The sequence below is a fragment of the Erinaceus europaeus genome, chromosome 3 (genome assembly GCF_950295315.1).
Source record: "Erinaceus europaeus chromosome 3, mEriEur2.1, whole genome shotgun sequence".
Taxonomy (NCBI): Eukaryota; Metazoa; Chordata; class Mammalia; order Eulipotyphla; family Erinaceidae; genus Erinaceus; species Erinaceus europaeus.
In genome coordinates, this window is record NC_080164.1 from 66748341 (window position 1) to 66892519 (window position 144179).

Consider the following 144179-nt stretch of genomic DNA (forward strand, 5'->3'; position numbering starts at 1 on the left):
GCCGCAGGGGCAGTTCGGGTCGTCTCTGGCTCCCCAGCGATGGAACATAGCGGCGCACCGGCTTCTCTCAAGTCATACCAAATGATATTGCATCTGCCGATTCCAACCTATTCAAAGCAATGAGTACCATCTCAGCATGCTTCACCTCAGACTGTGTCCAGAGACGTCAGACATGGAATGCCAACCCTTCACCCTCATCACTCGGGCAAGACTTTTCCTTTCATGGTAGTCTCTAATTCCATTCCAGGAGGTTCACCTCCTAACAAACTCCCAAAACCTAGATATAGGCCAGGTCCCATTAGATAGAGCATATGCTCACATGTATCCATAAATTAGGGCAAAATATATACCTGAAAGCAAAAATACACAATAGTCTGTAGTGAGTCTGTATGAAGTTCATAATAAAATAGCATCCATTTAGACTTAGATACCCTCCTCACCTACTTCCTATTACAGTTCTCTCACTCCAAAGCTAACCTTAGCAAAGCAAGGACTGCAAAAGTTGAGTAAGTGTAAGAGACTGGCATACTTTAATGATGACTCTTTAGTCACTATCAGGCCACCCCAACAGCTGGGGCCCTAATTGGAGAGTCTTGAGATTCCCAAACAGACACGATGGACCTAGACCTTGAATAGATCCCTCTCTCCATTGTTACTGATAATTTCTATCAGGAACAACAAATAGACCCCTCTGTGGGCCCCCATAGGACCTTGCCCTCAACTTGGATTAACAATGGTAGAGAATGTTCTATCTTCTGAAGGGAGGATGGACAAAATACTCTATGCTATACCTGAGGAAGATGGGTCGATATTGGGGTAGCATGGAATCTTCCTACTCATGACCACAGAATGTGAACTTAGATCTAGAGGGATGCAGAGGTCACACAGGCTCCTAAGCTAATTATGGGCCCCAAATCACATTAAATCAATGGGGTTTACAGTCAACAATATTTATACCCCTTTCCCATATTAGAGAGCTACTCTCTTCCCTGATCTAGCTTTCTGGTCCTTTTCCCAGCCATGACATCATCTCCCCAGACAATAAATAGGATCCACTGGCATATCAGATTTCAGGCTCAGGGGCAAAAAGAAAAAGGAAAAAAAAAACACTGGTATAGCTACAGGTCCTTTGGAATTTAACTAAAATATGCCTACTAGCTAGATACAAAATGGAGGACCCCCCAACTCTTCATCTGCACTATTCCAGCCCTTAGGTCCATGATTGTTCAACAATTTGTTTGGCCTTGTATGTTAACTCTCTTGTCAACCACCAGGTTCCAGATGCTAGCATGATGCCAACCAGACTTCCCTGGACAAACAACCCCACCAATGTGCCTTTGAGGTCTGCTTCCCCAGAGCCCTTCCCCACTAGGGAAAGAGAGAGACAAGCTGGGAGTATGGATCAACTTGCCAACAATTGTGTCCAGTGGAGAAGCAATTACAGAAGCCATACCTCCCACCTTCTGCACTCCATAATGATCCTGGGTCCATATTCTCAGAGGATAAAGAATAGGAAAGCTTCCAATGGAAGGAATGGGATGTAGAACTCTGGTGGTAGGAATTGTGTGGAATTGTACCCCTTTCATCATACTGTCTTGTTGATCATTTATTAAATCAATTTGAAAAGAAAGAGAAACAGAAAGAGGTTGAGGGTATGGATTGACCTTCCAACCCCATGTCTAGCAGAGAAGCAATTACAGAATCCAGAAATGACCAAAGAACTCTGAACTCCAATTCCATTAGGACTTGGAGAGAGAAGAGGAAAATGGTAGAGACATTTAGATATAGTAATAGGTGCATGTATGACTTAGAAAAGAAGAGAATATGTAACCATGGGGGGGGGGAGAAATGGGGCAACTATATATAAATACAGACAGGTGGTTGTAGAAATAATAATTAACCCATATCTGCAACCTTAAGAGAGCGGCTTAGCTTACAATGGAGGGATTGAGAATTCAGAACTGTGGTGGTAGGAATGGTGCAGAGTTGTACCCCTGCTTTCTTGTAATTCTCTGAACCAATATTAAGTCACTAATAAAAAATAAATAGGTATTAAAAAACTGTGAGGCAGCCAGTGGCAGACAGTGACTCCATATAAGCTCCAAGAAGTTAGGATCTGTTCTACCATTTTTATGCTCATGAATATACTTATGCCACTCAATGTGACTAACTAACATGACATTTGTAACTAATTCCAATGTGGAAAAACAGGTATTTTATTTCAAGAAGACAAAAAAAAAAAATAGAAATAGCACAAAGACAAAGAGAAAACATTGTGTGGAATCATTTAGATAAGTTATGATGCTTAAAGACAAAGCAAGTTGGGCCTTCCAGAGAGAAAAATAGAAATGTTAACTCTCTTTTCAGTCACCAGGTTCCAGATGTCATCAGGATGCTGGCCAGGCTTCCCTGGACTGAAGACCCCACCAATATGTCCTGGAGCTCCACTTCCCCAGAGCCCCATCCTACTAGGGAAAGAGAGAGGCAGACTGGGAGTATGGACCAACCAGTCAACGTCCATGTTCAGCGGGGAAGCAATTACAGAAGCCAAACCTTCCACCTTCTGCAACCCACAAAGACCCTGGGTCCATGCTCCCAGAGGGATAGAGAATGGGAAAGCTATCAGGGGAGGGGGTGGGATATGGAGATTGGGTGGTGGGAATTGTATGGAGCTGTACCCTCCTACCCTATGGTTTTGTTAATTTATCCTTTCTTAAATAAAAAGAAAAAAAAGAAAAAAAGAAATTCCAGTGCAGGGTGACTCAGCATGAAGCACATGCCAATGTAGACACCCATCTATATTGTGGGGGCTCCAACAGTTATGTGGTCATTTACTGTCCCTCTCTATTGGGGGTCTCTGATCACTGCTCGAGCCACAATACCTTGAACCTGACCACTGAGAGCTACATCTTTTAGGAATTGAAAGAGATTTCTTGGTGAAAATATGCAAGCATAGAACACAGCAGAATCAAAGGTATAAAGAAGAAGTTAGTCTAGGGAAGATTGTAGCTCAGGAGAGAATGCCAGGAGGAAAGACACATATACATGGGTCTATACAGTAACCCAGAGTTGAGAAGGCAATAAGAATTTTCTCTTGAAGAGGGAGAGAATATCTGACTTGCAGCCAAGTGGAAATGGAAGAACAGGGCACTCAGAAATGGAGTTGACAGTTGGCTTAACTGGAGAAGACAGGTAAACAGATTATTCTTAACCAATCATGACATCCACAGGCCTTTTTCTTTCATTGTTTGTTTTACTGCTATTGGAGGAAGGACCCAGAGCCTTATGTATGTTTTTTTTTTAATTAGGGGTGTTAATGATTTATAGTCAATAATAAATACCATTTTGGGCATATGAATAAAAATTCTCAGTTTTCTGCAAAACACTCTGACACCCCCCCACCTAGGTCCTCCTTCACCATCATGCACTAGGACCTGAAAATGTGCCCCCCCCCAGTCCTTTATTTTCTGCAATGCACCAAACCCAGTTCAAGTTCTCCTTTGCATTTCCCCTTCTGCTCTATTTCTCAACTTCTGTCCATGAGTGAAATCATCCCATATTCATCCTTCTCTTTCTGGCTTATCTCACTTAACATGATTCTTTCAAGCTCTATCCAAGGTTAGGTGGAAAAGGTGAATTCATAACTTTTAATAGCTGAGTAGTAATCCATTGTATATATATAACACAATTTTCTTAGCCACTCATCTGTTGGACAACTAGACCGCCTCCAAGTTTTGGCTATTAGAAATTGTGCTGCTATGAACATAGGTATACACAGACCATGGTTTTTTTTTTTTTTTACAGTTTTTTTTTTTTATTAAAGAAAGGATTAATTAACAAAACCATAGGGTAGGAGGGGTACAACTCCACAGAATTCCCGCCACCCAATCTCCATAACCCACCCCCTCCCCTGATAGCTTTCCCATTCTCTATCTCTCTGGGAGCATGGACCCAGGGTCATTGAGGGTTGCAGAAGGTAGAAGGTCTGGCTTCTGTAATTGCTTCCCCGCTGAACATGGGCGTTGACTGGTCGGTCCATACTCCCAGTCTGCCTCTCTCTTTCCCTAGTAGGATGGGTCTCTGGGGAAGCTGAGCTCCAGGACACATTGGTGGTGTCTTCAATCCAGGGAAGTCTGGCCGGCATCCTGATGACACCTGGAACCTGACAGACCATGTTTGACAGGTGTGTTTGGTTCCTTACACTATATTCCCAGGAGAGGAATTGCTGAGTCATAGTGTAGGTCCAGTTCTATCCTTCTGAGAGTTCTCCAGACTGCTTTTCACAGGGGTTGGACCAATTTACACTATGCATGTTTTTTTTTAAGATAAATTCTCTCCTTTTTAAATTATTTATTTATTCCCTTTTGTTACCCTTGTTGTTTTATTGTTGTAGTTATTATTGTTGATGTTGTTGATGTTGTCATTGTTGGATAGCACAGAGAGAAATGGAGAGAGGAGGGGAAGACAGAGAGGGGGAGAGAATGATAAACACCTGCAGACCTGCTTCACCACTTGTGAAGCGACTCCCCTGCAGATGGGGAACTGGGTGCTCGAACTGGGATCCTTATACCAGTCCTTGTGCTTTGTGCCACCTGCTCTTAACCTACTGCACTACTGCCCAGCTCCCAGATAAATTCTCTTTTTAAAGATACATCAGTTTATCTTTAAGGGAGAGAGATGGAGATATGTCAAAGCACCATACCATCATCACAGAGCTCTGACTATCTTGAGTGTACTCATGTGGTGCTGGAAAAAGAAACCTCACAAATAAAATGTTTGCACTCTACCCATTGAGCCTCTGACCTGGGCCTCACATACTTTTACTGCTCTTCTACATCCCTGAATCTCTAGCAGCTAGTGATGATAATTGCACATCATAACTATCAAGGGAATCAGATTCAAGAGGAAAATTCTCTGGTCTCAATATATTCACATATACAAATAAAAAAAAAGTACTATTATTAATGTACCATATCTGATAGAACATGTCTTCAAAAGAGTGATCACATACACTTGCCATTGATTTTGAAGTTACTAAAATAACAATGCAATAATGCCACAGATGACTGGTTCTGTCTTGTTGTCACCAGGGAAAAGTGAGCCCTCTGATGGCAAATTTCTATTGCTCTGGGAGCACTGAGACACTGGGGAGCTATTGCATCTGTGCTACTTATTAAGATAAGTACCACTGACTGTATCTGTCTCTGACTTCCCATCCCTTGCTGATTTGCATGCTGCAGGAACATGAACCACTGTCCTGGACTCTTCTTAAGAGTGTGGTCACAATCTGTGCAGGAGTCAGTCTCAGTCAGGACACAACATGGATATGAGGGTCCCCACTCAGCTCCTCAGCCTCCTGCTGCTCTGGCTTCCAGGTGAGGAAGGATGCATGGGGCATCTACTAAGGCAGATGGCCAGGACCCTGACCCTTCAGGAAAGTTCTCTGATTTTGGGGTTAACTTTAGGGACATTTGTTTCTGTTTCCAATCTCAGGTGCCATATGTGACATCCAGATGACCCAGGCTTCATCCATCCTGCCTGTATCTCTACAAGGAACAGTCAGCATCACCTGCCGGGCCAGCCAGGACATTAGCAAGTGGTTAGCCTGGTACCAGCAGAAACCAGGAAAAGCTCCAAAGCTCCTGATCTATGAAGCATCCAAATTGCAAACTGGGGTCCCTTCCCGCTTCAGTGGCAGTGGATATGGGACAGATTTCACTCTCACCATCAACAATATAGAGGCTGAAGATGTTGCAACTTACTACTGTGAACAGTATAACAGTTACCCTCTCACAGCGTTACAAACTAGAACATAAACCACCCAAGGAAGCAATGTGTGAGGTCGGGCTGCCCCAGCTGCTCCTTCTGGTTCCTCCATCTGCTGAAACTTTCTCAGATGCATCATTGCTTTGAAAGTGGCTGAAGGATTTTGATGGAAGGAATAGGCAGTCTCCAAGACACCCAAATTCTCCTTTTTCCTGCTCAGCTCTAGCAACACAGACATGACAATGCCTCAGTTGATTTAATATAGAAAGACTACAGATTGAGATTTTAAATTATGAAATCAATCACTGGGCATATAGTGGGAAAGAATTCACTTCAGATAAGCATCCTACATATAGCATATTAAGTACATAGACATATATATGTATAGAGAGATCAAGAAGAAATTTGGTCCACAATAAAGTTTTATAGAATGTACAGAGATCTTCTATGAGTTCTCTGCATGCACACACACATGCACTGTGTCTCATATTATCCACCATCAATACCCCTTACCAGAATGGTGCATGCTACAACCAATGAGCCCCCACTGAGACTCATGTCAACCATCCACAATTTGCACTAGGAATCTCTTGTTATTATATAGTAAATGGCTTTGTTCATAACTTTTAGTACTTTTCTATGAAGGGATGCAGCTCAATTCCTGGATCATACACTTAGAGTATGTTTAGGCTTCATTTAAATAAAAAAATAGCAAATCAGGGAGTCGGGCAGTAGCGCAGCGGGTGTGGCGCAAAGTGCAAGGACCTGTTAGGATCCCGGTTCGAGCCCCCGGCTCCCCACCTGCACTTCACAGGCAGTGAAGCAGGTCTTCAGGTGTCTCTCTGTCTCTCTTCCTCTCTATCTCCCCCTTCTCTCTCAATTTCTCTCTGTCTCTATCCAATAACAAATAAAAAAATTTAAATAAAAAAACAGCAAATCTTCTTACAAAGTACATGTATCATTTTGCTTTCCTGCCAGCACTGAGAACTCCCATTGCTCCAAATACCTGTCAACATTGAACATTGTCAGTATTCCTGACTTGGAACATCCTTAGTAATAAGGATCACATTTTTGTTTTAATCTTCATTTCATAAAGGCATGAGACTTGGAGCATCTTCTGATGCACTAATTACTGTGTGTTCATCTTTATTGGTGAAGTGTCTATTAAGGTCATTGTCCCATGATTAACTGTAGTTGTAGCTATATCTCCTTGTTTTTCAGTATTAAGAATTCTTAAACTCATTTATTTTATTTGTTATTATTACTATTATTATTTACCAGAATGCCACTCAGTTATGGCATTTGGTGGGTCAGGGCTTTGGAACCTGAGGCTTTGGAACCTCAAGTGTGAGGATCCCTTTGCATAACCACTATGCTACCTCCCCGGAGAGATACATATGTATGGGTGGGAGAGACAGGTCAATCTTTTGAATTCAACCTCCTTTATTTTTGAAGGTGTGTACACAAAAGCACTTTGTTTAGGTAAGGAGAGAAACAAAGTTTCAGCTATTGCCTTGGGAAAGAATTTCAGGTCTTCTGTGACATGAATTACAGATCAGGCAGGCTGAGGGTCATAAGCTGGGGACATTCAGTTCTCCAGGACACCAGTGAGCTGAGCCATTCCGCTGCCAGAAAATGGATGTAGCAACTTGATACTAAACTCCTGCAATTTTTGCAGATGTAGCATTGTAGAAAGAGCACTTTTTTCCTGTGCCATTAGTGCTGACCCTCTGCAGCCATCAGAGCCACTGGTTATAAATGAGCTCTGGGGAGTCGGGTGGTAGCCAGCTGGTTAAGCGCACATGGCGCAAAGCGCAAGGATCCGCTTAAGAATCCCGGTTCTGATCTACTTGGTCTAGGCTTTTGAGAGAGTCTGCATATCAATTACACAGCCTATATATTTAAAAGACTCAGTCTGTGTTTTAAAAAACTTCAAGACATACAATTATTTTTTCCCCTCTCATATTAATTAACTAGTGATTTATATGACTACATTTTACTAGGAGTGTACATAAACACCATTCCCACCACCAAAAGACTGTGACCCATCCCTCCCACCCACTCCCACCCCCCACTGGCCCGCCAGACCTTCCACCTTCTACAACCCACAATGACCCTGGGTCCATGCTCCCAGAAGGATAGAGAGTGGGAAAGCTATCAGGGGAGGGGGTGGGATATGGAGATTGGGTGGTGGGAATTGTGTGGAGTTGTACCCCTCCTACCCTATGGTTTTGTTAATTAATCCTTTCTTAAATAAAAAAAGAATATATATATATATATATATATATATATATATATATGAATCCCAGTTCCAGCCCCTGGCTCCCCACCTGCAGGGGAGTCACTTCACAGGCGGTGAAGCAAGTCTGCAGGTGTCTATCTTTTTCTCCTCCTCCCTGTCTTTCCCTCCTCTCTCCATTTCTCTCTGCCCTATCCAACAACAACATCATCAACAACAACAATAAAATAACAAGGGCAACAAAAAGGAATATGCTTCAAAAAAGAAAAGATTAAAAATAAAATAAATAAAATAAAATAAAATGAGCTCTGTAGTTCAGCAAGAAGAGAGACATCAGGGAGTCAGGCGGTAGCGCAGTATGTTAAGCGCAGGTGGGGCAAAGCACAAGGACTGGCAAAAGGATCCTGGTTCAAGCCCCCAGCTCCCCACCTGCAGGGGAGTCACTTCACAAGTGGTAAAGCAGATCTGCAGGTGTCTATCATTCTCTCCCCTTCTCTGTCTTCCCCTCCTCTCTCCATTTCTCTCTGTCCTATCCAACAATGACATCAATAATAACTACAACAACAACAAGAACAACAAAACAGAATAAAAAATATTTAAAAAATTATTATTAAAAAAAGAAGAGAGTTATTACTCCTGTATATGTGCTGCTGGGAACTGAACTTGAGACCTCCTGCTTGATAGTCCAGTGCTTTACCCACTGCGCAATCCCCTGGGCCACTTAAAAAAAACATATTTTTAAAAAATAAAATAAAAAAGAAGAGAGACATCACTGCCATTAGAACAAGAAAAGTGAGCAGTTTGTAAGAGCACAGATCATCAGCAGACGCCTTCACAGGGGAGAGAAGGATTCAGGCATCTGCGCAAGGTGGGGAGCTAGTGCCAGACAAAAAATCCCAGTAGTTTTGGAATTTATATAGACTGTCAGAGTCTCCATGCTTCCTGAGATATTAGCACTAAGTCCTCATGGCTACCAGAACCTAAGGCTACAAAAGTAGTGGTCTATAGTTTAAGCCTCAAAGGGAAAACTAGTATAACATGAAAGACTGAGATGCCTCCATCCCTTACTGGAGATCTAGAGAAGGCAGTGACCTCAGGCTGCTGATAATGGCAGCAGGTATCTGATACTGGATCTATAGGAAGGATCTGGGATCCTTCTCTGTTGAGCTCACACATAGAACAGGTGATACAATCACAGTCCCATCAGTGTCAGTAAAGTCCCAGGCATGGTGTCAGTGCTGTGCTCTACTCCTAGCTGCTGGGATTTCTTGACATGCTTGAAGGGGTGTCATCCGATAAGCAGATCAGTCATCTGTAAAGGAAGGTTTAACAGGTCCTGTGGTCATCTGTAGGGAACAGTCTAACTGCAAAGACTGTTTTAGGTAAGAACAGCAGCTTCTGCTATAACTACAGTCCTAGATTGCATCAACCAGATACAGGGTAAGGAACAAAGGAAATTTTCAAACTCCAACCAGCCCCTTTAGTTTCCTCATTTCTTTGCAGATCCTGAGGTCTTGAGAAACCTCATAAAGTCAAGGTGTCAAACTGAGGCCCTCATCACAATCTGGACCCAGATCCAAAGCCAAAAGTTCATAAGAAGCCTACCGCAGAGCCACCATCTCATGTGGTTCCTGCACTTGTGGCATGTTTCTCTATCCCAACATCTTTCTCATGACATGAAAAAATAAACCTGTTTCTTGTGTACATCAGTCTCATCTTCAGGTTCCCCTTCTCACAGTGCTGAATATCTGCCTGAGAACTAGACACATGCTTGTATCTTCCCACAAAGTCGGTAGACTTTATTCACTCAATATTACACAAAGCAAAGTCTATAGTGCTGACTCAGATAAGCAAGGGAGAAAGGCAGGGTGACATTCCTAGGTAGGTGGGAGCTGATGACAGTTTCCATGTCAGCTAAGGCTCACATGTTAGACTCCAGAGACCAAGTGGGTGGCAGTGTGTAAAGTGGTGTCCCTTCTCTGGGCAGACAACCTTACCAGTGTGTCCTGGAACTCATCTCTCTGGAGCCCCACCCAACTAGGGAAAGATATAAACAAGAGGCTGGGAGTATGGATTGGCCTGCCAACCACCATGTCTAGCAGAGAAGCAGTTATAGAAATTAGAAGTCCCACCCTCTGTACCCCAAAAATAATTTGATCCATACACCCAGTGGGGGAGAAATGATAGGAGGAAGATGATCAGAGAGCCCTGAACTTGAACTCTATCAGGACCTGGAGAGAGAAGAGGAAAAAGGGAGGGACATTTGGCTATAGTAATAGGTGTATGTGTTACTTGGAAAAGAATATGGGACCATAAGAAAAAAAAATGGACATATATATACAAATATAGATAGATGGTAGAAATAATAGCTAGCCTATATCTACAACTTTAAGAGAGATGCTTAGCTTACAATGGAGGGATTGGGGATTCAGAACTCTGGTGATGGGAATGGTATGGAGTTGTACTCCTGTTGTTTTGTAATTTTGCAAATCAGTAATTAATAACTAATAAAAATTTTAAAAGTTTCCAAAGGCAGGGCTACAGAGCAGCAGCAGCTGTGTTTCTCTCCTCTCCTCTCCCAGGTCAGCTAGGAATACCAAAAGAGACCACCTAAGACCGCAACAAGGCAGGACTAGAATGATTTCAGGAACCAATCAAATCACCGATTAGTGCAAATATGTGGCTCCTGGACAGAAAGGAGCCTATGGAGAGATTAAGGGCCTGGTAACAGTCAGGTAGTTTACCTGTTGAGGCACCACCTCCAGTCTGTTTTACCAACAAAAAGACTACTGAAGGGAGGAGAGAACTCCCCTAAGACTCACCAAATGCAACCGTGAGTCTCCATTGCTACTGCCCTCAGAGGCTGGAGCAGCAGTGGGGAGGCCCTGTGCTGACATAGGGGGACAGAGAACTGACCAGGAAAATCAAAAGATCTACACCTTGGTGGCCTAGCTGGGGGACTGTGTGGTGGGAGCCTTTCTATCTTGTTCTCCTGATGAGAACATAGTGAACAGTTGCCTCAGAACCTACAGAGTATAAACAGGACTTGTTTAGAAACTCACAGGGCCCAGCAGCGCTACCCGGCTTTGCAGAGAAGCTGAATTGAACCTGGAGCTTTGGATCCTTGGGGTGTGAGAGTCTCTGCATAACCACTGTATTATCTCTCCCCCACCCTGCTTTATCTCTTGGTCAGGAGTAAGTGATTAAGCTAAGAAGCCTACTTATAGTTTAAAAGCCCTCAGGCTCCCAGAGCCTACAAGGAAGAAAAAGAACAAAAGAGGATTTTAAACCACAGAGCTTCAACTCAGGGATTAAAATAATATTGAAACAACTGTCAATTTACACAGCTGTGAACCCCTTAATTACCTTACTTAGACACAAGTCAATCCAGGCAAGAGTGATCAATCATTTTAAAAGTACTGAGAGAAGGACCTCATAACATACTATATGAAATGGTTAAACCAACAAGAAGAGATATTGGAGAAATGAACCAGGACAACAGTCCAGAAAGCCCCCTAAAAGTAGAAGCACAAAATAATGAGGTCAACATCCAAACAATAGTTAAGGAAATAATCACAGGAGTGAATAAAGAGTTTGAAAGAATTGTCATCAGAAATGCAGAAACAACAAATGAGACTCTGGAAGAAAACACTAATTATCTCAAGGTTATTAGAGAGCTGAAAGCTGAAACAGCTGAGCTAAGAACACAACTAGCTGAGCAAGGTAAAACAGTTTCAGAACAGAGTAACAAAATAGATGAACTCCAGAAAACAGTAGAGGGGAGAGAGAATAGAATAAATAAGGATGAAGACAGAATTAGCAAGATCAAGGATGAATTAGAGACAACTAAAAAAGAAGTAAGAGATCTCAAAAGAGAATAAGAGATACTGAAAAAAAAACAACAGAGACCTATGGGATGACTTCAAAAGAAATAATACATGCATTACTGACTTACCAGGGGAATTTACTGTATTTACTGTCAAATGTAAAACATTAATTCCCAACAACAAAAAAAAAAGATTTAAAAAAAAGACTCGGGTGGGGGGAGGGTTCAGGTCCTAAAACATGATGGCAGAGGAGGACCTAGTGGGGGTTGTATTGTTATGTGGAAAATTTGGAAATGCTACACATGTACAAACTTATATTCTACCATCGACTGTGAACCATTAATCCACCAATAAAGAAATTTTTTTTAATTTAAAAAATGGACTACAAAAGCTATAAAAGGACAAAAGACCAGCTTACTTAATGATGACCTTCATGGTCATCATTGCAAGACTGGCCAGCTCCTCATGGGGCGCGAGCGCTTCCACACTACGATCATCATCTCTGGCATTATGCTATTCCACTGCAGAATACTGTGCCCCAGTATGGTTCCGTAGCCCCCATGTCCACCTGGTCGATTCCAAATTATATTCCTGGTAAACAGTTAATTGTATTTATATATTTCTTTCACATTTATGAGCTATTCTCTGCCATGATCCGTCTTTCTAGTCCTATTCTCAACTTTGACACCATCTTCCCAGATAATATTTTTGTCCACCTGCAGGTTAGCGATTAAGCACCAGCAAAAATGACCAAAGCCATGGGCCCCAGAGGCTGGGTGGTGGTGCAGCTGGTTGAACACACATGTTACAATGAGCAAGGACCCAGGTTCGAGCTCCTAGTCCCCAAATGCAGGAGGAAAGCTTTGCAAGTGGTGAAGCAGTGCTGTAGGTGTCTCTCTGTCTCTCTCCCTCTCTGTGTCTCCCCTACCCTCTCAATTTCTGACCATTTCTATCCAATAAATAAATATAATAAAAAAATCAAAGTCATGGGTCCCTAGAAACATACCTAAAATAGACTTCCTAGTTTCTATCTACCCCAAAGCCCCTATTTCCATGTGCTCTATTCCTACTTTATGGTTCCTATTTATTAAACTTTTTTTTTGCTTTATATCTTACTTCATTTCAGCTACCAAGTTGCAGGCACTGCTATTACTTCTGCTATTATTAACTGCTATTACCCTGAACTCCCTGGACAGTTAACCTTACCAATATATCCTGGAACTTCATCTCTCCAGAGTCCTACCCCAATAGGGGAAGATAGAAAGAGGCTATGGGTATGGATTGACCTGCCAATGCCCATGTCCAATGAGAAGCAATCAAAGAAGCCAGACTTTCTGCACCTCAAAAAGAATTTTGGTCCATATTCCCAGAGGGCTAAATGTTAGGAGAAGATGAATTCCAATTCCATCAGGACCCAGAGAGGAAAGTTGGGGGAAAAGGTGATTAAAAGACACTCAGAAGCAGTAGGTGTGATTTAGAAAGGAAGAGAAGGCAGGACCATAGGAAAATGGGCAAATATATATAGAGAGAGACGGATAGTTACAGAAATAATAATCAACTCATATCTGTGATCTTGAGAGAATAAATGCAGGTTCCAGTGAAGGGAATGGGGACACAGAACTCTGGTAGTGGGAAAGGTGGGAAATTATACCCCTGTTGTCTTATAATTTTGTAAATAAATATTATATGTAATAATATTGTAAATAAATATTAAATCACTAATAAAAAGTCTAAAAATGTTTAATAACAAGGTTGCTTACTACTAGCACCCTCCACTGTCAAGTCTAAGCAATGTCTGTGGTCAAATCTTCTTCCCCAGGAAGAATGTCCTCATTCCCACCCTCCATCCAGCCACACAGTCCTGGTGAACCACTAGCACAATTGCACATGGTGTGGCTGTTGGCTGGACACCTCAGTTCTTCACATGGTCTTTCAGGCTCCAGTAATCTAGATCAGTTTCCTGACTTTGCAAGAAGGAAGGTGGCTGCTGTGGAGCCTTGAGATCTGGATGCCAGAAACGGTAAGGACTACTCAGTACATCTGTCTGTCAAAACCAGTCCCATGCCTCTCCACCCCTCGCTGCTCCTGCACAGACCTACAGCATGGGCAAAAGGACCATGTTCTAGCAAGGGAAACATGGCAGTATTTTCTTTTTTTTTTCTTTCTTTTATTTTTATTTTATTTATTTATTCCCTTTTGTTGCCCTTGCTGTTGTTTTATTGTTATAGTTATTATTGCTGTTGTTGTTGGATAGGACAGAGAGAAATGGAGAGAGGAGGGGAAGACAGAGAGGGAGAGAGAAAGACAGACACCTGCAGACCTGTTTCACCACTTGTGAAGCGACTCCCCTGCAGTTGGGGAGCCAGGGCTTGAACTGGGATCCTTATGCCGGTCCTTGAGCTTTGCGCCACCTGCGCTTAACCCGCTGCGCTACAGCCCGACTCCCTTATGGCAGTATTTTCTAATATAAATGGAAGTTAATACACAACTGACCGGAGGCCAACTATAAATTAACTCTAAGTTAATTGCTACAAAGATAGAAATTACTACAGTGGCCTGGGAAGTGACACCGTGGATAAAGCAACAAACTCACAAGTGCAGGTTCCATTTTCAACTCCTGGGAGAACATATTCCAGGCAGAGTGATGCTCTAATTCTCTAATTTTCTGTTTCAAATAAATAAATCTTGAAAAAACAATGAATTGGGATGCTTATTTTGTATTTATGTTTTATGACTATCCTCCCACTGAAAAGTCTGAGGCAGACAAGTATGTCAAAAGGTATCCAATGTCACCTACATGTCAAACCACGATTCTGAAGAAAAATTCTGATTGATAGCAGAGCATGGGAGGTGACAACAGTTCCAAAACATATATATCAGATTGACTGAGAAAAATTCTGAGAAAGAGCCAGGTGGTAGTGCACCTGCCTGAGCACACATGTTACTATGAGCAAGGACCCAGGCTCACTCCTCTGACTTGTTATACCAAAGGAGAAGTTAACTCTCTGAAGGCAAATTTCTGTTGCTCTGGGGGGGACTGAAGCCCTGGGGGGTTATTGCATCTGTGCTACTATTAACATAAGCACCATCTCCAGCAGCTGTCTCTGACAGCCCATCCCTTGCTGATTTGCATGTACCAGGAATATGAACCATAGTACTGGACTCTTCTTAAGAGCCTGGTCACAACCTGCGCAGGAGTCAGTCCCAGTCAGGACACAGCATGGACATGAGGGTCCCCACTCAGCTCCTCAGCCTCCTGCTGCTCTGGCTCCCAGGTGAGGAAGGAAACACTGGAAATCTACTAAGACAGGTGGTCAGAACCCCTGACCTTCAGAAAAGTTCTTTTCTTCCTTCCTTCCTTCCTTCCTTTCTTCCTTCCTTCCTTCCTCCCTTTCTTCCTTCCTTCCTTCCTTTCTCTCTCTCTTTCTTTCTTTCTTTTCCCTTTTTCTTTTCTCTCTCTCTCATTCTCTTTACAAATATCAGTAAGGACCTTCTTCTTCTATTTCCAATCTCAGGTGCCATATGTGACATTCAGATGACCCAGGCTTCATCCATCATGCCAGCATCTCTAAGAGGAACAATCAGCATCACCTGCCGGGCCAGTCAGGGTATTACTAATGATGTGGCCTGGTACCAGCAGAAACCAGGAAAGGCTCCAAAGCTCCTGATCTATGAAGCATCCAGTTTGCAAACCGGGGTCCCTTCCCGCTTCAGTGGCAGTGGATATGGGACAGATTTCACTCTCACCATCAACAATCTAGAGGCTGAAGATTCTGCAACTTATTACTGTCAACAGTATAACAGTTACCCTCTCACAGTGCTACAAGCCATAACATAAACCACCCAGAGAAGCAGATGTGTGGGGCTGGGCTGCCCCATCCGTTCTTTCTGGTTCTCTTCTTTCTAATCTACAATGTATAAAATCAGTAGAATTCCTATTGAATTCCCATGACATAATTCGAGGAAATTGGACAGCTTATTCAGGAATTTGTGCAGAACTTAAAAAACTCCCAAAATAAAAAAGCATTACTAATGAAAAAGAGAAAAAATGATGACATACTTAAGGTTGATTTGAAAAAGTGGGGTACGTAGGGATGGTTTGGTCATTGTCGAGATATGGTATGGGAAGGGAAGAAAGAGGGCAAGTCCTCAACTTGGATCAATAATGGTAGAGAATGTCCCATCCTCTGAAGGGAGGATGGACAACATGCTCTGTGCTACACCTGAGAAAGATGGGTTGATATTGGGGCAGCATGGAATGTTTCTACTCATGACCACAGAATGTGAGCTCAGATCTACAGGGATGCAGAGGTCACACAGGCTCCTAAGCTAATTATGGGCCCCAGATTACATCAAATCGATGGGGTTTACAGTCAACCATATTTATACCCCTTTCCCATATTAGGGAGATACTCTCCTCTCTGACCCAGCCATGAAATCACCTCCCCAGACAATAACTGGGATCCACCTGCATATCAGATTTCAGGCTCAGGCAAAAAAACAAAACAAAACAAAAAAAACACTAGTATAGCCACAGGCCCTTTGAAATATAACTAAAATATGCCTACTAGCTATCTACAAAGTGGAGGATCCCCCCAACTCTTCATCTGCACTATTCCAGCCTTTAGGTCCATGATTGGTCAACAGTTTCTTTGGCTTTGTATGTTAACTCTTTTTTCAGCCACCAGGTTCCAGATGCTAGCAGGATGCGACCAGACTTCCCTGGACAGACAACCCCACCAATGTGTCTTAGAGTTCCACTTCCCCAGAGCCCTTCCCCATTAGGGAAAGAAAGAGAAAGCCTGGGAGTATGGATCGATCTGTCAACACCCATGTTCATCAGGGAAGCAATTACAGAAGCCAGACCTTCAACCTTTTGCATCCCACAATGATCTTGGGTCCATACTTCCAGAGGGTTAAAGAATAGAAATGCTATCATGGGAGGGGATGGTATACAGAGGTCTGGTGGTGGGAAGTGTGTGAAGTTGTACCCCTTTTATCCTATGGTTTTGCCAATGTTTCCTTTTTATAAATAAAAATTTAAAAAAAGAAAGAGGGCAAGAGTGAGATGGAGGAGGGAAAACATCTGAAAGATGTGATTGGAAGCAGGAAGTGGGTCCTTGCAGGTTTTCGTGATTATGGATAGAAGCTAAGGTTACTAGACCCAGGGTCATTATGGGGTGCAGAAAGTGGGAGGTCTATCACCTATAATTGCTTCTTCACTGGACATGGGAGTTGATAGGTCAATTCATACTCTCAGCCTGTCTCTATCTTTCCCTAGTGGGGCCAGGATTTGGAGAGGTGAGGCTCCAGGACACATTGGTGAGGTCATCTGCCCAGAGAAGTTACGTTGGCATCATAGTAGTATCTGCAGCTTTGTGGCTGAAAAGCATTAAGATATAAAACAGAACAAATTGTTTAATAATCAAGAACCTAAAGGTAAGAATATAGAAGATGAGATTTGGGGTCTTTATGTCCAACAGATTCCATCTTAGATCGAGAGTTAACAGGAAAAGCAGCCCAAGAGGTGACTCAGTGAAAGAGTTCTGGATTTACAAGCATGAAGTCCTGCATCAGTCCCCAGCACCACATATGCCAGAGTGTTGCTCTGCTTTCCTCCCACTCATCTATTGGAGAGAAATGGAAACATACCAAAGTACAAATCCACAGCCATGAAGCTCTACCTGGCTGTCTTGGATGTTCTCATGTGGTGCTGGAGGGATAAAAGGCTTTTAACCATGGAGAGTTCACACTCTACCTGATGAGCCCCTTCCCCAGGCTGCAGAGAATTTTACTGCCCTTCAGCATCCCAGGTGGTGATGACAATTTCTCACAGCATGACTATCCCAAAATCCCAGGTTCAACCCCCCATAGCACCATAAGTCAGAGATAAGCAGTGTTCTGGTTAAAAAAAATAATTGATCCATACTTCTAGAAAAGGATAAAAAAAAAAATAGGGATGCTTCCAATGAAGAGGATGAAACGCTAGTAAGGTTTTTTTTTAGAAAAATAAAATGACTTTGAGAGATTCCATAAAGGCTGACACTCATTTTTTTAAAAAAGTATTTTATTTATTTATTTATTTGATAGAGGCAGCTAGAAATCAAGAGGGAAGGGGGAGATAGAGAGGGAGAAAGACAGAGAGATACCTGCATCCCTGCTTCACCACTCAAAAATCTTTCCCCCTGCAGGTGGGGACCAGGGACTGGAACCCAAGTCCTTGTTCATTGTAACATATGTGCTTAACCAGGTGCACCACCACCTGACTGCCAGGGGCCAGCCACAGCAGGATATTAGGGTAACCTGAAAGAGGAGGGGCGCCGGCAAAGAATGAGGAAGAATGAGAGACCAGTGAGTTGATGCTGAATCAAGCTCAAGCAGACATCTCTGTCATACTTAAGCAGAACTTTATTTTTATAGTCTCATATGGCTTAGCTCATTAAAACAAAAATCACCAAGGCTTTGATTTTTTTATACAAAATCACCAAGGCTTTGGTCACTAATAAATAAATCACCAAGGCTTTGATTATTAAAACAAAAATCATCAAGTAAGAACAGCACAGATAGAGAACACCTCCTGCTTTGTGGAACATTCACATTCCAGGGGCATTTTTCTCCCTAGAGATCCCATCACAGTTTCTATGTCTTTTGTTATTCCTGTACCTGTGTGCTAGGCAAATGTCCTATTGATTAAGATTAATATTCTATCTGTATGTTTATGCCATTCTCTTGCCCCTATGCATCAGAAGCTGTGATTATTAGAGAGTTAAAGCTTGTTATGTTTCTAGGGGCCTTAAACAAATCAAACAGCCCATTTTTCATAAAATCAGTTCCATTGTTTTATCAAGGAGTTTTGTTTTGTTCCTTATTGAGAAGGCACCAAGGTGGTGCTAACCTGGCCATCCTCTCCATAAAGTTAAGCTCTCTAGCTGGAATATCTTTCTTATATGCTCACTATGTGACCTAGGTTCTTGTGTACTATCCCTGTATAAGGAAGTGGGAACATAGTGGTGGGTAGATTAAAAGGCCCATTGTATCTAGGCAGGCGCTATAACTTTCCATTTATTAATTATGCTATGTGAGGTGGCCCCTCCACTGTGGGAAGCACCAATATTTCCCTATATTTTAGTTGGAATACTAAAGAAAGTGGTATAGATAAAGGGGAAAACATTTCTTTCTGGGAGTTAACATACAGAGCCAAACAAATTGTTGACCAATCATGGACCTAAAGGCTGGAATAGTGCAGATGAAGTGTTGAAGGGTCCTCCATTTTGTAGATAGCTAGTAGGAATATTTTAGTTAAATTCCAAAGGACCTGTAGCCATACTAGTGTTTTTTGTTTGCTTTTTTTGTTTGTTTGCCTGAGCCCGAAATTTGATATGCAGGTGTATCCTAGTTATTGTCTGGGGAGGTGATGTCATGGCTGGGAAAAGGACCAGAAAGCTGGATCAGAGAGGATAGTATCTCCCTAATATGGGAAAGGGGTATAAATATGGTTGACTGTAAACCCCATCGATTTGATGTAATTTGGGGCCCATAATTAGCTTAGGAGCCTGTGTGACCTCTGCATCCCTGTAGATCTGAGCTCACATTCTGTGGTCATGAGTAGAAACATTCCATGCTGCCCCAATTTTGACCCATCTTCCTCAGGTGTAGCATAGAGTATGTTGTCCATCCTCCCTTCAGAGGATAGAACATTCTCTACAATTGTTGATCCAAGTTGAGGGCAAGATCCTATGGGGGCCCACAAAGGGGTCTATTTTGTTGTTCCTGATAGAAATGACCAGTAACAATGGAGAGAGGGATTTATTCGAGGTCTAGGTCCATCATGTGTGTTTAGGAATCTCAGGACCCCAGCTGTTGGGGTGGCCTGATAGTGACTAAAGAGTCATCGTTAAAGTATGTCAGTCTCTTACCCTTATTCAACTTTTGCAGTCCTTGCTTTAGTTACCTTTGGAGTGAGTGAGAGAACTGTAATAGGAAGTAGGTGAGGAGGGTATCTAAGTCTAAGTGGATGATATTTTATTATGAACTTGATACGGACTCACTACAGACTATTGTGTATTTTTGCTTTCAGGTATATATTTTGCCCTAATTTATGGATACATGTGAGCATATGCTCTATCTAATGGGACCTGGCCTATATCTAGGTTTTAGAAGTTTGTTAGGAGATGAGCCTCCTGGAATGGAATTAGAGACTACCATGAAAGGAAAAGTCTCACCTGAGTGATGAGGATGAAGGGTTGACATTTCATGCCTAATGTCTCTGTACACAGTCTGAGGTGAAGCATGCTGAGATGGTACTCATTGCTTTGATTAGGTTGGAATCGGCAGATGCAATATCATTTGGTATGTCTTGAGAGAAGCATGCAGGGAAGTGAACCCCACCCCAGAGGATCCAGGATTGGGAGAAACATAAGCTCTACAGAGTAAGTGGGGGATTCCTGTTGTTTTAGAATTTAAGAAGACAATAGATAGTTATTTCAGTAGTCACATTGTTTGGCAATTAGGTGAACTTTGAAAAATCCCTTTGTTAGGATTTTCTGTATCATACACACCATTACCATATTTTATATCCGTTGACATTATTTGCATATAGCTATGCCACCAGTTGCTTTTGTTCTCCCTGGACAAAGTTTTTAGAGAGTCAACATATCAAAGACTCAGGCTATGTATTAAAAAGACTCACTCTATGCTTTAAAAAGTTTGAGACATTCAATCAGTTTTCCCCCTCTCATATTACTTAGTGATTTATATGACTACAAATTAATAGGAGTGTACATAAACACCATTCCCACCACCAAAAGTCTGTGTCCCATCCCACCCCCCACCAATTCCCACCCCATGAAGCTAAACATCCACCCTCACCCTTAACCCAGGGTTTTTACTTTGGTGCTCTACTACATGTTGGGAAGATTCTTAATAACTGTTTCTATTTCTTTGTCTGTGATTGGTGCATTTAGGTTTTGTAGTTCTTCTTGGTTCAGTTTTGGAAGGGGTATATGTTTCTAGGAATTCTTCCATTTCTTCCAGATTCTCTACCTTGGTGGTGTATAGTTCTTTATAAAAGTTTCACATGATTTTCTGGATTTCTGTGGTGTCAGTTGTGATTTCTCCTCTATCATTTACAATTATATTTATTTACATCTTCCCCCCTCCCTTCTTTTTAGTGATTCTGGCTAGGGGGTTGTTAATTTTGTTTAATTTTTCAAAGAACCAAGATTTGGCTTCATTGAACTTATTTCCTATGTTGTTTATTTCTGCTCTAATTTTAGTGATTTCCATCCTTCTGGTTGCTTTAGGGTTCCTTTGTTCCTCTTCCTCTAAGTCTTTAAGGTGTGCAGTAAGGTAATTTATTTGATCTTTTTCTTGTCCTCTAATGTGTGATTGTATGGCTCTGAGTTTCCCTCTCAGTACCGCTTTAGCCGTGTCCCAAATATTTTGATAGCTTGTGTCTTCATTTTCATTTGTTTCCAGGAACATTTGAATTTTTTGCTTGAGTGGGAAGCATACTTCATGATGAGCTTTGGAGCTTTTCCTGGTTTCTTCTGGTACCAGTGTAAGTTTTTGCTAATAGTCTGGCTGGCCTGGCAGTTGATGCTTACTGTCTGTCTTGGAGAAGCAGACAGGATGGATGGAGACTGGGTTATCTGGATGTTAATCTGGCACCTGAGGTTGAAAACATAAGAACAAAGTCCTTACTGTTAATCACAGAATCAGAGGACCATCCTGAAAGGCCAGGATCCTGCCCATCGGCCTTAATAGATTCCCAGTGTTTCCTTCGTCACCTGGGAGCCAGAGCAGCAGGAGGCTGAGGAGCTGAGTGGGGGCCCTCATGTTCATGCTGTGTCCTGACTGGGACTAACTCCTGCACAGGCCATGACCAGGCTGTTAATAAGAGTCCAGGACAGTGGTTCATGTTTCTGGAACATGCAAATCAGCAAGGGATGGGCTGTCAGAGACAAATGCTTTAGGAGATGCTTATCTCAATATGTGCACAGATGCAGTAACTCCCCAGTGTGTCAGTGTTATCAGAGCAGCAGAAATTTGCCTTCAGAGAGTTCACTTCTCCCTAGGAACCAAAGGACAGAACAAGTCAACTGAGGTGTGATTGCAATGTTATTTGGTATCTTCAAAATAAGTGGCAACCAGGGGTCAAGTGGTGCAGGTGCCGCCATGTGAGCTGCTTGACATGATACCAACTTCATAGGGAGTTCAACACGGCTGGACTCTCCAGGCCAAACTGAAACCATCTTGCCTTTTGCCTTGTATAGGGCTTGGGATTAAGCTCTATGTGGTCTTAACAATATTTACCTATGGCCAGTCTCAGAGCCTGACCAATAACAAAAGTAATGACAAAACCTGCACTGCACTCTGTAAGACTGATCATAATGAAAAAAGCAACACCAATAATGCAGAATTTTTTAGGAGACTCCAAGAGGAAGAAATGTTTTCCCTGGGGTGGGGCTTACTTTCCTGTATGCTTCTCTCTCAAGTCATACCAAATGATGTTGCATCTGCCGATCCCAGCCTAATCAAAGCAATGAGTACCACCTCAGCATGCTTCACTTCAGACTGTCCAAAGACGTCAGACATGGAATGCCAACCCTTCACCCTCATTACTCGGGTGAAACCTTTCCTTGCATGATATTCTATAATTCCATTCCAGGAGGCTCACCTCGTAGCAAACTTCCAAAACCTAGATATAGGCCAGGTGCCGTTAGAGCATATGTTCACATGTATCCACAAATTAGGGCAAGCAAAAATACACAATAGTCTGTAGTGAGTCCGTATCAAGTTCATAATAAAATAGCGTCCACTTAGACTTACATACCCTCCTCACCTACTTCCTATTACAGTTCTCTCACTCACTCCAAAGCTAACCTTAGCAAAGCAAGGACTGCAAAAGTTGAATAAGTGTAAGATACTGGCATACTTTAATGATGACTCTTTAGTCACTATCAGGCCACCCCAACAGCTGGGGTCCTATTCGGGGAGTCCTGAGATGATGGACCTAGACATGATGGACCTAGACCTCGAATAAATCCCTCTCTCCATTGTTACTGGTCATTTCTATCAGGAACAACAAAATAGACCCCTTTGTGGGCCCCCATAGGACCTTGCCCTCAACTTGGATCAAGAATGGTAGGGAATGTTCTATCCTCTGAAGGGAGGATGAACAACGTAGTCTATGCTACACCTGAGGAAGATGGGTCGATATTGAGGCAGCATGGAATGTTCCTACTCATGACCACAGAATGTGAGCTCAGATCTACAGGGATGCAGAGGTCACACAGGCTCCTAAGCTAATTATGGGCCCCAGATTACATCAAATCAGTGGGGTTTACAGTCAACCATATTTATACCCCTTTCCCATATTAGAGAGCTACTGTCTTCCTTGATCTAGCTTTCTGGTCCTTTTCCTAGCCATGACATTATCTCCCCCAGACAATAACTAGGATCCACCTGCATATCAGATTTCAGGCTCAGGGGCAAAAAGAAAAAGGGGGTAAAAAAACTAGTATAGCTACAGGTCCTTTGGAATTTAACTAAAATGTGCCTACTAGCTAGATACAAAATGGAGGACCCCTCCAACTCTTCATCTGCACTATTCCAGCCTTTAGGTCCATGATTGTTCAACAATTTGTTTGACTTTGTATTTTAACTCTCTTGTCAACCACCAGGTTCCAGATGCTAGCATGATGCCAACCAGAATTCCCTGGACAGACAACCCCACCAATGTGCCTTTGAGGTCTGCTTCCCCAGAGCCCTTCCCCACTAGGGAAAGAGAGAGAAAGGCTGGGAGTATGGATCAACCTGTCAGTGCCCATATTGGATCAACAACAGTAGAGAATGTTCCATCCTATGAAGGGAGGCTGGACAACATACTCTATGTTCCACCTGAGGAAGATAGGTCCTGATATTGGGGCAACTTGGAACATTCCTACTCATGACCACAGAAAGTGAACTCAGATCTACAGGGATGCAGAGGTCACATAGGCAGGCTCCTAAGCTGAATATGGGGCCCAGATTAGATAAAATCAATGGGGGTTATGGTTAACAATATTTATACACATTTCCCATATTTGGGAGCTATCTCTCTTCCCTGATCCAGCTTTCTGGTCCTTTTTCCAGCCATGACATCATCTCACAAGACAATAACTAGGATCTGCCAGCCTATCAGATTACAGGCTCAGGGAAAAAAAAAACTAGTATAGCCACAGGCCCTTTGGAATATAACTAAAATATGCCTACTAGCTATCTATAAAATGAAGACCCCCCCTTTCCAATTCTTCATCTGCACTACTCCAGCCTTTAGGTTCATGATTAGTTAACAACTTGTTTGGCTTTATATGTTAACTCTCTTTTCAGCCACCAGGTTCCAGAGGCTAGCAGGATGCGACCAGACTTCCCTGGGCAGACAACCCCACCAATGTGCCTTGCAGCTCCGCTTCCCCAAAGCCCTTCCCCACTAGGGAAAGAGAAGAGACAGGCTTGGAGTATGGATCGACCTGTCAACACCCATGTTCATCAGGGAAGCAATTACAGAAGCCAGACCTTCCACCTTCTGCATCCCACAATGACCTTGGGTCCATACTCCCAGAGTGTTAAAGAATAGGAAAGTTATCAGGGGAGGGGATGGGATATAGAGTTCCGGTGGTGGGAATTGTGCAAAGCTGTACCCCTTTTATTCTATGGTTTTGTCAATGTTTCCTTTTTATAAATAAAAATTTTTTAAAAAAAGAATCTTCCCAACAACAAAAGTCCTGGACCAGATGGCTTTACAAGTGAATTCTACAAAACCTTCAGCAAACAGTTAATACATATACTTTGAAAGCTCTTCCATGAGATTGAAGAAATAGGAACACTCTGTACCACCTTCTATTAAGAGCAAGAGCTCCCCATTTTGAGAGTTCCTCCATCTTAGAGACTTGCTTTACAAGTAAAAGATAGTAAAGTTGAGAAGGAAGCTGACCTCTTCCCCAGGAACACCCAAGTCATCTGGGCAGCCACAGATCACTCGTTTGAACTTACAAGAATGATGTTGCAAAATAAATGTTTATGTGACAGTTTGAATTTTTGAAATACCCACTCAACTCAACCAGCTCATTTTGCTTATGTATACCTGCTCTGCTGAGAAAAAAGACTGACATCATAGAGATTAGAGTGTACTGTTTAGATAAAGAATGTAATGTGTAATTTGTGCCCTTTTGCTTTGCTCAAGATATTGTTCAAGATGTAATGTGTAACTGTTTTCCTTAGATAAAGTGTACATCCTGCTTCTGTAACCCTGCTTGTGTAACCCCCATCCCTTGAGAGTATAAAGCAGTGGGTCTCAGAGTTCCTAGCCCAGGAAGGAGCCATCCCAGCTAGTGAACCCTCAGTGCTGATTTCCCCTGTATGAGTGAGACTCTCTGTGTGTGCTTATGTGAATAAATCGTTGAACTTTGTTACTTTGTCCATGTCTGTCTTGGTTTATGGTCAGGTTTGGTCAGTGGCTTCCTAACACTATGAAGCCAATATCACCCTGATACCAAAAGCAGATAGGCACACAACAAAAAAGGAAAATTACAGATCAATATCTCTGATGAACATAGATGCCAAAATAACTACAGACCAATATCTCTGATGATCATAGAGGCCAAAATATTAAACAGGATCTTGGCCAACCGGATACAGCAGCACATCAAAAAGATTGTTCATCATGACCAAGTGGGACTTATCCCAGAAATGCAAGGCTGGTTCAATATACATAAGTCAATCAGTATCATTCACCACATCAATAAAAGCAAAACCAAAAATCACATGATTATCTCAATAGATGCAGAGAAAGCTTTTGACAAAATCCAAGACCCATTCATGCTCAAAACACTACAAAAAATGGGAATAGATGGAAAATTCCTCAAGATACTGAACTCCATAGATAACAAACCTACAACCAACATTATACTCAATGGACAGAAGCTGAGAGCATTCCCCCTCAGATTGGGGACTAGACAGGGCTGTCCATTATCACCATTACTCTTCAACATAGTATTGGAAGTTCTTGCCATAGCAGTCAGGCAAGAGAAAGGAGTCAAAAGAATACAGATTGAAAGGGAAGAAGTCAAGCTCTCACTATTTGCAGATGATATGATAGTATACATAGAAAAACCTAAAAAATACAGCAGAAAGCTACTGGAAGTTATTAAGCAATATAGCAAGGTGTCAGGATACAAAATCAATGTACAAAAATTAGTGGCATTTCTTTATGCAAACACTAAGTTCCAAGAAGATGACATCCAGAAATCACTCCCATTCACAGATACAGTAAAATCAACAAAATACCTATGAATAAAGCTGAACAAAGAAGTGAAAGACTGTATACTGAAAACTATGAGTCACTATTCAAGGAAATAGAATATGATATCAAGATATGGAAAGAGATCCCATGCTCATGGATTGGAAGAATTAATATCACCAAAATGAATATTCTCCCCAGAGCCATATACAAATTTAATGTGATATCCATCAAAGAGAATAAAACAAAAATTACAAACATTTATCTGTAACCAGAAAACACCTAGAAGCTCCAAAACAATCTTGAGGAAAAGAAACATAACTGGAGGCATCACACTCCCAGATCTCAAACTATATTATAAGGCCATCATCATCAAAACAGACTAGTACTGGAACAAAAATAGGCACACAGACCAGTGGAACAGAATTGAAACCCAGAACTAAATCCCCACACCTATGGACATCTAATCTTTGATAAGGGGGCCCAAAGTATTAAATGGAGGAATGAGGCTCTCTTCAATAAATGGTGCTGGGAAAACTGGATTGAAATATGCAGAAGAATGAAACTGAACCACCTTATCTCACCAGAAACAAAAGTCAACTCCAAATGGAGTTGACTCTAAACCTCAAGGACATCTTTGATGATACAAACCCAATTGCAAGGAAGACTAAAACAAAAACAAATCAATGGCACTACATCAAATTGAAGAGCTTTTATACAGCCAAAGAAACCATCACCCAAAGAGACCCTTCACAGAATGGGAGAAGATCTTCACATGCCATACATCAGACAAGAGACTAATAACCAAAATATACGAAGAGTTCAGCAAACTTTGCAACAAAAAGCAAATGACCCCATCCAAAAATGGGGAGGATATGAACAGAACATTCACTACAGAAGAGATCCAAAAGGCTAACAAACACATGAAAAATTGCTTCAGTATCTCTTAATCTCTTTTTGAGATCTCTTACTTCTTTCTTAGTTTTCTCTGATTTGTCCTCAATCTTGCTAGTTCTGTTTTCTGTCTCACTTATTCTATTCTCTCTCCTCTGTTGTTTTCTCTAGCTCAGCTATTTTGTTTTCCTGTTCTGATACTGTATTAGCTTGTTGAACTAGTTGAGTTCTTAGCTCAGCTATTTAAACTTTCAGCTCTCTAATTACCTCGAGATAGTTAGTGCTTTCTTTCAAGGCCTCATTTACTGTTTCCTCATTTCTGCAGATATTACTTTCAAACTCTTTCCTCACTCCTTTGACTAATGTCTCAATTAGAGTTTGGAAGTTGTCCTTGTTCTTATGTGCTTCTACCTTTGGGGGAGTTTATCTGGAATTTTGTCCTGATTCGTTTCACTTATGTTTCTTCTTGGTTTAACCATTGTATATGATATGTTATGAAGTCCCTCTCTCAGTACTATTTAATCCACTAATTACACTTGCCTGGATTGACTTGTGTCTAAGTAAGGTACTTAAATAGTTCACAGCTGTCAAAATTAACAGTTGTTTCAAGGTTGTCTAAATCCTCAAGGTTAGGCATGGTGGCTGGTAAACCCTCTTTTCTTCTTTTTCTTCCCTGTAGACTATGGAAGCCTGTGGGCTTTTTAACTATTAGTAGATTTTTTAGTTTAATTACTCACTCCTAATCTAAAGATAACACAGGATGGGAGAGAGATTGCACAGTGGTTATGCAAAGAAACTCCCGTGCCTCAAGGGTCCAAAGTCCCAGAACCAATTCAGCTTCTCTGACAGCAGCCAGAGCCAAGATGGACAGTAGTCCTTAGCTCTGTGAGTTTCTAAACAACTGTTTGTACTCTGTGGGTTCTGAGACAATTATTCAATAGGTCTCCAAATTTGTTAGGAGAACAATGTGGAAAGGCTGCCATTTATACAACTTCACTTCCAGACCACTGAGAATGTATGTCTTCTCCTGAGTTGCCTGACCAGGTTTCTGTCCCCACGTCAGCACAGGGTTGTTGTTAAGGTTCGGGGGTGCCAGTAGGCTGGGCTAGCGTCACAGCGGTAGACAGAGACAACCAGAGACAGAGACTCGGGGACACACGGCTGGGCTGAGAAGCTGCAGTTTAATCTTTATTCATGAATGGGCGAATCATCACACCATGTGCTTCCCCCATCATTCTTCCTCCGCTGCTGCTGCTGGAACTCTGGACATCCTTAGCATCGGGGGTGGGGAGAAAGAGGGACGCGAAACTAGCAAGGGCCAAACCATTTCTCTCAGAGGTAGGGGGAAGGGGGCCAAACCAACACGAAGAATACCAACACAGGGTCTCCCCACTGCTGCTCCAGCCTTCAAGAGACAGTATCAGTGGAGACTCATAGTAGCATTGGGTGAGCCTTAGGGAATCCTCTTCTCCCATCAGCAATTTATTTGCTGATAAAACTCAGACTGACATTTGAGCCCCCGGCTCCCCACCTACAGGGGAGTCGCTTCACAAGCAGTGAAGCAGGTCTGCTGGTGTCTAACTTTCCCCCTCTCTGCCTTCCCCTCCTCTCCATTTCTCTCTGTCCTATTCAACAACAACAATAATAACTACAACAATAAAACATCAAGGGCAACAAAAGGGAATAAAAAAATTAAGAAAAAAACCTCAGACTGACAGTGGGCTCAAATGGTTAATACATCTCTAATAATTATTTGTTCTTTGACATATTAAATCACCTATAAGATTAGACCAGGGAGAATAGAAGCGACTGGTGGTGTCACATTATAAGATAGCTATATGTAAATAACATTAAAGGACATAAATTATGGTGAGGTCTTGTATGATACAGCAAATGCTAACAATGGGATTTTCAAAGTTAACCCAACTGCCAAACAATTTGATTATAGAAATAACTATCTATTGCCTTCTTAAACCCTAAAACAGTAGGAACCTTCCCCTTTCTCAACAAAACCCATATTTCTCCCAGTCCTGGAACCTCTGGGGTGGGGCTCACTTTCCTGCATGCTTCTCTCAATTCATATCAATTGATACAGCATCTGCTGATCTCAGCCTATTCAATTCAACCATTACCACCTCGATGTTTCACTTCGGATTGTTTCCAGAGACATCAGGTGTGGAATGTCATCCCTTCAGCTTCATTACTCTGGTAAGACCTTTCCTAGCTCATAGGACTCATTGGGTGGTACAATTCCTAACAAATTGTACCACATTGGGTGGTACAATTCCTAACAAAGTCTCAAAATCTAGATATAGACCAGGTTCCATGAGATAGGGCTTATGTACACATGTGTCCATCAGTTAGGGGAAAATGTATACCTTAAAGCAATAGTGCACAATAGTTTTCACTGACTCAATAAGTGTAGCAAGCAAGTAGAAAGACCTTAAAAAGACACCATAAAGTACCTAATCAAATAGTTTCTACTTAGACCTAGATACTCTCCGCACCTATTTCACTTCCTATTTCACTTCTCTCAGTCACTCCAAAACAAACCTTATCAGACAAAGTAAAGATTACAAAAGCCGGACAAGGGCAAGAGACTGAAATACTTTAAAGATGCCTCTTTAGTGACCACCAGGCCACCCCATCACTTGGGGCTGTAGTTAGGGAGTCCTGTGATTCCCACACAGACGTTATGGGCCTAGACCTCTAACAAATCCCTCTCACCACTGCTACTGGTCATATCCATCAGGAACAACATAATGGACCCCTTTGTAGGCTCCTACATGACCTTGCCCTCAATATGGATCAACAATTGTAGGGACTCTCTGAAAGGAGGTTGGAACCAAAATACTATACCACTCGAGGAAGATGGGTCCTGAAATTAGTGCATCTGGAATGTTTCTAGCTGTGAACACAGAATACGAACTCAGACCTACAGGGATGCAGAAGTTATACAGGCTCCTAAGCTGAATGTGGGCCCCAGATTAAATAGATGGGGTTTACAGTTAACAATATTTATATACTTTCTCCCTACATGGGAGCTACTCTCTTTCCTGATCCAGCTTTCTAGTCCTTTTTTCAACTATGACACCAAACAATACCTTGGGTTCACCTGCATGTTAGCTGTCAGGTTCGGGCAAAAACTAGTAAAGTCATGGGCCCCTTGGAATACACTTAAAATAGACCTATTAGCTCTTTCCAAAATGGAAAGCCTTGAATATTCATCTGTGCTGTATGCTTTACATTGGTTTGATCTAGCTCTCCCCCCGCCAGAAAAATTGGTTTGGCCCCTGCTAGTTTCACGGGCCCACTTGTCCCCACTCCAAGGGAACCCCTACAGAGTTCCAGAGTTCTTGGCACCGCCGCATGAGGAGAAGGATGCAGGAGAGTTCTGTGTGGTGGTTAGTTTAAGGGTCTCTCTCTGCCGCCAGAGGAGAAAGACAGGAGAGCACATGTTTGCCCACTCGTGAATAAAGATATACAGCTACCCAGCCCAGCCGTGTGTCCCCAAGTCTCTGTCTCTGTTCACCACTGCGAAGCTAGCCCGGCCTGCTGGAGCCCCCAGAACTTAACTACAAATGGCGCCCATGTGGACCGGACCTGCGCATCTCTCAGATAAGTGAAGACAATTTGGCTACCTATGTACTATGGCCTTCTCTTCTGCTTGTGAAGAGATCTCCAAAGGCGTCTGCCCTTTCTTCACGAGACTGTTTCACTGTTTCTGGAACATTTATCTCTGGACCACTCTGTGGTTTCTGCCCAATGCCAGCTCGCAGGAGCCCCCCAACACCAGCCCACAGGAGCTGGCTTTCTGCTGCGTGGCACAGGGCATTGGGCACCAGCTCCCTCCACACTGCTCAGCCGCTGGGAGCAGGGCAGCAGATATGGCAGGGCCATGGGGCAGGGCCGTGGTGGCCTATCATGGCTGCCACCCTGGGGCACCTCAGCCCACGCCTTCTGCATAGCTGGCCAGCCCGCCCTCATGCTATGAAGTCTGGAGAGATCCCGGACCACCCGAAGACCATGGGCTCCCTGCTGAAACTGGGCCCCCTGGCTGAGATCTCCAGCTTGGGTCTGAAGGCAGACAAGCTATAACACACAGAAATTCATCCAGAGATCACAACCTACAATTCCTAGAAGTAGAGCTGCGTGGGAATGGAGCTGCGTGGGAAGCCACCACCGGATGGTGACCCCCCCCAACAACTAAGATAGTACAGATCTAAATTCGTGTTTAAAATGACATGTCTTCGCAACAAAGGTTTCTCTCCTTGTGTATTAAAGACCATGTTTATGTGTGTGTTTAAAGTTTGGTAACATTAACTTTAGGGTTAAAAATATAACTTTAAGGCTATATTCATACCAGAAAGAGTTAAAGGAAAAAGGTTTTCAATGTAATTCTCATAAAGATAAAATTAACTTACATTTAAAGTCTGAGGTAAAAATTAGTTTAAATATGAATATATTTTAACCAAGTTGGTCTAAACAAAGCCTGCGCACATCTAGGGTGTGTCTCCATCTTGAATGGGTGTAACAAAAGGTTAAATAGACTTGTTGATATGTAAAACTCTCAATTACCTTCTCTATTAGAAATGGTAGATTACACAATGGCTATGCTAATAATTCCCATGCCTGAGGTTTTCTTTCCTTGATTCTTATGTCTACCTTTTCACATTCTATTGTTTAAACTTTAAACAACCTTAAAATCATTCTAAAAAAGACTTCCAATTGTGATAGTTATCAATTGTGGTAAACTTCTAACCCACTACAAGTTTTGTTTCATAAGTAAGTGAATTGCAGCTGTCAAGTTCTCTACAGAAAAGCAGAATTCCAATGGCTGACATTCCCCATAGAGACAGACGTACAACAATTCACCCCTTGGCAATTCTTCAGTGGATATCTGCTTTGGACTTCTATCGGACTCACTGGTACACCTCGGACACTTTGCACAAAATTAGCATCTTCCCTTATGCTGCTGGGTTTCTCAAAGACTGACTGCAGCCATGCCTTGGGACTCTAGGCCTCACCCTCCCCCCATGCTAGAAAGTGCCCGTCGAGGCAAGTACGCCCCCCCAGAGGCAGGAAATGTTTTTTTAGCTGATAAAGTTTTGCCCAGAGGCAAAAAATGGCCCCCTCAGGCCTTCCCTTGGCAGCACACTGGTTCTTGTTACTCGCTTACATGTTTCTCCATGTTTGTGCCAGTTTCTTTTTTGAAAATACCTGTACGAAATAAATTTCTGTTCACCCCACACCCCTGATACTGTAGTCATTTAGTTAAAAAGAAAAGGGGGAATTGTTGTATGCTTTACATTGGTTTGGTCTAGCTCTCCCCCCGCCAGAAAAATTGGTTTGGCCCCTGCTAGTTTCACGGGCCCACTTGTCCCCGCCCCAAGGGAACCCCTACAGAGTTCCAGAGTTCTTGGCACCGCCGCATGAGGAGAAGGATGCAGGAGAGTTCTGTGTGGTGGTTAGTTTAAGGGTCTCTCTCTGCCGCCAGAGGAGAAAGACAGGAGAGCACATGTTTGCCCACTTGTGAATAAAGATATACAGCTTCCCAGCCCAGCCGTGTGTCCCCAAGTCTCTGTCTCTGTTCACCACTGCGAAGCTAGCCCGGCCTGCTAGAGCCCCCCGAAACATTAACTACACATCTGCAATAGTCTTGCCCTTAGGTTCATGATTAGTCAACAATTTGTTCTGATTTATATGTTAACTCTTTTTCAGCCACCAGGTTCCTGATGCTACCATGATGCCAACCTGACTTCCCTGGGCAGACGGCCCCACCAATGTGTCTTGGAGCCCTGCCTCCCCAGATCCCTGCCCCACTAGGGAAAGAAAGAGACAGGCTTGGAGTATGTCTGCCAATGTCCATGTTCAGTGGGGAAGCAATTACAAAAGCCAGACTTTCCACCTTCTGCACCCCATAATGGTCCTGGGTCAATACTTCCAGAGGGATAAAGAATAAGAAAGCTTCCAAGGGATGGGATATGGAGTTCTGGTGGTGGGAACTATGTGGAATTGAACCCCTTTTATCCTATGGCCTTGCCAATATTTTATTTATTTTATAAATAAAAAATAATAAAGAAGGAAAAGAGAAAAGAAAATATTATTAAAAAATTAGGACACCATTGGCCATTGGGGATAAGGAAGCTAATACCCTCAAATACTTTACCCTTCTTATCCTATGGTCTTGTCAATATTTCTATTTTATAAATTAAAAAATTAATTAAAAAATCAGACTGGAGGTGGTATCTCAACTGGAAAATTGCCAGTTACCAGTTGCTCCTGAGAAAATACAGGCTTTCAGCCCCAGGAATCTCTCCTAAGGCCCCTCTCTGTCCATGAGCTACACATGTTTGCACTCACCCATGACTTGGTGGGCTCCTGAAGTATTCTGAGTCTTGTTGTATTCTCAGGCGATCTTCTTTTCTTAAACTACATTTTTAACTGCCTAGGAATGTGTTCATCAAGGAAAACTATTTGAGAAACATGAGATTCTCTGACTTTTCCCAGAAGTCAGAGCACATCTAAAGGACTACACCACTAACCATGTGGTCCTCTCATTCATCCAGGAAGCACAGAGCCTGAGAAGCTGATGCTCTTGCCTTCTAATTCACCTCTCATGGTGATACTCCAGATGTCACCATGTCTACTGTCTTCACGCAGATGCTGATAAATATTACTCAGATTACCTCCTCTGACTTTCACAGCTCATGAGCAATTATACAGAAAAGCATAGAGAAGTGGGCTCTGGCAAATGTGCTTTGGGTGACCATATGAGAAAGGCAACAGGCTGCCCACTGTGGTAACAAGATCCCAGCTCTCAGACTTCTGCTAATTAATAGATGGACCTTCAATATACAGGGACATACTTCCAAGTACTACCATCAAGTGTGGCATCAAAGGAGAAAAGATTCATTAGGTCAAAGAGCAGATCAAAATGTGGAAATTAGGGGTTTGGGCGGTAGCGCAGCAGGTTAAGCACAAGTGATGCAAAGTACAAGGACTGGTGTAAGGATCCCAGTTCCAGCCCCCGGCTCCCCACCTCCAAGGAAGTCGATTCACAAGCAGTGAAGCAGGTCTACAGGTGTCCATCTTTCTTTCCCCATTTCTGTCTTCCCCTCCTCTCTCCATTTCTCTCTGTGCTATCCAACAACAATGACATCAACAATAATAACTACAACAACAATAAAACAAGGACAACAAAAAGAAAAATAAATAAATAAATAAATTTAAATGTGGAAATTGCATTAAATATATAGCAACCACTTGACAAATAATGAAAACCATTTCAAACACACACTTGGAATAATTGATGTAGCATTCTTTTGTTTTACTCTGAAAATTCCTGGTAAAGAAGTTACATACAAAAGCAGATATAAGACTTTCATCAAATGTCTCTTTACAAACTCTAGAGGCAAGGAGAGAGTGAAAATTCCTGGCTTCTCAAAATTTGTCCAGAAGTCTGATTATTGGAAGTTTGTCATAAATACATAGTCAGAGGTCACCTGGGAGGTTATGGTAGAAACTGCATTTTCAAAGTATACCACATAATTTTTTAAAAGCTGTTTTAGAGAATATTTAATTCAGCTAAATAGATTTTCTGCAATGATGCCCCTGAAGAAATTTCTACTGAAAAGCACATCCTGAAATCACACCCAATTAATGCAAGTTAAATTTGAAACATTTTTAAAATGGTGAACCTTGAAAACATAGTTATCTGACAGAGGTATAGATAGTTAAAATTTGGCACCTTGATGGACTAAATAAGTATAAACAACTGAAAAGTTACCAAACAATATAAATTTTGTGCGTGTGTGTTGGTGAACATGGACTTATATATTCTGTGTAGTTTCCTTTAAGGTTTGTTCTCCTGGATTATGTGCTTTGAATGTTATTGACCTTCAGTCACTGACCTTCAATTTCAGCCCCAGAGATCAGTTCAGAGATGTGCAGAAGAAACAACCAGCACAGGACTTAGTAGAGGAGTCAAATACACTGTTGACTCCTGTCAATAGATGAAGGATGGTCTCTGCAAGCAAGTTGGTGCTATCCTTCTGAACTTCAGGTGCTGGACACATGGCACTTGTGCTGTGTTATTGAGACTGACGTACCTGCAGCTATGCCCAGTCAACTTTGTGCCCACTTACATTGCATATTTCTAGAATACATCTCACTGCCCTGAAGACTTACACTGTGACTTAGTCACAGTCCGTGCAGCACTCACTACAGGTTAGAACTAAGTGTGAATGTGAGGGTCCATTATAAACCTATGGAACTACATCAAATTAAAAAGCTTCTGGACAGCAAAAGAAACCACTACCAAAACAAAGAGACCCCTCACAGAATGGGAGAAGATATTTACATGCCATACATCAGACAAATGTATGGCTAATAACCAGAATATATAAAGAGCTTGCCAAACTCAATAACAAGAAAACAAATGACCCCATCCAAAAATGGGGGGGAGGACATGGACAGAGTATTCACCACAGAAGAGATCCAAAAGGCTGAGAAACACATGAAAAAATACTCCAAGTCTTTGATTGTCAGAGAAATGCAAATAAAGACAACAGTGAGATACCACTTCACTCCTGTGAGAATGTCATAAATCAGAAAAGGTAGCAGCAACAAATGGAGAGGTTGTGGGAGCCAGGTGATGGCTCACCTGCTTAAGGACACAGATTACAGTGCACATGGACTCAGGGTCCGGACCCTAGACCCTACCTGCAGAGAAAAAACTTTATGAGTGGTGACGCAGGTCTGCAGGTCTCTCTCTCTCTTTTGATATATGTCTCCACCTGAGGGTTCTTTTGGTAACTCAAAGTCAGCAGGTTCAAAGTCATTTAGCTTTGTCTTCATAATTTCCCCCTCCATTTCAAGTACACTTGTTTTACATTTAGTTAATAAATTTCTAGTTAATAATAGTTAATACATTTCTCACCTACCTAGAATATTTTCACTAGTTTTCTTTTTTTTAATTTCTTTATTGGGGAATTAATGTTTTAAATTTGACAGTAAATACAATACTTTATACATGGATAACATTTCCCAGTTTTCCATATAACAATACAACCCCCACTAGGTCCTCTGTCATCCTTTTTGGACCTGCATTCTCCCACCCACCCACCCCATAGTCTTTTACTTTGGTGCGATATGCCAATTCCAGTTCAGGTTCTACTTGTGTTTTCTCTTCTCATCTTGTTTTTCAAGGTCTACCTGAGAGTCAGATCAGCCCATATTCATCCTCCTGTTTCTGACTTATTTCACTTAACATGATTTTTTCAAGCTCCATCCAAGATGGGCTGAAAACAGTGAAGTCATCATTTTTTATAGCTGAGTAGTATTCCATTGTGTATATAGACCATAACTTGCTCAGCCACTCATCTGTTGTTGGACACCTGGGTTGCTTCCAGGTTTTGGCTATTACAAATTGTGCTGCTAAGAACATATGTGTACACAGATCTTTTTGGATGGGTGTGTTGTGTTCCTTAGGATATATCCCCAAGAAAGGAATTGCAGGATCATAGGGTAGGTCCATTTTTAGCTTTCTGAGAGTTCTCCAGACTGTTCTCCACAGAGGCTGGACCAACTGACATTCCCACCAGCAGTGTAGGAGGGTTCCTTTGACCCCACAACCTCTCCAGCATTTGTTGCTCTTACCTTTACTGATGTATGACATACTCACAGGAGTGAAGTGGTATCTTACTGTTGTCTTTATTTGCATTTCTATGACAATCAAAGATTTGGAGCATTTTTTCCTGTGTTTCTTGGCCTTTTGGATCTCTTCTGTGGTGAATATTCTGTCCATGTCCTCTCCCCATTTTTGGATGGGGTCATTTGTTTTCTTGTTATTGAGTTTGGCAAGCTCTTTATATATTCTGGTTATTAGCCATATATTTGTCTGATGTATGGCATGTAAAGATCTTCTCCTGTTCTGTGAGGGGTCTCTTTGTTTGGGTAGTGGTTTCTTTTGCTGTGCAGAAGCTTTTTAATTTGATGTAGTCCCATAGGTTTATACTTTCCTTAGTCTTCTTTGTAATTGGATTTGTTTCATTGAAGATGTCTTTAAAATGTATGCAGAAAAGTGTTCTGTCAATATGTTCCTCTAAGTATCTGATAGTTTCTGGTCTAACATTTAAGTCCTTGATCCACTTGGAATTTACTTTTGTATTTGGTGAAGTATAGTGGTTCAGTTTCATACTTCAGCATGTTTCAACCCATTTTTTCCAACACCCTCTTTCTCTCTTTATATCCCCCTCCATTCTCAATTTTTCTCTGTCTCTGTACAATAAGAAGAGAGAGAGAGAGAGATTTTAAAAAAGAATTTTGGTCCATACTTCCAAAAGGGGAGAAAGGTTAGGGGGAGATAATCAAAGGGCTCTGAACTCAAATTTCATCAGGATGGGGGGGAGTACACTTAGAAGTAGGTGTAGGTGTGACTTAAATGGAAAAGAAGACAGGACCATAGAAAAGTGGGCAAAAAATGCCCCACTAAGGAAAGACAGAAACAGGCTAGGAGTATGGATCAATCTGCCAGTGACCATATCCAGCAGAGAAGCAATGACAGAAGCCAGACCTCCCACCTTCTGCACCCCATAATGATCCTGGGTCCATACTCCCAAAGAGATAAAGAATAAGAAAGCTTCCAATGGAGAGGATGGGATACAGAACTCTGGTGGTAGGAATTGTGTGGAATTGTACCCCTCTTATCCTATGGTCTTGGTGATCATTATTAAATCAATTAAGAAAAAATAGAAAATAAAAATGGGTAAAAAAAATATGTTGCTATAGAAATTATAGTCAACCCATATCAGTGACCTTGGGAGAGCCACTGCAGTTTCTAGTGGAGGGAATAGAGTCACAGAATTCTAATTGTTTAAACCATGTGGAACTGTACCAGTTATTTTATAAGTTTTTAAATCACTAATGAGAAGAAGGAAGGAAGGAAGGAAGATAGAAATAAGGAAAGAAAGAGAGGGAAAGAAAGGAGGAGGCAGGACTATAGAAAAAATGATTTCAAAAAAGATAGGTGGGGGAAATAACTGTTAACTTCCACCACTGTGAACCCTTTAATTAAATTACTTAGACACAAGTCAATCCAGGCAATAGTGATCAATAATTTGAAAAGTACTGATAAAGGGAACTCATAACATAATATATAAAATGGTTAAAACAACAAGAAAAAATATTGGAGAATCAAACCAGGACAAGAGTCCAGCTAAAAATCTTCCAGAGGGTGAAGCACAAAACAATGAGTTCAACATCCAAACATTAGCTAAGGAAATAATCACAGGAGTGAGTAAAGAATTCGAAAAAATTGTAATCAGAAATGTAGGAACAACAAATGAGAATATGGAAAAAAAATACTAATTATCTCATGGTTATTAGAGAGCTGAAAGCTGAAATCGCTGAGCTAAGAATGCAACTAGCTGAACAAACTAAAACAGTATCAGAGCAGGGCAACAAAATAGATGAACTCCAGAAAACAGTAGAGGGGAGAGAGAATAGAATAAATGAGGCTGAAGACAGAATTAGCAAGATTGAGGATGAATTAGAGACAACTAAAAAAGAAGTAAGAGATCTCAAAAAGAAATTAAGAGATGCTGAAAACAACAACAGAGTCCTATGGGATGACTTCAAAAGAAACAATATACACATTATTGGCATACGAGAGGAAGAAAGAGAAGGAAAGGAAGAAAGCATTTTCCAGGCCATAGTAGCTGAAAACGTCTATAATCTAGACAACATCAAAGCTATAAAAATTCAAGAAGCACAGAGAGTCCCAAACAGAATTAACCCAGACCTAAAGACACCAAGACATATCATACTTAGAATGGAAAGGAATAAGGATAAAGAAAGGATCCTGAAGGCTGCAAGAGAAAAACAAAGAGTCACCTACAAAGGAAAACCCATAAGATTAGCAGCAGACTTCTCCATACAAACACTACAGGCCAGAAGAGAATGGCAAGATATCTATCGAGTGCTCAATGAGAAAGGTTTTCAGCCAAGAATACTATATCCTGCTAGACGGTCATTCAGACTAGATGGAGGCATCAAAACCTTCTCAGACAAGCAACAGTTGAAGGAAGCAACCATCACCAAGCCTGCCCTGAAAGAAGTTCTGAAAGGTCTCCTATAAACAACCAGACCACCACAAACAGGACATTTATCAAAACACTCTAAAACTCTACAAGAATGGCGTTAAAATATCTTCAATCTTTGATATCAATAAATGTCAATGGCCTGAATTCACCTTTTAAAAGACACAGAGTAGGAAGAGGGATCAGAAAACACAACCCAACAATATGCTGTCTACAGGAAACCCATCTAACTCAACAAGACAAACACAGACTTAAAGTGAAAGGATGGAAAACTATCATACAAGCCAATGGCCCACAAAAAAGGGCAGGAGCAGCTATTCTCATATCTGACATGATAGACTTTAAAACAAATAAAATTCAAAAAGATAGGAATGGACACTACTTAATGCTCAGAGGATCAGTCAATCAAGAGGACTTAACAATTATTAACATCTATGCACCCAATGAGAAGCCATCTAAATACATCAAACTTCTACTGAAAGAGCTACAGCAATATATTAACAGTAACACAATCATAGTAGGGGATTTCAACACCCCACTATCTCAACTTGACAGATCATCCAGGCAGAAAATCAATAAAGACATAAGGGAGCTAAATGAAGAGATAGATAAACTAGAACTATTGGACATTTTCAGAGTCATTCATCCTAAGAAACTGGAATACACATTTTACTCAAATCCACATGGGTCATTCTCAAGGATAGACCATATGTTAGGCCACAAAGACAGCATCAGCAAATTCAAGAGCATTGAAATCATCCCAAGCATCTTCTCAGACCACAGAGGAATTAAACTAACACTTAACAATCAACAAAAGATTAGTAACAGTGCCGAAATGTGGAAGCTCAACAGTACACTTCTTAACAACTTCTGAGTCAAAGAAGAAATCAAGGAAGAAATCAAAATGTTTCGAGAGTTCAATGAAAATGAAGACACAAGCTATCAAAATATTTGGGACACAGCTAAAGCAGTCATAAGAGGGAAGTTCATAGCTACACAAGCACACATAAGGAAACAAGAAAAAGCACAAATAAACAGCCTTATTGCACATCTTAAAGACCTAGAAGAAGAACAACAAAGGAACCCTAAAGCAACCAGAAGGACAGAAATCACTAAAGTTATGGCAGAAATAAATAACATTGAGAATAGGAAAATCATACAAAAGATCAATGAAAGTAAATGTTGTTTCTTCGAAAGAATAAACAAAATCGACAAACCTCTAGCCAGACTCACAAAACAAAAAAGGGAGAAGACCCAAATAAATCGGATAGTAAATGAAAAAGGAGATATCACAACAGATACCGCAGAAATTCAACATATCATGCGAGGCTTCTATGAACAACTATATGCCACCAAGCTAGAGAACCTGGAAGAAATGAATGATTTCCTAGATACCTACCAACTTCCAAAACTAAGTAAAGAGGAAGTGGATAACATGAACAGGCCCATCACAGCTAATGAAATTGAAACAGTTATCAAAAATCTCCCCAAAAATAAAAGTCCTGGACCAGATGGTTTTACAAATGAATTCTACAAAACCTTCAAAGAACTAATACCTCTACTTTTAAAAGTCTTCCAGAAGATTGAAGACACTGAAATACTCCCTGCCAGCTTCTATGAAGCCAACATCACCCTGATACCAAAAGCAAACAGGGACACAACCAAAAAAGAAAACTACAGACCAATATCTCTGATGAACATAGATGCGAAAATATTGAACAAAATTCTAGCCAACCGGATACAACAGTATATCAGAAAGATTGTTCATCATGACCAAGTGGGGTTTATCCCAGGCATGCAAGGTTGGTTTAATATACATAAATCAATCAATGTGATCCACCACATCAACAAAAGCAAGACCAAAAACCACATGGTCATGTCAACTGATGCAGAGAAAGCCTTTGACAAAATACAACATCCCTTTATGATTAAAACACTACAAAAAATGGGAATAGATGGAAGATTCCTGAAAGTAATGGAGTCTATATATAGCAAACCTACAGCCAACATCATACTCAATGGTGAAAAACTGGAAGAATTTCCACGCAGATCTGGTACTAGACAGGGCTGCCCACTATCACCATTACTATTCAACATAGTGTTGGAAGTTCTTGCCATAGCAATCAGGCAGGAGCAAGGAATTAAAGGCATACAGATTGGAAGAGAAGACGTCAAACTCTCCTTATTTGCAGATGACATGATAGTATACACAGAAAAACCTAAGGAATCCAGCAAAAAGCTTTTGGAAATCATCAGGCAATACAGTAAGGTTCAGGCTACAGAATTAACATTCAGAAGTCAGCGGCATTCGTCTATGCAAACACTGAGTTAGAAGAAATTGAAATCCAGAAATCAATTCCTTTTACTATAGCAACAAAAACAATAAAATATCTAGGAGTAAACCTAACCAAAGAAGTGAAAGACTTGTATACTGAAAATTATGAGTCACTACTCAAAGAAATTGAAAAAGACACAAAGAAGTGGAAAGATATTCTATGTTCATGGGTTGGAAGAATTAACATCATCAAAATGAATATATTACCCAGAGCCATCTACAAATTTAATGCTTTCCCCATCAAGATCCCAAGCACATTTTTTAGGAGAATAGAAAAAAATGCTACAAATGTTTATCTGGAACCAGAAAAGACCTAGAATTGCCAAAACAATCTTGAGAAAAAAGGACAGAACTGGAGGCATCACACTCCCAGATCTCAAACTGTATTATAGGGCCATTGTCATCAAAACTGCTTGGTACTGGAACATGAATAGACACCCTGACCAGTGGAATAGAATTGAGAGCGCAGAAATGAGGCCCCACACCTATGGACATCTAATCTTTGACAAAGGGGCCCAGACTATTACATGGGGAAAGCAGAGTCTCTTCAACAAATGGTGTTGGAAACAATGGGTTGAAACATGCAGAAGAATGAAACTGAATCACTGTATTTCACCAAATACAAAAGTAAATTCCAAGTGGATCTAGGACTTGGATGTTAGACCACAAACTATCAAATACTTAGAGGAAAATATTGGCAGAACTCTTTTCCGCATAAATTTTAAAGACATTTTCAATGAAATGAATCCTATTACAAAGAAGACTAAGGCAAGTATAAACCTATGGGACTACATCAAATTAAAAAGCTTCCTCACAGCAAAAGAAACCACTACCCAAACCAAGAGACCCCTCACAGAATGGGAGAAGATCTTCACATGTCATACATCAGATAAGAGTTTAATAACCAACATATATTAAGAGCTTGCCAGACTCAACAACAAGACAACAAATAACCCCATCCTAAAATGGGGAGAGGACTTGGACAGAATATTCACCGCAGAAGAGATCCAAAAGGCCAAGAAACACATGAAAAAATGCCCCAAGTCTCTGATTGTCAGAGAAATGCAAATAAAGACAACAATGAGATATCACTTCACTCCTGTGAGAATGTCATACATCAGAAAAGGTAACAGCAGCAAATGCTGGATGGGTGTGGGGTCAAAGGAACCCTCCTGTACTGCTGGTGGGAATGTCAATTGGTCCAACTTCTGTGGAAAACAGTCTGGAGAACTCTCAGAAGGCTAGAAATGGGCCTACCCTATGACCCTGCAATTCTTCTCCTGGGGATATATCCTAAGGAACTCAACACATCCATCCAAAAAGATCTGTGTACACATATGTTCTTGGCAGCACAATTTGTAATAGCCAAATCCTGGAAGCAACCCAGGTGTCCAACAACAGATGAGTGGCTGAGCAAGTTGTGGTATATATATATATATACACAATGGAATACTACTCAGCTGTAAAAAATGGTGACTTCACCGTTTTCAGCTTATCTTGGATGGACCTTGAAAAATTCATGTTAAGTGAAATAAGTCAGAAACAGAAGGATGAATATGGGATGATCTCACTCTCAGGCAGAAGTTGAAAAACAAGATCAGAAAAGAAAACACAAGTAGAACCTGAAATGGAATTGACGTATTGCACCCAAGTAAAAGACTCTGGGGTGCGTGGGTGGGGAGAATACAGGTCCATGAAGGATGATAAATGACATAGTGGGAGTTGTATTGTTAAATGGGAAACTGGGGAATGTTATTCATGTACAAACTATTGTATTTACTGTTGAATGTAAAACATTAATTCCCCAATAAAGAAATAAATTAAAAAATAAATAATAAAAAAAGACAGGTGGGGGGAGTCGGGCAGTAGTGCAGCGGGTTAAGCGCAGGTGGCGCAAAGCTCAAGGACTGGCCTAAGGATCCTATTTTGAGCCCCTGGCTCCCCACCTGCAGGGTGTCACTTCACAAGCGGTGAAGCAGGTCTGCAGGTGTCTATCTTTCTCTCTCCCTCTGTCTTCCCCTCCTCTCTCCATTTCTCTCTGTCCTATCCAGCAACAATGACATCAATAATAACTACAACAATAAAACAACAAGGGCAACAAAAAGGAATAAATAAATAAATAATATAGGTGGGTAGATATAAATAAATATAGACAGGTAATAAAGCCAGCCCATATCTGTGACCTTGGGAGAAGTACTGCAGTTTCCAATGGAGGGGGATGGGGACACATAACACTGATGGGAATTGTATGGAATTATAAATCACTAATTTAAATCACTAATTTAAAAAAAGATGGAAAAAAAGGAGGAAGGAAGGGAGAATGGGAGGGTGCATAGGTATGAGGAATGGAGGCACAGAGAGATGGAACTGTCTGTATCCTTTTTAAGCAATTTGGAATTGACACCAATTTTCAAGTTACCAAATCCACTGAATAAGACTAACATGTGAGAGATAATTAAGCTATTGCATTGTTTTCATGAGTTTAGTGAGACAGATTCAGCTTTGACTGAGCACACTGTTTGACATTCACCATGTTTCAAAAAAAGTTCAGGAATAGTTTCAGTTTGTCCAGAGACAATAAAACATCAGATCTACCTCTTACCCTTCTTGCAATACAGAAAGTCCACTTGGCCTGGAGACTCAAGAATGTAGCTGCCCAACATACAGGTCAGTGATACCAGCTTCTCTTACATGAACTCTATAGATGGAAAGATTTTCTGTCATATATATATATATATTGAGAAAGATGATAGGCATGTAGATAGATGATAGATATTGAAATAGATACATAATGCAGATAAAAATATGATGAAAAAGTGATCAAACATTTACCAGATATAGCATAAGGCTACCAGGATATTAGTATTCATTGCCTGAGATATAAAATTATTTTCATAGGGACTGAACGGTGGTGAACCAGGTTAGAAGCACAAGGACCAGTGTAAGGATCTGGGTTTGAGCCCTCCATTCCCCACCTACAGGGAGGACAGTTCATAAGTGGTGAAGCAGGTCTGCAGATGTCTATCTCTCTATCTCCCCTTCCACTCTCAAATTTCTCACTGTCCTATCCAATAAAATAGAAAAAAAAAATGGCCACCATGAACAGTGGATTTGTTGTGCCAGCACCAAGCCCTACCCATAACCCTTGAAGCAATGAACAAATAAATAAAATTTTTTCACTTTCTTCTACATATTACACAAGGCTATGAAGAAACTTGAAATCCTGAGATGACCCAGGAATATGTAAAAACAAAAAAAAAAAAGACTCTACGAAAAGAATTTTAAACACCAGTAAGAAAATATATCTATTATTCATTTAGCCCCATCCTCCCAATGGTAGTCTTTAATTAATAAAGTTGTTTTGTGACTTTACCTGAGGTGGTCTAAGTATAAAAAAGTTTACCAGTTTCAAAAAGCTAGTTACTATAAATTTTGTTTTCACTGGTTAGGTTATAAAAATACCTGTACATTCTGCTGGTTGTCAATAGAACTATTAAACCTCTTTCTATAGAAAAGAAAAAAAACAACAGTTTTTCCTTGACAAGTTCTTTTCACTGAAATATGCTTATGGAATGTATTCACTAGGTCTCTGGGAAAAGCACTAGGTCCCTGGGAAAAGCAATTGCTAGCACTTACATTGAACTTTGTTAGTACTGTTGACCTGATACCACCACATACCAGAGAACTCTGGACTTTCTCCTGTCCATCCTTAAACCTGAAGACTGTTAGCAGATCAGCACCAGAGCTGGAAGCTATGTTATACAGTTTAGAATCTGGGAGATAAGTAAATTATATGGTCAGACAACTACACAAAATTTGCCTTGATATATCTCTACATGGTCAGAAAGTCTCAACTTGAATTACTGATTCATCAGATTTTATGGCTCAAAAATATAGCAGACGTGGGGCCAAGTGGTGATGCTCAACCTGGTTGAGCACACATGTTATAATGCACAAGGACCTGGGTTCAAGCCCCTGGTCCCCAACTGCAGGAAGAAAGTTTCGTGAGTGGTAAAGCAGTGCTGTGGCTGTCTCTCTGTCTCTTTCCCTCTCTATCCTCCCCTTCCCTCTCTATTTCTGGCTTTTTCTATCCAGTAAATAAAAAGGAAAGATAATTTAAAATTTTAAAAGATATATAGCAGGCACAGGACATTTTTTTACTATTTAACAGAGATTGCTTTTTTTTTCTTTTTTTTTTCCCTAATTTTTATCTATTTTTATCAGAGAAACAGAAAGAGAAAGAAACAGTGAGAAATTGGCTTTGTATGTTAACTCTCTTTTCAGTCACCAGGTTCCAGGTGTCATCAGGATGCTGGCCAGACTTCCCTGGATTGAAGACCCCACCAATATGTCCTGGGGCTCAGCTTCCCCAGAGACCCACCCTACTAGGGAAAGAAAGAGGCAGACTGGGAGTATGGACCGACCAGTCAACGCCCATGTTCAGCGGGGAAGCAATTACAGAAGCCAGACCTTCTACCTTCTGCAACCCTCAATGACCCTGGGTCCATGCTCCCAGAGGGATAGAGAATGGGAAAGCTATCGGGGGAGAGGGTGGGATATGGAGATTGGGCGGTGGGAATTGTGTGGAGTTGTACCCCTCCTACCCTATGGTTTTGTTAATTAATCCTTTCTTAAATAAAAAAAAAAATTAAAAAAAAAAGAAACAGTGAGAAAGAGACCAGAGCACTACTCAGCAAAATAAACAGTGAGAAAGAGACCAGGGCACTGCTCAGCAATGACTTATAATACCCAGTGGTGCTGGGGATTGAACCTGGGGCCTCAGAGACTCAGCCATGAAAGTCTTTTACATTACCATTATTCTGTCTCTCCAGCCCCAACATAGATTTTTTTTCTATTATTTTTCACTCCAACCACAAAGAACCTTTTATGTCACTTTGCTCATAAGAAAACTTGCCCACCTCAGCAGGGAATTTGCATTTTGTCCCCTACAGAGAGCCCTCCCTTACAAGTCTGAGATAAAAGGTCAGCTCTGATCAGGACTAGTCAGGACTCTGAATCAGTTTAGATTCTCAAAATGAAGCTTCTTGCTCAGTTCCTGAGTCTGCTGGTGTTATGGATCCCAGGTGAGAGAAGGGGAGGAGAGAGAGCTTCTTGATTAGATGTATCTTACCTTCACAGATGGATGTGAATTATTAAGGTGTGTGTGTGTGTGTGTGTGTGTGTGTGTGTGTGTGTGTGTGTGTGTGTGTTCGCAAAAGGACCTGTTCTCTGTGACAGCTGTACCACATAAAGGTCAAGGAGCTAGAGGAGAATCCAAAGGCCCTGTGTGCCTTATAAGTTTTGTTACTTAGGTTGAATATTTAAGAGAATAAATCACAATCGCATACAGAGTTATCATACATGAGATAAAAAACAGAAATGTGAAATGTGAAAGTGGTTCATGCTTTTCAGTGATACCCTGGTTCTTCTCTTTTCACTTTAGGATCCAGAGGAGATATTGTGATGACCCAGACCCTACCCTCCTTGTCAGTGGCCCTTGGAAAGCCAGCCTCCATCTCCTGCAGGTCTAGTCAGGGCATCCAACATAGTAATGGGAAGACTTATTTGAATTGGATCCAGCAAAAACCAGGACAGTCTCCAAAGCTCCTCATCTATTTGGTTTCCCAGAGACAATCTGGAGTCCCAGACAGGTTCAGTGGTAGTGGGTCAGGGACAGATTTTACACTTACAATCAGCAAGGTGGAGGCTGAGGATGTTGGAGACTATTACTGCATGCAGGCTACAGAGTTACCTCTCACAGTGCAACAGCCCTGAACACAAACTTCCCTGCTCAGGGAGGCCCAGCTGCAAATGTACTTCTTGTGTGCAGCAGAAGGCAGATTGGGTGTTTTTGAGAAGATGTTGGTAAACTTGGGGAAATATCTTGCAGATTAGGACTCTAGGATATGAGAACTCAGCTTCACCAGAGGCACAATGATGTCAAGATCTCTTAGCTAATCAACCTTGTGCTGACAGAGCCAGGAGTAGGAAGTCTGATTCCCAAAATGCTCTCTGAGTACAGACATATGAAAAGAAAACTGACTTGTATGTTAACTCTTTTTTCAGCCACCAGGTTCCAGGTGCTAGCATGATACCAACCAGACTTCCCTGGACAGACAACCCCACCAATGTGTCCTGGAGCTCTGCTTCCCCAGAGCCCCACCCCACTAGGAAAAGAGAGAGACAGGCTGGGAGTATGGATTGACCTGTCAATGCCCATGTTCAGCAGGGAAGTAATTACAGAAGCCAGACCTTCCACCTTCTGCATCCCACAATGACCTTGGGTCCATACTCCCAGAGGATTAAAGACAATTTCTGGATTTGGGGGCTAGTAAATGAACTTTGATAAATTTGTTGCAAATACAAGTGGCTAAAGACCAAATATGAGATATTCCTAAACAATCTTAGTAACTGCACATGAAATAAAATGAGGTTTTGAATTTCAAGATTAGATTTGGAAAACAAAAAACTAGGAAGCTGGGCAGTGGTGCATATGTTACAGTGAACAAGGACCTGAATTCAAGTGCCCAGTTCCTGTGCTTATGGGGGAAGGTTCACAAGCTGTGAAGCAGTTCTGCAGCTATCTATCTTTCTCTATCTCTCCTTGCCCTCTCAATTTTCCTTTCTATCCAGGAGATAAAGAAAGAAAAAGAGAAAGAAAGAAAAGGGGAAAGAAAGAAAGAAAGAGAGAGACAGAGAGAGAAAGAAAGAAAGAAAGAAAAAAAGAAAGAAAGAAAGAAAGAAAAAAAGAAAGAAAGAAAGTCAGCCAGGCAGCCAGGCAGCAAGCCCGCCAACCAGCCAGCAGTCAGTGCTATGGTGGAGTAGATGGCTCTTGTCACAGATATAGATAATCAGTGCAGCATTAGAGGGACAGATTCTGAAGATCTGGAAGCTTTACTTTTTCCAGTCTAGCTACTCAACTGCACCTCTCTGCCCAGACCTGATTCTGTTTTCTGTTAGTAAGTATAATGTTTGTTAATATTTCCTGTTCCCTATTTTTTAAAGATGAATCTTGCAGATAAGCAAACACCTAATAAGAAAATTTATAAAATTTTATTGTACAACCTATACTAGGGTTTCTTGAAGCCTTCATTTTTTGTAACAAAATAATCTAAATAAATATGATAGGGATGACAAAACACCATACTTGAATATTGGGCTGCTGAATCATGTGTATGACCCATGTTCAAACCTAGCCCACACTGCATTGAAGGAAACTTTGGTTCTATCTATCTTTAGGTATCTATCTATCTTTAAAAAATAAATGAGTAAAATAAAACATGTAATTATTTTTTTAATTTCTTTATTGGGGAATTAATGTTTTATAGTCGACAGTAAATACAATAGTTTGTACATGAAAACATATAATTCTGATTATATTTCTCTAGTCAGTGGCTGGAGAAATGATTCCCTTTATAAGCAATTGCTATGGAAGGCAAAATAAACAATTCATGTGGAGTTTAAGCATGCCCTTTTCTCTTCTCCACTCCTCTGAGTTCTCCAAATTTACCCACATTTTCAAACATCCTTTTTTGGTGTGTGTGTGTGTGTGTGTCTGTGTGTGTGTGTTTTCTCCAGCAGCATCTTGCTATCTGTTCCATTCTCACTGCACAGCTCCCATTCCCCCATCCCATCCTCCTCCTTTGTACTTTTCAAATGTACAACCGACATCAGGGGCCCAGCATCTGACAATGGATAAATCCTAGAGATATCTGAGGGTTAACACTGTTTTGAATTTTTGTAGCTTCTCCCTTCTTGATAAGTAGGAAAAATATAACCATAAAACTCAGGAAACATTAGAAATTACCTGACCAGTGTATTTTTTTTGCCTCCAAGGTTATTGCTGGGGTTCAGTGCCTGCACTATGAATCAGCTGTTCCCCATTTTCCCCATATTTTCCCATTTTTGTTGCCCTTATTGCAACTTGTTATAGTTATTATTGTTGTTGTTGTCATAGCTGTTGTTGTTGGATAAGACAGAAAGAAATTGAGAGAGGAGGGGAAGGCAGAGAGGAGGAGAAAGATAGATACCTGCAGACCTGCTTCATTGCTTGCAAAGCGACCCCCTGCAGGTGGGGAGCTGGAGGCTCGAACCTGAACCCTTACACCAGCCCTTGCACTTTGCTCCATGTGTGCTTAACCCACTGGGATACTACCTAGCCAGCCCTCCCCCCCGCCAATGTATCTTTTATTGGACTTAACAGCAATTTCTCATGGGAGTGGGAACACAAAATAGATGAATATCTCAATACACTCTGTAGCCCATGATGTGCACATCAACTCACTAGAGTCCCTTCACCATAAAGCCCCTAGTGGGAGGCCTTCTGAGAAGAGTCCTTCTACTCTATGGCTTCAGAAATGTGTTCACTCCTCCTTGCTCCTCTTCTCAGTCCTGTGAACCTAGATTTTACTTAAAGGGATGTAGGTGTGGGGATAATAATAGAGGTAGATAAACTTACTAATGGCCCCTGAGGTGTCCACATCCAGGTCCCCAGAAGTTATGAATAATTACCTTACTCTGCAAAAGAGCCTTTGAATTGTAATTAATTTCAGAATTCTAGAGCAGGGAAATGATCCAAGAATTTCTCTGGCTATCTGGAGTGAAACTACCTCACCCAATGTGGAGCTCTTGCCTTTGCCAGGTCCTCCACATGTAAATAGTAGCATCTTCAGTCCCTGCTTTAGCAAGAAAAGCATTTAGACACACAAATGATGCCATGTCTCAAGTGGCCTCCCCCAGGGCTCTGTTCTGGCTCCTACGCTATTTAATATTTACATCAATGACCTCCCAGAAACTTCTTCAAGGAAGTTCATCTACACCGATGACATCTGCTGTGCAACTCAGGCATCAAAGTTCGACATCCTCGAGGAAACACTCACGAAAGACATGTCTCTGATATCTGATTACTGTAAAAAATGGTGATTAATCCTTAGCACTGCAAAAACGGTATCATCTGTTTTCCATCTACACCATGCCTCGGCCTCGCGTGAGCTTAATGTGCAGCTTGGCGATACGAGAATCCGGCATGAAGCCCAGCCAGTCTGTCTTGGCGTTACTCTCGATCACACTCTGTCATTTCACAAACATCTCATAAAAACTGCAGCAAAGGTGGGCGCGAGGAATAACATCATTGCAAGACTGGCCAGCTCCTCATGGGGTGTGAGCGCTTCCACACTACGATCATCATCTCTGGCATTATGCTATTCCACTGCAGAATACTGTGCCCCAGTATGGTTCCGTAGCCCCCATGTCCACTTGGTCGATTCCAAATTATATTCCTCCATGAGGATAATTTCTGGAACCATCCGTTCCACCCCGGTTCCATGGCTGCCAGTTCTTAGCAACATCGCCCCGCCAGATATTCGTCGGGATGTGGCATCATCTAAGTTCATTTCTCACGTCTACGCTCGACCGGACCTGCCAATATACGCGGATATCTTCGCCCACCCTGTCCAACGCTTGACATCTCGTCACCCAATCTGGTCCCCTATGCCTATATTGAACTTCTCTGTTCCAGACTCTTGAAAAGAGAGTTGGCAGTCAGCTGAGGTAAAGAACAAACACCTCATCACAGACCCCTGCAAGCGTCAACCCGGCTTTGACCTAGCACGTTATGATTGGGCCCTCCTCAATCGCTATCGAACAGGCCATGGCTGGTGCGCCACTATGTTCCATCACTGGGGAGCCAGAGAGGACCCGAACTGCCCCTGTGGCTACAGACAGACTATAACCCACATAGTCAACGACTGCCACCTCTCCAGATTCAAAGGAGGTCTCGAAACTTTACATCAGGCTCAACCTGACGCTGTTGACTGGCTATGGAAGAAGGGCAAATGCTAGAAGAAGAAGAAGAAGAAGAAGAAGGACATGTCAATGATTGCAACAGATTGACTGCATTTATAGACAGAAGGACAGGGGACAGAAGAACAACCACATTAGATAAGAGAATAGTACCTGAACAGGTTCTATGAACCAAAAGATTATGAGAAAAAGGGTTTTCCTGGAATGCAATGGGAGTAGGGGTGTCCCCAGGTACAGGTGGTCTGAGCTCATTGCTGACGCTCCTCTCCTCCCTCAGATCCTGCCCAGAGCAGAGTAAGGAAGACCTTCTTGTCCCTCAGAGCCAACATGTTCTCTGGGTTCTTCAGCTTAGTTCTGACTTATAGACTTTGCCCAACTATGGGGACAACACACTCAGTTTTGAGCAATGAGAAGTTTCTGAATGCTCCTGTGAGCTAGGAGGAGGCATAGAAGTAGAGTTCAGAACTTGGAAAGGTGGGGATTCATAGTTCAAACCTCAGTATTGCATGTGCCAGAGTGATATCTGAGTGTTCTCTTTCATATACAAATAGTATGTAAATAAATAATTTGTTTTGCCACTGCTGGGATTTCACAGCTCCATGCTGACTTTTTCAGATAGAAAGATAAATAGATTCCATAGCACCAACACTTGCCTGGGTGTAGTGCTAGATCTAAAGCTGCTATCTTTCTGCCTATGAACAGGTCTGCAGAGAGAAGACAGCTGAGTCTCAGCTTCATGCTTTCTTCTCCTCTCCTCTCCTCTCCTCTTCTATTTTCTTCTCTTCTTCTTCCTCTTCTCTCTTCTCTCTCTCTCTCTCTCTCTCTCTCTCTCTCTCTCTCTCTCTCTCCTGAGCTCCTGGCATTTGCAGGTGTTTGTTCTCTAAAGATCAAGTTGACTTGCATTGATCTGTCACCTCCATGACTCCACAAACACTTACATCACTACCTCCTTCTCTGACCACTTCAGATTCTTGTTTCCTTAAAATCCCTCTCAGCCTTGGTGATCCATTTCCTTGAAATGATACTTCTGTATCATTAACAAAAGTCACTACCTCTAGTGAGAAGAGAATCTCAACCCCTACATGTCCCTTTCTATTCCTGAGGACTGGCAAGGAACCTGTCCTTGATATAGTTCAGCCTGTGGTTTTCCCAGGCTTCAGAGTAGAAGAGAGCATATATCAGTAAAGTAAAGCATCAGGGTGATTGTCCCTGAGGACTGCTTCCTCCCTAACTTACTTCCCTGGCTTTTCTCTGCTCACCCCTTACAAATGACAAATGTACCCCTTACCTAGGCAGAGTGATAGACAGAGACAGAAAGCGGACCAGTTGAGTCAGACAGACATATTCCTTGGAGGCAGCAACAGGACATGGAAGAGAGCTTCCAAAAGTTACAAAATATTCCTGAAGAGCCTTATGCCCACTGCCATCTCTGTGCACAGTCACTGGGGCCCAATTTTGTCTTTAAAGGTGGCAAAACAGTACAGAGGACTTGGCATGTATTGCTGGAATGAATCCAACTTGCATCAGAAGCCAAGGACATCAGTTGTGGTCTTAGAGGGCTGGAGGGCACTGTTCCTTCTCCCCAGATATGCACAGGACACCTGCTCATTGCCAGGTCAGGTGTGTGAGGTCTGTTCTCTCAGTGGGTTCTGGATTCTTGTACTCATCACTTCACTCAGCTACCACTTAAATCTTAACAGCTGGTGCCTTCTAATAGTAATTGTCCAAACACTGATATTTATTTTTTGTGATGAAGACAGATTAGTTTGACTCTCCTGTGATATTTGCCTGCTTGTGGTTTAGATGTTGTATATTTAGAGCAGAAAGCAGAATAATCCTCTCTTATTCAGTATACAAACTGATCTTGAAGGTCACTGCAGACATCTGCTGTCTCAGGAAACTGCAATTCCATGTTCTAGACAGGAATTCTTAAGCAGGGCAACCTCACTCAGTAAATTCTTCACAAGTGTTTCAGAACATAACTGAGTATGCAGAGGAAATTATAGATATCCTGAATGTTTTCTATGTACTGATAATTTTTAAATAATTATTTAGGAACAAAAGGGAACAGGCAATGGCATACCAGGTTAAGTGTTCACATTACTAACAGAGAAAGAGAGAGAGAGAGAGAGTTAGAGCATCACTCTAGTATGTCCAGTACCAGGGATCAAATTTGGGATTTCATGTTTACAGATCCTGTAGGGTACCTGCTTCTGCAACCTCCCTAGACATTCACTGCCAACAGTGTATCTCACTAAAGTGGTTGGGAAATGAAATAAAAGAGAAGGTCTCTCTGACTCCAATAATCTCAAGTACTAAATGCAGAGAAACTATGGAATTTCTTGCAGTCTCTTGAAATTGTAATATAGCAAGAAGATATTAAAAAGTTTTATTAGGGAAGTAACTCTACTTTGTACTTTATTGTGACACTAAGTAAAATTTCCTGAAAACAACCAGATAAAAATAGGTTGACAGGCACACCTGGGTAAGAGAAGAAAAGATCACCCTTCTTGCATAGCCTGCATAATCCTGGCTAAAAAGAAACACTGAACAACACCTGACTTTACAGGTTGGGTTTGTAGGATATTAACTCTGAAAGCGTGGACTCCTACATTTACACAGATGAGTGAGAGGTTATATAAGAAAGAAAGGACAGTAATAGGTAGAGGAATGATATGAGAACTATCCATCCTTTCCCCGCCACCTCCTTTAGCCAATGGGTCTTTGTAGTAAAGTCTCGGATTTTTCTTTCCCTTACAATACTGTGTGTTATTGATTTTGGTAAATTTACCTTTTAGGTTCTTGTTCAAAATGTGTCACTCCCAACAGGCCCTATTTTAGGTCCAGAGGTAACAGGAAAAGCAGTCCAGGTAGGTCAAGTGAAAGACTGCTGGATTTATAGTCATAGAATCCTGAGTTCATTCCCCAGCACCACATGTGCCAGACTACTGCTCTGCCCTCTTTCTCTCTACTTACCCATCACTCTTGAAATAAATAAAATACATCTATTTTTTATATTTATTTATTTTCCCTTTTGTTGCCCTTGTTTTTTATTATTATTGTTGTTGTTGTTATTGATGTTGTCTCTGTTAGGACAGAGAGAAATGGAGAGAGGAGGGGAAAACAGAGAGAAGAAGAGAAAGATAGACACTTGCAGACCAGCTTCACTGCCTGTGAAGCGACTCCCCTACAGGTGGGGAGCCGGGAGCTCAAACTGGGACCTTTACTCTGGTCCTTGAGCTTCCTGCTATCTGCGCTTAACCTGCTGTGCTACCGCCCAACTCCCTACATCTCTTTTTTTGAGAAAGAAGGAAGGAAGGAAGGAAGGAAGGAAGGAAGGAAGGAAGGAAGGAAGGAAGGGAGGGAGAAAGGAATAGAGAAAAAAGAGGAAGGAAGGAAAGAAGGAAAGAAGGGAGGGAGGAAGGAAGGCAGGAAGGGAGGGAGGGAGAAAGGAATAGGGAAAAAAGAGAAAGGAAGGAAGGAAGGAAGGAAGGAAGAAAGAAAGAAAGAAAGAAAGAAAGAAAGAAAGAAAGAAAGAAAGAAAGAGATAAGCCCCTGATTCCCACTTGCAGGGGAGAAATTTCACAAGCAGTGGAGCAGGGCTACAGGTATCTTTCTTTCTTCTTCCCTCTCCCTCCCCTCTTAATTCCCTTCTGTATCTATCCTAAATAAATAAATAAATAAATAAATAAACTTTTAAAAGAAAGAAAGAAAAAGAAAGAGATAACAGGAAAATTATGTTATGATGAACAAAAACAATGGAGGAATACAGGGGCACATAGCTTTGAGGTGAGAGTGGTACAGAATTATGCCCATATTATCTTACTGAAACAGAGTCCAAACAAGATATATTTTGAAATATATAGTCAATAGTACATACAACTATTAACAAGAAAACAAAAGGAAAACTTTTTAAAATTATCTTTATTTATTTATTGGATAGAGGCAGCCAGAAATAGAGAAGGAAAGTGGTGACAGAGAGGGAGAGAGAAAGAGAGACACCTGCAACACTGATTCCTCATGTGCAAAGCTTTCTTTCTGCAGGTGGGGACCAGGGGCTTGAACCTGGATCTTTGTGCATTGTAACACATGTGCTCTACCAGGTGCACCACCACCCAGTCCTAAGGAAAACTTTATTAAAAGGAAAAGATAAAATCAAAAAGAAAATCTTATTAAAAGAAAACAGAAAACCAAAAATAAAAAAACAGAAACAATTGGCCCATGGGGGGAAAGGCAGATACCATCCTCAAATGCTTTCTCCTTTCCTTCCTTGTCTCCCTTAACTATGTAATTTTTTTCTCCCCTATGCCTGGTATTTTCTTCAGACATTCAACCACATATAAAAAGGGAAAGCCAGACATTCTTTTCCAACAGAAACTCAAACTCCAACAAACACCAATAGATATTCTGAAGACTTAAGTTGTTTTTTAAAAATTGTATTTATTTATTCATGAGAAAGGTAGGAGAGAGAGAAAGAACCAGACATCACTCTGGTATATGTGCTGCCGGGGACTGAACTCAAGACCTCATGCTTGAGAGTCTAGTGCCTTAGCCACTGCACCACCTCCCGGACCACAGTGAAGACTAAAGTTTTATCTGAACAATATGGATGCTAATAGTTTTCCTCTCCCCATGAGAATTTACATTTATAATCTTCTCAAACACTATTAAATCACTGGTAAAAGTAGCATCATAATTTTTAAAAAGAAAAGAAAAAGAAAATTGAAGAATATTTTACTTAAAAGACTGTAGAATAATTCTACCTGTGTCCATGAGGAAGAAGCATGGTCTGTGTAGGCAAATTACTGTACCCTGGTGAACTTGGGCTCCTAGACACATGGCACTTGTGCTGTATTTTTGAGATAGGCCTGTCCTGCAGCTGTGCTGAGCCTGCTTCAAGCCCACCAGATTTGCATCTCTGGGACACAACTCACTGCCCTGAAGATTTATTAACAGTCTGGTCACAGCCTGTGCAGGACTCAGTCCCAGTCAGGATATAGCATGGACATGAGGGTCCCCACTCAGCTCCTCAGCCTCCTGTTACTCTGGCTCCCAGGTGAGGAAGGAAACACTGGGAATCTACTAAGACCGATGGTCAGGACCCCTGACCCTTCAGGAAACACTTTATGATTAACTATAGGGACCTTTGGTTTTGTTTCCACCCTTAGGTGCCAGGTGTGACATTCAGATGACCCAGTCTCCATCTATCCATCCAGCATCTCCAGGAGGCAGAGTCAGCATCAACTGCCAGGCCAGTGAGGGTATTAGCAACTACTTACACTGGTACCAGCAGAAATCAGGAGAACCTCCAAAGCTCATAGTGGAGTATGCTTCCAAGACCATTTCAGGAGTCCCATCCCGCTTCAGTGGCAGTGGATCAGGGACAGACTTCACTCTCACCATCAGTAATCTAGAACCTGAAGATATTGCCACTTATTACTGTCAGCAGGGTAATAGCTACCCTCTCACAGTGCTACAAGACAGAACATAAACCACACAGGGAAGAAGATGTGTGAAGCTGGGCTGCCCCAGCTGCTGCTCCTGCTCCTCCATCTACTGAGAGCATTTTTTTCAGGTTCAGTTACACTTTTTATGAAAACTGGAAAGTTTTCATAAAAGGGAGAGGTGGTCACAGAATGGGAGAAGATCTTCACATGCCAGACATCAGACAAGAGACTAATCACCAAAATATACAAAGAGCTCAGCAAACTTAGCAACAAAAAAGCAAATGACCCCATCCAAAAACAGGCAGAGGATATGAACAGAACATTCACTACCAAAGAGATACAAAAGGCTAACAAACACATGAAAAATTGCTCCAGGTCGCTGATTGTCAGAGAAATGCAAATAAAGACAACACTGAGATAACGTCTCACCTCTCTGAGAATGGCATACATCAAAAAGGACAGCAGCAACAAATGCTGGAGAGGCTGTGGGGACAAAGGAACCCTTCTGCACTGCTGGTGAGAATGTAAACTGGTTCAGCCTCTCTGGAGAGCAGTCTGGAGAACTCTCACAAGGCTAGACATGGACCTACCATATGACCCAGTAATTCCTCTCTTGAGGATATACCCCAAGGACTCCATAACACCCAACCAAAAAGATATGTGTACACCTATGTTCATAGCAGCACAATTCATAATAGCTAAAACCTGGAAGCAACCCAAGTGCCCCACAACAGATGAGTGGCTGAGAAAGCTGTGGTATATGCACATTGGAATACTATGCAGCTATTAAGAACAGTGAACCCACCTTCTCTGACACATCTTGGATGGAGCTAGAAGGAATTATGCTAAGTGAGCTAAGTCAGAAAGATAAAAACAAGTGTGAGATGATCCCACTCATAAACAGAAGTTAAGAAAGAAGAACAGAGAGGGAAACTCAAAGCAGGATTTGACTGAATTTAGAGTAGAGCACCAAAGTAAAAACCCTGGGTTGAGGGTGAGGGTGTATATTCAGCATCATGGGATGGGGGGGGGAGCAGGGGGCAAGGATGGGATGGGATACAGTCTTTTGGTGGTGGGAATGGTGTTTATGTACACTCCAATTAATTTTTTTATTTCTTTATTGGGGAATTAATGTTTTACATTCAACAGTAAATACAATAGTTTGTACATGCATAACATTCCCCAGTTTCCCATATAACAATACAACCCCCACTAGGTCCTCTGAATCCTTCATGGACCTGTATTCTCCCCACCCACCCACCCCAGAGTCTTTTACTTTGGTGCAATATGCCAATTCCAGTTCAGGTTCTACTTGTGTTTTCTTTTTTGATCTTGTTTTTCAACTTCTGCCTGAGAGTGAGATTATCCCATATTCATCCTTCTGTTTCTGACTTATTTCACTCAACATGATTTTTTCAAGGTCCATCCAAGATCGGTTGAAAACTGTGAACTCACCATTTTTTACAGTTGAGTAGTATTCCATTGTGTATATATACCACAACTTGCTCAGCCACTCATCTGTTGTTGGACACCTGGGTTTCTTCCAGGATTTGGCTATTACAAATTGTGCTGCCAAGAACATATGTGTACACAGATCTTTTTGGATGGATATGTTGGGTTCCTTAGGATATATCCCCAGGAGAGGAATTGCAGGATCATAGGGTAGGTCCATTTCTAGCCTTCTGAGAGTTCTCCAGACTGTTCTCCACAGAGGTTGGACCAACTGACATTCCCACCAGCAGTGTAAGAGAGTTCCTTTGACCCCACACCCTCTCCAACATTTGTTGCTGCTGTTACCTTTTCTGATGTATGACATTCTCACAGGAGTGAAGTGGTATCTCATTGTTGTCTTGATTTGCATTTCTCTGACTATCAGAGACTTGGAACATTTTTTCATGTGTTTCTCGGCCTTTTGGATCTCTTCTGTGGTGAACACTCTATCCATGTCTTCCCCCCATTTTTGTATGGGGTTATTTGTTGACTTGTTGTTGAGTTTGGCAAACTCTTTATATATGTTGGTTATTAAACTCTTATCTGATGTATGGCATGTAAAGATCTCCCATTCTGTGAGGGGTCACTCCTATTAATTTGTAGTCATATAAATCACTATTTAATTAATATGAGAGGGGAAAAATTGATTGAATGTCTCAAACTTTTTAGTGCACATAACATAGGCTGAATCTTTGAATACTGACTCTTTTTTATTTAATTTTTTATTTATAAAAAGGAAACATTGACAAAACCACAGGATAAGAGGGGTACAGCTTCACACAATTCCCACCACCAGACCTCTGCATACCATCCCCTCCACTGGTAGCTTTCCTTTTCTTTAACCCTCTGGGTGTATGGACCCAAGATCATTGTGGGATGCAGAAGATTGAAGGTCTGGCTTCTGTAATTGCTTAGATCAAGGAAACAGAAGCAACCGGTGACACAGCTATATACAAATAATGTCAAAGGACATAAATTATGGTGATATTGTGTATGATACAGCAAACCCTAACAAAGGGATTTTTCAAAGTTAACCCAACTGCCAAATAATGTGATTATAGCAATAACTATCTATTGCCTTATTAAGCCCTAAGACAGCAGGGACCTCCCACGTCCTCTATAGAGCCTTTATTTCCCCAGTCCTGGAACCTCTAGAGTGGGGCTCACTTTCCTGCATGCTTCTCTCAATTCATACCAAATGATATTGCATCTGCTGATCCCAACCTAAACAATGTAACCAATACCATCTCAGCATGTTTAACTTCAGACTGTGTCCAGAGATGTCAGGCATGGAATGTCAACCCTTCAGCCTCATTACTTGGGTGAGACCTTTCCTTTCATAGTATTCTCTAATTCCATTCCAGGTGGTTCACTTCCTAACAAAGTCCCAAAACTTAGATATAGACCAGATCCCATGAGATAGGGCAGATGTTCACATGTATCCATAAATTAGGACAAAATATCTATCTGAAAGCAAAAGTACACAATAGTCCATAGTGAGTCAGTATGAAGTTCATAATGAAATAGTGTCTACATAGACTTAGATACCCTCTTCACCTGTTTCCTGTTATACTTCCCTCACTCACTCCCAAGCTATGCTTATCAAAGCAAGGACTGCAAAAGCTGAATAAGAAACTGGCATACTTTAATGATGACTCCTTAGTCACTATCAGGCCACCCCATCAGCTGGGGCCCTAATTGGGTAGTTCTGAGATTCCCAAACAGACATGATGGGTCTAGACCTCAAATAAATCCCTCTCACCAATGTTACTGGTCATCTCTATCAGGAACAAAACAATAGACCCCTGTGTGGACCCCCATAGGACCTTGTCCGCAACTTGGATCAACAACAGTAGAGACTGTCCCATCCTCCAAAGGGAGGATGGACAACATACTCTATGTTCCACCTTAGGAAGATGGGTCCTGAAATTGGGGCAGCTTGGCATGTTCCTACACATGACCATAGAATGTGAGCTCATATCTAAAGGGATGCAGAGGTCACATAGGCTCCTAAGCTGACTATGAGCTCCAGATCAGATCAAATTGATGGGGTTTACAGTCAACAGTTTTTATACATCTTTCCCATATTCGGGAGCTACTCTCTTCCCTGATCCAGCTTTCTGGTCCTTTTTCCAGCCATGAAGTCATCTGCCCAGACAATAACTTAGATCCACTTGCATTTCAGATTTCAGGCTCAGGGGTTAAAAAAAAAAAAACTAGTATAGCCACAGGCCCTTTGGAATATAACTAAAATATGCCTACTAGCTAGATACAAAATGGAGACCCCCCCCCCAACTCTTCATCTGCACTATTACAGCTTTTAGGTTCATGATTAGTCAACAACTTGTTTGGCTTTATATGTTAACTCTCTTTTCAGCCAGATGCTAGCATGATGTCGACCAGACTTACCTGGACAGACAAGTCCACCAATGTGTCCTGGAGCCCACTTCCCCAAAACTCTGCCTTACTAGGGAAAGAGAGAGACAGGCTGGGAGTAAGGATTGACCTGTCAACCCCCATGTTCAGTGGGGAAGCAATTATAGAAGCCAGACCTTCCACCTTCTGAATCCTACAATGACCTTGGGTCCATACTCCCAGAGGGATAAAGAATAGGAAAGCTATTAGGGGAGGGGATGGGACATAGAGTACTGATGGTGGAAACTGTGTGGAGTTGTACTCCTCTTATCTTATGGTTTTGTCAATGTTTTCTTTTTATAAATAATTTTTTAAAAAAAAATTAAAAAGTATGTCATGACTTTTCCAATAACCCAATATTATATACTCTCCCACGAGGAAGACACTGACCACTCCTGAAGGTCACAAGAAGGCAATAGGCTCCCAGATTCAGCTATTCAGCTTCCTGTTCCTCTGGTTACTAGTGAGAAAAATGTTTCCTCCTGTCATAGTATTAAATTCTGTTTATCTTGATGAAACATTTCATAGGAAATGGATTTGTCATTCTTTCCAAACAAGACGCTTCTATTTACTTCCCTTAACAATACCAGAGTGGAATCAACTTTCACACAGAATTCAAGAGCTGTATCAATGGGTGTGAGAGGCAAAGTCACCATCATCTGCAAAGCCAGCACAAGCACTGATGATAACATAATGTGGTATTATCTGAAAGCAGAAGAATCTCCCAGGCTCCTTATTAAATATGTTTCTACTCTCATGCTAGGGATTCCATTCTGATTCAGTGATAGTGGCTACGGGACAAACTTTTTTTTTCTTGTTTATAGCTGTTATTTGCTCATTATTTTTCTGGGATTTAATAATGATTGACAAGATTGTAGGATAAAAGGGGTACAACTCCATATAATTCCCATCACCAGAGTTCTACATCCCCTCCCCCCAAAGTTTCCCTATTCTTTATCCCTCTGGGAGTATGGACCCAGGGTCATTTTGGGGGTACAGAAGGTGGAAGGTCTAGCTTCTGTAATTGCTTCTCCACTGTACATGGACTTTGGAAGGTCAATCCATACCCCCAGCCTGTTTCTATCTTTCCCTAGTGGGGTAGGTCTCTGGATAGGTGAGGTTCTAGGATACATTGGTGAGGTAGTCTGCCAGGGAAGTCAGGTTGCATCATGATAGCATCTGTAACTTGGTGGCTGAAAAAGCATTAAGATACAAAGCAGAACAAGTTGTTTAATAATAAGGAACATAAAGGTAAGAGTATAAAAGATGAAATTTAGGGTCTTCATGTTGGAAGAAGGTATTTTATATTATTTATTTTAGGTAAATTCCAAAGGGACTGTGACTTTATTAATTTTTTTGACTTTATGAATTTTTGCCTGAGCTATGGGACAGATTTCACCGTGACCATCAATAATATGGAACTTGAAGATGCTGCCTATTATTTCTGTCAACACAGTGATAATTTCCCTCTCACAGTAACCAATTCTATTACAAAAACCGACAAATACCCACAGCTTCTCTGAAAATATTCAGTGTGAGAAACTAAGCTCCCACTGGTATTTATGTACAGAGTTTCCCCATGCATATACTTACTCACTTCATTTTATTCTGTTTGTCTCTATATTTTCTCCTGCCTTTAGTACTTGCTACAGTTGCTACCTTAGAGTGTTATCACTTTGTCAAGCTCAGCATATGGTCTGGCTTCCATACAATAATAAATCCACATGGCCATGCCACCATCTTCTGACCCAACTATCATTTCCACCTCCAAGAAAAATTTGTTCATAGTGGAGCAACTGAAGTTCTAATTATCACAGTAAAAGCACTCACCCTTCTGCCTATGCTCACTTTGTCACATAATCAGTTAGATTCTTTTCTAACTGACTTGTTCTCAGCAGCTCCTCTTTAAGTTCTCCATCAGTAAAAGGAAAGTGAATGACAAGACTCCATTTCCATTGCATACAGACCCAGAAACATATAGTCTCACTTGAGATTCCCAAAATTTGTCTTTTTATTCCTTCCTCTTGTCCTTTATTCCTTCCTTGTGCTTTTGATATAATCACTACCATAATGTCACTTCCTTTTTTTAATTTCTTTATTGGGGAATTAATGTTTTACATTCAACAGTAAATACAATAGTTTGTACATACATAACATTCCCCAGTTTCCCATATAACAGTACAACCCCCACTACCCCCACTAGGTCCTCTGTCATCCTTCTTGGACCTGTATTCTCTCCACCCACCCACCCCAGAGTCTTTTACTTTGGTGCGATATGCCAATTCCAGTTCAGGTTCTACTTGTGTTTTCTTTTCTGATCTTGTTTTTCAACTTCTGCTTGAGAATGAGATCATCCCATATTCATCCTTCTGTTTCTGACTTATTTCACTTAATGATGTCACTTCTTTTGCTTGCTTGTATTTGGATTTTATTCTTTTTTAAACAATTCTGGGGCACAGACCCAAAGTTATAAGACTACCCCCTTGAACTCTGGCATATAACATCTACAAATAGTATATGTTATTTGGTGAATTATTATTTAACCCCTTTATGTTCCTATTAAAATTTCACCTCAAATTCCAAATATTTTCCAGAACATGGACATTATGTAGAGATCAAGGAAATCACTTGACGTTCCTAAGTTCAGAATACTTGGGAGACATAGATCTGTGTGCTTTCTCCCTTCATCATTGAGGCATTGTTATTTCCTCAGTACTCATTGTTCAAAGACACTTCACTTAGATCTTCCTGGAAAATAACAATGACAACACCAAAGGAGCATCCCTGTTTGTCCTACTCATTCACAGCTTGGAGCAGCTTTTGTGCTACTTTCCTACTCTGGTCACTCCATGGAAAAACTTCATGTATAGCTGCAAATCTGTAGCTATTTAATTTGTGTTTTTTTTTTCAAGCGGAACAAGAGATATCAGAGAGAAAGAGAGACCATGTGGATAGATGGTCCACAAAAGAGAAGCATCTCAAGTTTAATACCTCTAAAAGCATTATCTACAAAAGACAGACATTCATATTTCTTTGTCCTACAAAGAAACAAGTAGTGTGCTTTCTAGCTGAATTTTCCAATTTTTAGTGGATAGTGCTTGACTATGTTCTATTTTAAAAATTTATTTATAAAATGGAAACACTGACAAGACCATAGGATAAGAGGGGTACAATTCCACACAATTCCCACCACCAGAACTCTGTACCCCATTCCACCACCTGATAGTCTTCCTATTCTTTGTCCCTCTGGGAGTATGGACCCAGGGTCATTATGGGATGCAGAAGTTGGAAGGTCTGGCTTCTCTAATTGCTTCCCTGCTGAACATGGGTGTTGACAGGTCAACCCATACTCCCAGCCTGCCTCTCTCTTTCCCTAGTGGGTCAGGGCTTTGGGGAAGCAGGACTCCAGGACACATTGGTGGGGTCATCTGCCCAGGGAAGGCCGGTTGGCATCATGGTAGCATCTGGAATCTGGTGGCTGAAAAAGAGTTAACATATAAAGCCAAACAAATTGTTGATGAACCTAAAGGCTGGAATATCGCAGATGAATATCTGGGGTCTCCACTTTGGAAATAGCTAGTAGATCTATTTTAAATATATTACAAAGGGCCCATGACTTTGTTAGTTTTTGCCTGAGCCTGACATCTGATATGAAGGTGGACCCAAGTTATTGTCTGGAGAGATGATATCATGGCTGGAAAAAGGGCTAGAAAGCTGGATCAAGGAAGAAAGAGTAGTTCCCAAATATGGGAAAATATATAAATATTGTTTACTGTAAACCCCATTGATTTGATCTGGGGCCCATATTCAGCTTAGGAGCCTATGTAACTTCTACATCCCTGTAGGTCCGAACTTGTATTCTGTGGTCATCAGTAGGAACTCATCTTTCAGGTGGTAAAGTATGTTATCCAACTCCCTCTACCAGAATGTCCCATTCTCCGAAGGGAAGATGGACAACATACTCTATGTTCCACCTGAGGAAGATGGGTCCTGATATTGGGACAGCTTAGAAAGTTTCTACATGGGAGTCGGGCTGTAGTGCAGTGGGTTAAGCGCAGGTGGCGCAAAGCACAAGGACCGGCATAAGGATCCCGGTTCGAACCCCGGCTCTTCACCTGCAGGGGAGTCACTTCACAAGCGGTGAAGCAGGTCTGCAGGTGTCTATCTTTCTCTCCTCCTCTCTGTCTTCCCCTCCTCTCTCCATTTCTCTCTGTCCTATCCAACAACGACAACAACAATAATAACTACAACAATAAAACAACAAGGGCAACAAAAGGGAATAAATAAAATAAATATTTTTTAAAAAAACTTAAAAAAAAGAAAAGAAAGTTTCTACACAAGACCACAGAATGTGAGCTCAGATCTAGAGGGATGCAGATGTCACATAGGCTCCTAAGCTGAACATGGGCCCCAGATTACATCAAATCGATGGGGCTTACTGTCAGTCAAAGTTCACGGCGCTAGTATGCCAAGCTAGCTTCGCGGCAGTAGACAGATGACCAGGGCTGAGCGGAGAAGCTACATTTCTTTATTCACGAGCCAATGGTTCAAAAAACTAATCTAATCTAATCACCACACAATTCTGTCCTCCATCTTTCTCCTCTGGCGGCAGAGTCAGGAACTCAGGAAGTATATAGGGTAGGGGGCGGGGAGAAGGAAGAAACATGGAACTAGCAAGGGCTAAACCAAATCTCCCAGAGGCAGGGTAAGTGAGACCAAACCAATGTAACAGAATTACCATGTAAATAGACCACAACATCAAGCAATGTAATAGGAAGGATCCCAGAAGCAGAACTAGAAGCATACCAACAGTTTACAGTCAACAATATTTATACATCATTCCCATATTTAGGAGCTACTCTCTTCCCTGATCCATCCAGCTTTCTGGTCCTTTTTCCAGTCATGACATCATCTCCCCAAACAATAACTTGGATCCACCTGCATTTCAGATTTCAGTCTCAGGGAAAAAAAAAACTAGTATAGCCACAGGCCCTTTAGAATATAACTAAAATATGCCTACTAGCTAGATACAAAATGGAGACCCCCCCCAACTCTTTATCTGAACTATTCCAGCCTTTAGGTTCATGATTAGTCAACAACTTGTTTGGCTTTATATGTTAACTCTCTTTTCAGCCACCAGGTTCCAGGTGCTAGCATAATGTCAACCAGACTTCCCTGACAGACAGCCCACCAATGTGCCCTGGAGTTCTGATTCCCCAGAATTCCGCCCCACTAGGGAAAGAGAGAGGCAGGCTGGGAGTATGGATCCACCTGTCAATGCCCATGTTCAGTAGGGAAGCAATTACAGAAGCCAGACCTTCCACCTTCTGAATCCCACAATAACCTTGGGTCCATACTCCCAGAGGGTTAAAGAATAGAAAGTTATCAAGGGAGGGAATGGGATACAGAGTTCTGGTATTGGGAATTGTGTGGAGTTGTATCCCTCTTATCCTATGGTTTTGTCAGTTTCCTTTTTATAAATAAAATTTAAAAATAGAAGAACATTCTCTACCATCATTGATCCACATTGAGGGCAAGGTCTTATGGGGGGGCACCCAAAGGGGTCCATTTATGTTGTTCCTGGAATATGTTCTATTATTTACACCCAACACATAGATAAATTGTAATCCTATGGTAAATTTTGCTTTCAGAATTTATGTGAATATCCATAGGTATAACTGATTTTTATTTAAATATAACTGCATATGAAAATGACTTTATTTCCTGTGATTTGTCTGGAATGTAAAACTGAAAAGCATTATTTTGAAGATTTTAGTGTTTATTCCACATACAATAAATTCTTCAGTGAATAAAACTTATCTGATTGACAAATGTTAGATAACTTCATTCTTGAAATAACCTACTTGATAAACTTGTAGAAACTTGTTTATTCATTACTAGGTCTTATTACCTAATGGCTTGCTAATACCTTTTTAAAAAATCTGTTCACTAAATGTTTGGAGATGTCATTTGTCTTTTGGGTACTGTCTTGTCTGATGTGATACAAGGTTAATTATGTCTCTATAAAAAGATTATAAAAGTATCCTATCCTCCTATGCTTTCTAGAAGAGTAAGATTCAGATTATTTCAATGTAAAACATTAATTCCCCAATAAAGAAATTTTTAAAAATCAGATTATTTCTTTCTTAAATAGTTAACAGAAACCAACAGAGGAACTTTCTTTGACTTTTTCACAGTTTTTCACAGGCAAAGTTCTCAGTTACAATGTCAATATTTTACATGGGATAGGGTGAATCATATTTTGCACTTTAAAGAATTCATTTATGTCATTTAATTTGTAAAACATATGGTCATAATATGGTTATGAAAATCCCTCATAATATTAATATCTCTACAGTTCTGTTTATGTCTTCTTGTAGTCTTCACATTGACAATGAATCTAAAATGGCAATTCATCTAACATGAATCTTATCAGATTTACTACTCATTTCATAGAAACTCCCTTTGGGAGGCAAGAGCACTGCCACTGGGCTGAGTCATCCACCCACAGAAATACCCTTTGATCTAATTAACTTGGAACTAGTCTATTTTTCATGATATCAATTCTAATATATACTTTGTTTCTTACCAGTTTGTGTTTAATTTCTGTATTGTCAACAGTATTCTTGAGGTATAAGCTGAGATCATTTTAAATATGTCCTCTTCTTATAACTTAGGGTATAGTGTTTTTTGTTTGTTTGTTTGTTTTTAGCATGTAAAATATCTTTTATTATTCTTTAAAGGGGGCTAGGGCTTGCTTTTAAATCAGGCTGCACACCTTTCATCAGTCAAATCTTTCTCACCATGTCAAACTGGCTTCAGCTAGCAATAATTCATTATATCTAAAAGAAAAAAAAGCTTATTTTAAAGGGAGAAATTCCAGTTCTGAGAATAATATTAGTCTGCAATTTAAAACAAAATGAGTCCTAATGTTTCACATTTTATATACCCTACTCATACAGAACGAGGAATGTATTTTTTCTTCATTTCTTCAAATTTTTCATTCCCTCTAAACTATTGGGTTAACTAAATCCCACACATTTTGATATGCTGTGCTTTCTTTATGATTCAATTAATTTTAGAATATATAATTTTATATTTCTTATAGTCAGTTTAATTTTATAAATACTTATTTATATATTTACTTATTTATGAGAAACAAACAAGAGGCAGAGAGAATCGTAGCATCACTCTGGAATACATTCACGGAGGGTCTAACTCGGGATCTTATGTTTGACTGTCCAACGTTTTTAGGTACTACATCCCCTCTTTGGCTGTCACTTATTCTTTTTTCTTTTCTTTTTTTATTTATTATTGGATAGAAACAGAGAGCTATTGAGAAGGGTGGAGGAGGTAGAGTGGAAAAGAGACAGAGAAACAACTGCAGCACTGCTTCACCACTTGTGAAGCTATTCCCTTGCAGGTGGAAACCAGGGGATTGAACCTGGGTCCTTGTGCACTGTAATGTGAGTGCTTAACCAGGTGCTCCCCCTCCTGACCTCCTCTCATTTATTCTTTTCTCAATACCCCTTCAAGTGAAACAAATATCAAGTAGCTACTGCCAACTCAACACCAATAAAAATGTATATTTCTCAGTCATTCAGTCTATCCTACCAAGGGATACATCTTTCTTCTGGTCTTCAGTAGGCTACTAGGTCTTTATATCTATGAGAGGATATTTTTTTCTTGTCAAGTTTTCTTTTTTTTTGTTTTATTATTATTATTTTTTTAATTTTTTATTTAAGAAAGGATTAGTGAACAAAAACATAAGGTAGAAGGGGTACAACTCCACACAATTCCCACCACCCAATCCCCATAATCCCCCCCCCTCCCATGGTAGCTTTCCCATTCTCTAGCCCTCTGGGAGCATGGACCCAGGGTCGTTGAGGGTTGCAGAAGGTAGAAGGTCTGGCTTCTGTAATTGCTTCCCCGCTGAACATGGGCGTTGACTGATCGGTCCATACTCCCAGTCTGCCTCTCTCTTTCCCTAGTAAGGTGTGTCTCTGGGGAAGCTGAGCTCCAGGACACATTGGTGGGGTCTTCAATCCAGGGAAGCCTAGCCAGCATCCTGGTGGCATCTGGAACCTGGTGATTGAAAAGAGAGTTAACATATGAGGCCAAACACTTTGTTGAGCAATCATGGATCCCAAGCTTGGAATAGTGGAGAGGAAGTGTTAGGGAGGTACTCACTGCAAACTCTAGTGTACTTCTGCTTTCAGGTATATATTTTGCAGTAATTTATGGATACGTGTGCACATAAGCTCTCTCTCACAGAAACTGGTGTATATCTAGATTATGGGACTTTGTTAGAAAGTGAACTACCTGAGATGAAATTAGAGTGTACTATAAAAGGAAAGGTCTCACCCGAGTAATGAAGTTGAAGGGTTGTCATTCCACACGTGAAGTCTCTGGATACAGTCTGAGGTGAAGCATATTGAGGTGGCAATCGTTGCTTTGGTTAGGTTGTGATCGGCGGATGCAATATGATTTGGTTCAGATTGGGAAATGCATACAGGAAGTGGGCCCTATCCAAGGGTTCCAGGACTGGGGGAAGTAGGGACTCTATAGTGGAGATGTGAGGTTCCTGCTGTCTTAGGGTTCAAAAAGACAATCGATAGTTAATATTATCATCACTTTATTTATTAATTGGGTTAACTTTGAAAAGTCCCTTTGTTATGGTTTGCTGTACAGTACCCAGTATCTTGTATATAGCTGTGCTATTGGATGCTTTTAATCTACTTGGTCTAGGCTTTTGAGAGAGTCTGCATATCAAATACACAGCCTATATATTAAAAGGATTCAGTTTGTGTTTTGAGAAACTTTGAGACATACAATTGATTTCCCCCTCTCATATTAATTAACTACTGATTTATATGTCTACATTTTGCTAGGAGTGTAGATAAACACCATTCCCACCACCAAAGGGCTGTGACCCATCTCTCCCGCCCACTCCCACCCCCCACTGGCCCAGGAAGCTACATGTCTACCCCTCACCACAGGGTTTTTACTTTGGTGCCCTACTTACAATTTGATCAGGTTCTGCTTTTAGTTTCCCTTTCAGATCTTCTTAGTCAGCTTCTGTTGATGAGTGGGATCATCCCATACTCATCTTTATCTTTCTGACTTAGTTCACTTAACATAATTCCTTCTAGCTCTGTCCAAGATGGGTCAGAGAAGGTGGGTTCATTGTTCTTGATAGCTGCATAGTATTCCATTGTGTATATATACCACAGCTTTCTCAGCCACTCATCTGTTGTTGGGCACCTGGGTTGCTTCCAGGTTTTAGCTATTATGAATTGTGCTGCTATGAACATAGGAGTACACACCTCTTTTTGGTTGGGTGTTATGGAGTCCTTGGGGTATAACCCCAGGAGAGGAATTACTGGGTCATATGGAAGGTCCATGTCTAGTCTTCTGAGAGTTTTCCAGACTGCTCTCCACAGAGGCTGTACCAATTTACATTCCCACCAGCAATGTAAAAGGGTTCCTCTGTCCCCACATCCTCTCCTTTTTGTTGTATGCCATTCTTACAGGAGTGAGGTGGTATCTTAGTGTTGTCTTAATTTGCATTTCTCTGACGATCAGTGACCTAGAGCAGTTTTTCATATGTTTGTCAGCCTTTTGTAACTCCTCTGTGGTGAATGTTTTGTTCATTTCCTCTGCCCATTTTTGGATGGGGTCATTTGCTTTTTTGGTGCTAAGTTTGCTGAGCTCTTTATATATTTTGGTGATTAGTTTCTTGTCTGATGTCTGGCATGTGAAGATCTTCTCCCATTCTGTGAGGGGTCTCTCTGTTTGTTTAATAGTTTCTTTGGATGTGCAGAAGCTTTTCAATTTGATGTAGTCCCATTGGTTTGTTTCTGCTTTAGTCTTCCTTGCAATTGGGTTGGATTCATCAAAGATGTCCTTGAGGTGTATGTGGGAAAGTGTTTTACCAATGTTTTCTTCTAAGTATTTGATTGTTTCTGGTCTGACATCTAGGTCTTTGATCCATTTGGAGTTGATTTTTGTTTCTGGTGAGATAAAGTGGTTCAATTTCATTCTTCTGCATGTTTCAACCCAGTTTTCCCAGCACCATTTATTGAAGAGAGCCTCCTTTTTCCATTTAATCCTTTGGGCCCCCTTATCAAAGATTAGATGCACATAGGTGTTGGGATTTACTTCTGGGCTTTCAATTCTGTTCCACTGGTCTGTGTGCCTATTTTTGTTCCAGTACCATGCTGTTTTGATGATGATGGCTTTATAATATTGTTTAAGGTCTGGGAGTGTGATGCCTCCATTTCGGTTTCTTTTCCTTAAGATGGTTTTGGCAATTCTAGGTGTTTTCAGGTTCCAGATAAATGATTGTAGTGTTTGTTCTATTCTCTTAAAGAAGCTTGGTGGAACTTTGATGGGTATTGCATTAAATTTGTATATGGCTCTGGGGAGAATATTCATTTTGATGATATTTATTCTTCCAATCCATGAGCATGGGATATCTTTCCATTTCTTGGTATCAGTTTCTATTTCCTTGAGTAGCGACTCATAGTTTTCAGTATACAAGTCTTTCATTTCTTTGGTCAACTTTATTCCTAGGTATTTGATTGATTTTGCTGAAACAGTAAATGGGAGTGATTTCTGGATGTCTTCTTCTTCAGATTTAGTGTTTGCATAAAGAAATGCCACTGATTTTTGTACATTGATTTTGTAGCCTGATACCTTGCTATATTGCCTAATAACTTCCAGTAATTTTCTACTGGATTCTTTAGGTCTTTCTATGTATACTATCATATCATCTGCAAATAGTGAGAGCTTGACTTCTTCCCTTCCAATCTGTATTCCTTTGATTTCTTTCTCTTGCCTGATTGCTATGACAAGAACTTCCAATACTATGTTGAAGAGTAACGGTGACAGTGGACAGCCCTGTCTAGTCCCCGATCTGAGGGGGAATGCTTTCAGCTTCTGTCCGTTGAGTATGATGTTGGCTATAGGTTTGCTATATATAGACTCCACTATCTTGAGGAATTTCCCATCTATTCCCATTTTTTGTAGAGTTTTGAGCATGAATGGGTGTTGGATTTTGTCAAAGGCTTTCTCTGCATCTATTGAGATAATCATGTGGTTTTTGGCTTTGCTTTTATTGATGTGGTGAATGACATTGATTGACTTACGGATGTTGAACCAGCCTTGCATTCCTGGGATGAATCCCACTTGGTCATGATGAACAATCTTTTTGATGTGTTGCTGTATCTGGTTGGCCAAGATCTTGTTTAATATTTTGGCCTCTATGTTCATCAGCGATATTGGTCTGTAGTTTTCCTTTTTTGTTCTGTCCCTATCAGCTTTTAGTATCAGAGTGATGTTGGCTTCATAAAAGGTGGAAGGGAGTATTCCTGTTTCTTCAATCTTATGGAATAGCTTAAGAAGTATGGGTATTAACTGTTTCCTGAAAGTTTTGTAGAATTCGTTTGTGAAGCCATCTGGTCCAGGACTTTTGTTGTTGGGGAGATTCTTAATAACGGTTTCAATTTCTTTGTCTGTGATTGGTGCATTTAGATTTTGTAGTTCTTCTTGGTTCAGTTTTGGAAGTGCATATGTTTCTAGGAATTGTTCCATTTCTTCCAGATTCTCTAGCTTGGTGGCATATAGTTCTTTATAGAAGTTTTTCAGGATTCTCTGGATTTCTGTGGTGTCAGTTGTGATATCTCCTGCATCATTTACAATTCTATTAATTTGAGTCTTCTCTCTTTTTTGTTTGGTGAGTCTGGCAAGGGGTTTGTCAATTTTGTTTAATCTTTCGAAGAACCAACATTTGGCTTCATTGATCTTTTGTATGGTTCTTTTATTTTCGATGTTGTTTATTTCTGCTCTAACTTTAGTGATTTCTGTCCTTCTGGTTGCTTTAGGGTTCCTTTGTTCCTCTTCCTGTAAGTCCTAGAGGTGTGCAGTAAGGTCGTTCATTTGGGCTTCTTCTTGGTGTTTAATATGTGATTGTATGGCTATAATTTTCCCTCTCAGTACTGCTTTAGCTGTGTCCCAAATATTTTGATAGGTTGTGTCTTCATTTTCATTAGTTTCCAGGAACATTTGAATTCCTGTCTGAGTGAGTCTCTGACCCAGTGGTTCTTAAGGAGCACGTTGTTTAGTTTCCAAATTCTGTGACTTTTAATAATTTTCCATTTGTTGTTAAATGTTATTTTTACTCCACTGTGGTCTGAGAAGATACTTGGGATGATTTCAATGCTCTTGAATTTATTGATGCTGTCTTTGTGGCCTAACATGTGGTCTATCCTTGAGTATGTGTTATGTGGGTTTGAAAAGAAAGTGTATTCCAGTTTTTTGGGGTGGAGGAGTCTGAAAATGTCCAAGAGGTCTAGTCTGTCAATCTCTTCATTCAATTCTCTTGTATCTTTATTGGTTCTCTGCTTTGTAGATCTGTCTAAGTGTGAGAGTGGGGTATTGAAGTCTCCCACTATTATTGTATCACTATTGATGTATTTTTAAATTCTTTCAGTAGATGCTTAATGTATTTAGATGGTCCCTCGTTGGGTGCATAGATGTTAATAATTGTTAAGTCTTCTTGGCTGATTGATCCTCTAATCATTATGTAATGTCCTTGCCTATCTTTTATTACTTTATTTAATTTAAAATCTATCGTGTCTGAGATGAGAATGGCTGTTCCTGCCCTTTTTTGTGGACCGTTAGCCTGTATGATAGTTTTTCCATCCTTTCACTTTAAGTCTGTGTTTATCTTGTTGTGACAGATGGGATTCTTGCAAGCAGCATATGGTTGGGTTATGTTTTCTGATCCATCCCCCCACCCTGTGCCTTTTGATGGGTGAGTTTAAGCCATTGACATTTATTGATATTATGGATTTAATGTATTGTAGTGCCATTGTTCTAAAAAACAGTTTGTTTGCTCTGATATATTGCAAGTATTATAGTGATGTTCTTGTTTATAAGAGGTCTTTTAGTACCTCTTTCAGGGCCGGCTTGGTGATGGTTGCCTCCTTTAACTGTTGTTTGTCTAAGAAGGTTTTGATCCCTCCATCTAGCTTGAATGAAAGTCTAGCAGGATATATTATCCTTGGTTGAAACCCTTTTTCATTCAGGGCTCCATAGATATCTTGCCACTCCCTTCTGGCTTTTAGAGTTTGAGTGGAGAAATCTGCAGATAGTCTTATGGGTTTTCCCTTGTATGTGACTTTTTGTTTCTCTCTTGCAGCCTTTAGGATCCTTTCTTTATCCTTACTTCTTCTCATTGTGACTATGATGTGTCTTGGTGTCTTCAGGTCTGGGTTGATTCTGTTTGGTACTCTCTGGGCCTCTTGAACCTTGATATCCTTTCTGTTATTCAGGTCTGGGAAGTTTTCTTGTATTATTTCCTGTAGAATGTTTGCTTCCCCTTCCTCTCTTTCTTCCTCTGGCAGGCCAATTATATGAATGTTAGTTCTTTTGAGATCATCCCATATGTCTCTGTTGTTTTTTTCAGTGTCTCTCAATCTCTTTTTAAGTTCTTTCACCTCTTTCTTAGTTTTCTCTAACTCATCCTCTGTCTGACTAATTCTGTTTTCTGCTTCTGTTAGTCTGCTTTCCCTTGCCTCAGCTTCTTTCTTCATTACAGCTATTTCAGCTTTCAGTTCTCTAATTGCCTCAAGATAATCAGTATTTTCCTTGGGGGTCTCAACTGTTGTTTCCCTAATACTGCCATTCCTTTCCTCCAGTGTTGTTTTCATTTCTGTGATTAATAAGTTTATTATTGCTTGCATACTTTTCTTATCTATGGTTACTTCTGACTGATTTGTGGTTTCTTCTGGGCTCTTGTCTTCATTCATTGGAGTAGCAGTTTTATTTGTTTTTAATCTACCCATTTTTTTTATTTATGTGTTTCTCTTTTTTTTTATGCTCTGTTGTTCCTCAGCTGTTGTGTCTTGAGTACAAGTAACACTGTACTAAATACCTTTATGACAATTGCACTCACCAACCTCCGGAATTACAGTAGCAACTGAAGTAAGTATTGAAGTAGTTTAATCGTTACCAGTTAGCCAAACAATTTCTCCAGTCCGTGAAAAAATAGTAACCAAATCCCAGTGAAGAAAGAGAAAAGAAAGAGAGGATAGCAAGAATAGACAGTTATGCAAGTCTACTATCCAGTTTATATTCTAGGTGTAACAAGATGGGAAAGGGAACTAGAGCAGAGATACACACATAGAGAGTCCACTCTGAGTCATATTTCTTCCCCAAAGTAATTCACAAATTCAGAAAGGCAGAGAAGAAATAAGTGTATGACAAGATTAAAAAAAAAAAGAGAGAGAGAGAGAGATAAGAGAGAGAAAAGGGAGAAGATAAGAAGAAGAGTTGTAATTAAAGAGCAGTGTAAGGAACTTCCCGAATGCGTATCAGTGAGTTAAAAAAAAAAAATACCCTGTTTGGTGGTATGGGGTATCCTGCTAGTAGCTGGTCCCAGGGACTGCTTATGGGGGGTAGGGGCGGCGGGAAGGATGTATGCTTGAAAATTAAAAGGAAGAAAAAAGAATTTTTTTCCCTACTCTAATTCTTAACCCAAATTAAGTTATAGTAGCCTCCTTGGTGTCTAAGGACACCTTATTGGCTGGCTTGCTAAAGGCAGAAAATCTTATTGTCTCCAGGTGAGTGCGTTCGGAGCTCAGAGGCTAGCAGCTTCCGGAACCCCCCCCTCCAGACTTTTTTAAAGGATTTCTCGAAAATGGAAACTAGCTCCAAGTCCTTTGATCCAATGAGAGCTATACTCAAGAAGTCTTTGGATCCGCCCTCAGGGTCGCGGTGGACCCTGGAGACTCCCAAGAGAAAGCCCCCGAGCTAAAGTGCTCTCTCTGGGTCCTCTGCCCGCCGCGCTCTGCAACCGGCGGAGGAGCTGCCTTCCCGGGTGGAGGACAATGCCCGGCGCACTCGCCTTGCCCAGCGCCTGGGAAGTCTGGAGCCCCGCTAGTCCGTGTCACCTTTACTCTAATTCTTAACCCAAATTAAATTATAATCACCTCTTTGGTGTCACCCCTTATTGACTGGCCTGCTAAAGGCAGAAAATCCTACCGTTGCCGACGATGCGATCGGAACACTCGCTGTTAGCAGCTTCTCAGTCCGCCATCTTCCCGCACTCCTCAAGTTTTCTTTTTTATTTAAACATTTTAAAGGAATTTATTCACTATGTCCCAAGGAATGGCAATTTCTAGCACTTACACTTAATTGTGTTAATACTGTTGACCTGGTATTATTACTAGATACACTAGGGAACTCTGGACTTTCTTGTACCATCCTGAAACCTGAGACTGCAAATTAGCACCGCAGCTGTGAGATATACAAGCAATTATATATACAGTTATACAGGCAATTACTTGGGAAAGAGCTAAACAATATGGTCAAGCCTAAAGGAACTTAGGCTTGATGTATCTTAAATGTATCTCTATTATCAGAAAGTCTCAACATAAATAACTGACTTAACAAACTCTACAGCTTACAGATTTTCCAGACACATGTCTGTTTCTTTTACTCAACAAAGATTTCTTTTTTCCTAATGCTTTCACTCCAACCCCAAAGGACAGTTTATGTCACTTTGTTCACAGAAAAGCTCAACACACCCTTCAATATGCTATTGTCTCTTTTCACACTGCCCCTAAGAATTTCCCTGCCCCTAAGAATTTGCATTTTACTACCTACAAAAAGCCTTACATTACAAATTTGAAATAAAAAGTCATCTTTGATTTGGCCTGGTCAAAACTCAAATCTCAAAATGAAGCTCCCACTCAGCTCCTATGACTTCTGGTGCACTGGGTCCCAGGTAAGGGGAGAGGGAAGTGAGGAAGGGGAAAGGAGGATTCTTGGCTATGTATGTTTTCCCCTAAGGGTGGGTGTGATTATTTAGTTGTGTGTGTGTGTGTGTGTGTGTGTGTGTGTGTGTGTGTGTGTGTATGTGTGTATACCTGTGCCCTGTGACAGCAGGAGCACAGGAATGGAAAGGTGCTGGGGGAAACTCCACAGACCCTACTGTGCTTTTTAAGATTTGTTGTTGTTGTTTAGGTTGAACACCTGGAGTGTAAATCATAATCACAAATACATAATAATCATATATGGAGATTCGACTTCCGGAGATCGCTTTCTCTCCTGTCCTCTCCTCTCCTCTCCCAGATCAACTAGGAATACCAAAGGAGACCACCCGGACCGAAACAAGACAAGACTAGAATGACCACAGGAACCCAGTAAATCACCAGTGAGTACAAACACACGTGGCTGGTGACAGAGAGGAGAGAGGGGACTAAGGAGAGATTAAGTTACTGCTAACAGTTCAACAGTTTATCAGGGGAGACACCACCTCCAGTCTGCTCCACAACAAGGGGACAGTTGAAGGGAGGAAAGGACTCCCCAGAGACTCACCAAGTGCAACTCTGAGTATCCAGTGCTACTACCCTCAGAATCTAGAGCAGCAACAGGGAGGGACACTCAAGAGAAGACCTATACCTCGGTGGCATAGCTGAGGGGCTGTGAAAGTCTCTTTGCATAACCAATGGATTATCTCTGCCACACCCTGCTTTATCTCTTGGTCAGGAGTCAGTGATTAAGCTAAGAAGCCTATTGATAGTTTAAAAGCCCTCAGGCTCCCATAGCCTACAGGGAAGGAAAAAAAAAGAAAGAAAGAAAGAGGCTTTTAAACCACTGAGCTCCAACTCAGGGATTGAAATAAATGTTAACTTCCACCACTGTGAATCCTTTAATTAACTTACTTAGACACAAGTCAATCCAGGCAATAGTGATCAATAATTTGAAAAGTACTGATAAAGGAACTCATAACATAATATATAAAATGGTTAAAACAACAAGAAAAAATATTGGAGAATCGAACCAAGACGAGAGTCCAGCTAAAAGTCCTCCAGAGAGTGAAGCACAAAATAACGAGTTCAACATCCAAACATTAGCTAAGGAAATAATCACAGGAGTGAGTAAAGAATTTGAAAAAATTGTAATCAGAAATGCAGGAACAACAAATGAGAATATGAAAAAAATACTAATTATCTCATGGTTATTAGAGAGCTAAAAGCTGAAATCGCTGAGCTAAGAATGCAACTAGCTGAACAAGCTAAAACAGTATCAGAGCAGGGCAACAAGATAGATGAACTCCAGAAAACAGTAGAGGGAAGAGAGAAAAGAATCAATGAGGCTGAAGACAGAATTAGCAAGATTGAGGATGAATTAGAGACAACTAAAAAAGAAGTAAGAGATCTCAAAAAGAAATTAAGAGATGCTGAAAACAACAACAGAGTCCTATGGGATGACTTCAAAAGAAACAATATACGCATTATTGGCATACCAGAGGAAGAAAGAGAAGGAGAGGAAGAAAGCATTTTCCAGGCCATAGTAGCTGAAAACTTCTCTAGTCTAGACAACACCAAAGACATAAAGATTCAAGAAGCCCAGAGGGTTCCCAAACAGAATTAACCCAGACCTAAAGACACCAAGACATATCATAATTAGAATGGAAAGGAATAAGGATAAAGAAAGGATCCTGAAGGCTGCAAGAGAAAAACAAAGAGTCACCTACAAAGGAAAACCCATAAGATTAGCAGCAGAATTCTCCATACAAACACTACAGGCCAGAAGAGAATGGCAAGATATCTATTGAGTGCTCAATGAGAAAGGCTACAGCCAAGAAGACTATATCCTGCTAGACTGTCATTCAGACTAGATGGAGGCATCAAAACCTTCTCAGACAAGCAACAGTTGAAGGAAGCAACCATCACCAAGCCTGCCCTGAAAGAAGTTCTGAAAGGTCTCCTATAAACAACCAGACCACCACAAATAGGACATATATCAAAACACTCTAAAACTCTACAAGAATGGCGTTAAAATATCTTCAATCTTTGATATCAATAAATGTCAATGGCCTGAATTCACCTTTTAAAAGACACAGAGTAGGAAGATGGATCAGAAAACACAACCCAACAATATGCTGTCTATGGGAAACCCACCTAACTCAACAAGGCAAACACAGACTTAAAGTGAAAGGATGGAAAACTATCATACAAGCCAATGGCCCACAAAAAAAGGGCAGGAGCAGCTATTCTCATATCTGACATGATAGACTTTAAAATAGATAAGATTTAAAAAGATAGGAATGGACACTACTTAATGCTCAGAGGATCAGTCAATCAAGAGGACTTAACAATTATTAACATCTATGCACCCAATGAGAAGCCATCTAAATACATCAAACTTTTACTGAAAGAGCTACGGCAATATATTAACAGTAACACAATCATAGTAGGGGACGTCAACACCCCACTATCTCAACTTGACAGATCATCCAGGCAGAAAATCAATAAAGACATAAGGGAGCTAAATGAAGAGATAGATAAACTAGAACTATTGGACATTTTCAGAGTCATTAATCCCAAGAAACTGGAATATACATTTTACTCAAATCCACATGGGTCATTCTCAAGGATAGACCATATGTTAGGCCACAAAGACAGCATCAGCCAATTCAAGAGCACTGAAATCATCCCAAGCATCTTCTCAGATCAGAGTGGAATTAAACTAACACTTAACAATCAACAAAATATTAGTAACAGTGCCAAAATGTGGAAGCTCAACAGTACACTTCTTAACAACTTCTGGGTCAAAGAGGAAATCAAGGAAGAAATCAAAATGTTTCGAGAGTTCAATGAAAATGAAGACACAAGCTATCAAAATATTTGGGACACAGCTAAAGCAGTCCTAAGAGGGAAGTTCATAGCTATACAAGCACACATTAGGAAACAAGAAAAAGCAAAAATAAACAGCCTGATTGCACATCTTAAAGACCTAGAAGAAGAACAACAAAGGAACCCTAAAGCAACCAGAAGGACAGAAATCACTACAGTGAGGGCAGAAATAAACAACATTGAGAATAGGAAAACCATACAAAAGATCAACGAAAGTAAATGTTGGTTCTTTGAAAGAGTAAACAAAATCGACAAACCTTTAGCCAGACTCACAAAACAAAAAAGGGAGAAGACCCAAATAAATCGGATAGTAAATGAAAGAGGAGATATCACAACAGACACCGCAGAAATTCAACATATCATGCGAGGCTTCTTTGAACAACTGTATGCCACCAAGCTAGAGAACCTGGAAGAAATGGACGATTTCCTAGATACCTACCAACTTCCAAAACTAAGTAAAGAGGAAGTGGATAACATGAACAGGCCCATCACAGCTAATGAAATTTAAACAGTTATCAAAAATATCCCCAAAAGTAAAAGTCCTGGACCAGATGGTTTTACAAATGAATTCTACAAAACCTTCAAAGAAGAACTAATACCTCTACTTTTAAAAGTGTTCCAGAAGATTGAAGACACTGGAATACTCCCTTCCAGCTTCTATGAAGCCAACATCACCCTGATACCAAAAGCAGACAGGGACACAACCAAAAAAGAAAACTACAGACCAATATCTCTGATGAACATAGATGCAAAAATATTGAACAAAATTCTAGCCAACTGGATACAGCAGTATATCAAAAAGATTGTCCATCATGACCAAGTGGGGTTTATCCCAGGCATGAAAGGTTGGTTTAATATATGTAAATCAATCAATGTGATTCATCACATCAACAAAAGCAAGACCAAAGACCACATGGTCATATCAATAGATGCAGAGAAAGCCTTTGACAAAATACAACATCCCTTTATGATCAAAACACTACAAAAAATGGGAATAGATGGAAAATTCCTGAAGATAGTGGAGTCTATATATAGCAAACCTACAGCCAACATCATACTCAATGGTGAAAAACTGGAAGCATTTCCCCTCAGATCAGGTACTAGACAGGGCTGCCCACTATCACCATTACTATTCAACATAGTGTTGGAAGTTTTTGCCATAGCAATCAGGCAGGAGCAAGGAATTAAAGGCATACAGATTGGAAGAGAAGAAGTCAAACTCTCCTTATTTGCAGATGACATGATAGTATACATGGAAAAACCTAAGGAATCCAGCAAGAAGCTTTTGGAAATCATCAGGCAATACAGTAATGTGTCAGGCTACAAAATTAACATTCAAAAGTCAGTGGCATTCCTCTATGCAAACACTAAGTTAGAAGAAATTGAAGTCCAGAAATCAGTTCGTTTTTCTATAGCAACAAAAACAATAAAATATCTAGGAGTAAACCTAACCAAAGAAGTGAAAGACTTGGATACTGAAAATTATGAGTCACTACTCAAAGAAATTGAAAAAGACACAAAGAAGTAGAAAGATATTCTATGTTCATGGGTTGGGAGAATTAACATCATCAAAATGAATATATTACCCAGAGCCATCTACAAATTCAATGCTATCCCCATCAAGATCCCAAGCACATTTTTTAGGAGAATAGAAAAAATGCTACAAATGTTTATCTGGAACCAGAAAAGACCTAGAATTGCCAAAACAATCTTGAGAAAGAAGAACAAAACCAGAGGCATCACAATCCCAGATCTCAAACTGTATTATAGGGCCATTGTCATCAAAACTGCTTGGTACTGGAACATGAACAGACACACTGACCAGTGAAATAGAACTGAGAGCCCAGAAGTGAGCCCCCACACCTATGGACATCTAATCTTTGACAAGGGGGGCCAGGCTACTACATGGAGAAAGCAGAGTCTCTTCAACAAATAGTGTTGCAAACAATGGGTTGAAACATGCAGAAGAGTGAAACTGAATCACTGTATTTCACCAAATACAAAAGTAAATTCCAAGTGGATCAAGGACTTGGATGTTAGACCAGAAACTATCAGATACTTAGAGGAAAATATTGGAAGAACTTTTTTCTGCATAAATTTTAAAGACATTTTCAATGAAACGAATCCAATTACAAGGAAGACTAAGGCAAGTATAAACCTATGGGACTACATCAAATTAAAAAGCTTCTTCACAGCAAAAGAAACCACTACCCAAACCAAGAGACCCCTCACAGAATGGGAGAAGATCTTTACATGCCATACATCAGATAAGAGTTTAATAACCAACATATATAAAGAGCTTGCCAGACTCAGCAACAAGACAACAAATAACCCCATCCAAAAATGGGGGGAGGACTTGGACAGAATATTCACCACAGAAGAGATCCAAAAGGCCGAGAAACACATGAAAAATTGCTCCAAGTCTCTGATTGTCAGAGAAATGCAAATAAAGACAACAATGAGATATGACTTCTCTCCTATGAGAATGTCATACATCAGAAAAGGTAACAGCAGCAAATGCTGGAGAGGGTGTGGGGTCAAAGGAACCCTCCTGCACTGCTGGTGGGAATGTAAATTGGTCCAACCTCTGTGGAGAACAGTCTGGAGAACTCTCAGAAGGCTAGAAATGGACCTACCCTATGACCCTGCAATTCCCCTCCTGGGGATATATCCTAAGGAACCCAACACATCCATCCAAAAAGATCTGTGTACACATATGTTCTTGGCAGCACAATTTGTAATAGCCAAAACCTGGAAGCAAACCAGGTGTCCAACAACAGATGAGTGGCTGAGCAAGTTGTGGTATATATACACAATGGAATACTACTCAGCTGTAAAAATGGTGACATAACCATTTTCAGCCGATCTTGGATGGACCTTGGAAAATTCGTGTTAAGTGAAATAAGTCAGAAACTGAAGGATGAATATAGGATGATCTCACTCTCAGGCCGAAGTTGAAAAAAGAGATTAGAAAAGAAAACACATTTCGAACCTGAAATGGAATTGGAGTATTACACCAAAGTAAAAGACTCTGGGGTGGGTGGGTTGGTGGGGAGAATACAGGTCCATGAAAGATGATGAATGACATAGTGGGGGTTGTATTGTTAAATGGGATTCTGGGTAATGTTATGCATGTACAAACTATTGTATTTACTGTTGAATGTAAAACACTAATTCCCCAATAATGAAATAAATTATTAAAAAAAAAAAAAAAAGAACCACTGGGTCAGAGACTGACTCAAACAGGAATTCAAATGTTCCTGGAAGCTAATGAAAATGAAGACACAACCTATCAAAACATTTGGGACACAGCTAAAGCAGTACTGAGAGGGAAACTTATAGCCATACAATCACATATTAAACACCAAGAAGAAGCTCAAATGAACGACCTTATTGCACACCTCAAGGACTTACAGGAAGAGGAACAAAGGAACCCTAAAGCAACCAGAAGGACAGAAATCACTAAAGTTAGAGCAGAAATAAACAACATCGAAAATAAAAGAACCATACAAAAGATCAATGAAGCCAAATGTTGGTTCTTTGAAAGATTAAACAAAATTGACAAACCCCTAGCCAGACTCACCAAACAAAAAAGAGAGAAGACTCAAATTAATAGAATTGTAAACGATGCAGGAGATATCACAACTGACACCACAGAAATCCAGAGAATCCTGAAAAACTTCTATAAAGAACTATATGCCACCAAGCTAGAGAATCTGGAAGAAATGGAACAATTCCTAGAAACATATGCACTTCCAAAACTGAACCAAGAAGAACTACAAAATCTAAATGCACCAATCACAGACAAAGAAATTGAAACTGTCATTAAGAATCTCCCCAACAACAAAAGTCCTGGACCAGATGGCTTCACAAACGAATTCTACAAAACTTTCAGGAAACAGTTAATACCCATACTTCTTAAGCTATTCCATAAGATTGAAGAAACAGGAATACTCCCTTCCACCTTTTATGAAGCCAACATCACTCTGATACTAAAAGCTGATAGGGACAGAACAAAAAAGGAAAACTACAGACCAATATCGCTGATGAACATAGAGGCCAAAATATTAAACAAGATCTTGGCCAACCAGATACAGCAACACATCAAAAAGATTGTTCATCATGACCAAGTGGGATTCATCCCAGGAATGCAAGGCTGGTTCAACATCCGTAAGTCAATCAATGTCATTCACCACATCAATAAAAGCAAAGCCAAAAACCACATGATTATCTCAATAGATGCAGAGAAAGCCTTTGACAAAATCCAACACCCATTCATGCTCAAAACTCTACAAAAAATGGGAATAGATGGGAAATTCCTCAAGATAGTGGAGTCTATATATAGCAAACCTATAGCCAACATCATACTCAACGGACAGAAGCTGAAAGCATTCCCCCTCAGATCGGGGACTAGACAGGGCTGTCCACTGTCACCGTTACTCTTCAACATAGTATTGGAAGTTCTTGCCATAGTAATCAGGCAAGAGAAAGAAATCAAAGGAATACAGATTGGAAGGGAAGAAGTCAAGCTCTCACTATTTGCAGATGATATGATAGTATACATAGAAAGACCTAAAGAATCCAGTAGAAAATTACTGGAAGTTATTAGGCAATATAGCAAGGTATCAGGCTACAAAATCAATGTACAAAAATCAGTGGCATTTCTTTATGCAAACACTAAATCTGAAGAAGAAGACATCCAGAAATCACTCCCATTTACTGTTTCAGCAAAATCAATCAAATACCTAGGAATAAAGTTGACCAAAGAAGTGAAAGACTTGTATACTGAAAACTATGAGTCGCTACTCAAGGAAATAGAAACTGATACCAAGAAATGGAAAGATATCCCATGCTCATGGATTGGAAGAATAAATATCATCAAAATGAATATTCTCCCCAGAGCCATATACAAATTTAATGCAATACCCATCAAAGTTCCACCAAGCTTCTTTAAGAGAATAGAACAAACACTACAATCATTTATCTGGAACCTGAAAACACCTAGAATTGCCAAAACCATCTTAAGGAAAAGAAACAGAAATGGAGGCATCACACTCCCAGGCCTTAAACAATATTATAAAGCCATCATCATCAAAACAGCATGGTACTGGAACAAAAATAGGCACACAGACCAGTGGAACAGAATTGAAAGCCCAGAAGTAAATCCCAACACCTATGTGCATCTAATCTTTGATAAGGGGGCCCAAAGGATTAAATGGAAAAAGGAGGCTCTCTTCAATAAATGGTGCTGGGAAAACTGGGTTGAAACATGCAGAAGAATGAAATTGAACCACTTTATCTCACCAGAAACAAAAATCAACTCCAAATGGATCAAAGACCTAGATGTCAGACCAGAAACAATCAAATACTTAGAGGAAAACTTGGTAAACAGTTTCCCACATACACCTCAAGGACATCTTTGATGAATCCAACCCAATTGCAAGGAAGACTAAAGCAGAAACAAACCAATGGGACTACATCAAATTGAAAAGCTTCTGCACATCCAAAGAAACTGTTAAACAAACAGAGAGACCCCTCACAGAATGGGAGAAGATTTTCACATGCCAGACATCAGACAAGAAACTAATCACCAAAATATATAAAGAGCTCAGCAAACTTAGCACCAAAAAAGCAAATGACCCCATCTAGAAATGGGCAGAGGATATGAACAAAACATTCACCTCAGAGGAGATCCAAAAGGCTAACAAACATATGAAAAACTGCTCTAGGTCACTGATTGTCAGAGAAATGCAAATTAAGACAATACTAAGATACCACCTCACTCCTGTAAGAATGGCATACATCAAAAAAGACAGCAGCAACAAATGCTGGAGAGGATGTGGGGACAGAGGAACCCTTTTACATTGCTGGTGGGAATGTAAATTGGTACAGCCTCTGTGGAGAGCAGTCTGGAGAACTCTCACAAGGCTAGATATGGACCTTCCATATGATCCAGTAATTCCTCTCCTGGGGTTATACCCCAAGGACTCCATAACACCCAACCAAAAAGAGGTGTGTACTCCTATGTTCATAGCAGCACAATTCATAATAGCTAAAACCTGGAAGCAACCCAGGTGCCCAACAACAGATGAGTGGCTGAGAAAGCTGTGGTATATATACACAATGGAATACTATGCAGCTATCAAAAACAATGAACCCACCTTCTCTGACCCATCTTGGACAGAGCTAGAAGGAATTATGTTAAGTGAGCTAAGTCAGAAAGATAAAGATGAGTATGGGATGATCCCACTCATCAACAGAAGTTGAGTAAGAAGATCTAAAAGGGAAACTAAAAGCAGGACCTGATCAAATTGTAAGTAGGGCACCAAAGTAAAAACCCAGTGGTGATGGGTAGACATGCAGATTCCTGGGCCAGTGGGGGTGTGAGTGGGCGGGAGGGATGGGTCACAGTCCTTTGGTGGTGGGAATCGTGTTTATGTACACTCCTAGCAAAATGTAGATATATAAATCAGTAGTTAATTAATATGAGAGGGGGAATCAATTGTATGTCTCAAAGTTTCTCAAAACACAAACTGAATCATTTTAATATATAGGCTGTGTATTTGATATGCGGACTCTCTAAAAAGCCTAGACTAAGTAGATTAGAAGCACCCAATAGCACAGCTATATACAAGATACTGGATACTGTACAGCAAACCATAACAAAAGGACTTTTCAAAGTTAACCCAATTAACTAATAATGTGATGATAACATTAACTATCGATGTCTTTTTGAACCCTAAGACAGCAGGAACCTCACATCTCCACTATAGAGCCCCTACTTCCCCCAGTCCTGGAACCCTTGGATAGGGCCCACTTTCCCGTATGCATCTCCCAATCCAAACCAAATAATATTGCATCCGCCGATCACAACCTAACCAACGCAACGATTGCCACCTCAACATGCTTCACCTCAGACTGTGTCCAGAGACTTCACGTGTGGAATGACAACCCTTCAGCTTCATTACTCGGGTGAGACCTTTCCTTTCATAGTACACTCTAATTTCATCTCAGGTAGTTCACTTTCTAACAAAGTCCCATAACTTAGATATACACCAGTTTCTGTGAGAAAGAGCTTATGTTCACACGTATCCATAAACTACTGCAAAATATATACCTGAAAGCAGTAGTACACTAGAGTTTGCAGTGAGTACCTCCCTAACACTTCCTCTCCACTATTCCAAGCTTGGGATCCATGATTGCTCAACAAATTGTTTGACTTTGTATGTTAACTCTCTTTTCAATCACCAGGTTCCAGATGCCACCAGGATGCTGGCTAGGCTTCCCTGGATTGAAGACCCCACCAATGTGTCCTGGAGCTCAGCTTCCCCAGAGTCACACCTTACTAGGGAAAGAGAGAGGCAGACTGGGAGTATGGACCGACCAGTCAACGCCCATGTTCAGCGGGGAAGCAATTACAGAAGCCAGACCTTCTACCTTCTGCAACCCTCAACGACCTTGGGTCCATGCTCCCAGAGGGCTAGAGAATGGGAAAGCTATCATGGGAGGGGGTGGGTTATGGAGATTGGGTGGTGGGAATTGTGTGGAGTTGTACCCCTCCTACCTTATGTTTTTGTTCATTAATCCTTTCTTAAATAAAAAATTAAAAAAAAAAAAAAACAAGATCAGAAAAGAAAACACAAGTAGAACCTGAACTGGAATTGGCATATTGCCCCCAAGTAAAAGACTCTGGGGTGGGTGGGTGGGGAGAATACAGGTCCATGAAGGGTGATAAATGACATAGTGGGGGTTGTATTATTAAATGGGAAACTGGGGAATGTTATGCATGTACAAACTATTGTATTTACTGTTTAATGTAAAACATTAATTCCCCAATAAAGAAATAAATTAAAAAAAAAGAAATCAACAAAGGTGAGGGAAACACAAATGGGATATTAACAAGAGCAAATGAATTTCAAAGTATTACAAGTAAATAAAAATAAAAGTAAAAATAAAAAAGACCACAGAGGTATTGAGTAGAAAAGACCTAAGCAAGTAATACAGGGATATTGTGTTTTTATTGATTCCTCTGAGGCTAGAGACAAAAAAAATAATTGCAAATAAATAATGTGTTCGAGTTGAAAGCTTTGATTTTCATAGAGGTATGGGTTTGCATGTACATTTTTTCTAGCCTATATGTACACAGAATTCCCTGCTAATTTTGAACAAGGTTTAGCTGTGCAATGTGACTAGAAGCTTCCTACATGACTACTTCTCTCCAACAGCAAGATTGTGAATGCTATCAACCCTCCTACCCTCCTCTTCACTATTTTAAGTCATCTTTAAATTTAGAATTCAAATATATTTGTTGCAAGGTAACTCAACAGTGAAATTGTATTTTCTACAGGGAACATTTGCTGAATTGAGAGAGTCTTTATGAGCACTGAACCACTCACTCTCCTAAATGGATCCGGAAATTTGGTCAGGTCAATGAAGCAGAGGAAATTGTTTTAAACTACAAAGTAAATGCTTTCTGGGGAGAAGTGAATGAGTTTCAGTTCAATTAAATCTGAATAGTTATTTTAGAAATTTGTCAGATGACTGCAGAAGCTCTCATTCAATTTTAGGCCAGTTGTATGAGAACTGCTGAAGTTCCCGAGTTTCTCTGTTCTATCAATAAAATTAAAATAAAAAATATTTTTGAAAATAAAAATAGTAATTTCTGTTTTATACATAAGACATAGATAACTGAGTCTGGTTTTATAAATAAAATCATATGTGAATAAATGCATGTCTAATTATACGTATATATAGATAAGAAACATACATGTTATTATATATTTGTGTATGAATAATTTTCCCTCTAATTAAATAAGTTACTATGACTCTAGTTATTCTCCATCAAAAGTTGATATCTCCAGAAACATAGAGGTAGGTATATTACCTAGCCTGGCTTAAGAAAATTTTTTCATAATCTTTATCTTTAAATCACTTACTAGTCAGTGTACTCACCTCATAATGCTCTATAATTCACTGGAGGTTCAAAGGAAATAATTGGAGATATCTTTGACACTGTAAAAAAAATAATAATCACTATAGACTGTGGAAAGCCCATCATTTCCATGTCCACAATCATGTTATAGATTTCAGAGCTGAGGTATCACACACTTTTTCATTCATGATAAAATCTGCTTGATACCCTCATGATATATGCTATAGTTTTGTTGACTGGCAGATCTAATAAAAATTAATTTATCAATGTATAAGCACGCAATAAGTGAAAAATTAATTCACAGATAATAATACTACAGTACCTGTCTTCAAATGGAGTATAAAGGACAACATTCATTATGGTAAGAAGAAGTATGTCAGAATCTCATCAAAAAGAAATTATGAAATTTTATCATATGAGTTTAACAATTTATTTTAGGATCTCTTTCCAGTCCAGAAATATTGCACTAGTATTTGTTTTGTCAACAGTGAACATTTCTCCAAAACACGGGTTGAGTTAATCTTCTGACCTTTTTGGCAATTTAGTGGACAACATTAGCCTTTAGAAACACATAGTCAGAATATTAATTTTAATACTGCTCTTTAAAAAATCATATTTAATATTTCACAAATAACTGACACTAAAGAAACTTGGAGAAAACAGTTAAAGCTTAACTGATTTTTTTTCATTTTTTTATTATCTTTATTTATTTATTGGATAGAGACAACCAAAAAAATTGAAAGGGAAGGTGTAGATAGAAAGGGAGAGAGAGGGGAGTCGGGCGGTAGCACAGTGGGTTAAGTGCACGTGGCGCTAAGCACAAGGACCAGCACAAGGATCCCAGTTCAAGTTCCTGGCTCCCCACCTGCAGGGGAGTCGCTTCACAGGCGGTGAAGCAGGTCTGCAGGTGTCTGTCTTTCTCTCCCTTTCTCTGTCTTCCCCTCCTCTCTCCATTTCTCTCTGTCCTATCCAACAACGACAACAACAATAACTACAACAATAAAACAACAAGGACAACAAAAGGGAATAAATAAATAAATATTTTTAAAAGGGAAAGAGAGAGAGAAAGAGAGCGAGAGCGAGAGAGAGAGAGAGAGAGACCTGAAGCACTGTTTCACCACTCACAAAGCATTCCCCCGCAGTTAGAGACCACAGGGGCCTAGACCCCAGATCCTTGCACGTTGTAATATGTGCACTCAACCAGGTATGCCACAGCCCAGCCCCCTCCCCTTTTTTTTAACAGAGCACTGACCAGCTCTGGCTTATGGTGGTGCAGGGTATTGAACCTGGGACTTTGGAACCTCAGGCATGAGAGTCTTTGCATAACCTATTTATGCTATCTATCCCCACATATGCTATCTATCCCCATATTGCTTCTTCTTTAACCAAAAGTAATAAAAACTACACATATGCATTCTACAACTTCCCCTTCTAACATTGTGGCTTAGGTACTGAGATGTCACAATGTATACTTTTTAATGGGGGTTTAATGTGCTAGCCTCTTTGCTGATAATGCATTCATTTCCATCAGCCCCTTCTAAGTCTTCTTTCCTACATTGTGATTATTAACATTTTCTCTTTCTTACTCATAGGTATATAGGGCATATTGGTTGGCTCCGCATAAGGCCTCGTATCTCATGCAATAGACTCATGTTGACATGCCTATTATATACATTTTACTATGTGTTAGGAGTGTAAGAAGGCAAGAAAAAAATACTATGCAGTAGAACAATATGGAAGGTTATCATGGGAATGCAGAGTTCAGGTACACATTTTCTTGGGAGGAGATAAGGTTTTGAGCTGGCTAGTAGGTAAGAACAAATAAGGAGTGCATAATATAGAGATGGCTCTACACACAGATAAATGGACAGCAACTCCTCTGGGGCTGATGTATAACTTGACACCAGAAGGCTCTGAACCCTCCTTGAGCACCAGCTCTGCAGCTGCAAAGAAGATCCATCTAAGCTCTCACTGATTTGCATGTTTTCCCCAGAGCCCACTCCTACTCTCTGAATCCTCATGAATAAGCTTCTCAGTGAATCCCCCACCACCACCACCACCACCACCAGACAAGACTATGTGGAATGTAAGTGTTCTGATGCCACTCCTCTGCCTCCTGCTGTCCTGGCTCCCAGGTGAGGCATAGAAGTTAGGGACCACTCCAAGAAGAACTTCTCTTCCCTAACTGTGAGATCTTCTCAAGTCTCTGTGGATTTTTGACCCATGCCCTTCCCTCAGAGACCCCGTTGCTCCCAGGTTGATGTACTAGGATATAGTCTGCTGTAATGGAGTAGGACCTGTTTAACACAATGACTTTGTGTTTCTCTCCTTTCTTAGCTGCCTGTGGGGACACTCTGCTGGTCCAGTCTCCAGCCTTCCTCTCTGTGTCTCTAAGAGAGAGCATCTCCATCGTTTGCAGGGCTAGTGAGGATGTTAGTGACTATGTGAGCTGGTACCAAGAGAAAATAGGTCAGCCTCCCAAACTTCTCATCTATGATGCTGATAACCAATATTCTGGTGTCTCAACACGGTTCTCGGGGATTCAGTCTAAGAATGAATTCATTTTCAAAATCAGTGAGGTAGAGGCTGATGATGCTGCCAGTTACTACTGTGGGCAAGACTATACATTTCCACCCACAGTGTCACAGCTCTGAACATAAACCATGCCCCCAGGCTGTGGTGCAGTAACGGTGAGTGTTTCCAGCTTTGGCCTCTGCCCCAGGTCTGCTCAGTACTGCAGGGTCTACCTGGTGAAAGGCTCTAGGGTTCAGTAGTAAAGGCCTGCAGAGAAATAAAAAGAACAGCACTGGAGTTGGGAAGATAGCACAGTGGTTGTATGGAAAGACTCATGCCCGGGGCATCAGAATTCCCTGTACCACCATAAGTCAGAGCTGAGCAGTGCTCTGGTAACAAAGCAAAGTAAAACAAAACAAATACGTAAACCAACAAACAAAGAACAGCAATGAAACTTCCTTCAAAACTATAAAGACCTGGCTTAAAGTTAGGTCGCACACATAGCAAAGCAGTACACTATCTAAGTCAGTTATTTTGCCAAACCCCCCTACCAACTCAATTCTTAAAAAGAGATTTCGAATTCATGTCTAAAAAGGACTTTTTTTAACAGCATGGTCTTTGACTTAAAAAAAAAAAAAGTACTGATAGGTGGGTGAGTTTAAAGTAATACAAATAGGCAAAGTAGGAATTTTGAATTGTATGTAATTGTATCCCTCTTATCCTACAATCTTATCATCATTATTAAGTCACTAGTAAAAAAAGGAAAAAAGGAAGGAAGAAGGGGTCAGGCGGTAGTGCAGCATGTTAAGTATACCACAAGGACCAGTATAGGGATCACAGTTCGAGCTCCCCATCTGCAGGGGGGTCGCTTCACACGCGGTGAAGCAGGTCTGCAGGTGTCTGTCTTTCTCTCCCCCTCTTGTCTTCCCCTCCTGTCTCCATTTCTCTCTAACAACAATGATATCAATAACAACAATAATGGTAAAGCAACAAGGGCAACAGAAAGGAAGAAAAAAAGAAGAAAGAAAGAAAGAAAGGAAGGAAGGAAGAAAGAAAAGAAAAGAAAAGAAGGAAGGAAGAAAAGAAAAGAAAAGAAAAGAAAAGGAAAGAAAAGAAAAGAAAAGAAAAGAAAAGAAAAGAAAAGAAAAGAGAAAAGAAAAGGGCAAACTGGGGCCAGGTGGTGGCGCACCCAATTAAGCACACTTGTTGCCATGCACAAAAACCAGAATTCATTTCCCCAGTTCCCAGCACTACAAGTCTCTCTCTCTCTCTCTCTCTCTCTCTCTCCCCCCCTTCCCTCCGGGGTTATTGCTGGGGCTCGGTACCTGCATTACGAATCCACTTCTCCTGAAGCCATTTTTTTATTATTATTTTATTTTTGATAGGACAGAAAGAAATTGAGAGAGGAGCAGAGGAAGATAGGCACCTGCAGGCCTGTTTCATGACTTGTGAAACAACCCCTGCCACCATCCCCCACACTTGCAGGTGGGGAGCCAGGGACTCAAACCAGTATCCTTGTGTAGGTCTTTGCTTTGTACTATGTGTGCTTAATCCGGTGTACTGCCCAAGCCCCCAGGTGTCTTTCTCTATCCAATACAATACAATAGAGTAAAATAAACCTTTAGAGAAATAAATAGGCAAATGAAAATAAAAAGAAAGGAGTGCCCATAGCCAAGTAAATGTGACAATTACTACTTACTTTTCTTTTATTTATTTATTTTTTCCAACATTGCACTGCTCAACTCTGGCTTATCGTGGCACTGGGGATCAAACTTGAGACCTCAACTCATACATCAGAATAATTTGGAATAACCACTATGCTATCTCCACAGCCTAATACTATTTGTACTATAACTACAGCTACTTCTAATACAATATTGATCCCTAAGGATCACACTAGAATTCTCAGAGAATTATGTGAAGCCTGTGTCTTTTTGTTTCCCCCACTTGTGTGTGTTAGCCAGCTGCATCAGATTCTATGACAGGACCATTCCTGAGTATCTGTTCATTCACGAGGTAAGTGATGTGGCATAGTGTGACTGAGGTGTTCTCAGGTGACTCCATAATGACCACCCCCTCAATTCTCAGCATCACTCATCCAGAACACCAAGAGCAAAGTCTTCCCTTCCTGGAGTTACCAAGAGTTCACTGGTCCCACTGGGACAGAGACACTGTAGGGTAATTACTTTCTAGATCTGAAAAAGTCATCTTTACTCAGTTCCCTCTGTTAGAAACTCCCTGACCATTACAAAATGAGTCAGTTCACATACTGTCTTTAAAGGGAAAAAAAAAAAAAAAAAGGCTGGTTGCAAGGCCACCCCATCTTGCATTCCCTTCCATAGATACTATAGACCTAGACTTCGAACAGATCCCACTGTTTGCCATCACTGGCCAGTTCCATCAGGAATGTCCTCATTAGCTCTTTCGTGGGTCTCTCCATGACCTTACTTTACCCTCACTACAAACTAACACTGATAAGGACTACCCTACTCTCCAAAGGGAAGCTAGGTCATCCTATTCTGCCACTTGAGAAGGACTTGTCCTACAAAGTGTGCAGCCCAGAATGTCCCCAGCTGCGACCATGGGATGTGAGCTCAAAACTGATATGGATTCAGAGGTTATACAGCCTCCTGTGTTAAATATTAGTATGCATCGGATCTGGGTCAGATAGATATGATAAAATTCCCCCAAGTATGGGAGTCACTCTCTGCTCTAAAGCACCTCTCAAGTTCCATTATCCACACTGATACCGTCCTCCCAGACAATATTTCTAGTTCATTTTCACATTAGCTATTAAGCTCAAGCAAAGATTACTAAACTCTGGGCTTCTAGGAAAAATACCTAAAATAGATACCTTAGCTTCTTTCCACCCTAGGGTCCCCACTCTTACTGGCTCTAATCCTACTTTCAGTCTCTTTTTATAAATATTTTGTCCTGTTTTCCGTCTTAACTGTCTTTCAGCCACCAAGTTGCAAATACATCTATGATTCCATCCTGACTTCCCTGGCCAGATGACCTCACCAATGTGTCCCAGAACCTCACCTCTCCAGAACCCTACACCACCAAGAAAAGATAGAGACAGACTGGAGGTATGGGTCAACCAGACAATATCCATGTCTATGTAATACTGAGAAGTTATTACAGAAATCAAACCTCCTTCCTTCTGCAACCCAAAAAGAATTTTGACCCATAACTTCAGAGGAGGAAACTTAGGGGGAAAATGACCAGAAGTCCCTGAAGACCACCTCCTCTGGGACCCAGAACTCTTGTGACCGGGAACCTTTATTTTAGCCCCAACACTGAGGGGAAAGAGAATTGGAGAATATCTAAGGAAGTCAGCCCATTTCCCTTACCTGAGAGGGGAGAGGGAAAAGAAAGAACACCTGGAACTTGTAATAGGTATATGAGTGCCTTAGAAAGGAAGTGAAAGTGGGACCTTAGATGTGAATAATAACAGGCATCAGCCTCCACATAGGGTCAGCTATATTTGCTTGGATGTCCAATTGCTTCTCTGGTATGTGCCTTTTCATGTTCCTGCTTAAAAGTTTAAAATATCATGAGGTGGGGGGAATACTATAAGGAATACTTTGAAAGAGTAAGGGGAAAAAAATTTAACAGTGGAATAAAAACTACCCATTTGAGTCTTAAAAGTAGAAGGGAAAGATGGAGAAGGAGAAGAGTGGTTATGGGACATATACTTAATGGAGTACTACTCAGTAATTTAAAAAAAAAAAAAAGACTATGTTGTGCCCTTTGGGACAAAATGAATGGAACTGGAGGTTATTATCTTTAGTAAAGTAAGTGAAGGACAGCTACCAAATGACTTCCCTCATGTGGAATTAAAACAGATTAACTCGGGAGTCGGGCTGTAGTGCAGCGGGCTAAGCGCAGGTGGCGCAAGGCACAAGGACCGGCATAAGGATCCCGGTTCGAACCCCGGCTCCCCACCTGCAGGGGAGTCGCTTCACAGGCGGTGAAGCAGGTCTGCAGGTGTCTATCTTTTTCTCCTCCTCTCTGTCTTCCCCTCCCTCTCTCCATTTCTCTCTGTCCTATCCAACAACGACAACAACAATAATAACTACAACAATAAAACAACAAGGGCAACAAAAGGGAATAAATAAAATAAATATAAAAAAGAAAAAAAAAACATATTAACTCAGGGGCCAGACAGTGGCACACCTGGTTAAGCATACACATTACAGTGAGCAAGGACTTGGGTTCAAACCCTAGGTCCCCCTCTGCAGAAGGAAAGTTTCACAAACAGTGAAGCAGGGCTGCAGGTGTCTCTTTGTCTAATCCCCACCCTATCTCCTCTGCCCCTCTCAATTTCTCTCTATCTCTATCCAACAATAAATATTTTTTAAAAATTAAAAAACCTTCTAAATAAATAAATAAATAAAACATTAAACGTGAATATATATAGTTACCCCATATCCTAGACCATAGGGAAACTCTGGTGGCTATCTTTGTGGTGGGAGGTGGGTCAGCACTCTGGTGGTGGGTTCAGTGTGGAACTATACACTATAATCTTACATTCTTTCTCGTAAGCTATTATTGATCATAAATTGGAAAACAAAATAAATAAATACTAAGTTAAAACAGGCTCACACAGGAATATGCATGTACTTTATTCACTACTAAAGTTAAGATTTTCCTGGAATGTCAAATTTGCCTGGAGAATGTGCTAGTATGGTAGCAGAGAAAACAGAATTCTCACATACTGTCCTTTCTTTGACTTCAGCAGATTTTAATTTATCTCCAAACACAGAAACTCTTTGATGCCACTCTGCACACAGGAAAATCTGCCCTCCCTTTGGCTCTCTCCACACTCCTACACCCACCACTAATTTGCATGTGGTCCTTGGGAGGAGATTTCCTTGGTGGTCTTAGATAAAATCATCAGCTCTAGCCTTGCCTTGACTGATCAGGTTTCAACAATGTAAATTCTCAAAATGATTTTTCTTACTCAATTTTGGGGGTTGCTGACACTCTGGATCCCAGGTGAGGGCAGAGGGATGTGAGAAAGCAGAATAGGTGGGAAAGGGGACTCTGGGGCACCATTGCTTCCTGTGCTAATTTTGTCTGCCTATTCATCTTACATCTTGTCCTTTGGGGTTGGGCCATATGTATTTTGATCAGTTAGAATGAGAAAAAATCCACTGCTGTGGTGAGGGCAGAAACAGAAAGAGAGGAATAATATGGGTTACTTTTGAAGACCCCTAATGTGGTGCCTCAAATAAAGAGCAAAAAGAAAATGATGAAAATTGCTTCTAGGGGAGTTGGGCTGTAGTGCAGCGGGTTAAGCGCAGGTGGCGCAAAGCACAAGGACCGGCATAAGGATCCCGGTTCGAACCCCGGCTCCCCACCTGCAGGGGAGTCGCTTCACAGACGGTGAAGCAGGTCTGCAGGTGTCTATCTTTCTCTCCTCCTCTCTGTCTTCCCCTCCCTCTCTCCATTTCTCTCTGTCCTATCCAACAACGACTACAACAATAAAACAACAAGGGCAACAAAAGGAAATAAATAAATAAAATAAATATTTAAAAAAAGAAAGAAAGAAAAGAAAATTGCTTCTAGGAGGCTGGGTGGTGATGCATCTGGTTGAGCACACTTATTACAACGTGCAAAGACTTGGGTTCAAGCCCCTGATGCCCACCTGCAGGGGGAGAACTTCGCAAGTGGTGAAGGCTCTTCCCCTTTTTTATCTTACTCTTCCCTCTCAATTCCTCTCCATCTCTACCCTAAATAAATAAGTTAATCAAATCAAAGATAAAAAATTGTTTCTAGTGTTTTTACCTGACATTATAATCTTCTCTTGTTGCTTTAGGATCCAGTGGGTATATTGTGATGACCCAGACACCCCTCTCCCTGTCTGTTGTCCCTGGACAGTCAGTCACCAACTCCTGCAGATCTAGTCATAATCTCCTACATCAAAGTGGAGTCAGCCTTTTGGATTGGCACCTGCAGAAGCCAGGCCAACAGCCACAATCCCTTATACATGAAGCTTCCAAACGCTTCACTGGGGTCTCTGACAGGTTCAGTGGCAGCGGTTCAGGAACAGAATTCACCCTTACAATCAGCAGGGTGGCGACTGAGGATGTTGGAGTCTACTACTGCATGCAAGGTTTAGATCTTCCTCTCACAACAGTACAACTCTGAACACAAACCTCCCTCCTCTAGAAGGCCTAACTGCCTACATGTGTATTTGTCTGCAGAGCAGGTGTGGCAGATTATGTCAGGCTGTATAGCCAAATATTATGGTGATTGGTTTGTTTCTTTGTTTTTGTCCTCATTTATGTAAGATATGTCACGTAAGTGTCTTCATTGCACCTTAAGCACACTTTTCTTTCTTTATTTCATTCTTTCTCCCTTTCTTTTTTTCTAACAGGGTTATTTCTGGGGCTCCATGCTGGCGCAAGGTACCCATCACTCCCAAGGCCATTTCTCTCTTTCTCTCCCTTTCTCTTTTCTTTTTTCCTTCATTCTGTCTGCCTTTTTCTTATTTGTTAGGACAGATATTGGGAGACAGGGAGAAAGAAAGGGAGGACAGGAAGTAGCGCAGTGGGTTAAGCCCACATGGTGCAAGGCACAAGGGCTGGCATAAAGATTCTGGTTCTATACTTCCAGAGGTGGGGCTACAGAGCAGCAGCTGCTATGTTTCTCTCCTCTCCTCTCCCAGGTCAACTAGGAGTACCAAAGGAGACCACCTGGGACTGCAACAAGACAGGACTAGAATGACTTCAGGAACCCACCAAATCACAGATGAGTACAAACACGTGTGGTTCATGGGCAGAGAGGAACCTAGGGAGAGATAAAGTGGCTGGTAACAATCGGGCAGTTTACCAGTTGAGACACCACCTCCAGTCTGTTTCACCAACAAAAAGACAGCTGAAGGGAGGAGAGGACTCCCCTAAGACTCACCAAATGCAACTCCATTGCTACTGCCCTCAGAATCTGGAGCAGCAGGTGGGAAGGCCCTGTGCTGACACCAGGAGACAGAGAACTAACTCAGGAAAAGATCTGTACCTCCATGGCCTAGCGGTGGGTCTGTGAAAGTCTCTTTGCATAACCACTGGATTATCTCTGCCACACCCTGTTTTTTCTCTTGGTCAGGAGTCAGTGACTAAGCTAAGAAGTCAACTGATACTTTAAAAGCCCTCAGGCTCCCATAGCCTACAGGGAAGAAAAAGCACAAAAGAGGCTTTTAAGCCACTGTGCTCCAACTCAGGGATTAAAATAATATTGAAACAACTATCAATTCACACAACTGTGAACCCTTTAATTACCTTACTTAGACACAAGTCAATCCAGGAAATAGTGATCAGTAATTTGAAAAGTACTAAGAGAGGGAACTCATAACATAATATATAAAATGGGTAAACCAACAAGAAGAAATATTGGAGAAACTAACCAGGACAACAGTCCAGCTAAAAGCCCCCCAAAGGATGAAGCACAAAATAATGAGGTCAACATCCAAACACTAGTTAAGGAAATAATCACAGGAGTGAGTAAAGAGTTTGAAAGAAGTGTCATCAGAAATGCAGAAACAACAAATGAGACTCTGGAAGAAAACACTAATTATCTCAAGGTTATTAGAGAGCTGAAAGCTGAAACAGCTGAAAGCTGAGCTAAGAACACAACTAGTTGAACAAGCTAAAACAGTATCAGAATAGGGTAAAAAAATAGATTAACCCCAGAAAACATTAGAGGAGAGAAAGAATAGAATAAATAAGGCTGAAGACAGAATTAGCAAGATCGAGGACGAATTAGAGACAACTAAAAAAGAAGTAAGAGATCTCAAAAAGACAATAAGAGATACTGAAAACAACAACAGAGACCTATGGGATGACTTCAAAAAAATAATATATGCACTATTGGCTTACCAGAGGAAGAAAGAGAGGGATGGGGAAAAAAGCATTCTTCAGGACATAATAGCTGAAAACTTGTCTAGTCTAGATAACATCAAAGACATAAAGGTTCAAGAAGCCCAGAATTAACCCAGTCTTAAAGACACCAAGACATATCATACTTAGAATGGAAAGGAATAAGGATAAAGAAAGGATCCTGAAGGCTGCAAGAGAAAAACAAAGAGTTAGGGCTGGGGAGACGGTATAATGGTTATGCAAAAGCCTTTCAAGCCTGAGGCTCTGAGGTCCCAGGTTCAATCCCCATCACCACCATAAACCAAAGCTGAGAAGTGTTCTGGTTTAAAAAAATTAAAATAAAATAAATTTAAAAGAAAGAGAGAGAAACAAAGAGTCACCTACAGAGGTAAACCCATAAGATTACCAGCAGACTTCTCCACACAAACAATACTGGCCAGAAGAAAATGGCAAAATATATATCAAGTGCTCAATGAGAAAGGCTTTCAACCACGACTACTGTATCCTGCTAGACTGTCATTGAAACTAGATGGAGGCATAAAAACCTTCTCACACAAGAAAGAGTTGAAAGAATCAACTATCACCAAGCCCGCCCTGAAAGAAGTTTTGAAAGGTCTCCTATAAACAGTCACACCACCATAAATAGGCCATATATTATAAAACTCTAAAAATCTACAAGAACGGTGTTAAAATATCTTCAGTCTTTAATATCAATCAATGTCAATGGCCTGAATTCACCTATTAAAAGGCACAGAGTAGAAAGATGGATCAGACCCTGGATCCATACTCCCAGAGAGATATAGAATGTGAAGGCTATCAGGGGAGGGGAGGGGACGTGGAGATCGGATTATGGGAATTGTGTGGAATTGTACCCCTCTTATTCTATGGTTTTGTTAATGTCTCCTTTCTCAAATTAATTAATTAATTAATTAAAAGATGGATCAGAAAACATAACCCAACAATATGCTTTCTACAGGAAACCCACCTAACTCAACAGACAAACACAGACTCAAAGTGAAAGGATAGAAAACTATCATACAGGCCAATGGCCCACAAAAAAAAGAACAAAAACAGCTATTCTCATATCTGACATGATAGACTTTAAAACAAATAAAATTTTAAAAGATAGGTATGGACACTACTTAATGCTCAGAGTATCAGTCAATCAAGAGAACTTAACAATTATTAACATCTATGCACCCAATGAGAAGCCATCTAAATACATCAAACAACTACAGAAAGAGCTACAGCAATATATTAACAGCAACACAGTCCTAGTAGGGGACTTCAACACCACACTCTCTCAACTTAATAGATCATTCAGGTAGAAATCAATAAAGACATGAGGGAGCTAAATGAGCAGATAAACTAGAACTACTGGATGTTTTCAGAGTCATTCATCCAAAGATACTGAAATACACATTTTACTCAAGTTCACAGGGGTCATTCTTAAGGATAGACCATATGTTAGGCCACAAAGACAGCATCAGCAAATTCAAGAACATTGAAATCATCCCAAGCATCTTCTCAGACCAGAGTGGAATTAAACTAGCACTTAACAATCAACAGAAGATTAGTAATAGTCCCAAAATGTAGAAGCTCAACAGTACACTACTTGACAACTACTGGGTCAAAGAGGAAATAAAGGAAGAAATCAAATGTTTCGATAGTTCAATGAGAATGAAGACACAAGCTATCAAAATATTTGGGACACAGCTAAGGTAGTAATGAGAGGGAAGATCATAGCCATACAAGCACACATTAGGAAACAAGAAAAAGCACAAATAAACAGCCTAATTGCACATCTTAAAGAAGTAGAATAAAAAGAATAGGGTGTCAGGCTGTAACGCAGCGGGTTAAGCACACGTGGTACAAAGCCCAAGGACCAGCATAAGGATCCCGGTTTGAGCCCTGGCTCCCCACCTGTATGGAAGTCGCTTCACAGGCAGTGAAGCTGGTCAGCAGGTGTCTTTTTCTCCCCCTCTTTGTCCCCCTCCTCTCTCCATTTATCTCTAAAAAAATTTTTTTTTAATTTTAAAAAAAAAGAACAAAGGAACCCTAAAGAAACCAGAAGGACAGAAATCACTACAGTTAGGGTAGAAATCAATAAGATTGAAAATAAGAAAATCATATAAAAGATCAATGAAAGTAAATGTTGATTCTTCAAAAGAGTGAACAAAATTGACAAACCTTTAGCCAGACTCACAAAACAAAAGAGAGAGAAGACCCACATAAATCGGATCATAAATGACAGAGGAGATATCACAACAGACACCACAGAAATTCAGCATATCATGCGAGACTTCTATGAACAACCATATGCCACCAAGATAGAGAACCCAGAAGAAATGGATGATTTTCTAGATACCTATGAACTTCCAAAATTAAGTAAAGAAGAACTAGATAAAATGAACAGGCCCATCACAGCTAATGAAATTGAAACAGTTATCAATAACCTTCCCAAGAATAAAAGTCCTGGACCAGATGGTTTTACAAATCAATTCTACCAAACCTTCAAAGAAGAGTTAATACCTCTACTTTTAAAAGTCTTCCAGAAGATTGAAGACATTGGAATACTCCCTGCCAGCTTCTATGAAGCCAACATCACCCTGATACCAAAGGCAGACAGGGACAAAACCAAAAAAGAAAACTACAGACCAATATCTCTGATGAACATAGATGCTAAAATATTGAACAAAATTCTAACCAACTGGATACAGCAGTATATTAAAAAGATTGTTCATCATGACCAAGTGGGGTTTATCCCAGGCATGCAAGGTTGGTTTAGTATATGTAAATCAATCAACATGATCCACCACATCAATAAAAGCAAGACCAAAAAACACATGGTCATATCAATAGATGCAGAGAAAGCCTTTGACAAAATACAACATCCCTTTATGATCAAAACACTACAAAAAAAAAAGGGGGAATAGATGGAAAATTCCTGAAGATAGTAGAGTCTATATATAGCAAACCTACAGCCAACATCATACTCAATGGTGAAAAACTGGGAGCATTTCCCCTGAGATCAGGTACTAGATAGGGATGCCCACTATCACCATTATTATTCAACATAGTGTTGGAAGTTCTTGCCATAGCAATCAGACAGGATCAAGGAATTAAAGGAATACAGATTGGAAGAGAAGAAGTCAAACTCTCCCTATTTGCAGAAAATATTATACTATACATAGAAAAACCTAAAGAATCCAGCAAGAACTTTTGGAAATCATCAGGCAATACAGTAAAATGTCAGGCTACAAAATTAACATTCAAAAGTCAGTGGCATTCCTCTATGCAAACACTAAGTTAGAAGAAATTGAAATCCAGAAATCAATTTCTTTTATTATAGCAACAAAAACAATAAAATATCTAGGAATAAACCTAACCAGAGAAGTGAAAGACTTGTATACTGAAAATTATGAGTCACTACTCAAGGAAATTGAAAAAGACACAAAAGTGGAAAGATATCCATGTTAATGGGTTGGAAGAAATAACATCATTAAAATGAATATACTACCCAGAGCCATCTACAAATTTAATGCTATCCCCATCAAGATCCCAAGCACATTTATAGGAGAATAGAAAAAATGCTAGAAATGTTTATCTGGAACCAGAAAAGACCTAGAATTGCCAAAACAATCTTGAGAAAAAAGAACAGAACTGGAAGCATCACACTCCTAGATCTCAAATTGTATTATAGGGCCATTGTCATCAAAACTGCTTGGTACGGGAACATGAATAGACACACTGACCAGTGGAATAGAATTGAAAACCCAGAAGTGAGCCCCCACACCTATGGACACCTAATCTTTGACAAAGGTGCCCAGACTATTAAATGGGGAAACGAGAGTCTCTTCAATAAATGGTGTTGGAAACAATGGGTTGAAACATGGAGAAGAATGAAACTGAACCACTATATTTCACCAAATACAAAAGCAAATTCCATGTGAACCAAGGACTTAGATGTTAGTCCAGAAACTATCAAATACTTAGAGGAAAATATTGGCAGAACTCTTTTCCGCATACATTTTAAAGACATCTTCAATGAAATGAATCCAATTACAAAGAAGACTAAGGCAAGTATAAACATATGGGACTACATCAAATTAAAAAGCTTCTGCACAGCAAAAGAAACCACTACCCAAACCAAAAGACCCCTCACAGAATGGGAGAAGATCTCTACATGCCATACATCAGACAAGAGTTTAATAACTAACATACATAAAGAGCTTGCCAAACGCAACAACAAGACAACAATTAACCCCATCCAAAAATGGAGGTAGGACATGGACAGAATATTCACCACAGAAGAGTTCCAAAAGGCTGAGAAACACATGAAAAAATGCTCCAAGTCTCTGATTGTCAGAGAAATGCAAATCAAGACAATAATGAGATACCACTTTACTCCTGTGAGAATGTCAGACATCAGAAAAGGTAACAGCAGCAACAAATGTTGGAGAGGTTGTGGGGTCAAAGGAACCCTCCTACACTTCTGGTGGGAATGTCAATTGGTCCAGCCTCTGTGGAGAACAGTCTGGAGAACTCTCAGAAGGCTAGAAATGGACCTACCCTATCATCCTGTAATTCCTCTCCTAGGGATATATCCTAAGGAACCCAACATATCCATCCAAAAAGAACTGTGTACATATATGTTCTTGGCAGCACAATTTGTAATAGCCAAAACCTGGAAGCAACCCAGGTGTCCAACAACAGATGAGTGGCTGAGCAAGTTGTGGTATATATACACAATGGAATACTACTCAGCTGTAAAAAATGGTGACTTCACCATTTTCAGCTTATCTTGGATGGACCTTGAAAAAATCATGTTGAGTGAAATAAGTCAGAAACAGAAGGATGAATATGGGATGATCTCACTCTCAGGCCAAAGTTGAAAAACAAGATCAGATAAGAAAACTCAAGTAGAACCTGAAATGGAATTGGCGTATCACAACAAAGTAAAAGACTGGGATGGGTGTGGGTGGGTGGGGAGAATACAGGTCCAAGAAGGATTCAGAGGACCTAGTAGGGGTTGTATCGTTATATGGGAAACTGGGGAATGTTATGCATGTACAAACTATTGTACTTACTGTTGAATGTAAAACATTAATTCCCCAATAAAAAAGAGAGAAAAAAACTACAACTATAAAAACAAGAGCAACAAAAGGGAATAAATAATTTTTTTAAAAAAATTTAAAAAAAGAGCCATCGCTGGGGGTATGAATCAATTTGCCAAAGTCCATGTCCCAGTAGAAAAGCAATTACAGAAGCCAGACCTTCCATCCTCTTTTGGTCCATACTCCCAGAGGGATAAAGAATAGGAAACTTTCCAATAGAAGGTATGGGACATATTTTGGGAATAAAGTGAATGGAACTGGAAAAGATGATGCCCAGGGAAGCAAGGCATGAAATGAAGGACAACTACAAAATGGTTTCACTATATTCAGAATATAGAGAATTGAACAAGTGATGTGAAAAGGACAAACTGTCAACCTATTTTCAAGACTGTGGGAGAACTATAGTATTTATCTAGGGGGATGAGGACACAGATTTTTGGTGACCAGAGTGAGGAAAAATAAATAAGTAAATAGAAAAAAAAATGCAAAACAAAAACCCCACCATGTTGAGCCAACTGTCAAATGACATAGGAACTGAGTTGTTCCTCAGATATTGTCCAAAGGATGCTGATACCAGGGTGGGGACAGGACTCTGATGGTCACACACACAGGTGTACAGGTGACACTATGCCTTGCCACCTTAGGGCTTTGTAAAGCAATGCTGAGTCACCAGTGTGAATAAAAACAGTAGCAAGGGGGAGTTGGGCGGTAGCGCAGCGGTTCAGGCGCACGTGACTCAAAGCACAGGGACCGGCTTAAGGATCCCAGTTCTAGCCCCAGCTCCCCACCTGCAGAGGAGTCGCTTCACAGGCGTGAAGCAGGTCTGCAGGTGTCTGTCTTTCCCTCCCCTCTCTCTCTTCCCTTCCTCTCTCCATTTCTCTCTGTCCTATCCAACAACAACATGAATAACAGCTACAACATCAGTAACAACTACAGCAATAAAACAACAAGGGTAACAAAAGGGGAAATTTAAAATTTTTTTTTAAAAAGTAGCAAGACTCTTAATAGAAGAAGGAGGAGGAGGGGGAGTGGGAGGAGACGACATGGAATTCTGGTGGTGAGAACTGTATTGAATTGTATCCCTGCTCTCTTACAGTTTCTTAATCATTATTAAATCACTAATTTAAAAAATGTTAATGATCCATCAACTCATAGACATAAATATATCATCTTCTAGGATTTTAGATCTTGCCAAAACATATATTCTCTTTTGACCCAGAGAACTTTCACACCTGCTTGCAAAGCTCCATCAGCTGGCCCAGGGCTCTGTTCCCCTTTGTTAAGAAGGTTTGTGTACAGTGAGTCAATGGGGAGCTATCACTGTGGTGGACGTTCGGCCAAGGGACCAAGTTGGAAATCAAACGTAAGTAAAACCCTAACTCTCCTCCCTCAGTTGTCCATCTTGAAATCCCTGTGTCTATGAAGTGCTCCGTGAGCTGATTCTTTGAAACCAAACTATGATATCTCCTGGGGCAAAGGTAAAGTCTTAAAAATGAGCTGTACACTTTCAATGAAGAAAAAGAAAAAAAAAAACTCAGTAGCTAGATGACAACAATGTGTCTTACTTAAGTGATAGTTTCAGAGATTTATTAGGGAGCATAGACATCTGTTCTAAACAGAAATTTGCTCAGTTGTTTAAAAGGGAAATACTTTTTGTAAGAAGGTTGGTTAGGGGGAACCACTGTGTGTACACTTTTGGAGGGGGAACCAAGTTAGAGATCAAACGTAAGTATCCTTTTCAATCGATTTTTCCTTGTCTCTAATTTCTAAAATCCTTTTGTATTCTAATTTATTAGACATTAGGTGTTACATTTAAATCCTGGATGAGGCTTTCCTTTTCAGAAGAAGGAAAGTCTTTCTGTGGGAGGCTAGTTGATAACTTATCTTTAAGATTTCCAAATCAAAATGATTTCACCAGGGGAAGGGAGCTCACCGCCCTCCCTGGCAGGTTTTTGTAGGGCTAGAGACATAGGGGAGTCACTGTGTTTCACCTGTGGCCAAGGAACGAAAGTAGAGATCAAGCGTGAGTACATTCTTTCTTGATTATTTGTGTGACTTCTGCCCTGTTAAAACGGTTATGCATGTTTGGGACATTTCAGTTAAAGAAGCCATTTCTGGTGACCCAAAAGCAAGCAGCAGAAAACAGTCAACTTTTAAACTGAACAAATTGTTGAGTTAGTGGGATATGGAGGATTAGTGGGGGAAATGGGAAAGAAAATAGCTAGATTTCCCTTGGGATGAGCCTTTCTCTTATTCTGGCTTTGCAAAGAAGTATTTGTTCAAGACTGTTAAAATTCTTACTGTGGCTTAATTTAGCAAAGGGGTCAAGGTAGAGAGTACACATAAGTGCATGTTCCATATATATGTATGTACATATGTATGTATGTATGAAATTTAGGAGGTTTTGTGTTTGGTATATGATGAGTTGAAATCAGTTCTGAAGGTAATAGGATTCTGCCCAAAAAGATCAGATAAGTCAGGGATTATAAGTCAGTATTTCTCAGAGAAAAGCAAAGTACTAGTTAATTAATTTTCCATCTAAGTTGCCAGAATTTTCTCTATATCAACTTAAGAAGGTTAGCAGCAAAAGTAGGTTTTTGTTGGGGGTGGGTGGGTATTAAGCCAATATAGTGGCTCGCCACTCAAGAAACACATTTACAGCTTAAATGTAAGTAATTTTTTCTCTAGTGCCTTCTGCAGTATGAATATAAATGCCAGTTTCAACTTTCAGACTTTTAAGAATGGGTTTTATAAAAATACATAAAGGAGAGTTTTCTGATTTATCATTAACTTCAAAGGTTAAACTGAACTCCAAAATATTGGTGTATGGACAAAAATATTAACTGAATCTAAATCAAATGATGCAAAGAAAAAAACATGTAAACAACAAAGGAATATTTTAGACTCTAAGGAGGAAAAGTGAATTATATTTTCATTCAGTTCTGCCATAGATTGTGCTGAGTTTTGCTTATTATGTATGACACAGAGAAAGAAGAGAAATGTATTTCTGAGTCTGTTTTCTCTCTTCTGTTGGAGAAATTATTTTATACAATTATAAAAATTAATAGCACTCACTAAAAATCAGTACAATGTTAGGAAAGTATACCGACTGCCCATGTAAAAGATGTAGCTTACTTGAGAATCTGCAGCAACAAGATTTTTAGAGTAAAACTAGTGATAAGACACTCAGAATTTTTACAAAGATTCTGTAACTCATCAGATAGCTTTTTGAAATCCAATTTCTATATTACACTAGATTGAAATGAGCTGCCATAATGGAATATTTTCCGTTTCTTCAAAAGATCAATTTTGGAGAAATTTGTTTAAATGAAAAGAAATAGTTATATTTTAATGCTCGCAGACTCATAGAAAAATGGAAAATATTTTAATGCTATGTTCTATTATTTCTCTTACTGTTTGACATGTTTTCATACCACCAGCGAGACTTCAACATAACTAGCTGGTGTGCGAACATCCTGGTGGTCTTTTTTTTTTTTTGTAACTGAATGACTTTTAGGGCCACGTCAGCACTCTTATGGTGGTGTGCCAGTCCGCTAAAGACCACCAACTCTGCCACTAATCTGTTTAACTCTGCCATGATTTGCTTTCCTGACACAGTGGTACAAGCAATAACACAAAGGAGAGAGGATAGACATGCAGTGACACTAAGCTAACACAGGAAAAGCAGAAGACAGTTCAGAAATGTGATTCATATTCATTATTATACCATCTTAATGAAATTATCAATATTACAAGACTATAAAGAAGTTAAAATTTATTTTGAGTAATATGCAGTGAATTCAAATTCTCTTATCAAATGTATTGAACAATGAAAGGTAAATCCAAAAAAATTCATTCCAAATGTAATCCATACAAACAAAAATCTGATTTAAGGCCAGCAGTCTGCCCACTCAAACTTTCATTATTTAGCTTTTACTGCATTAACAAGTATTATTTATACATACTAACTGATAAAGTTGTACAATGTTTTAATTTTCAAAAATGTTATGTGTAGGGTTGTATTTCAGTAATTTAAGATCTCAAATCAAATATAAATGCCATTAAGATCAAACTTATTATAAAAATATCTTCATTCTACAAGAAAAGTTTGAGTCTAAGTAAAGTACTCCTCTAAAATCACTTAGCAATGTTTTAGTGCTATTATTGTTGAAATTTTTCCCCTTTTTTTTCAGTTTGTTAACTTGACAAAACAATTGTATTACTATTTGAAATTTAAGTATTTTAACCTATTTTAAAACTACTTTGGGCCTCTTAAGAACTTATAAAATTAATTTTAAACTCTGAAGCTCATAATATATATTACTAGAGTTTCCATTTCTACTACACAATTGTTTAATGTTTTAATGCAGGATAGAAATTTTAAAATTATTGAGGGCTTACTCAGACAAGAGTATCTTCATAAACTACTTCCCTTCCTTTGTCTTTCCCTAAAAGTCATATGATTTTGCTGCCAAGGCTATTTTATAAAACTCTCAGGGAAAAAAAAAGTAATGAAAACTAAAGGAGAAGAAAATATCAAAATAAAATGTTCATATGTTGAATTACTTGTTTATGTAGACCTTAGATCTTTAAAAGCCTAAATGATTTCTCCCAGCAAGTGATTTTTTTTTATTTGTTCATTTCCACTCTTACTCTTCCACCAAGGGCTTTGGGAGGGGGAGATGTTTCCAAGAGAGCATCTCATCTGGTAGCTGCTTATTATGGTAAAAAGCAAAGCTAACCAGTTCCTCCCAGACAGGTGGCCAAAACTACCGTTTATCCTTGGTTAAACATTGCTTTGTATGGTAGCCATCAGGCCATGGCCCTGGTTTCACATGGAAACCTTTGAAAGGGTGTGGGAGCCCTGTGGGTCTGATCACATAGCATGAAATTGTTAGCCCCCTCACCCCAACATGTCCAGTGAAAAACCCAGGGAGGGAAAGACAACTTGATGTGACCACACTGTCCTAAGACAATACTGAAGAAATTATCTGTATAGAGGAACCAAAACCTTTTCTTAAGTCTAAAGTCTGAGGGGATCAAGTGAACCAGGCCTTTGTTTCTTGGCCTGAAGCAATGAGTTTATTGCAGGAGGCTGGAAACACAGCTGGAGCTGTGTATCAGGAGAGGAAAGCATGCACTCAGGCCTTAGAATAGTTGTACCCGGTTCAAACAAAACAACTTGGGACTTTCTGAGGCATAAGGGGAAGTAGGAGAGAAACTCAAAATGAAGGTGATTATAAATGTGCTTTCTTGCTGCCTTGACCATTACATGCTGTGTTCTCTGTATGCCTGTCTCTGTTGAGCTCTGGAGTTGCTCACAATGAGCCAGTGGAGAACTTCCCTGTTACTAAAATTCCACTTTCTTTGTTTTCATTCCTCAGGGGCTAATACTAGCCCATCTGTCACCCTGTTCTTACCATCTGCGGAGCAGTTACAGACTGGAAAAGCCTCTCTCGTATGCTTTCTAAGACGCTTCTATCCCAGAAAAGCTGATGTCAAGTGGAAAGCTGATGGAGTTGTCCTAAATACGGGCATTGAGAACAGCTTCACAGAGCAGGACGCCAAGGACAGCACGTACAGTCTCAGCAGCATCCTGACGATGAACAGTGATGAATTCAACAATCATGAAACATATACCTGTGAGGTCATTCATGAGAGTGTGTCCTCCCCCATCGTCAGGAGCATCAGAAGGCAGTAGTCTCAGAGTGAGAGGCTCCATCACCCTGCCTCTACCCTGACACCTCCAGTCCTTTTCTCACAAGACATCTACCCCTACTTTAGTCCTTCAGCCCCCTCCTCCTCCTCCTCATGGTTTTAATCATGGTAACATTTGTGGCAGAAGGAACAAATAAAGTGAATCTTTGCACTTGAAATTTCTCTCTTCATTATTTGAGGGTTATTAGACAGTAAGTCCTCAGTATGATGAGTTCTTTGAGAAAGTGACTTCTGATAAAATAGTGACTAACAAAACCAGTTTTCCCACAGGCTACCTGATACAATATACATGCATGCAGTACATGTTAAATGCATACATACCCATTATATACCCATATATATTAGATACATACATATATTCTTCTTTGAAATACCATATCAAGAACTACCTCATAACCAATTTACAGATAATAGAGAGATGTAGTAGAAGATGTCTTTAAAATTTATGCGGAAAAGAGTTCTGCCAATATTTTCTTCTAAGTATCTGATAGTTTCTGGTCTAACATCCAAGTCCTTGATCCACTTGGAATTTACTTTTGGTGAAATACAGTGATTCAGTTTCATTCTTCTGCATGTTTCAACCCATTGTTTCCAACACCATTTGTTGAAGAGACTCTGCTTTCCCCATTTAATAGTCTGGGCACCTTTGTCAAAGATTAGATGTCATAGGTGTGGGGCCTCATTTCTGGGCTCTCAATTCTATTCCACTGGTCAGTGTGTCTATTCATGTTCCATTACCAAGCAGTTTTGATGACAATGGCCCTATAATACAGTTTGAACTCTGGGAGTGTGATGCCTCCGGTTCACCATATGGTACTTTTTAAATTTATTGACACCAGGACTTTTTTTAATATTTATTTATTCTCTTTGTTGCCTTTGTTTTATTGTTGTAGTTACTGATGTCGTCGTTGTTGGATAGGACAGAGAGAAATGGAAAAAGAAGGGGAAGACAGAGGGGATAGAGAAAGACAGACACCTGCAGACCTGCTTCACCACTTATGAAGCGATTCCCCTGCAGGTGGGGAGCCGGGGGCTTGAAGGCTTGAACCGGGATTCTTGTGCCGGTCCTTGTGCTTTGCGCCATGTGCGCTTAACCGCACATGCTTAACCGGCTGCGCTACCGCCAGACACCTGACACCAGCTTTATCGCTTGGGCTTAGTGCCTGCATGATGAATTCATCACCTCTGGCAGATTCTTTTTTCTATAATTCTTTTTCTCCTATGTATTTATTGGATAGAGACAGGAAGAAATCTAGAGGGAAGAGGATGATAGAGGCAGAGACAGACAGACCTGCAGCACTGCCTTACCACTCAAGCCTGGGTCCTTGTGCATTGTAACATGTATGCTCAACCAAGTGTGCCACCACTTAGTCCCTCAGATTTTTAAATAAATAAATTTATTTCTTTAATAAATTGAAGAGGGAGAATAGAGAAAGAGCTGTGCATCACCGGGTCACCACTCATGAAGCTTCCCCTGTGTAGGTGGGAACCTAGGTCCTTGTACATGGTAACATATGCGCTCTAACAGATGTGGCACCTACCAGCCCCCACATACTTTTTATTGTCATTAATTTATTTATAAAGTAGAAAATATCAACAAGACCATAAGATAAGAGTGGTAAAATTCCACACAATTTCTATCACCAGAGTTCCATATCCCATCCCCTCCCCTGAAAGCTTTCCTATTCTTTGTCCCTCTGGGACCATGGACCCAGAGTCATTATGGGATGAAGAAGGTGGAAGGTCTGGCTTCTATAATTGCTTCTCTGTTGAACATGGGCATTGGCAGGTCTATCCATACCCCCAACCTGTTTCTATCTTTCCCTAGTGGGGTGAGGCTCTCAAGAGGTGGGGGTCCAGGGTACACTGATGAGGTTGTCTGCCCAGGGAAGTCAGGTTGTCATCATGGCAGCATCTGCAACTTGGAGGCTGAAAAAGCATTAAAATATAAAGCAGAGCAAATTGTTAAGTGATCAGGAACCTAAAGGCAATACTATAGCAGATATTCTCTCTCCCCTCTCTCATTCCCTCTCCAAAAATAAGTAACTAATTTTTTGAAAGAAATTGGAGATAAGATCCACAGATAATTTTGGGGGAAAAAAAGTTGGACATGGGAAGGAGAAAAGTGAGGCAAAATCTGGAAAGAGGAAAGAAATACTAACACTTTAAAAAATACGAATACAAATACTCCAAGTAAGAGGGAACATCTGGTACCATAAGAGAGAAGAAAAAGTGGAACACAGAGCTGCTAACACAGCCAGTCTGCCAGGTTCCAAAAGAGAAGGACATGCTCGTGGACACTGGTGCAGAAAAGTCTTGCAGATATTATGGGAATTGTTTGTAACTACACCAGTAAACTTCTATCACTTAGATCATTTAAGTGAGACATTCAGGAAGTAACTTCGTAGACTACAGCAAGAAAACACTCTGCACAGGGTAAATTAAAAGAAGGCAGGAAGACAAGTAAAATTCAGAGGGCTGGGCAGTGATGCACCCAGTTAAGTGCACATAGTACAAAGCACAAGAACCTGTACAACTATCTAGGTTCTAGCCTCTGGCTCCCCCATCTGCAGGGTGGAAGCTTCATAAGCGGCAAAGCAGGTCTGTAGGTGTCTATCTTCCTTTCTCCCTCTCCATCTCCCTCTCCCCTCTCAATTTCTCTGTCCTATCCAATAAAATGGAAACAATGGATGTCAGGAGCAGTGAGCATAAGGACCCGCTCAAGGATACCAGTTCCTGCCCCTGGATCCCTCCTTACCTGCAGGGGTGTCATTCACAAGCGGTGAAGCAGGTCTGCAGGTATCTATCTTTCTCTCCCCCTCTCTGTCTTCCCTTCCTTTCTCAATTCCTCTCTGTCCTAAAATAAAATGGATAAAATGGCCTCCAGGAGCAATGAATTCATTGTGCAGTCATGGAGCCCCAGTGATAACTCTGGAGGCAAAGAAAGACATGGATAGGAAGAGAGAGAATGAAATAGTGCGCTGAGCCCCAGCAAAAACCCTGGAGGAAAAATTTAAAAAGTAAATTCATAAGTCCTCTTGGGGTGGGTGGGTGGAATGGGACACAGTCTTTTGGTGGTGGGAATGGTGTTTATATACTCTCCTATTAAAGTGTAGTCATATAAATTACTATTTAATTAATATGAGGGGAAAAATTGATTGTATGTCTCAAACTTTTTAAAACACAGACTGAGTCTTTTTAATACATAGGCTGAGTCTTTGATATGTGGACTCTCTCAAAAGCCTAGACCAGGTAGAACAGAAGGAACCAGTGACACAGCTATATACAAGATGCTGGGTATTATACAGCAAACCATAACAAAGGGACTTTTCAAAATTAACCCAATTACCAAATAATGTGATGATAACAATAACTATCCATTGTCTTCTTGAACCTTACGACAGCAGGAACCTCACATTTCCACTATAGAGCCTCTATTTCCCCCAGTCCTGGAACCTTAGGGTGGGGCCCACTTTCCTTCATGCTTCTCTCAATGCATATCAAATAATATTGCACCTGCTGATCACAATCTAATCAATGCAACGAGTGCCACCCCAGCATACTTCACTTCAGACTGTGTCCAGAAACTTCAGGTGTGGAATGACAACCCTTCAGCTTTATCACTCGGGTGAGACCTTCCCTTTCATAGTGCTCTCTAATTCCATTCCAGGTAGTTCACTTCCTAACAAAGTCCCAAACCTAGATATAAACCAGGTCCTCTGAGATAGAGCATATGTTCACACTTATCCATAAACTAGGGCAAAATATATACCTGAAAGCAGAAGTACACAAGAGTCTACAGTGAGTACCCCCAACACTTCATCTGTACTATTCCAGCCTTTAGGTCCATAATTGTTCAACAATTTGTTTGGCTTTGTATGTTAACTCTCTTCTCAGCCACCAGGTTCCAGAGGCCAGCAGGATGCCGACCAGACTTCCCTGGACTGACGACCCCAATGTGTCCTTGAGCTCTGCTTCCCCAGAGACCCACCTTACTAGGGAAAGAGAAAGGCAGACTGGGAGTATGGATCGACCAGTCAATACCCATGTTCAGTGAGGAAGCAATTACAGAAGCCAGACCTTCCACCTTCTGCAACCCACAACGACCCTGGGTCCATACTCCCAGAGGGACAGAGAATGGGAAAGCTATCAGAGGAGGGGATGGGATACAGAGATCAGGTGGTGGGAACTGTGTGGAGTTGTACCCCTCCTACACTGCAGTTTTGTTAATGTCTCCTTTCTTAAATAAATTTTTAAAAAGAAGGTGCTAAGACATCAGAAAAAATAAAAATAAATAAATATTGTAGACCCTCTGTAATAACCTGAACTACTCAACACTTGCCAATGTGAAACAGTAATGAACTCATTATTTCAACACTGTGACAGAGACGGTGTCACTGAATTCTCCAACTCCAGAGGTAGTTTGTATTATAAGGAAATTGAGATTATAAAGAGAATGAATATGTGTCCAAGGCCACACATTCAATACAAAAACATCAAAAGTGGGTTTCAAATGTAGGCAGCCTGATTAAAAGTCCCAACTCTGAAATGAAGTGCTGGTCCTATAACAACTAGTACCGATGGTTGCCATTTTCAAGGACAAAGAATCAGTGAATCCTTGGGTGGGAAAGGAGACATTTTTCTCACATTAAGAAATTTCAAAAAAAATTAGAAATTGGGCTGGCTAGACAGCATAATGGTTATGCAAAAGCCTTTTAAGCCTGAGGCTCTGAGGTCCCAGGTTCAAACCCCAGCACCACCATAAGCCAAGACTAAGCAGTATTCTGGTCTCTTTCTCCATTGGTATCTTTCCCTCTGTATCTACTCTTTCTCATTAAAATAAAATAAATTTTATTTTATTTTTTTTTATGAGTGAGTGTTTTTTTTTTTGGCATTTTTTTTATTTAAGAAAGGATTAATTAACAAAACCATAGGGTAAGAGGGGTACAATTCCACACAGTTCCCACCACCCAATCTCCATATCCCACCCCCTCCCCAGTAGCTTTCCCATTCTCTATCCCTCTGGGAGCATGGACCCAGGGTCATTGAGGGTTGCAGAAGGTAGAAGGTCTGGCTTCTGTAATTGCTTCCTCGCTGAACATGGGCATTGACTGGTTGATCCATACTCCCAGTCTGCCTCTCTCTTTCCATAGTAGGGTGGGTCTCTGGGGAAGCTGAGCTCCAGGGCACATTAGTGGGGTCTTCAATCCAGGGAAGCTTGGCTAGTATCCTGATGGCATCTGGAACCTGGTGACTGAAAAGAGAGTTAACATACAAAGCCAAACAAATTGTTGAGCAATCATGGACCCAAAGCTTGGAATAGTGGAGAGGAAGTGTTAGGGAGGGTACTCACTGCAAACTCTAGTATACTTCTGCTTTCTTACTTTGGTGCCATACTCCAAACTCAGTCAATTTCTGCTTTGCGTTTCTACTTCTTTTTTTTTTTTTACATGCATAACATTCCCCAGATTCCCATTTAACAATACAACCCCCACTATTTCATTCATCATTTTTCATGGACCTGTATTCTCCCCAACCACCTACCCACCCCAGAGTCTTTTACTTTGGTGTAATACTCCAATTCCATTTCAGGTTCGACTTGTGTTTTCTTTTCTAATCTTGTTTTTCAACTTCGGCCTGAGAGTGAGGTCATCCCATATTCATCCTTCTGTTTCTGACTTATTTCACTCAACATGATTTTTTCAACGTCCATCCAAGATCGGCTGAAAACGGTGAAGTCACCATTTTTTACAGCTGAGTAGTATTCCATTGTGTATATATACCACAACTTGCTCAGCCTCTCATCTGTTGTTGGACACCTGGGTTGCTTCCAGGTTTTGGCTATTACAAATTGTGCTGCCAAGAACATATGTGTACACAGATCTTTTTGGATGGATGTGTTGGGTTCCTTAGGATATATCCCCAGGAGGGGAATTGCAGGGTCATAGGGTAGGTCCATTTCTAGCCTTCTGAGAGTTCTCCAGACTGTTCTCCACAGAGGTTGGACCAATTGACATTCCCACCAGCAATGCAGAAGGGTTCCTTTGACCCCACACCCTCTCCAGAATTTGCTGCTGTTACCTTTTCTGATGTGTGACATTCTCACAGGAGTGAAGTGATATCTCATTGTTGTCTTGATTTGCATTTCTCTGACAATCAGAGACTTGGAGCATTTTTTAATGTGTTTCTCAGCCTTTTGGATCTCTTCTGTGGTGAATATTCTGTCCAAGTCCTCCCCCCAGTTTTGGATGGGGTTATTTGTTGTGTTGTTGTTGATTCTGGCAAGCTCTTTATATATGTTGGTTATTAAACTCTTATCAGATATATGGCATGTAAAGATCTTCTCCCATTCTGTGAGGGATCTCTTGATTTGGGTAGTGGTTTATTTGCTGTGAAGAAGCTTTTTAATTTGATGTAGTCCCATAGGTTTATACATGCCTTAGTCTTCCTTGTAATTGGATTCGTTTCATTGAAAATGTCTAAAATTTATGCGAAAAAAGTTCTTCCAATATTTTCCTCTAAGTATCTGATAGTTTCTGGTCTAACATCCAAGTCCTTGATCCACTTGGAATTTACTTTTGTATTCGGTGAAATACAGTGATTCAGTTTCATTCTTCTGCATGTTTCAACCCATTGTTTCCAACACCATTTGTTGAAGAGACTCTGCTTTCCCCATATAATAGTCTGGGCCCCTTTGTCAAAGATTAGATGTCCATAGTTGTGGGGCCTCATTTCTGGGCTTTCAATTCTATTCCACTGGTCAGTGTGTCTATTCATGTTCCAGTACCAAGCAGTTTTGATGACAATGGCTCTATAATACAGTTTGAGATCTGGCAGTGTGATGCCTCCAGTTATGTTCTTTTTTCTCAAGATTGTTTTGGCAATTCTAGGTCTTTTCTGGTTCCAGATAAACATTTGTAGCATTTGTTCTATTCTCCTAAAAAATGTGCTTGGGATCTTGATGGGGATAGCATTAAATTTGTAGATGGCTCTGGGTAATATATTCATTTTGATTATGTTAATTCTTCCAACCCATGAACATGGAATATCTTTCCACTTCTTTGTGTCTTTTTCAATTTCTTTGAGTAGTGATTCATAATTTTCAGTATACAAGTCTTTCACTTCTTTGGTTAGGTTTATTCCTAGATATTTTATTGTTTTTGTTGCTATAGAAAAAGGAACTGATTTCTGGATTTCAATTTCTTCTAACTTAGTGTTTGCATAGAGGAATGCCACTGACTTTTGAATGTTAATTTTATAGCCTGACACATTACTGTATTGCCTGATGATTTACAAAAGCTTCTTGCTGGATTCCTTAGGTTTCTCCATGTATACTATCATGTCATCTGCAAATAAGGACAGTTTGACTTCTTCTCTTCCAATCAGTATGCCTTTAATTCCTTGCTCCTGCCTGATTGCTATGGCAAGAACTTCCAACACTATGTTGAATAGTAATGGTGATAGTGGGCAGCCCTGTCTAGTACCTGATCTGAGTGGAAATGCTTCCAGTTTTTCACCATTGAGTATGATGTTGGCTGTAGGTTTGCTATATATAGACTCCACTATCTTCAGGAATTTTCCATCTATTCCCATTTTTTGTAGTGTTTTGATCATAAAGGGATGTTGTATTTTGTCAAAGGCTTTCTCTGCATCTATTGATATGACCATGTGGTTTTTGGTCTTGCTTTTGTTGATGTGGTGGATCACATTGATTGATTTACGTATATTAAACCAACCTTGCATGCCTGGGATAAACCCCACTTGGTCATGATGAACAATCTTTCTGATATACTGCTGTATCCAGTTGGCTAGAATTTTGTTCAATATTTTAGCATCTATGTTCATCAGAGATATTGGTCTGTAGATTTCTTTTTTGGTTATGTCCCTGTCTGCTTTTGGTATCAGAGTGATGTTGGCTTCATAGAAGCTGGCAGGGAGTATTCCAGTGTCTTCAATCTTCTGGAAGACTTTTAAAAGTAGAGGTATTAGTTCTTCTTTGAAAGTTTTGTAGAATTCATTTGTAAAACCATCTGGTCCAGGACTTTTATTTTTGGGAAGATTTTTGATACCTGTTTCAATTTCATTAGCTGTGATGGGCCTGTTCATGTTATCCACTTCCTCTTTACCTAGTTTTGGAAGTTGGTAGGTATCTAGGAAATCATTCATTTCTTCCAGGTTCTCTAGCTTGGTGGCATATAGTTGTTCATAGAAGCCTCGCATGATATGTTGAATTTCTGCAGTGTCTGTTGTGATTTCTCCTCTTTCATTTACTATCTGATTTATTTGGGTCTTCTCCATTTTTTGTTTTGTGAGTCTGGCTAAAGGTTTGTCGATTTTGTTTACTCTTTCGAAGAACCAACATTTACTTTCATTGATCTTTTGTATGGTTTTCCTATTCTCAATGTTATTTATTTCTGCCATAACTTTAGTAATTTCTGTCCTTCTGGTTGCTTTAGGATTCCTTTGTTGTTCTTCTTCTAGGTCTTTGAGATGTGCAATCAGGCTGTTTATTTGTGCCTTTTCTTGTTTCCTAATGTGTGCTTGTATAGCTATGAACTTCCCTCTTAGGACTGCTTTAGCTGTGTCCCAAATATTTTGATAGCTTGTGTCTTCATTTTCATTGAACTCTCGAAACATTTTGATTTCTTCCTTGATTTCCTCTTTGACCCAGAAGTTGTTAAGAAGTGTACTGTTGAGCTACCACATTTTGGCACTGTTACTAATCTTTTGTTGATTGTTAAGTGTTAGTTTAATTCCACTGTGGTCTGAGAAGATGCTTGGGATGATTTCAGTGCTCTTGAATAGGCTGATGCTGTCTTTGTGGCCTAACATATGGTCTATTCTTGAGAATGATCCATGTGGATTTGAGTAAAATGTGTATTCCAGTTTCTTGGGATGAATGACTCTGAAAATGTCCAATAGTTCTAGTTTATCTATCTCTTCATTTAGCTCCCTTATGTCTTTACTGATTTTCTGCCTGGATGATCTGTCAAGTTGAGATAGTGGGGTGTTGAAATCCCCTACTATGATTGTGTTACTGTTAATATATTGCTGTAGCTCTTTCAGTAGAAGTTTGATGTATTTAGATGGCTTCTCATTGGGTGCATAGATATTAATAATTGTTAAGTCCTCTTGATTGACTGATCCTCTGAGCATTAAGTAGTGTCCATTCCTATCTTTTTTAATCTTATCTATTTTAAAGTCTATCATGTCAGATATGAGAATAGCTGTTCCTGCCCTTTTTTGTGGGCCATTGACTTGAATGATAGTTTTCCATCCTTTCACTTTAAGTCTGTGTTTGTCTTGTTGAGTTAGGTGAGTTTCCTGTAGACAACATATTGTTGGGTTGTGTTTTCTGATCCCTCTTCCTACTCTGTGTCTTTTAATAGGTGAATTCTGGCCATTGATATTTATTGATATCAAAGATTGAAGATATTTTAACGCCATTCTTGTAGAGTTTTAGAGTGTTTTGATATATGTCCTATTTGTGGTGGTCTGGTTGTTTATAGGAGACCTTTCAGAACTTCTTTCAGGGCAGGCTTGGTGATGGTTGCTTCCTTCAACTGTTGCTTGTCTGAGAAGGTTTTGATGCTTCCATCTAGTCTGAATGACAATCTAGCAGGATATAGTATTCTTGGCTGAAAGCCTTTCTCATTGAGCACTCGATAGATATCTTGCCATTCTCTTCTGGCCTGTAGTGTTTGTATGGAGAAGTCTGCTGCTAATCTTATGGGTTTTCCTTTGTAGGTGACTCTTTGTTTTTCTCTTGCAGCCTTCAGGATCCTTTCTTTATCCTTATTCCTTTCCATTCTAAGTATGACATGTCTTGGTGTCTTTAGGTCTGGGTTAATTCTGTTTGGGAACCCTCTGGGCTTCTTGAATCTTTATGTCTTTGGTGTTGTCTAGACTAGAGAAATTTTCAGCTATTATGGCCTGGAGAATGCTTTCTTCCTCTCCTTCTCTTTCTTCCTCTGGTAAGCCAATAATGCGTATATTGTTTCTTTTGAAGTCATCCCATAGGACTCGGTTGTTGTTTTCAGCATCTCTTAATCTCTTTTTGAGATCTCTTACTTCTTTTTTAGTTGTCCTTAATTCATCCTCAATCTTGCTAATTCTATCTTCAGCCTCATAGATTCTATTCTCTCTGCCCTCTACTGCTTTCTGGAGTTCATCTATTTTGTTGCCCTGCTCTGATACTGTTTTAGCTTGTTCAGCTAGTTGCCTTCTTAGCTCAGAGATTTCAGCTTTCAGCTCTCTAATAACCATGAGATTATTAGAATTTTCTTCCATATTCTCATTTGTTGTTCCTGCATTTCTGATTACAATTTTTTCAAATTCTTTACTCACTCCTGTTATTATTTCCTTAGCTAATGTTTGGATGTTGAACTCGTTGTTTTGTGCTTCACCCTCTGGAGGACTTTTAGCTGGACTCTTGTCCTGGTTCGAGTCTCCAATATTTTTTCTTGTTGTTTTAACCATTTTATATATTATGTTATGAGTTCCCTTTATCAGTACTTTTCAAATTATTGATCACTATTGCCTGGATTGACTTGTGTCTAAGTAATTTAATTAAAGGGTTTACCATGGTGGAAGTTAACAGTTTTTTTTCAATCCCTGAGTTGAAGCTCAGTGGTGTAAAAGCCTCTTTTTTTTCTTCCCTGTAGGCTATGGATGCCTGAGGGCTTTTAAACTATCAATAGGCTTCTTAGCTTAATCACTGACTCCTGACCAAGAGATAAAGCAGGGTGTGGCAGAGATAATCCAGTGGTTATGCAAAGAGACTTTCACAGCCCCTCAGCTATGCCAAGGAGGTATAGGTCTTCTCCTGAGTTTCCCGGTTAGATCTCTGTCCCCTGGTGTCCCTCCCTGTTGCTGCTCCAGATTATGAGTGTAGTAGCAATGGAGACTCAGAGTTGCACTTGGTGAGTCTCTGGGGTGTCCTCTCCTCCCTTCAGCTGTCCCCTTGTTGTGGAGCAGACTGGAGGTGGTGTCTCCACTGATAAACTGCTGAATGTTAGCAGTCACTTAATCTCTCCTTAGGCCCCTCTCTCCTCTCTGTCACCAGCCACGCGTGTTTGTACTCACGGGTGATTTACTGGGTTCCTGTGGTCATTCTAGTCCTGTCTTGTTTCGGTCTGGGTGGTCTCCGTTGGTATTCCTAGTTGATCCGGGAGAGGAGAGGAGAGGAGAGGAGAGGAGAGGAGAGGAGAGGAGAGGAGAGGAGAGGAGAGGAGAGGAGAGAAAGCGATCTGCTGCTCGTAGCTCTGCCTCCAGAAGTTGAATCAATGATCAACTTTCACTGCACATGTTGACACGTTTTACTTTGGACTTAGGTTCTTCTAGACCTCAAATAAAATAAATTTTAAACCAACGGTTTTGTCAATGTCTTCTTTCTTAAATAAAAAATAAATTTTGGGGAGTTGGGCGGTAGCGTGGCGGTTAAGTGCAGGTGGCACAAAGCACAAGGACCACCAAGAGGATCTCGGTTCAAACCCCCAGCCCCCCCACCTGCAGGGGAGTCGCTTCACAAGCGGTGAAGCAGGTCTGCAGGTGTTTATCTTTCTCTCCCCCTCTCTGTCTCCTCCTCCTCTCTCTCCATTTCTCTCTGTCCTATCCAACAATGAAGACATCAACAACAACAACAATAATAACTACAATAATAAAACAACAAGGGCAAAAACAAAGGGAAAATGAATAAATAAATATTAAAATAATAATAATAATAATAAATTTTAAAAAATAAATTAGTAATCTTTTTTTTAAGTTTTTATTTATTTATTTATTTATGAGAAACATAGAAGGAGAAAGAAAGATCCAGACATCACTCTGGTACATGTGCTGCCGGGGATTGAACTGAGGACCTCATGCTTGAGAGTCTGATGCTTTGTTCATTGTACCACCTCTCGGACCACATAAATTAGTAATCTTTGGCCTGGGAGGTATACAGTGGCTAGAGCATTCGACTTGAAAGCATGAGGTCCCAAATTTAATACCCAGCATCACATGTACTAGAATTATACTCTCTCTCATAAATAAATAAATCTTTTTCTATTAAAAATCAAATATCTTAAGCAACCAATAGCACAGCTATATACAAGATACTGGGTACTGTACAGCAAACCATAACAAAAGGACTTTTCAAAGTTAACCCAATTACCAAATAATGTGATGATAACATTAACTATCGATTGTCTTTTGGAACCCTAAGACAGCAGGAACCTCACATCTCCACTATAGAGCCTCGATTTCCCCCAGTCCTGGAACCCTTGGATAGGGCCTACTTTCCCGTATGCCTCTCCCAATCCATATCAAATAATATTGCATCTGCCGATCACAACCTAATCAACACAACGATTGCCACCTCAACATGCTTCAGCTCAGACTGTGTCCAGAGACTTCACGTGTGGAATGACAACCCTTCAGCTTCATTACTCGGGTGAGACCTTTCCTTTCATAGTATACTCTAATTCCATCCCAGGTGGTTCACTTTCTAACAAAGTCCCAAAACCTAGATATAGACCAGGTTCTGTGAGAGACAGCATTATGTTCACACGTATCCATAAACTACTGCAAAATATATACCTGAAAGCAGAAGTACACTAGAGTTTGCAGTGAGTACCTCCCTAACACTTCCTCTCCACTATTCCAAGCTTTGGGTCCATGATTGCTCAACAATTTGTTTGGCTTTGTATGTTAACTCTCTTTTCAGTCACCAGGTTCCAGATGTCAACATCTGGAATGTCAACATCTGGCTTCCAGATGTCAACATCTGGCTTCCCTGGACTGAAGACCCCACCAATGTGTCCTGGAGCTCCGCTTCCCCAGAGACCCACCCTACTAGGGAAAGAGAGAGGCAGACTGGGAGTATGGATCAACCAGTCAATGCCCATGTTCAGCAGGGAAGCAATTACAGAAGCCAGACCTTCCACCTTCTACAACCCACAATGACCCTGGGTCCATGCTCCCAGAGGGATAGAGAGTGGGAAAGCTATCAGGGGAGGGGGTGGGATATGGAAATTGGGTAGTGGGAATTGTGTAGAGTTTTACCCCTCCTACCCTATGGTTTTGTTAATTTATCCTTTCTTAAATAAAAAAATTAAAAAAATTAATAATGGGAGCTGGGCGGTAGCGCAGCGGGTTAAGCGCAGGTGGTGCTAAGCGCAAGGACCGGCATGAGGATCCCGGTTCGAGCCCCTGGCTCCCCACCTGCAGGGGAGTCGCTTCACAGGCGGTGAAGCAGATCTGCAGGTGTCTGTCTTTCTCTCCTCCTCTCTGTCTTCCCCCCCTCTCTCCATTTCTCTCTGTCCTATCCAACAACGACGACATCAATTACAACAACAATAAAAAGACAACAAGGGCAACAAAAGGGAAGATAAATAAATTTTAAAAATTACCAAAGAAAAAAAATTAAAATATAAATAAAATAAATTTAAAAATCAAATATCTTGTTAACAGATGAAAAGACAAGATCAGAAGCTGACCGGAATGGCCCAGTACCACAGAATTGAGATTCAAGAGCAATGCTCTGAACTGTTATGTGTCTACTAGCTGCAACAACAAACTAATTATAGACATCTCAGGAGACAATCCAAGGATGCCTGCAAAAATAAAGAGCCAGCTAACGAAACAATTAGGAACACTAGTCTAGTTTGAGGGAATAAAATGTCAGTAATCAAAGATCTCTGTACTATCTCAGCATCTCTTACTATTACAGTGTTCAGCTTCCAACTAAGCCCCACACCTCCCTCCTCCCTAGATTAGTCATTACCAAGTTTCATGGTGACTGGTCTGAGAGGATTAAAAAAAAGCAATGGCATCTATGTGGGAGAGTCTGGACAACCAGAATAGCAACTGTCATAGCAATGGTCACACTTTTTTGGTCAAGGAGAAGACCTTTTGGGGAACTGAAAACAGAACTTTGAGAACATCTGCTGGTTTCACTCCCATCCTCCTCCTGCAAGATGGTTTACTCCACATGCTTTCCTGAGTTCTCATGGCTGGCTGCACCTGAGTCTTACCCAGTACCTGGCCAAGTCTGTTGACTACTGAATAGGACTAATCCCAGACTGATTTTGGTTGAATATTGTACCACACCACCTAGCCCACTGCCCCATCTCCAGTCATAGAGTTGTCCCATTATGGAAGTCAAACTGAGAAATATCAATGCCCTTTAAGAGGTAGAATATGGTAACAAGACATCATCCATATAGACTTCATGTAAAAATAATAATAATAATAATAATTAATGAGCAAACAAGTTTTTTGTGAGGCCAACAGAGGTCCTAGAAGTAGGTAAAAGCATCAAGAAATTCATGGGAGTCATGCGGTAGCACAATGGGTTAAGCACAGGTGGTGCAAAGTGAAAGGACCAGCATAAGGATCCTGGTTCGAGCCCCCAGCTCCCCACCTGCAGGGGAGTTGCTTCACAAGTGGTGAAGCAGGTCTGCAAGTGTTTATCTTTTTCTCCCCCTCTCTGTCTTCCCCTCCTCTCTCCATTTCTCTCTGTCCTATCTGACAATGACAACATAAAAACAACAACAATAATAACTACAACAATAAACAAGGGCAACAAAAGGGAGTAAATAAATAAACAATTCACGTGGAATAGCTTAGTTATCTCAGGGCTAGAAGGTTGGTAGGATACTGTAACATTTTATAACATACTTGTGTAAGATCCACAAAAGAAGTTTTCTCTTTTACTATATCTACCTTTCAGCAATGCATATAAATTAAATCATCCATGCACCTCTATTCATCCAATTACTGGTCCTTACCCAAATCACAGACTTGGTTTCTGTCCTTTACCAAGAAATCTTAACTACTAGATATACAACTTGTTTGTATGATTGAATATATAGATGCCCACCTTAATTCATTCCAAATATATTAACTATATAGTTTTTTCATGTCCTCAGTTCTGTATTATGTTCTTTAGATAAATATAGTGAGCAAAATAGAGCTCTCAGTCACAAGGATCTGTCAGCCTCCTATAGAAACAAGTTAGCAGAAATGGCAACACAGAGTAGTGGAGTGGAAGATGGGATGTCCAGAAAACTCTGTAATTAAACTGAAGGGGCACATAGTACATGTTGGAGGTCCAGGAAAGATACACGTCCTCACACTCCTGTCCAGACATTCACCAGCTTGAGACTTAGCTGATCCCAAAGTGTTCATAGACCATCCTACTGCTCCAGCCCTCTGACTGAAGAGTTAGAAGTTAATGAGTGTCTCTATATCACACTCAGTGTTACCCACTTAGCACAGGGAATGTCACAAAGTGTATCATCAGTCCATGATCTCTTCTATTAATTGTCATTGGTTTCTTGAAGTCCATTGGCCAGAATATTCCAAATAGATATTCTCCCTGCAGTGCTTCCACAAGTAAGATTGTGTTTTGTTTTGTTTTGTTCTGTTCTGTTCTGTTCTGTTCTGTTCTGTTCTGTTCTGTTCTATTTCCCTACCAGGGTTATTGCTGGGGCTCAGTGCCTGCACAGCTCCGCTGGTCCAACGGCCATTTTTTCTTTCTTTCTTTCTTCCTTTAATAGAGGGTAAGATACAGAGAGAAACAGAGGAAAAAAGAGACAGGGGAAAAAATGATGGGGCCAGGCAGTGGCACACCTGGTTAAGTGCACACATTACAGTGCACAAGGACACAGGTTCCAGACCCTGGTCCCTACCTGCAGGGGGAAAGCTTCATGAGTGGTGAAGCAGGGCTGCAGATGCCTCTCTGTCTCTTTCCCTCTCCATCTCCTGCTCCCCTCTCATTTCTCTCTGTCTCTGTCCAATAGTAAATAATAAAGTAAATTTAAAAATTTTTTAAAAAGAAAAAAAAAGACACACATGTAGTAAATACTCCTTCACCACTCGTGAAACTCCCCTCACCCCACCACAGATGGGGACCAGTGACTTGAACCTAAGTCCTAGCACAAGGTAGCTAGTACTCTACCAGGTGTGTCTCCACCCAGTCCCCACAAGGAAGCCTTTGAAACAACAATCCCTCTTTTCTTTCAATTCTCAATAATACATCACAGTCCTTGTACTTTTCTTTCTCTATGTAACCTGTGAAGAGAAGTATAGTCTCTCTCTCTCTCTCTCTCTCTCTCTCTCTCTCTCTCTCTCTCTCATTCTCTCTCCTAGAACACTATTCAGCTCTGGCTTCTGCTGGTGCTGGGGACAGAACCTGGGGACCATGAAGCCTCAGCATGAAAATTTTCTGCTTAAGCATTATGCTATCTCCAAGCCCACAAGCCCATCTCAGTCTAAAAGATGGAGAAAAACCTTGGGGGTGCGGGAAAGTGGTGACACACTTGGTTGAATGCACATTACAATGCATGAGGACCTGGGTTCAAACCCTCAGTCCTGGATGTGAGGGTGATCTGGCTGCAACATCTGTCACCCCATTGATCGCCAGGGTTGATTCAGCTGATGTGGCTGGGTAGGTTTGTGTCCCCTTCCTCCCTTACCGCTCCATATGTGTTCCTCCTGACGCTGTGCACTGGGTCAAAGAGGACAGCCTTCTCCAAATAGAGACGGACCAGTTTTCAGTTGAGGGTATAGGAGTAGCTGAGCTCCGCTACTAGATCTTCCAAACAAGCTCTCAAACCCCCAGTCCCCACCTGCAGGAGGAAAGCTTTACAAGTGGTGAAGCAGTGCTGCGGGTGTCTTTCTGTCTCTCTCCCTCTCTATTACCTCTCCCCTCTCAATTTCTGGCTGTCTCTATCCAACAAATAAAGTTTTACAAGAAAAGTTAAAAGAGAGAAGCTTAGACACAAGGTGGAATGTGAGAATGTTGATACAATATCTCCCCCACAGACCTAAGAATTAAGGTCAGCTCAGTGAGTCTCTGTCAAGCCAACCCTGCCTGATGCCACAGTACAACATACAGCATGTTACATGATTCAGTTGGAAAGTATATTTTCTAAAAGATCAACATTTCATGCTGAACTTTAAAAAAAATTAAAAATAAAAAACCACTTGGCAGTGATCAACATGTGGTCAGGTAGTCAAATCATTCAGCTGGCTTCACAATCTTCAGAGTGGACACTCAGGTGAGACCTTTCCTTTCATAGTATTCTCTAATTCCATTCCAGGTGTTCCACTCCCCAATAAAGTCCCCAAACCTAGATATAGACCAGGTGCCCTAAGATAGAGCATATGTTCACACATGCCCATAAACCAGGGAAAAATATATACCTGAAAGCAGAAGTACACAAGAGTCTACAGTGAGTACCCCCCAACACTTCATCTGGACTATTCCAGCCTTTAGGTCCACGATTGTTCAACAATTTGTTTGGCTTTGTATGTTAACTCTCTTCTCAGCCACCAGGTTCCAGAGGCCAGCAGGATGCTGACAAGACTTCCCTGGACTGACGACCCCACCAATGTGTCCTTGAGCTCTGCTTCCCCAGAGACCCACCTCACTAGGGAAAGAGAGAGGCAGACTGGGAGTATGGATCGACCAGTCAATACCCATGTTCAGTGAGGAAGCAATTACAGAAGCCAGACCTTCCACCTTCTGCATCCCACAATGACCTTGGGTCCATACTCCCAGAGGGATAGAGAATGAGAAAGCTATCAGGGGAGGGGATGGGATATGGAGATCGGCTGGTGGGAATTGTGTGGAACTGTACCCCTCTTATCCTATGGTTTATTAATGTCTCCTTTCTTAAATAAATAAAAAAAAGAATATGGTTTTATATCCATATTGTGGAAAAGGTGGTCCTTGAATTTGGAAACATCACAAACCCTTCTTGAACTATATACCAACTGAGACCTGCTTTCTATCTTTGGTTAATGACATGAATGTGATGGCTCATAAATAATGTTGTTTAATAACTTGATTTCTTTTTGTTGTTTTCACTATGAAGAGACAGATGGGGGCAGGGAACTAACATCAGACAGAAGGTAATAAGAAAATAAACAGATAATTTTGGGAGGGGAAATATATTCAACAGTCTTTTACAATGTCTGACCCCACGGATCCTGTACTCTTCCATTCTATAGACACTTAGAGCACCTGGTCTGTATTTTAAGGGCCAGGAGGTAGCTGAGGAGAAGTATACAGAAGTGAAGACACAGCAATCCTTTCCTCACGGAGCTGGCCCCTTTCTCCTCAGCAATCCCTGTCCTCAAAGCATGACCACAAATACTCACCTTGAACCCTTTTAAGATTCTTAGTCACTAAATAGAAGCTCAAACCTGTTCTATGCATCAGCTTCTTAACTTCATTCATACTTCATGGCACTCTCCCAGAGTCAAAGATACACATATGAATTACCAATATATGTTTTCTTTTTTTATTTCCTTTTGAGTGATTAATGTTTTACAGTCAACAGTTTGTACATGTATAACATTTCCCAGTTTTCCACATAGCAATACAACCCCCACTAGGCCCTCCTCTGTCATTATGTTCCAGGACTTGAACCCTATCCCCAAACATAGAGTTCTTTACTTTGGTGGAACCAATACATATTTTCTTTTGTTATTCACCAAAGCCAATAAAGTAAATATTAAAAGATGTTGGACTGAGACTATATTCTTCTCCCTTACCCCTCCTTGCTCTTTGAACAACATAAATGTCTAAGGAGATAGACACAGTCTTCTCTTTAAATGACAATGAAAAGCCAAAGTCTATGGCCAGGGAGGTGGCAGTGGATAAAGCATTGAACATGAGGCCCTGAATTTTCTCCCTCTGGCACTACCAGAAAGATGTTCTTTTTCCATCTATATCTATCTATCTATCTATCTATCTATCTATCTATCTATCTATCTATCTTCATCTATCTATCTCCTCTTTACTAATAGATAAGTAATTCTTTAAAAAAAAAACTGGGGGGCCAGGCGGTAGTGCAGCGGGTTAAGTGCACATGGCGCAAAGCACAAGGACCAGTGTAAGGATCTCCGTTCCAGCCCCAGGCTCCCCACCTGCAGGGGAGTCGTTTCACAGGTGGTGAAGCAGGTCTGCAGGTATCTATCTTTCTCTCCCCCTCTCTGTCTTCCCCTCCTCTCTCAATTTCTCTCTGTCCTATCCAACAACAATGACAACAATAATAGTAACAACACCTATAAACAACAAGGAAGGGCAACAAAAGGGAAAAATGGCCTCCAGGAGCAATGGATTCGTAGTGCAAGCACCGAGTCCCAGCAATAACTCTGGAGGCAAAAAAAACAAAACTGAAACTGAAGTCAAACAGGAAAAGATAAATGGTGGGGGTGGGGGGAATGCAGAGAGAACAACAGGAAGGCACACTTCTGTCTAGAGTTTTTCCCATCTCTGCAACAGGACTCTCCACCTTCTACCTCAACTTGACTTGGTTTCTAATATGTATTGATGCTCAGAAATATATTAACCCCTAACAATTATGTAAGAAATTATTTTGTGGTTGTCTGGGAGGTAGTGCAGTGGATAAGGCATTGGACTTTCAAGCATGAGGTCCTAAGTTTGATCCTCGGCACATGTACCAGAGTGATGTCTGGTTCTTTCTCTCTATCATTTCTCATGAATCAATAAAATTAAATTAAAAAAAAAAAGAAATTATTTTGTGGAGGCAAGTGGTAGCACATCTGGTTGAGTGTACACATTACAGTACACAAGGATCTGGGTTCAGGCCCCCAGTTCCCACCAGCAGAGGAAAAGCTTCACAAGCAGGGGTAGCTCACTCTTTCTCTATCTCCTCTTGCCTCTCAAATTCTGTCTTTATCCAAAATAAATATTTTTTAAAAAAGAAGAAATGCACATCTTTCAACTATGACTACTGGCTTCTGTCATAGGAGTTAATAAGTAAAACTAAACAAGTTTCTAAAACTAGGCCTATTTGATATGATCATTGTAATTGACCCTTTTCATCTATTCTGCTAGACTCAGGACATTCTCCAAAATAATGGATGGTTTGTTAAATAGAACAACATCAAACATATTAATTTTATAACTCTTACTAGCTGCTTATCTTCATGTATATCTGAAAAAAATCAATGAAAGTTTGGTTCCATTTCCAGCTGACCTCCTAATCTCACTTGCTCCCAGTGATTGTAAATAGTGAAGAACTTGGCTGATTTTACCTGATGTCCACTCCCAATCCCCCCACATCACTGTCTCTAGTACATATTCACTTCGTAGTATTTGATTCATGTAAGCCCCAACTATCTCTATTTTTTATCAATGTAAGCTGCTAGAAGGCAGAGCTCTGACCGACTATAGAGAATCTGACACTGAGGGGCTGGGCAATGGCTCACCCGACTGAGTGTTTATGTTACAATGTGCAAAAACCCGAGTTTAAGCTCCTTGCCCCCAGCTGCTTCATGTGTCTCTTTCTTTTTTTTTTATTACTGTAATTATTGTTCTTATTGATGTTGTCGTTGTTGGATAGGACAGAGAGAAATGGAGAGAGGAGGGGAAGACAGAGGGGGAGAGAAAGATACCTGCAGACCTGCTTCACCGCCTGTGAAGAGACCCCCCCTACAGGTAGGAAGTCGGGGGCTCTACCGGGATCCTTAAGCTGGTCCTTGCGCTTTGCACCACCTGTGCTTAACCCGCTCTCCTACCGCCCGACACCCATCTCTCTCTTTCTTTCTTTCTCCATCTCTAGCTCCCCCTCACTCAATTTCTCTCTGTCTCTATCCAAGAAATAATAAATAAATTAAAATAAATTTAAAAAGAATCTGAAAGACTTTGACTAGGAAACCATACACAGAACAATATTTGAAGATCATAGGAGTAGCTGGAGGATCTGCAGAAAGTCATTTTTTATTTCTAGTCTTCACTTTATAATGCATCTACCATTTATTGAGAGTCTGAGAGAGAATTTTTGTACCTTTATCTTTATACAATTTTATACCCATTAGAGTGTTAAACACAAAACAGAGTGCCTTGGTTATACAAAACATTTGCTAAATAAAAAGTGAATAAATACGGGAGTCGGGCGGTAGCGCAGCAGGTTAAGCGCACTTGGCACAAAGCGCAAGAACCGGTGTAAGGATCCCAGTTCCAGCCCTGGCTTCCCACCTGCAGGGGAGTCACTTCACAGGCGGTGAAGCAGGTCTGCAGGTGTCTAGCTTTCTCTCCCCCTCTCTGTCTTCCCCTCCTCTCTCCATTTCTCTCTGTCCTATTCAACAACAACAATAATAACTACAACAATAAAACAAGGGCAACAAAAGGAAATAAAATTTTAAAAAAACAGCAGTTTAAAAAAGTGAATAAATACGTAGTAAATTCTTCATGATTGCTATATGTTTGTAGAACAAAACAGAGTGCATTGGCTATATAAAACATTTGGTAAATAACAAGTAAGTGAGTCCTACTCTCTTCATTTAAAATAAAGAGGAGTGATCAGACAGTGGCACACTTCACTGAGTAGACACATTACCATGTTCAAGGACCCAAGTTCAAATCTCTGGTCCCCGCATGCAGGGGAAAGCTTCATGAGTGGTAAAGCAGTAACGCAGCTGTCTCTTTTTCTCTCTCCCTCTCAATCTCACCACTCCCTTTCAATTTCTCTGTCTCTTCCAATTAATTAATTAGTTAATAGAAAATAAAATATAGGATGATCTCACTCTCAGGGAGAAGTTGAAAAACAAGATCAGAAAAGAAAACACAAGTAGAACCTGAAATGGAATTGGCATATTGCACCCAAGTAAAAGACTCTGGGGTGGGTGGGTGGGGAGAATACAGGTCCATGAAGGATGATAAATGACATATTGGGGGTTGTATTGTTAAATGGGAAACTGGGGAATGTTATGCATGTACAAACTATTGTACTTACTGTTGAATGTAAAACATTAATTCCCCAATAAAGAAATAATTTAAATTAAAAAAAAGAAAAGAAAAGAAAGAGGATAAAAAGGTGGTCCAGGATTGGCAGATAGTATACCATACTTTTCAGGTCAGTGTTCTGTATTAAAATATATATGTGCTTGAAAACTGACTAATGGGATCATGATTATAATCAAATAAAACAACAAAAAAAAGAGTATGTGAATACATAATAAATTGCTGATGTTTGGTATATGTTTGTAGAACAAAACACAGTGCCTTGGTTATGCAAAACATGCTAAATAAAAAAGTGAGTAAGTAGATAGTAAACTGTTGATAATTTGGTATGTGTTTGTAGAAATATTATGGGGTTATTTTTCTTTGTGTGGTTGTGTCTGCTTGTTATTTGGATGCACTAACTCACTGAGTATGACACTGTCAACACAGCTTACAGGTAAACAGGATCAGAGACTTGCAGAGTGGAACAACCGTCTCTCATTTACTTGCCCCCAGATTTCCAGACCTTTGCACTTTTTGCTCCACACACTGCTGGGTCAGATAATCCAGGTCTTTCCAAAGAGTCCTTCTAATTAATTTTGTCTCATTAAAATATTATATTCTTGAGATCATAGGGTCAACTTCTCATCCTCAAGATCAATCAGTAGTTTGCACCTATTAAGCAGAGTAAAAGGAACTCTTTATTTTACACTAAATGAGCAAACAGTTTTTTGAATGTATCTAACACTTGCTAAGCAATGTGAAGTTCTTTTCTTTTTTTTCCCCCACTAAATTCTGACAACTCCACAAGTGAAATATTAAATTTTATGATTAACAAAAGAAGAGCGAAATTTGAGGATTGATTTGACCTTCAGGAAAAAAAGATAGCATTTAAAAAAATAATAATGATTTTGTAGTGGTTTACAAGATTATGAAATTACAGAGATATAGTTCCACACTCCACCCACCACCAAAAGTAAAATAGAGGATTTTTTTTTTAAATAGCACCCTAAATGGGGCCAGGTGGTGGCACACCTGGTTAAGTGCACACATTACAGTGTGCAAAGACCCAGGTTCAAGCCTCTAGTCCCCACCTGCAGAGGGAAAGCTTCACAAGTGCTGAAGCAGTGTTGCAGGTGTCTCTCTGTCTCCCTCTCTATATCCCCCTTCCTCTCGATTTCTGGCTGTCTCTATCAAATAAAGATACTAATAAAAAATGAAAAAATAGCACCCTATATGTAAATTCTAAGATTTAGAGAGAGGAAGGTTTTTATTATTATTGTTTATTTAATAATGGTCAACAAGACCATTCGGTAAGAAAGGTACAATTCCACACAATTCCCACCGCCAGAAATCTGTATCCCATCCCCTCCATTGGAAACTTTCCTATTTTTTATCCCTCTGAGAGCATGAACCCAGAATCATTATGGGGTGCAGAAAATGGAAGGTTTGCCTTCTGTAATTGCTTCTCCGGTGGACATGAGAATTGGCAGGTCAATCCATATCCCTAGCCTGTTCCTATCTTTCCCTAATGGGGAGGTGGGGTTCCAGGACACATCGGTGAGGTTGTCTGCCCAGGGAAGTCAGGTTGTCATCATGGTAGCATCTGCAACTTGGTGGCTGAAAAAGCAGAATAAATTGTTTAATAATCAGGAACCTAGAGATAAGAATATAGCATATCAGATTTGAGGTCTCCATTTTGGAAAAAGCTAGTAGGTTTATTTTGACTTTACTAATTTTTGCCTGAGCCTGACAGCTAACATGCAGGTGGGCCAAAGGTATTATCTGGGGAGATGATGTCAGAGTTGGAAATAGGGCTAGAAATCTTGATCAGGGAAAAGAGTAGCTCCCAAATATGGGAATTATATATAAATACTATTAATTTTAAACCCCATCGATTTGATCTGGGGCCCATATTCAGTATAGGAGCCTGTATAATCTCTGCATCCCTGTAGAGCTCACATTTTTTAGTGATAGCTAGGAACATTCTAGGTTGCATTCAATGCCAGACCCATCTTCCTCGAGTGGCACAGTATGTTAGCCCAACCTCCCTTTGGAGAATGGGGCCATCCCTACCATTGTTGATCCACATTGAGGGCAAGGTCCTTAGAGGCCCACAAGAGGGTCCACTATGTTGTTCCTGATGGAGATGACCAGTGACAGTGGAAACAGAGATCTGTTAGATGTCTAGGCCCATCATGTTTATGTGGGAATCCCAGGGTTCCCTAACTATGATATGGCCCAGGATGATACAGCCCCAGATGATGGCCTTGTAGTGACCGAACGAGCCATCATTAAAGTATGCCAGGAGAGAGAAAGTTTTAAGTCTTTGGACAAAAAGGAAGAATAGGTGATCTGAAATAACCTGCCTAATAACCTAACCTTTCTGTGATCACAAAAGCATACATCAGAACTTGGTCAAGTTTTATTATTATTATTATTAATTTTATTTTGGTGTTGAGTAGTAATTATGTTAGTTAGTTGTTATTAGGGCTTGACTGTTCCAGGTTGACTTTTTTGGGTGGAAAGAGAGTGAAAGAGAGAAAGAGAGAGAGACAGAGACCACAGGACAGAAACTCCCTCCAGTGCTGTGAGGGCCAAGCTTGAACCTAAGTTGTGTGCATGACAACTATCCTACTGACCAACTTAAACTTTTTTTTTTTAGTTAAAATTTTAAGTAGGCTTGGCACCTGCCTTAGGGCTGCTGACCTAGAACCAAGAGGACATTAATATGTGGGATGATGTTTGACCACCAAGAGTAATTTTTAGTCCTAACTGGTTTTGTTAGAATATTATTGTAAGAAGAACTAAGCAATGTAGAAATGACCATTTCCAAGTCTGAGCCCTAGTCAGAAACATGAACACAATATCAAAGTCAAGAAGGATCCTTCAAGTTATCTAGAACAAGTTCTGCATTTTACAAGAGAAGAAACTAGAAAGTCACTAACAATTGAAAAGTCCCATAGAAGTCAAGAAAATGCCATGATGAAGGAATAGACTGACATCATTTCATTAATCTGAACAGCAGGTGAAGAAGGCAGGGACTTTCCAAAGTGCCACATCACATGGAACAAAGACTTCTATTTTGAGTCCAACCCTGCACCTGCTCTATCCAGATGGGCTTGACAAAAACAGAAATGAAAATGAGACTTTTTCACTATAGGGCTGGGAGGTTGTGTAAGCCACAGTGATGACAATTTGCACCTGGGGGCAGGGGTAGGGGAGGGGGGAGGGCTCTTTCTCCTAAAATCCCTCATTCTGTGACTATAGAAATGGTCTCTGTAACACCAAAGGGGAGAACAAGGCAAAGGACTGTCTCTCTCTCTCTCTTTCTCTCTCTCTCTCCCTCTTTTACTTTCCTGGCTCATGTGTTACAACACTGTGTGCCGCTTAAGCAGGAGAAATGGATAAAAGAGAAGACCCCATCCAGTCACAGCTGAGAGGCAGGAGAATTAGGAGTCCACAGTCCCTACTCAACATACCCAGAAAACAAATTCCCAGATTTATTAAAAAATCAAATTGGCAATAAAATATTTTACTAATGGTTTCTTCAGTACAATAATAAAAGTACAAGTAAAGAGTATGAACTATAGAGCTAGACAGATCTGACCTTGAATCCAGTCCTGCCACAGACTTGGCCTTGAGCAACTTTTTTTTTTTTTGTATCACTTTATTGGAGACTTGGTGGCTTACAGTACAGTCACTGACATATAGATACAATTTCTCATCTCCTCATGATAGGTGTCTGCAAAATATCCTCATTCTCAACCTAGATATCCTTCTGTCATCCTGTGTCAGGACCCCAATTCCACTACCACCACCACTACCACCACCACTCCTGTACCAAACCCTGCCTGTCCTCCCTACCCATAGTCCTTTGCTTTGGTGCAATATTCCAAACGAAATCCAAGTTTTACTCTATGTTTTACCCTTTCTGCCCTTTCTTAAGTACTGCCTATGAGTGAGATAATCTGGTATTCATTCTTTTCACTTTTGGCTTGTCTTACTACAGCAACTTACTGACACTCGTGAGGTCTCTATTTCCTGGTCCATAATTTTAAGCTAATAACAACCACCTCCTTAAAAGTTATTGTAAGGTCAGTAAGAACATGCAATCAGTGGTCTGGGAGGTGCTGCAGTGAATAAAGTGCTGGATTCTCAACCATGAGGTCCTGAGTTCAATCCCTGGCACACATGTACCAAAGTGATGTCTGGTTCTTTCTCTCTCTGCCTAACTTTCTCAAGAATAAATAAATAAATTCTTTAAAAAAAAAAAAAAAGAATATGCAATCACTTCATGCACGACCAAAGTAAAGGGAGTTACTCTAGTCATTTTCATCAACCTACATGTGACTGTAGTTTTCAGAGTTTAGACATGTTTCACTACTCTGTTCATTTTAGAACAAAAGTCAAGAATTCAGTCATCAAAGCTTCACTAATTGTTTGAGGCTACTCTCTACCACCCTAATCCTTCCGAAAACTTCCTTTCAAAAATCAAAGGATTCTGTAAATATTGGTTTAAGTCATGTCATTGGGCCTCTTTATTCTATTAAAACCTAGTGACTTATTTTTTTTCCATTCACCACAGCCTAGAATTATTTTCTAGAACTTCTAAGGAGTTATTTGTAGATATTCAAAGAATATTACTTGTTTGTATAGTTAGAATATCCACAAACCTCATTTTCTTAAAATGCCAGAAATATACAACCCAAGGCTAAGAAAATTGCCAAAGTTTGTTAAGTAACCTCAGAAATTTTCCTATTATCTTCCTTACTTAAGGAATGGGTTATTCTGGTGAAAATAAATTGAATAAAACCAATAAATCTGGTTTCATTTCTTTAATGTTTTTTGATAACTCCAAAGTCATATCTGAATCGCACAACGAATTACAATAGTACTATAATAGGGAAATTTTTCATGTATTAAAAATCTTGGGAGTCAGGCTGTAGCACAACGGGTTAAGAGCAGGTGGCGCAAAGCACAAGGACCAGCATAAGGATCCCGGTTCAAGCCCTGGCTCCTCACCTGCAGGGGAGTCACTTCACAAGCGGTGAAGCAAGTCTGCAGGTGTCTGTCTTTCTCTCCCACTCTCTGTGTTCCCCTCCTCTTTCTATTTCTCTCTGTCCTATCCAACAACGATGACAACAATAACTACAACAATAAAACAACAAAGGCAACTAAATGGAATAAATAAATAGAATAAATTTTTTAAAGTATATAACATATCAAGTAAATTTCATTTTATGTGTTTAAATTATAATTTCTTCACAATTATAAGGAAGTATTGTGATTATTATTTACTTCTTTTTTTATTTAAATAATTTATTTCTTTATTGGGGAATTAATATTTTACGTTCAACAGTAAATACAATAGTTTGTACATGCATAACATTCCCCAGATTCCCATTTAACAATTCAACCCCCACTATGTTATTCATCATCTTTCATGGACCTGTATTCTCCCCACCCACCCACCCACCCCAGAGTCTTTTACTTTGGTGTAATACTCCAATTCCATTTCAGGTTCATATTATTTACTTCTGATTTCTGAAGTAGTGCAGTTTTCCTTTTTCCGACTCCCCTTTTGTAGAAGAGCAAGTATTAGATATTCATAGATTTTCTTCAAATTTGTGGGCTACTCTGCCCTAATCCAGCTTTCTAGTTCTATTCTCAACTGTAACTGCATCTTCCCAGACAATATTTTTAGTCCACCTCCCTTTTAACTATCAAGCTCATGCAAAAATTACTAAAGTCATGGGTGGGCCCCTAGGAACATAACTAAAATAGACTTCCTTATTCTTATTCTCACTTATTCCTTATTCTTATTCTCACTTGCTCTAGTCCCACTTTCTGGTTCCTAGTTATTAAATATTTTGTCCTGCCTCATAACTTACTGCTTTTCAGACACCAAGTTGCATATGCTACTATGATTCATCCTAATCTCTCTGGGTGGACAACCTCACCAACGTGTCCTAGAACCTCACTTCTCCAGAGCCCTACCTCTAGGGAAAAGACAGAAACTAGGGAAAGACAGAAACAAGTTGAGGGTATGGCTCCACTTACCAACGTCTATGTTCAGCAGAGAATTAATTACAGAAGCCAGACCTCCTACTTACTGGACCCCAAAAGGAATTTTGGTCCATACTCCCAGAGAGGGAGAAACGTTAGAGGAAGATAACTAGAGGGCTCTGAAACCCACCAGAACTCAGAGAGAGATGGAAAAAAAAAAAGAAGAAGAAGAAGAAGAAGGGCATTCAGAAGTGGTGTAGGGATGACTTAAAAAGAAAGAATGGGGAGTCAGGCAGTAGTGCAGTGGGTTAAGCACACTTGGTGTGAAGCACAAGGACTGGCATAAGGATCCCGGTTCGAGCCCCCAGCTCCCCACCTGCAGGGGAGTCATTTCACAGGTGGTGAAGCAGATCTGCAGGTGTCTTTCTCTCCCCCTCTCTGTCTTCCTTTCCTCTTTCCATTTCTCTCTGTTCTAACAACAAAGATATCAATAAGAACAATAATAACTACAAGAACAATAAAAAAACAGCAAGGGCAACAAAAGTGAAAATAAATAACTATAAGAATATTTAAAAGAGGGAGCCGGGCGGTAGCGCAGCGGGTTAAGCGCAGGTGGCGCTAAGCGCAAGGACCGGCATGAGGATCCCGGTTCGAGCCCCTGGCTCCCCACCTGCAGGGGAGTCGCTTCACAGGCAGTGAAGCAGATCTGCAGGTGTCTGTCTTTCTCTCCTCCTCTCTGTCTTCCCCTCCTCTCTCCATTTCTCTCTGTCCTATCCAACAACGACGACATCAACTACAACAACAACAAAATAAAAAGACAACAAGGGCAACAAAAGGAAAGATAAATAAATAAAATTACAAAAAAAAATTAAAAAAAAGAATATTTAAAAGAAAGAGAGAAAGAAGGAAAGAAAGAAGGAAGGAAAGAAAGAAAGAGAGAGAGAGAGAGAGAGAAAGAAAATGAAAAGTCTATTCAAGGGGCCAAGTGGTTGTGCGCCTGGTTGAGCGCATGTGTTACAGTGCACAAGAACCCAGGTTCGAGCCCCCAATCCCCACCTACAGGGGGAAAGCTTTGCAAGTGGTGAAGCAATGCTACAGGTGCCTATCTGTTTCTATCCCTATCTTCCCCTTCCCTCTCAATTTCTGGCTGTCTCTATGCAATAAATAAAAAGATTAAAGAAAAATAAAAAGAAAGAGAGAGAGAGAGAGAGAGAAAGAAAGAAAGAAAGAAAGAAAGAAAACTCAATAAACGGACTTACAGTCATTTAAGAGAAGGCTTCTTTGTATCAACTCTTTGTGTCAGCATGGAGAACTCAGCCAGTGTGACGTACCTGTCTTATAATCAGCCCTATGTGAAAAGTATAAATGCATGTGAACAAAGAGTGGAAAGAAAACATGACAAAAAATGCTAAGACTATAAAATTGTGAATTTTCTTCCTTTGAAGTTTTTGTTGTTAAAGCATCATTTTTCCGATGAGTAATATCCTAGAACTGGAATATATTGTCAACATTGCACGGTGGCAGTCAGAAATAAGCAGCTGTAGCTAGGGAGGTTGTTCAGTGGTCGAGCACAGTCCTCACATGACTAAAACCCCTTGTACTACATATGCCAGAGTGGGGCTCTGGTCTCTCTCTTTCAGTCTGTATGTCTCTATCAATCTATCTATCTACCCATCTATCATCTGTCTAGCTCGTATACACACATATGCAGAAAGAGAGAAAGTAAGTATTTTTTTCGAATAATTTATTTATTTATGAGAGTGGGGAGAGACCATCAGAGCATCACTCTGGAAATGCCAGAGATCAAATTACGGACCTCATACTAGAGAGTGCTTTATCCAGTATGACTCTTTCTAGTTCACAGTAGTTTGCTGGTTTTTTCTTTTTTTAATTTTTTAAGTTTGAAAAAAGGAAAGAAACCATAGCCTTGTTTTCAGATTCAGAGAGAACCAAAGTCCCCTAGGCACTGGCTCTGAGCAAGGTTCTGGGCAAAACATCCCAGCAAGGGGGTGGGGAGTGCAGGCAGGTTGCTTCACAAGTGGTGAAGCAGGTCTGCAGGTGTCTATCTTTCTCTTTCCCTCTCTGTCTTCCCCTCCTCTCTCAATTTCTCCCTGTCTAATCCAACAACAACAGAAAAACTAACAACAACAATAACAACAAGGGCAAGAAAATTGGGGAGAAAAATGGCCTCCAGGAGCAGTGGAATCTTAGTGCAGGCCCCAGCGACATCCCTGGAGGGGGGAAAAAGTGGCTGAAGACTGACTAAAAGACGTTATGAGATATATATACTCCGTGAAATACTACTCTACAATCAAAAATGATGATATTGTGTCCTCTGGGACAAAAATGGATGGAACTGGAGGTGGTTATATGCTTAGCAAAGTAAGAGATGAAAGATAACAGCTGGATGAGTTCATCCATATGTGGAATCTAGAGAACCGATACACATGAGCTTGCAAAAAAGTACACTCAGAAGCAAGCAAACGGTTTCTAGGACTCATGAGAACTATGGTGGTTATCTTTGAGAAGTGGGAGGATGGTGACACAGAACTTTGTGGGTGGTAACCTATTATTAACCACAAATAAAAATGATTTAAAAAATAAAAAATAAATAAATAAATAGGCTAAAACCCAAAACTAGATTGTTATAAAAGGTATCTAAAAGTGAAGTTAGAGGCAAAAGTTGACTAAGTTCCCTTTATAAAGCAAAATGCTTTTTTGTGCTGTTTCTAAAGCTAAAACTTTTAGTTTCATTGAAAATTCCTTGTACTATAATACTAAGATTACAAAAGTGTTAATGATTTTAGTTACAAAATCATTTAGAAATATAAGTATTGAAATGTAGTTTCTTGCCAGTTCCCATGTTCAGCAGAGAAGCAATTACAGAAGCCAGAACTCCTACCATTTGTTTCCCAAAAACAACCTTGATCCATACACTCAGCAGGGGAGAAGTGACAGGATGAAGATAAGAGGACTCTGCACTCCAGCTCCATCAGCACACAAAGAAAGAGAAGGATAAGGAGAGGGACATAGTAAGGTAATAATGTTGTCATGGGTGGCTTGGAGAGGAAGGGAGGATTGGATCAGGAAAAAAAGGGGGGCAATTATGTATAAATGTGGACAGATAGTTGTAGAGATGATGACTGGCCCATGTCTAGAACCTTAGGGGAACTGTGGTGGATTGCAGTGGGGAGAATGAAGATTCAGAACTCTGGTGGTGGGAATGGTGTAGATTTAAACCCCTGCTGACATGTAATTTTGTAAAATAAAAAAAGAAAGAAAATTTGTGTCCCAACAAAAAAAAATTGGTTTCTTAGTTATATATTACCATAATATCTCACATGGCTGTAGAGTAAGAAACATTCTATTAGACTCCCTACAGGAAGGGGAATTCAGAAAATACAGTTTGACCCATGAAATGAACTTGTAATGTGTGTGCAATAAAAAAAAAAAGCCAAGATCTCCAAGTTTAGTTAAAGAAAAGAGTCTTCTTTGCTTCTCAAGACTTTTCAATATAAATATAAATCTTCTTACACACATCTTATGAAATAGTGATCTGTTTTAAGAACAAAAATACTTGTTGGCAGTTATCACAGAGGTAGTACACTGGATTTTCATGCCTGAGGTTCAAGGGGTTCCAGTGTAATTCAGTGCCAACATATGTTGACAAAACATATGTCTGAGCTGACCAACACGTGTGCCTTGGTCTCTCTGGTGAAAATAAATAAATCTTCAACATCAATAAGTAAAGGCCAAGAAAACTGAATGTAAGAGAGGGCAACTTGTCTGAGGCATTAGCCCAGAGAATACAACTCTCATCTATAAAGCACCTGAGGAATTTTCCAGAGCAGGATTAGCAAGCATTATCACTCTGGGTTATACTTATTCAGTGACTCAGCTTTCCATAACTAAAGTGATCTGCTGCTTTGATGAAAACACACTTATTTTTCACAATTAAAAAATTTATTGGGGGGCCAGGTGGTGGCACACCTGGTTGAGCTCACATGTTACAATGAGCAAAGACCCAGGTTCGAGCCCCTAGTCCCCACCTGCAGGGGAAATGCTTTGCAAGTGGTGAAGTAGTGTTGCAGGTGTCTTTCTGTCTCTCTGTCTATCACCCCCTTTCCTCTTGATTTCTGGCTGTCTCTATCCAGTAAATAAAATAAAGATAATAAAAATTTTTTTAAATCTTTCTGAAAAAAAAATTATCAGTAGTCCTTAGGAATTGCATTTTGCTTACACAATGTCTTTATTTAGACTTCACCAAAGCAATCTTATCCCTTTGGAGGCTTTAACTCACTATCCTGAACAAAAAAAGAATGTGATAATACAGCATGCTAAACTTTTAGGGAGAAAGAAAATCACACACGTGACAGCTAGCTCTCAGTTGGGGAGCAGGGCAGAAGAGGGATGTTTGAAAACATACACTATATGGAATTACTCTTTCACCCCCACTGCACCTCCCTTGGATTTCCTGGTGTCTCTCTCTCTCTCTCTCTCTCTCTCTCTCTCTCTTTCTCTCTCTCCCTCTCCCTCTCCCTCTCCCCCTCCCCCTCTCTCTCCCCCCTCTCTCTCTCTCTCTCTCTCTCTCTCTTCAATCCCCACCACCACCACCACCAAGTACGATCTAGACCCAGCTCTTAGCTCTGAGTTTCTGTACAGGCAGCTGGTTGGCAGAGTTCACTGTGGGAGCCCTTGTGGCAGCTCAAGGCCACTCCTCATGGAGCGTCAGGTGTCCTCAGTATCATTGGCCTGCTATATTTTAACAATGTCAACTATCCAAGACAAGCCTCTTTTCTTTTTCCCTAAAATTTCACTGCTCCAGAATGACTTCTTCCTTTTCTCTTTTCTCTCTCTCATTCTCTCTCTCTCCCTCCCTCCCTCCCTCTCTCTCTCTCTCTTTACCAGAGATACAGAGGGAGAGAAAGACCACAGCACTGAATCTTTCCCCAGTGTGGTGCTAGCCATGTTGGAATCTGGGCCTTATGCATGACAAAACAGGCACCCTTCCAGGTGAGCTATTTTGCCAGCACAAGATATACCTTTTAACTGTAAAGATATATTCTCTGGCCACTTAATGCAGCTTAATGATTCTTTGCTGATTAACTGGACTCTGCTGTTCACCCAGAGCCAGTCACTGAATAAGATGGCTTAGCAAAACAAAACAGGAACACAAAATAGAAACCAAAAAATATGGAGACTTGGACATACTTGGGGAAAAGTCAAGACAGCTAGGTGGAGCATTTGTAATATCACATGACATTTGGAAGTGAAGCTCTAATCACTCTAATCACCTCTTGACACCAGCACCAAAGTCCCCTCAGCATAGAGAGCTCACGAGTCAAGAAAAGATCAGAGAGTTCTCTTGGTGCTTTGGTTAGTTTTATCGTGAGTCCCGGAAACAGCTCGCCGAAAATAGAAGGGAAGCAACCCACCTATAATGGAAGTGGCCAGAGATAAACGTCTGGTGGGAGAGGTATAGCCAAGAACAGTATCTCCACTAGGTTTCTGCTCTATGGTGTGTGAAGTTGGAGCGCCCTCTGCTGACCATAATTAAATACATATTTTCTCTCTTTTTTTCTTTTTCTTTTTTTTAACTTTTTTATTATTATTATTTATAGTGGAAACATTGACAAGACCACAGGATAAGAGAGGTACATTTCCACACATCGCCCACCCCCAGAGCTCCACATCCGATTTCCTCCCTTGATAGCTTTCCTATTTTTTATCCCTCTGGAAGTATGGACCCAGGATCATTGTGGGGTGCAGAAGGAAGAAGACCTAGCTTCTGTAACTGCTTCTCTGCTGAACATGGGTATTGGCAGATCGGTCCATACTCCCAGCCTGTTTCTCTCTTTCCCTATATTTTCTTTGTAAAAGTGTTATTTGACATAATCTGCACTCACACTCCCTATTTTTTTTAATTTTAGTGATACTATTTTTAATACAAATAAAAAGATAAAAATAAGACATGTGGTTATTTAATACTAGCTACAAAGGTGTAAAACGACACATGTATAGGCCCACACTTCACCCACCACCAAAGTTCTGTGTCCCCCCTTAACCTCTGTAGTTCTCTCAAAGTCTGGAAGATAATTTGGTTCCTTTTTTCTTTCTTTCTTTTCTTTTCTTTTTTTGCAATTTTCTGCTTCTTTAATTTTCTTTCTTTCCTTCTTTTTTTTTTTTTTTTTTTTTTTTTGTCTCCAAGGTTATCACTGGGGCCTCTGTGCTAGCACTACAAATCCATTGCTCCTGGTGGCCTTCCTTTGGATAGGACAGAGAGAAACTGAGAGGGGAGGGGAAGATAGAGAGAGGGAGAGGGAAATAGACACCTGCAGACCTGCTGTACTGCTTGTGAAGTAATCCCCTCCTCCCTGTAGGTGGGGATCTGGGGGCTCAAACTAGCATCTTTGGTCCTTGCACTTTGTACTATGTGTACTAAACATGGGTGCCAGTGCCTGGCCCCCAGAATCTGCTTTAATTTTCTATATTCCACAATGTGTGAAATCATGGAGGGGGTGGGGAAGGTAGCTGTGTTTAACATTTAATAAGTGCACTTTTTTCTTGGATGCTAGAGACATTTTTTTTTACATGACATTTTATTTGTGATTAATAATGGTTTACACGACTGTTAAGATTATAGCTCCATGCAGCACTTGCTATCAAAATTGAATAAGTGAAACTATTTTAAATGAATCATTACCAAAGGCACTGTACTAAGGGCCTATTGTGGTGGGGACTGGGCTTGAACCTGAGTTATAAGCTTGACACAGCAGGTATACTATCCAGGTGAGCTATCTTGCCGGTCTACAACTTTAAGTGACGTGAAGTATAATGAAAATAAGAAGCCCTCTTCCCTTTTGCGGCCATCGCCGGTGCTCCAGCGGCCAAAATGAAATTCAACCCCTTCGTGACCTCCGACCGGAGCAAGAACCGCAAGAGGCATTTCAATGCGCC

General features: G+C 40.5%; 2 protein-coding genes across 2 annotated transcripts in view; both read left to right on the forward strand.

Annotated features, from left to right (window-relative positions):
- Positions 1-5284: 5284 nt before the first annotated feature.
- Positions 5285-109626, forward strand: LOC103126597 (immunoglobulin kappa light chain-like). Its single transcript, XM_060188435.1, has 7 exons — positions 5285-5375; positions 5494-5797; positions 7445-7517; positions 15008-15107; positions 15348-15645; positions 105079-105113; positions 109135-109626. The coding sequence occupies exons 1-7, from the start codon at positions 5321-5323 to the stop codon at positions 109449-109451; spliced, it is 1182 nt and encodes a 393-aa protein (XP_060044418.1). The 5' UTR covers positions 5285-5320; the 3' UTR covers positions 109452-109626.
- Positions 109627-144071: 34445 nt separating this feature from the next.
- Positions 144072-144179, forward strand: part of LOC103123240 (large ribosomal subunit protein uL24) — a 538-nt gene continuing 430 nt past the window's right edge. The window contains exon 1 of the mRNA XM_007533892.3: positions 144072-144179. This exon is cut by the window's right edge and continues 430 nt beyond it. Within this exon, the coding sequence (XP_007533954.1) occupies positions 144115-144179 (65 nt within the window). The 5' untranslated portion in view covers positions 144072-144114.

Bases quoted from the DNA above. Each gene is read 5' to 3' on its own strand.
- LOC103126597 (XM_060188435.1), top strand. From the start codon at position 5,321: ATGGATATGAGGGTCCCCACTCAGCTCCTCAGCCTCCTGCTGCTCTGG. The intron at 15,108-15,347 runs GTGAGGAAGGAA...TTCCAATCTCAG, and splicing joins CCTGCTGCTCTGGCTCCCAG to GTGCCATATGTGACATTCAG. The intron at 15,646-105,078 runs CACAGTGCTACA...ATCACTGTGGTG, and splicing joins CAGTATAACAGTTACCCTCT to GACGTTCGGCCAAGGGACCA.